The following is a 144179-nucleotide window of genomic DNA, read 5'->3' on the forward strand; positions in this document are numbered from 1 at the left end:
CTCCAGCCTTAATATTATTCAAATCAGTGGCCTTGCTATTTATGACAACTCTCTGCCTCCTATTATTTAAATAGCATCTGAACTACGATAATAAATTACATCCAATGTCTAATTGCCTTAATTTAAAAATTAGTCCCGAGTGCCATTCTCTGTCGAAGGCCTTAATGATATCACAAAAGACTAGTCTAATTTCCTCACCTTTATCCGGCACTGAACACATATCATGAGTGATAGAGAGAAGTTGGTTTGTAGTTGAGTCATCAGCCCTAAATCCTGACTGAGAAGGTGATAAGAAAGAGTTTTCAACAATATATTTGTATATATACTTATGTATACATCTTTCCATAACCTTTCCGACAATAGATATTAGTGATATTGGTCTATAGTTGTTTAGAGAGGAACGATTAACTTTTTTGAAAAAAATACAATCTCAAAGTCGCTTGACTCCTTCAAAACTCGTCTTTCATCTCTAATTTAATTATTTTCTTCCCTTCCCCTATTCATAGCCACACCTTCAACAATATCGACATGATCATCAGTATGATGAAGTTGGTCGATTATTAGGTAGATGAGAGAGAGGTGCGACATTGTCCTATTTCCAGACAGCAGGTAGGGCGTTAGCATTGTACCTGCTGCCCCTATTGCATGATCGTAAAAGGCGACTAAATTTAGGATATTAACTTCCTAACCGACTTTGTTTCCTAATGCTTCCATTGGCACCACCTCACTTTTGGCCTTGAGTTGAGCGTTCGCCTCTGTGAGGAAGGCTCTGGGTTCTGTCCCCTGGCCGAGACTCACAAAAGTCTACAAAAGTAGTAGTTTATGCTCCTGCATAGCGCTCAGCCAACAGAGATTGGGACGACTGGTTTGCCCGTTGTCAGTATAATGTGACCGGGTGGGGTGTGTTGCTTTGTGTCTTCGGTGGCATGCTTCAGTGATATAGCACTATAAAAATGGCAACAGTTCCACTATACTAGAAGACACAACACCAACATACTGCAGTCTCCCAAAACACGCACCTCGTACTTCACACACACTACACACTGTATACATGGGATGCCGTCCTTACATGACCCTGGCTGTTAATAGGACGTTAAAATAATCAAACAAACAAACAAACAAGATAGCAGGAAAAATGGAAGAATTCAGAGAACTGCTAAAGGTAGTCTGCAGAGGATAACTAAGAATATCAGCGGCTTCCTTAAGGAGTCTTGGATAAATAAGATCAGGGCCAATAGACTTGGAACAACATTTTGTCGGCACAATGTCAGGATCATTTCAGGCAAGTTTCAGCCAAATCGCACCAGTAGAAGTTGAGAAGTTCAAAATGTGAAAAATTTACTGACGGCGGACCTTCGGGTCAGAAGACCTAAAAATGGAAATAATTAAAAAATGGTCCAAAATATACCAAAATAGTTTATTTTCTCAATCTCTTCTAGCATTTAAATATTTTTAATCAACTCTAACTTAAATTTCGAGTGAATTCCCAATTCTTCAAATTTATTTTTCGCAGCTGGCGAAACGTTCTAAACAGAATCGTGACACAAGCGAGACAACTGTGTACATTTCACATCCCACCCTTATTTAAAGCAGTTTTTCTTGCATCCATATAATACATAAAATGTTTTCTTTGCTTGCTTGTCAACATTGTCTCCTGTCATGTTGGTATTTTAGTGATATTATTTTCGAAACCCCTCCTTTTTGTGCCTCAAAAATGCCATACGAATTAGGAATTAAAATATAATTCAACAGAATACATACTCGTTTCAAGTGCTTGTTCGCTTATAATTTTTGTTCTTGAGAATTTTTAGAATAGATAACCATTATCTAATTTTAAAATTTTAATACATGATGCTTTTGGACCAACGGCAGCTTTTCACAGTGATGAGATTCCATTGACTTTTCATATAATCTTGGTAAGGATCTGGTACTGTTGGTTTTATTGGAAATGATAAGATTGACGAGGCGGCCAAACATAGCCGACTTACCCACGACTTCAAACATTAGTTACTTTATCCGACTGAGCTGAACGGGAGTGACGTTTTTAGCCCTTACGTTACGTTTCTTTCGATTAATTTGTGTTATACTAGAACTTGACCAAGCTTCAGCTTAATGCCATATAATCGTCTTTGGTTAATACAAATATTGACGCCGTCAACGGCGTCGAAAAATACCCCTCTTATAGACAATACGTCTGATCTTCATTGTCGAAGGTGACATAAACTTTTGACAACATTTCGTCACGATTGTTTATTGTGATTGTATAATGAAGGCATTAATCTTAATATCTTTCGAAACCCGCGTTTCATATCTAGTAATTTCATTAAATATGCTGTTCATGTACAGGATCAATATATATTTCATACTTTTGAGGTTGATCAGCAAAGGGAACTAACGGATACCTTTCTGTGGACCCATCGACGCTAACATATCAACACCTACATTATTGTTTATTGATGTCGCATGCTGGAATGGTTACTTGACGACAAAAAAGAGGTCAAACCAAATTTGTTTTTGAAAAATAGTTGATTTAATAACATAAAGTTTCTAACAATCATTCTCCAGAGAGAGAAAATATCTCATATAAACGGTACAGGTGTCTCTTGTTCATATCAGGAAGTTCAAGGTGGATTTTAGACAGCAAGTTGTAGCCAAGAGGCCGCACATTTGTAAGAGAAGAGACACTTGTACTGTTTAAATTAATCACATAAATGTTTTGATAAAGTTCTGAGCAATATTTATTTTGAGATTCTTCAACATAAAATATTCAGTTTCTATTGTTATCAATGTCCTTTGTCTTGTTGTAAACTTGAAACAAGAGGAATATAACTTGCTGAATCAGAATGGTTAAAAGGACGGAAATGGACAACACTATACCTGCATTCAATGTTGAATGTATATCAATCATTTTAATATCATGAATATTTGAGTAATTTCTGATGATTATGGAAAGAGGGTAAATGTTTCTAATGTCATTCTAACATATTCTTAACAACATATTTTTATGTACAATAATGATTTTAACAATCAAATACTGTATACAATAAAGGTTTCGATTACAGCACATTTGTAAACATTTTGGAGTATCTGCTATAAATAGATATACAAATATTCAAGCTTGTTGGATATCATATAATTATATCTTAAGAATCTATATCATATACATGTTTCTTAGATAAACAATTGCTATAAGACTTACAATTATCTGTAAATTCGAATGCTCATTTCATTTGTCAATAAAATAACGATCTCTTATCCAGGACATCACACTCACTCACCCTTTACTCATTTGTTCCTAAAATTTCATTCACATGTCTATGACATCCATAACACAACAATCACACATCGATGATATCACAATCGTTTCCGATCAAATCACAATCATTCGACCGTGACATCACATGCCCTCGTCTACGGTAGGGATGTAGTTGCTGTACCACTGGCGGTTTTTGCCTATGAAGAGTTCCGGTTTCACGATGTCGCCGTAGTAGTTATAAATGACGAGAGATTCCCTGCGACAGACCATGGAGATCTCAGCCAGGTGGTTATCGTTCACCTGGTCACAGAACTCGAGGTTCAGGAACGCCAGATCAGTGCCATACACCGTGGATCTGTGAGGCATGAAGATGTCTGTGTACTCCTTTACACGAAAAAGAAAGTTTGAATGAGAAATTTTGTTTGAAATGTTTTATATTTTATATAAAATCACACACAGAAATTCCTCTTACTGAACACAATCCAGCAAACTGACTTTACTCTCTGACGCAACAATGAAAATGTCTTTTTTTTTCGTTATGTGTTGTCAAAAGACTTCGTTAACGTATTGTCAAAATTTTATGTTAGTAGTCAGCTAGGTTTTGGCCAAGAACTGTGTTTAGGTATGGCCAAAAATGTTATAGTCCGCTAGGTTTTGGTCAGGGACCTCGTTCAGGGATTGCCAACATTTAATGTTAGTAGTCAGATAGGTATTGAAAAGGAATCTTCTAGAGTTAGGCAAAGGTAAGAGTTTATAGTTAGATTTTGGTCAGGGACTTGGTTTACGGACTGGCAAAATCAAATGCAAGAATTTAGCTAGGTTTTGGTCAGACAACTCGTTTAGGAATTGTCAAAGTTAAATGCAAGTTATTAGCTAGGTTTGAGGAAAGCACGTCTTTGAGGAGTTGACACAATCTGATGTACGTGCAAGTAGTTAGATATGTCCGGGACTTCGTTAACAGATTGGTAAAATGTTAGTACTAAGCTTGGTTTTGGTCGGATATATCGTTTATGCATTGGCAAAAGTATAGAATTATTTCGATTTTGGTCTGAAACCTCGTTTAAATGGAATGACAAAATATAAATAGTTAGTAAGACTTTTATCAGAGACTTGATTTAGTGATTGGTATAATGTTAGTAAGTTAGCTAGGTTTAGGTCAAGGAATTCGTTTAGGAGTTGGCAAAGGCAAGTAGGCAATCGGGTGTTGGTCAGGAACTATGTTAAGAGTTTTTCAATATTTAATGTCAGTAGTTGGGTATGTTTTTGATAGGGACCTCATTTACGGATTTGAAAAGAAAAGTAGTTATTAAGATTTTGGATAGGGCTCGTCTACAGATCGGCAAAATTCAATGCAAATAGTTAGCTGGGTTTCGGCAAAAGTAAACATGCAGTCGTGTTTCGATCAGAGGTACGTAGTTGTAGTAAGGTTTTGGTCAAGACCCCGTTCAGGAATTGACAAAGGTAATAAGTTAATTGGCTTTTGGCAAGGAACATTATTAAGAATTTGTCAAAGGTAAGTATTTAGGTTTTGGTCAGGGACCTCTTTTAAGATTGGCAATATAACTTGTTGGTTGGGATATTATCTCGCCTTATGATTAGAAAATAAAGTATAATAAATAAAGTAATATATAACTACGGTTTGTGTGACCTAACTTTGGGATTGGAAAATGTAAAGCAGTTACAAAACACAACCTTTGATTTACCTCATCACTTGACCATTGCCTTACCTCATCACTTGACCATTGCTTTACCTCATCACTTGACCAATGCTTTACCTCATCACTTGACCATTGCTTTACCTCATCACTTGACCATTGATTTACCTCATTGCTTGACCATTGCTTTACCTCATCACTTGACCGTTGATTTACCTCATCACTTGACCATTGCTTTACCTATCACTTGACCATTGCTTTACCTATCGCTTGACCATTGCTTTACCTCATCGCTTGACCATTGCTTTACCTCATCACTTGACCGTTGCTTTACCTCATCGCTTGACCATTGCTTTACCTCATCACTTGACCGTTGCTTTACCTCATCAATTGACCATTGCTTTACCTCATCACTTGACCGTTGATTTACCTCATCACTTGACCATTGCTTTACCTCATCACTTGACCGTTGATTTACCTATCGCTTGACCATTGCTTTACCTCAACACTTGACCGTTGCTTTACCTCAACACTTGACCATTGCTTTACCTCATCACATGACCGTTGATTTACCTCATCACTTGACCGTTGCTTTACCTCAACACTTGATCATTGCTTTACCTCATCGCTTGACCATTGTTTTACCTCATCACTTGGGTGTTGATTTATCTCATCACTTGCCCATTGCTTTATCTCATCACTTGACCATTGCTTTACCTCATCACTTGACCATTGATTTACCTCATCAATTGACCGTTGATTTACCTCAACACTTGACCATTGCTTTACCTCATCACTTGACCATTGCTTTACCTCATCACTTGATCGTTGCTTTACCTCATCAATTGACCATTGCTTTACCTCATCACTTGACCGTTGATTTACCTCATCACTTGACCATTGCTTTACCTATCGCTTGACCATTGCTTTACCTCATTGCTTGACCATTGCTTTACCTCATCACTTGACCGTTGCTTTACCTCATCGCTTGACCATTGCTTTACCTCATCACTTGATCGTTGCTTTACCTCATCAATTGACCATTGCTTTACCTCATCACTTGACCGTTGATTTACCTCATCACATGACCATTGATTTACCTCATCACTTGACCATTGCTTTACCTCATCACATGACCGTTGCATTACCTCATCACTTGACCGTTAATTTACCTCATCACTTGACCATTGCATTACCTCATCACTTGACCGTTGCATTACCTCATCACTTGACCAATACTTTACCTCATCACTTGACCGTTAATTTACCTCATCACTTGACCGTTGCATTACCTCATCACTTGATCGGTGCTTTACCTTATCACTTGACCATTGCTTTACCTCATCACTTGACCGTTGATTTACCTCAACACTTGACCATTGCTTTACCTCATCACTTGACCGTTGCTTTACCTCAACACTTGATCATTGCTTTACCTCATCACTTGACCATTGTTTTACCTCATCACTTGACCGTTGATTTACCTCATCACTTGACCATTACTTTACCTCATCACTTGACCGTTGCTTTACCTCAACACTTGACCATTGCTTTACCTCATCACTTGACCATTGCTTTACCTCATCACTCGAGCATTACTTTACCTCATCACTTGACCATTACTTTACCTCATCACTTGACCATTGCTTTACCTCATCACTCGAGCATTACTTTACCTCATCACTTGACCATTACTTTACCTCAACACTTGACCATTGCTTTACCTCATCACTTGACCATTGCTTTACCTCATCACTTGACCATTACTTTACCTCAACACTTGACCATTGCTTTACCTCAACACTTGACCGTTGATTTACCTCAACACTTGACCATTGCTTTACCTCATCACTTGACCGTTGATTTACCTCATCACTTGACCGTTGCTTTACCTCAACACTTGACCATTGCTTTACCTCATCACTTGACCATCACTTTACCTCATCACTTCACCGTTGCTTTACCTTATCACTTGACCTTTGCTTTACCTATCACTTGACCATTGCTTAACCTATCGCTTGACCATTGCTTTACCTCAACACTTGACCGTTGCTTTACCTCAACACTTGACCATTGCTTTACCTCATCACATGACCGTTGATTTACCTCATCACTTGACCGTTGCTTTACCTCAACACTTGATCATTGCTTTACCTCATCGCTTGACCATTGTTTTACCTCATCACTTGACCGTTGATTTACCTCATCACTTGACCATTCCTTTACCTCATCACTTGACCGTTGCTTTACCTCATCACTTGACCGTTGCATTACCTCATCACTTGATCGTTGCTTTACCTTATCACTTGACCATTGCTTTACCTCATCACTTGACCGTTGATTTACATCAACACTTGACCGTTGATTTACCTCAACACTTGACCATTGCTTTACCTCATCACTTGACCATTGCTTTACCTCATTACTTGACAATTGCTTTACCTCATCACTTGACCGTTGATCTACCTCAACACTTGACCATTGCTTTACCTCATCACTTGACCATTGCTTTACCTCATCACTTGACAATTGCTTTACCTCATCACTTGACCGTTGATTTACCTCAACACTTGACCATTGCTTTACCTCATCACTTGACCATTACTTTACCTCATCACTTGACCGTTGCTTTACCTCATCACTTGACCATTACTTTACCTCATCACTTGACCGTTGCTTTACCTCAACACTTGACCATTGCTTTACCTCATCACTTGACCATTGCTTTACCTCATCACTAGACCATTACTTTACCTCATCACTTGACCATTACTTTACCTCAACACTTGACCATTGCTTTACCTCAACACTGATCACTTTACCTCATCACTTGACCATTACTTTACCTCATCACTTGACCATTACTTTACCTCATCACTTGACCAATGCTTTACCTCAACACTTGATCATTGCTTTACCTCAACACTTGACCATTGCTTTACCTCATCACTCGAGCATTACTTTACATCATCACTTGACCATTTCTTTACCTCATCACTTGACCATTACTTTCAACACTTGACCAATGCTTTACCTCAACACTTGATCATTGCTTTACCTCAACACATTGCACTCATCACCGAGCATTACTTTACATCATCACTTGACCATTTCTTTACAAAACTTGACCAATGCTTTACCTCATCACTTGACCATTGCTTTACCTCAACACTTGACCATTGCTTTACCTCATCACTCGAGCATTACTTTACCTCATCACTTGACCATTACTTTACCTCATCACTTGACCAATGCTTTACCTCAACACTTGACCATTGCTTTACCTCATCACTTGACCAATGATTTACCTCATCACTTGGGTGTTGATTTATCTCATCACTTGCCCATTGCTTTATCTCATCACTTGACCATTGATTTACCTCATCACTTGACCATTGCTTTACCTCATCACTTGACCGTTGCTTTACCTCAACACTTGACCATTGCTTTACCTCATCACTTGACCATTGTTTTACCTCATCACTTGACCGTTGATTTACTCACTCATCACTTGACCGTTGCTCATGACCTCATCACTTGACCGTTGCTTTACCTCAACACTTGACCATTGCTTTACCTCATCACTTGACCATTGCTTTACCTCATCACTCGAGCATTACTTTACCTCATCACTTGACCATTACTTTACCTCATCACTTGACCATTGCTTTACCTCATCACTCGAGCATTACTTTACCTCATCACTTGACCATTACTTTACCTCATCACTTGACCATTGCTTTACCTCATCACTTGACCATTGCTTTACCTCATCACTTGACCATTGCTTTACCTCATCACTTGACTCTTTACCTCATCACTTGACCATTACTTTACCTCATCACTTGACCATTGCTTTACCTCATCACTTGACCATTGCTTTACCTCATCACTTGACCATTGCTTTACCTCATCACTTGACCTTGATTTACCTCATCATCACTTGACCTTGCCTTGCTTTACCTCATCACTTGACCATTGCTTTACCTCATCACTTGACCGTTTGCTTTACCTCATCACTTGACCATTGCTTTACCTCATCACTTGACCATTGCTTTACCTCATCACTTGACCATTGCTTAACCTCATCGCTTGACCATTGCTTTACCTCATCACTTGACCGTTGCTTTACCTCAACACTTGACCATTGCTTTACTCATCACTGACGTTGTACTCATCACTTGACCATTGCTTTACCTCATCACTTGACCGTTGTTTACCTCATCACTTGCTACCTCAACACTTGACCATTGCTTTACCTCATCACTTGACCATTGCTTTACCTCATCACTTGACCGTTGCTTTACCTCATCACTTGACCATTGCTTTACCTCATCACTTGACATTGCTTTACCTATCACACATGATTCTTTACCTCATCACTTGATCTTCACTTACCTTTACCTCATCACTTGACCGTTGCTTTACCTCAACACTTGACCATTGCTTTACCTCAACACTTGACCATTGCTTTACCTCATCACTTGACCATTGCTTTACCTCATCACTTGACCATTTGTTTACCTCATCACTTGACCGTTGCTTTACCTCAACACTTGACCATTGCTTTACCTCAACACTTGACCATTGCTTTACCTCATCACTTGACATTGCTTTACCTCATCACTTGACCATTGCTTTACCTCAACACTTGACCATTGCTTTACCTCATCACTTGACCATTACTTTACCTCATCACTTGACCATTGCTTTACCTCATCACTTGACCATTACTTTACCTCATCACTTGACCATTGCTTTACCTCATCACTTGACCATTGCTTTACCTCATCACTTGACCGTTGCTTTACCTCAACACTTGACCATTGCTTTACCTCAACACTTGACCATTGCTTTACCTCATCACTTGACCATTGCTTTACCTCATCACTTGACCATTTACTTTACCTCAATCACTTGACCATGCTTTACCTCAACACTTGACCATTGCTTTACCTCTCATCACTTGACCATTGCTTTACCTCATCACTTGACCATTGATTTACCTCATCACTTGACCGTTGCTTTACCTCATCACTTGACCTTGCTTTACCTCACACTTGACCATTGCTTTACCTCATCACTTGACCATTGCTTTACCTCATCACTTGACCATTGCTTTACCTCATCACTTGACCATTACTTTACCTCATCACTTGACCATTACTTTACCTCATCACTTGACCATTGCTTTACCTCAATCACTTGACCATTGCTTTACCTCATCACTTGACCATTGCTTTACCTCATCACTTGACCGTTGCTTTACCTCATCACTCGACATTGCTTTACTCATCACTTGACCTTGATTTACCTCATCACTTGACCATTGCTTTACCTCATCACTTGACCATTGCTTTACCTCATCACCTTGACCATTGCTTTACCTCATCACTTGACCATTGCTTTACCTCATCACTTGACCGTTGCTTTACCTCATCACTTGACCATTGCTTTACCTCATCACTCACTTGACCGTTGCTTTACCTCATCACTTGACCATTGCTTTACCTCATCACTTGACCGTTGATTTACCTCATCACTTGACCGTTGCTTTACCTCATCACTTGACCATTGCTTTACCTCATCACTTGACCATTGCTTTACCTCATCACTTGACCATTGCTTTACCTCATCACTTGACCGTTTGCTTTACCTTATCACTTGACCGTTGCTTTACCTCAACACTTGACCATTGCTTTACCTCATCACTTGACCGTTGATTTACCTCATCACTTGACCGTTGCTTACCTCACACTTGACATTGCTTTACCTCATCACTTGACCATTGTTTACCTCATCACTTGACCGTTGATTTACCTCATCACTTGACCATTGCTTTACCTCATCACTTGACCATTGCTTTACCTCATCACTTGACCATTGCTTTACCTCATCACTTGACCATTGCTTTACCTCATCACTTGACCATTGCTTTACCTCATCACTTGACCATTGCTTTACCTCATCACTTGACCGTTGCTTTACCTCAACACTTGACCATTGCTTTACCTCATCACTTGACCATTGCTTTACCTCATCACTTGACCATTGCTTTACCTCATCACTTGACCATTGCTTTACCTCATCACTTGACCATTGCTTTACCTCATCACTTGACCATTACTTTACCTCATCACTTGACCGTTGCTTTACCTCACACTTGACCATTGCTTTACCTCATCACTTGACCGTTGCTTTACCTCAACACTTGACCATTGCTTTACCTCATCACTTGACCATTGCTTTACCTCAACACTTGACCATTGCTTTACCTCATCACTTGACCATTGCTTTACCTCATCACTTTGACCATTACTTTACCTCAACACTTGACCATTGCTTTACCTCATCACTTGATCATTGCTTTACCTCATCACTTGACCATTGATTTACCTCATCACTTGACCATTGCTTTACCTCATCACTTGACCATTGCTTTACCTCATCACTTGACCATTGCTTTACCTCAACACTTGACCATTGCTTTACCTCAATCACTTGACCATTGCTTTACTCATCATTGACCTTTACTTTACCTCATCACTTGACCATTGCTTTACCTCAACACTTGACCATTGCTTACTCAACACTTGACCATGCTTTACCTCATCACTTGACCATTGCTTTACCTCATCACTTGACCATGCTTTACCTCATCACTTGACCATTGATTTACCTCTCATCACTTGACCATTGATTTACCTCAACACTTGACCATTGCTTTTACCTCATCACTTGACCATTGCTTTACCTCATCACTTGACCATTGCTTTACCTCATCACTTGACCGTTGCTTTACCTCATCACACTTGACCATTGCTTTACCTCATCACTTGAACCATTACTTTACCTCATCACTTGACCGTTGCTTTACCTCATCACTTGACCATTACTTTACCTCATCACTTGACCGTTGATTTACTCACACTCGACCATTGCTTTACCTCATCACTTGACCGTTGCTTTACCTCAAACACTTGACCATTGCACTTTACCTCATCACTTGACCATTGCTTTACCTCATCACTTGACCATTACTTTACCTCAACACTTGACCATTACTTTACCTCAACACTTGACCATTGCTTTACCTCATCACTTGACGTTGATCACTTGACCATTGCTTTACCTCATCACTTGACCATCACTTACCTCATCACTTGACCGTTGCTTTACCTCATCACTTGACCGTTTGCTTTACCTCAACACTTGACCATTGCTTTACCTCATCACTTGACCATTGCTTTACCTCATCACTTGACACGTTGCTTTACCTCATCACTTGACCGTTGATTTACCTCAACACTTGACCATTGCTTTACCTCATCACTTGACATTGCTTTACCTCAACACTTGACCATTGCTTTACCTCATCACTTGACCATTCACCTTACCTCATCACTTGACCGTTGCTTTACCTCACACTTGACCATTACTTTACCTCATCACTTGACCGTTGCTTTACCTCAACACTTGACATTGCTTTACCTCATTGCTTTACCTCATCACTTGACCATTGCTTTACCTCATCACTTGACCATTACTTTACCTCATCACTTGACCATTGCTTTATCTCAACACTTTACTTTACCTCATCACTTGACCATTGCTTTACCTCATCACTTGACCATTGCTTTACCTCAACACTTGACCATTGCTTTACCTCATCACTTGACCATTGCTTTACCTCATCACTTGACCATTGCTTTACCTCATCACTTGACCATGCTTTACCTCATCACTTGACCATTGCTTTACCTCATCACTTGACCATTGCTTTACCTCATCACTTGACCATTACTTTACCTCATCACTTGACCATTGCTTTACCTCATCACTTGACCATTGCTTTACCTCATCACTTGACATTGCTTTACCTCATCACTTGACCGTTGCTTTACCTCATCACTTGACCATTGCTTTACCTCATCACTTGACCATTGCTTTACCTCATCACTTGACCATTGTTGCTTTACCTCATCACTTGACCATTGCTTTACCTCATCACTTGACCGTTGCACTTTACCTCATCACTTGACCATTGCTTTACCTCATCACTTGACCGTTGATTTACCTCATCACTTGACCATTGCTTTACCTCATCACTTGACCATTGCTTTTACCTCATCACTTGACCATTGCTTTACCTCATCACTTGACCGTTGATTTACCTCATCACACTTGACCATTGCTTTACCTCATCACTTGACCATTTGCTTTACCTACCTCATCACTTGACCATTGCTTTACCTCATCACCATTGACTTTACCTCATCACTTGACCATTGCTTTTACCTCATCACTTTGACCATTGCTTTACCTCATCACTTGACCGTTGCTTTACCTCATCACTTGACCATTGCTTTACCTTCATCACTTGACCGTTGATTTACCTCATCTATGACCATTCACTTGACCATTGCTTTACCTCATCACTTGCTTTTACCTCACCATTGCTTTACCTCATCACTTGACCGTTGCTTTACCTCATCACTTGACCATTGCTTTACCTCATCACTTGACCGTTGCTTTACCTCACACTTGACCATTGCTTTACCTCATCACTTGACCATTGCTTTACCTCATCACTTGACCGTTTGATTTACCTCATCACTTGACCATTACTTTACCTCATCACTTGACCGTTGCTTTACCTCATCACTTGACCATTGCTTTACCTCATCACTTGACCATTTGCTTTACCTCATCACTTGACCATTGCTTTACCTCATCACTTGACCATTGCTTTACCTCATCACTTGACCATTACTTTACCTCATCACTTGACCATTGCTTTACCTCATCACTTGACCGTTGCTTTACCTCAACACTTGACCATTGCTTTACCTCATCACTTGACCATTGCTTTACCTCATCACCACTTGACCATTGCTTTTACCTCATCACTTGACCATTTGCTTTACCTCATCACTTGACCATTGCTTTACCTCATCACTTGACCATTGCTTTACCTCAACACTTGATCCGTTGCTTTACCTCATCACTTGACCATTGCTTTTACCTCAAACACTTGACCATTGATTTTACCTCATCACTTGACCGTTTGCTTTACCTCAATCACTTGACCATTGCTTTACCTCATCACTTGACCCATTGCTTTACCTCATCACTTGACCATTGTTTACCTTACACTCATCACTTGACCGTTGCTTTTACCTCATCACTTGACCATTGCTTTACCTCTTCATCACTTGACCGTTGCTTTACCTCATCACTTGACCATTGCTTTACCTCATCACTTGACCGTTGCTTTACCATCATCACTTGACCATTGCTTTAACCTCATCACTTGACCGTTTGCTTTACCTCATCACTTGACCATTGCTTTACCTCATCACTTGACCATTGCTTTACCTCATCACTTGACCATTGCTTTACCTCATCACTTGACCATTGCTTTACCTCATCACTTGACCATTGCTTTACCTCATCACTTGACCGTTTTGCTTTACCTCATCACTTGACCATTGCTTTACCTCATCACTTGACCGTTGATTTACCTCATCACTTGACCGTTGCTTTACCTCATCACTTGACCATTGCTTTTACCTCATCACTTGACCATTACCTTTACCTCATCACTTGACCGTTGATTTACCTCATCACTTGACCATTATGCTTTACCTCATCACTTGACCATTGCTTTACCTCATCACTTGACCATTTGCTTTACCTCATCACTTGACACTTGCTTTACCTCATCACTTGACCGTTGCTTTACCTTATCAACACTTGACCATTGCTTTACCTCATCACTTGACCATTACTTTACCTCATCACTTGACCATTGCTTTACCTCATCACTTGACCATTGCTTTACCTCATCACTTGACCATTGCTTTACCTCATCACTTGACTTACCTCTCACTTGACCTTTGACCATTGCTTTACCTCATCACTTGACCATTGCTTTACCTCACACTTGACCATTGCTTTACCTCAACACTTGACCATTGCTTTACCTCAACACTCGACCATTACTTTTACCTCATCACTTGACCATTACTTTACCTCATCACTTGACCATTTGCTTTACCTCATCACTTGACCATTGCTTTACCTCAACACTTGACCATTGCTTTACCTCATCACTTGACCATTACTTTACTCAATCACTTGACCATTGCTTTACCTCAAAACTTGACCAATTGGTGCTTTACCTCAACACTTGACCATTGCTTTACCTCAATCACTTGACCATTGCTTTACCTCATCACTTGACCATTACTTTACCTCATCACTTGACCATTACTTTACCTCAACACTTGACCATTGCTTTACCTCATCACTTGACCATTGCTTTACCTCATCACTTGACCATTGCTTTACCTCAACACTTGACCGTTGCTTTACCTCAACACTTGACCATTGCTTTACCTCATCACTTGACCATTCTTTACCTCATCACTTGACCATTGCTTTACTCATCACTTGACCATTTGCTTTACCTCAATCACTTGACCTTTGCTTTACCTATCACTTGACCAAATGCTTACCTCATCACTTGACCATTGCTTTACCTCATCACTTGACCTTGCTTTACCTCAACACTTGACCTTGACCATTGCTTTTACCTCATCACTTGACCATTGCTTTACCTCATCACTTGACCATTGATTTACCTCATCACTTGACCGTTGCTTTACCTCTCACACTTGACCATTGCTTTACCTCATCATTGACCATTGCTTTTACCTCATCACTTGACCATTGACTTTACCTCATCACTTGACCATTGCTTTACCTCATCACTTGACCATTGCTTTACCTCATCACTTGACCATTGCTTTTACCTCATCACTTGACCGTTGATTTACCTCATCACTTGACCATTGCTTTACCCTCATCACTTGATCATTGCTTTACCTCATCACTTGACCATTGCTTTACCTCATCACTTGACCGTTGCTTTACCTCATCATTGACCATTGCTTTACCTCATCACTTGACCATTGCTTTACCTCATCACTTGACCATTGCTTTACCTCATCACTTGACCGTTGCTTTACCTCATCACTTACTTGATTACCTCATCAACACTTGACCATATGCTTTACCTCATCACTTGACCATTGTTTTACCTCATCACTTGACCATTGTACTTTACCTCATCACTTGACCATTGCTTTACCTCATCACTTGACCATTGATTTACCTCATCACTTGGGTGTTGCTTTACCTCATCACTTGACCATTGCTTTACCTCATCACTTGACCATTGACTTTACCTCTCACTTGACCGTTGCTTTACCTCACACTTGCATTGCTTTACCTCATCACTTGACCATTACTTTACCTCATCAACACTTGACCATTGCTTTACCTCATCACTTGACCATTGCTTTACCTCATCACTTGACCGTTGCTTTACCTCAACACTTGACCATTGCTTTACCTCATCACTTGACCATTGCTTTACTCATCAACACTTGACCATTGCTTTACCTCATCACTTGACCATTTGCTTTTACCTCATCACTTGACCATTGCTTTACCTCATCACTTGACCATTGCTTTACCTCATCACTTGACTTGACCTCAATTGACCATTACTTTACCTCATCACTTGACCATTGCTTTACCTCAACACTTGACCATTGCTTTACCTCATCACTTGACCATTTACTTTACCTCATCACTTGACCATTGCTTTACCTCAATCACTTGACCATTTACTTTACCTCATCACTTGACCATTGCTTTACCTCAACACTTGACCATTGCTTTACCTCATCACACTTGACCATTGCTTTACCTCATCACTTGACCATTACTTTACCTCATCACTTGACCATTGCTTTACCTCAACACTTGACCATTGCTTTACCTCATCACTTGACCATTGCTTTACCTCAATCACTTGACCATTGCTTTACCTCATCACTTGACCGCCATTGCTTTACCTCAATCACTTGACCGTTTGCTTTTACCTCATCACTTGACCATTGACACTTTACCTCATCACTTGACCATTGCTTTACCTTATCATCACTTGACCTTTGCTTTACCTATCACCTTGACTATCACTCGACATTCTTTACCTCATCACTTGACCATTGCTTTACCTCATCACTTGACCATTGCTTTACCTCACCTCAATCACTTGACCATTGCTTTACCTCATCACTTGACCAATTGATTTACCTCATCACTTGACCGTTGCTTTACCTCATCACTTGACCGTTGCTTTACCTCATCACTTGACCATTGACCACCTTGTTTACCTCATTTACCTCTTTAACCTCACACTTGACCGTTGCTTTACCTCATCACTTGACCATTGCTTTACCTCATCACTTGACCGTTGCTTTTACCTCATCACTTGACCATTGCTTTACCTCATCACTTGACCGTTGCTTTACCTCATCACTTGACCATTGCTTTACCTCATCACTTGACCGTTGCTTTACCTCATCACTTGACCATTGCTTTACCTCATCACTTGACCATTGATTTACCTCATCACTTGACCAATTGCTTTACCTCATCACTTGACCATTGCTTTACCTCATCACTTGACCATTGCTTTACCTCATCACTTGACCATTGCTTTACCTCATCACTTGACTCATTGCTTTACTCATCACTTGACCATTGCTTTACCTCATCACTTGACCAATTGCTTTACCTCATCACTTGACCATTTGCTTTACCTCAATCACTTGACCATTGCTTTACCTCATCACTTGACCATTGCTTTACCTCATCACTTGACCATTGCTTTACCTCATCACTTGACCATTGCTTTACCTCAACACTTGACCATTGCTTTACCTCATCACTTGACCATTGCTTTTACCTCAACACTTGACCATTGCTTTACCTCATCACTTGACCATTGCTTTACCTCATCACATTGACCATTGCTTTACCTCATCACTTGACCATTGCTTTACCTCAACACTTGACCATTGCTTTACCTCATCACTTGACCATTGCTTTACCTCATCACTTGACCATTGCTTTTACCTCATCACTTGACCATTGCTTTACCTCATCACTTGACCGTTGCTTTACCTCATCACTTGACCATTGCTTTTACCTATCACTTGACCATTGCTTTACCTCATCACTTGACCATTGCTTTACCTCATCACTTGACCATTGCTTTACCTCATCACTTGACCATTGCTTTACCTCATCACTCGTCACTTCATCACTTGACCATTGCTTTACCTCATCACTTGACCATTGCTTTACCTCATCACTTGACCGTTGCTTTACCTCATCACTTGACCATTGCTTTACCTCATCACTTGATCACCTTGCTTTACCTCATCACTTGACCATTGATTTACCTCATCACTTGACCATTGCTTTACCTCATCATTGCCACTTGACCATTGCTTTACCTCATCACTTGACCATTGCTTTACCTCATCACTTGACCGTTGATTTACCTCATCAACACTTGACCATTGCTTTACCTCATCACTTGACCATTGCTTTACCTCATCACTTGACCATTGCTTTACCTCATCACTTGACCGTTGCTTTTACCTCATCACTTGACCATTGCTTTACCTCATCACTTGACCATTGCTTTACCTAACACTTGACACATTGCTTTACCTCATCACTTGACCATTGCTTTACCTCATCACTTGACCGTTGCTTTACCTCATCACTTGACCGTTGCTTTACCTCATCACTTGACCATTGCTTTACCTCATCACTTGACCATTGCTTTACCTCATCACTCGAGCATTACTTTACCTCATCACTTGACCATTACTTTACCTCATCACTTGACCATTGCTTTACCTCAACACTTGACCATTGCTTTACCTCAACACTTGACATCACTTTTACCTCATCACTGACCATTACTTTACCTCATCACTTGACCATTACTTTACCTCATCACTTGACCAATGCTTTACCTCATCACTTGACCATTGCTTTACCTCAACACTTGACCATTGCTTTACCTCATCACTCGAGCATTACTTTACCTCATCACTTGACCATTGCTTTACCTCAACACTTGACCATTGCTTTACCTCATCACTTGACCATTGCTTTACCTCATCACTTGACCATTACTTTACCTCATCACTTGACCATTGCTTTACCTCAACACTTGACCATTGCTTTACCTCATCACTTGACCATCACTTTACCTCATCACTTCACCGTTGCTTTACCTTATCATTTGACCTTTGCTTTACCTATCACTTGACCATTGCTTTACCTCATCACTTGACCATTGCTTTACCTCAACACTTGACCGTTGCTTTACCTCAACACTTGACCATTGCTTTACCTCATCACTTGACCGTTGCTTTACCTCATCACTTGACCGTTGCTTTACCTCATCACTTGATCATTGCTTTACCTCATCACTTGACCATTGTTTTTACCTCATCACTTGACCGTTGATTTACCTCATCACTTGACCATTGCTTTACCTCATCACTTGACCGTTGCTTTACCTCATCACTTGACCGTTGCTTTACCTCATCACTTGACCGTTGCTTTACCTTATCACTTGACCATTGCTTTACCTCATCACTTGACCGTTGATTTACCTCATCACTTGACCGTTGATTTACCTCATCACTTGACCATTGCTTTACCTCATCACTTGACAATTGCTTTACCTCATCACTTGACCGTTGATTTACCTCAACACTTGACCATTGCTTTACCTCATCACTTGACCATTGCTTTACCTCATCACTTGACCATTGCTTTACCTCATCACTTGACCGTTGATTTACCTCTCAACACTTGGGTGTTGATTTACCTCAACACTTGACCATTGCTTTACCTCATCACTTGACCATTACTTTACCTCATCACTTGACCGTTGCTTTACCTCATCACTTGACCATTACTTTACCTCATCACTTGACCGTTGCTTTACCTCAACACTTGACCATTGCTTTACCTCATCACTTGACCGTTGCTTTACCTCAACTCTTGACCATTGCTTTACCTCAACACTTGACCATTGCTTTACCTCATCACTCGACCATTACTTTACCTCATCACTTGACCATTACTTTACCTCAACACTTGACCAATGCTTTACCTCAACACTTGACCATTGCTTTACCTCAACACTTGACCATTGCTTTACCTCATCACTCGAGCATTACTTTACCTCATCACTTGACCATTTCTTTACCTCATCACTTGACCATTGCTTTACCTCATCACTTGACCATTGCTTTACCTCATCACTTGACCATTGCTTTACCTCATCACTTGACCATTGCTTTACCTCATCACTTGACTGTTGATTTACCTCATCACTTGACCATTGCTTTACCTCATCACTTGACCATTGCTTTACCTCATCACTTGACCATTGCTTTACCTCATCACTTGACCATTGCTTTACCTCATCACTTGACCATTGCTTTACCTCATCACTTGACCATTGCTTTACCTCATCACTTGACCATTGCTTTACCTCATCACTTGACCGTTGCTTTACCTCATCACTTGACCATTGCTTTACCTCATCACTTGACCATTACTTTACCTCATCACTTGACCATTGCTTTACCTCATCACTTGACCATTGCTTTACCTCATCACTTGTTGACCATTGCTTTACCTCATCACTTGACCGTTGATTTACCTCATCACTTGACCATTGCTTTACCTCATCACTTGACCATTGCTTTACCTCATCACTTGACCATTGCTTTACCTCATCACTTGACCATTGCTTTACCTCATCACTTGACCATTGCTTTACCTATCGCTTGACCATTGCTTTACCTCATCACTTGACCGTTGATTTACCTCATCACTTAACCATTTCTTTACCTCATCACTTGACCGTTGCTTTACCTCATCACTTGACCATTGCTTTACCTCATCACTTGACCGTTGCTTTACCTCATCACTTGACCATTGCTTTACCTCATCACTTGACCATTGCTTTACCTCATCACTTGACCGTTGCTTTACCTCAACACTTGACCATTGCTTTACCTCATCACTTGACCATTGATTTACCTCAACACTTGACCATTGCTTTACCTCATCACTTGACCATTGCTTTACCTCATCACTTGACCATTGCTTTACCTCATCACTTGACCATTGCTTTACCTCATCACTTGACCGTTGCTTTACCTCATCACTTGACCATTGCTTTACCTCATCACTTGACCATTGCTTTACCTCATCACTTGACCATTGCTTTACCTCATCACTTGACCATTGCTTTACCTCATCACTTGACCATTGCTTTACCTCATCACTTGACCATTGCTTTACCTCATCACTTGACCATTGCTTTACCTCATCACTTGACCATTGCTTTACCTCATCACTTGACCGTTGATTTACCTCATCACTTGACCATTGCTTTACCTCATCACTTGACCGTTGCTTTACCTCATCACTTGACCATTGCTTTACCTCATCACTTGACCGTTGCTTTACCTCATCACTACCTGACCATTGCTTTACCTCATCACTTGACCATTGCTTTACCTCATCACTTGACCATTGCTTTACCTCATCACTTGACCATTGCTTTACCTCATCACTTGACCGTTGATTTACCTCAACACTTGACCATTGCTTTACCTCATCACTTGACCATTGCTTTACCTCATCACTTGACCATTGCTTTACCTCATCACTTGACCATTGCTTTACCTCATCACTTGACCATTACTTTACCTCATCACTTGACCATTGCTTTACCTCAACACTTGACCATTGCTTTACCTTCATCACTTGACCATTACTTTACCTCATCACTTGACCATTACTTTTACCTCAATCACTTGACCGTTGATTTACCTCATCACTTGACCATTGCTTTACCTCATCACTTGACCATTGCTTTACCTCAACACTTGACCATTGCTTTACCTCATCACTCGACCATTACTTTACCTCATCACTTGACCATTACTTTACCTCATCACTTGACCAATGCTTTACCTCAACACTTGACCATTGCTTTACCTCAACACTTGACCATTGCTTTACCTCATCACTTGACCAATGCTTTACCTCATCACTTGGGTGTTGATTTACCTCATCACTTGCCCATTGCTTTACCTCATCACTTGACCATTGCTTTACCTCATCACTTGATCGTGCTTTACCTCATCACTTGACCATTGCTTTACCTCATCACTTGACCATTGCTTTACCTCATCACTTGACCATTACTTTACCTCATCACTTGACCATTGCTTTACCTCATCACTTGACCGTTGATTTACCTCATCACTTGACCATTGCTTTACCTCATCACTTGACCGTTGATTTACCTCATCACTTGACCATTGCTTTACCTCATCACTTGACCGTTGATTTACCTCATCACTTGACCATTGCTTTACCTCATCACTTGACCATTGCTTTACCTATCACTTGACCTTTTTCATCACTTGACCATTGCTTTACCTCATCACTTGACCGTTGATTTACCTCATCACTTGACCATTGCTTTACCTCATCACTTGACCGTTGTTTACCTCATCACTTGACCATTGCTTTACCTCATCACTACCTTGACCTTGACCTTGTTTACCTCATCACTTGACCGTTTTTACTACACTTGACTTGCTTACCTCATCACTTGACCATTGTTTTACCTCATCACTTGACCATGTTTTACACTTCCTGTCCTCAACACTTGACCATTGCTTTACCTCATCACTTGACCGTTGCTTTACCTCAACACTTGACCATTGCTTTACCTCATCACTTGACCATTGCTTTACCTCATCACTTGACCATTACTTTACCTCATCACTTGACCATTACTTTACCCCATCACTTGACCATTGCTTTACCTCATCACTTGACCATTACTTTACCTCATCACTTGATGACCAATGCTTTACCTCATCACTTGACCATTTCTTTACCTCATCACTTGACCATTGCTTTACCTCATCACTTGACCATTGCTTTACCTCATCACTTGACCATTGCTTTACCTCATCATTTTACCATTGCTTTACCTCATCACTTTACCATTGCTTTACCTCAACACTTGACCATTGCTTTACCTCATCACGTTACCATTGCTTTACCTCATCACTTGACCATTTCTTTACCTCATCACTTGTTGACCATTTCTTTACCTCATCACTTTACCATTGCTTTACCTCAACACTTGACCATTGCTTTACCTCATCACTTGACCATTGCTTTAGCTAATCACTTAACCATTGCTTTAGCTAATCACTTAACCATTACTTTAGCTAATCACTTAACCATTGCTTTACCTCATCACTTGACCATTGCTTTAGCTAACCACTAAACCATTGCTTTACCTCATCACTTGACCATTGCTTTACCTCATCACTCGACCATTTCTTTACCTCATCACTTGACCAATGCTTTACCTCATCACTTGACCAATGCTTTACCTCATCACTTGACCATTGCTTTACCTCATCACTTGACCATTGCTTTACCTCATCACTTGACCATTGCTTTACCTCATCACTTGACCATTTCTTTACCTCATCACTTGACCAATGCTTTACCTCATCACTTGACCAATGTTTTACCTCATCACTTGATCATTGCTTTACCTCATCACTTGACCATTGCTTTACCTCATCACTTGACCATTGCTTTACCTCATCATTTGACCATTACTTTACCTCATCACTTGACCATTGCTTTACCTCATCACTTGACCATTTCTTTACCTCATCACTTGATCATTGCTTTAGCTAATCACTTAACCATTGCTTTACCTCAACACTTGACCATTGCTTTAGCTAATCACTTAACCATTGCTTTACCTCATCACTTGACCATTTCTTTACCTCATCACTTGATCATTGCTTTACCTCATCACTGGACCATTGCTTTAGCTAACCACTAAACCATTGCTTTACCTCATCACTTGACCATTTCTTTACCTCATCACTTGACCATTGCTTTACCTCATCACTTGACCATTGCTTTACCTCATCACTTGACCATTGCTTTACCTCATCACTTGACCATTTCTTTACCTCATCACTTGATCGGTGCTTTACCTTATCACTTGACCATTGCTGTACCTCATCACTTGATCATTGCTTTACCTCATCACTTGATCATTGCTTTACCTCATCATTTGACCATTTCTTTACCTCATCACTTGACCATTGCTGTACCTCATCACTTGACCATTGCTGTACCTCATCACTTGATCATTGCTTTACCTCATCACATGACCATTGATTTACCTCATCACTTGACCATTTCTTTACCTCATCACTTGATCATTGCTTTACCTCATCACTTGACCATTACTTTAGCTAACCACTTAACCATTGCTTTACCTCAACACTTGATCATTGCTTTACCTCAACACTTGATCATTGCTTTACCTCATCACTTGACCATTGCTTTACCTCATCACTTGACCATTGCTTTACCTCATCACTTGATCATTGCTTTACCTCATCACTTGACCAATGCTTTACCTCATCACTTGACCATTGCTTTACCTCATCACTTGATCATTGAATTACTTCATCACTTGACCATTGCTTTAGCTAGTCACTTTACCAATGCTTTACCTCATCACTTGACCAATGCTTTACCTCATCACTTGATCATTGCTTTACCTCATCACATGACCATTGACTTGAGAGATCCATTATTTGACTTACCTCATCACTTGAAGATCCAACATCCGCCATAGCAGCTGCTGCTCTTTCATGGAGTTTAAATCTCAGCAAAGCTTGACATCGTCTCCACTGCCTCAAATCTGATAAATAAATCAATCAAATGAGGAGCTTTATAGGACTGTAACTTTTCGAGTCGGGTTGCGTATTTCAGCAATCGCCAAGTAAAAGTAATATATAAGGGATTCTGTTCCAGCCTAGCACTACTCCATAAAAGAACAAAGTCAGGAATAAAAATCAACTTATGATTTATTATAATCACAAATCATCAAAGTACAGGTACTGGATACATGGAGATTTACCAAGGTTATACAAATATTCTACACTAAATACTGATCTATATCCTTGAATACATTATTGGAATATGGAACATTTCCATAGATGGAGGTGCTTCCATCTATACTGGTATAATGTTCCGAATATGGAGAAATAATTACCTATTATATAAAACTGTTATAATAAACATTAATTATTAACTTAAGAATATGTAATGAATCTATAGACAGAGGTGCTTCCGTTTACAAATAGTGTTTCCGAATACTGAGACATTCCTCCCTTTTAACCAACGGACAATACTCATATTCTTAGAGCTTTGTAACTTAACTCTATAAGAGTTATTCCCCTTGGAACGTTAAAGCCACACTATACGTAACTATAATCAAAAATTCAAGTTAAATTTGATTCCAATATTGTTAGTATTTGTAGATGTATTTGAAATTAAGATATTTTAAAGAATATTTATAATGGGTTTTTTTAATAACTTTGGTACAGCAGTTGTTGAAAGTCGGTACATGTAAACATGCCTTCATTTTAAACTGGTCACCATAGAAGTTACGATTATTGCCAAACGGAAGTCGGAAAGTTCATGACCCTTTTTTGGAAGAGTTTGGACAGACGTTACGTAGTGACTGTAGTCACATGATGTTCTCGGGAACGACGTTACAAAGTCGGCCAACTTCGGCTTGTTTGACTAAGTGGGACCCACCTAGTGATATTTAATATTTATTTGATTTTTATCGAAATATTCCGAATCATAATCGCTCATCTTGACTTCGATTTAGTCCTATCTCTGCATGATTTACAACAGGATTTTTTTCAAAATTCTTCTAAATCATGAAAAAAATAAGAAAGATACGGATATTGGGCCTATAAGTTCCCTCTACGGAGAAGATCTCAAACATTATGAACCACTACAAGGTCATTGGTTTGAGATGACTCAAGGCTTTCCAAAGTTTAGGGCCAGAAGAGGCGACCACTCGTTTGGAAGCTCAAATGAGTTCTGACTTTCCGTCCGATTTCACCCTTTTTTAAGCCCGCGCTGGTGATCATCCGACGAGTCCGAGCCAATCAAAACGCTTGTTACATAGCGCGTGCGGAATCCGCGAAATCCAAAAATAACAAATGGCGAAATACACGAAAAGCAAGCTGTCGTTTACAGAGACGTGATTTGGCTAGAATACGACGTTTTATGACATACCAATCTCGCAGTATGGTTCAGGTGACTTCCATGAACATAACAGAACATATTAATTCATGTTTCCTGATAAAAATATATGTACTTTGTGTCATTTTCGTTATCTGTCGTATCTCAATACTTGACTCTAACGTCAACACGCTAGGCTAGATTCAAATCGCCAGTTAGTTCGACAGTTATTCGTCGCACAAGTAATTATAGTAATACAATATACATTCCATTAATTATGTCAATATCAGGAATGAATATAATTACGATTCTCTGTCTTTTTATCATGCATATCACATTGAGTGTAGCTGAGTTTATAACCATTCTCAGATTGGGGCTAGGCCTCTGTTGTTCTGATAGGAAATGTGACGATGTCATGAATTTACATTCCTGAGTAAATATTCGCTATTATGGATCGTAACAGGTCACATTTTAGTAATAATTGCAAAAATCTAACATTAATTAATAAGCAAATAGGATATTAGTATTAATTGTACCTAATAATGTAAAACAAGAATCCTCTAAATTAATTGTAGTTTAAAGTTCTAACTTAAATTGAAGTACCGAAGCTACTAAAACAATACCGGATATGACAGGTAGAAATGGTTTTAAAAAGTACCGAAGCTACTAAAACAATACCTGATATGAGAGGTAGAAATGGTTTTAAAAAGTACCGAAGCTACTAAAACAATACCTGATATGAGAGGTAGAAATGGTTTTAAAAAGTACCAAAGTTACTTAAACAATACCTGATATAAGAGGTAGAAATGGTTCTGATGTGATCAGTTTCAGCCCAGCTAGCTCTGCCTTCTGTAGTCTCTGACAGTTCTTTAGCAGTGCTGATATGCTCCTATTGGTCACACCTGTTATAACATACTCCTGTTATACCACTTCCACAGCTTATAATATCATAATAAAGCACATTTATTATAAATGTATTAAAATGAATAAGTTTCTCACTTCAATCTTTACGTTTACTTGCATAAAAATTCAAAAAATAATGAAACTAGCTACAGTCTACAAGTTTGAACATACCCAAGTTCCAACTGAAATCCACATGCTCCAAAGTACGGACATTTTCTACCAAAGTAACCACAGCATCATCACCAATGCCATCAACACTTGACATATTGATGCTGGTGAGAAAGCAGAAGTTGCTGGCTATAAGAGAAAGAGTGTGGTCATTGGCTGCTAACTGTCTGATGCTGAGTTTGCGTAAAACGTCTGAAGATTTCCCAAACAGCTTGTCTAGTCCCACACTGCTGGTATCATCACACCACGACAGGTCCAACTCCCTCATCTACAACCAATCACAAATAAGACAGCTTAGTAAGAATCTTTAATCATCAGACAATCAAAATGATTTTTAATGAAAGTCAATCTTATTTGTTCTTACAATACTAAACTATTATTTACCAATCATAAAGAAATTATCTAGTGACTATTTGTATAAAAAGAATGAGCTGACCTTTTCCATCTTATGTTGAGACATCCTTATAAGTGTGTGATCAGTAATCCTACACTCGGCCATGTTCAGGCTTTCCAAACAGCCACTGTTGATGAAGGGAATCATAGCAAAATCCTGTATGAATGTGACACCTTCAACAAAATCAAAAAAAATTAAGAGACAATTAAAAGTACATTCAATTTTTTTCTTTTTATCTTAAATGTAGAGTAACTTTGAAATCATGAAATAAGAGGAAATATATATAGTTGTCTATCAGATGTACTCAAAGAATGCATGCTTCTATATCTAGCACATATTCTAAGATCACTTAGTGGTATTTTAGTATACTTATTCTCACCTTGTAATGTAATTGTCTTGATCTGTGTGCACTTGGTTGCTAGGGTAACAAGTGATTGGGACGTCAGACTCTCACAGTCGATCAGAGAGATATAGTTCACATTTGGCCAAAGGGGAGCTAACTCTTCAAGCATAGAACTCTTCAAATGATCCTTCCAGGAAATTTTGATTTTTTGAAGGTTTTTATTTTCCTCAGAGAAAATTTTCAAACATTTAAATCCATTGTACTTGTACGTATTGTCAAAGTCTATTCTTTTAAAATCTACAGAAATCAGGTTTGGCTTGTAGAATTGCACACACATATTTGATGGACTGGTATTTTCAACTTCACCATTTTCACAATTTTTAGGATTGTTAATTGGTGTTGTCTGCTCTGGATCACTGGCTGCGAAACAGTATTCACCTGATTCATCTAGATATGCCCTAGTGGCTTGAGATGAATCATTCTCACTTACTGTGTGAGAAGGGCTGTTCTGGCTTGTGTTGAGGGGCGCACTAAAAGCATTCAACTGATAGTCCACATTTGTGGCATGGGACTCATCGGCCATACTTGTGGTACAAAACGGACTATTCTTACTTTTTATGCAAGACTGATCATCATTTCTATCTGCAATTATATTTACAATTCCTGCTCTGTCAGATGATGAAGCAATTAAATCCTTCTCACCTTTGACCTGAAGGTCAGTTTGTATCATTTGTGAATTATCACTTTCATCACTATCTAGCACCTCATTTGGTTTCTGTAAATCAAAGAATGCTCCTGGCATAGTTCTGTCTGGTATTTCATGTGTACAGCTCTGTGTTGTTGCAGCATTTTTATCATATTCAAGATTTCCTGAGATCTGCAATTGATCACATTCAAGATTTCCTGAGATCTGCAATTGATCACATTCAAGATTTCCTGAGTTCAGCAATTGATCACATTCAAGATTTCCTGAGTTCTGCAATTGTTTAAAGCTTAAATATTGCCCTTTAGCATACACATTTAAGTTTGAACTATCATCTTCATACCTGGAAATTTTTTCTCCGGATTCTGACACTGTAACTCTAGAATCTGCACACGTAACTTCTAATCCTGAAAATTTAACTCCTGACTCGCATGTAACTTTGGATTCTGAACATATTTTGGATTTTTCACACATACCTTTGGATTCTAAAGAGGTAACTTCAGATTCTGAATATGAAACTACAGTTTCTGAACAATTTGCTACAGATTCTGAATATGTATCTCCAGTTTCGGAACAATTCACTGCAGATTCTGAACATGTATCTCCAGTTTCTGAACATGATACTCCAGATTCTGAATATGGAACTCCAGTTTCTGAACATTTCACTGCAGATTCTGAATATGAAACTCCAGTTTCTGAACAATTCACTGCAGAATCTGAATATGGAACTCCAGTTTCTGAACAATTCACTGCAAATTCTGAATATGTAACTCCAGTTTCTGAACAATCCACTGCAGATTCTGAATATGTAACTCCAGTTTCTGAACAATCCACTGCAGATTCTGAATATGTATCTCCAGTTTCTGAACAATTCACTGCAGATTCTGAACATGTAAATCCTGTTTCTGAACAAGCACCTCCTGATACTGAACGGCTAAATCCAGTTTCTGTACAATGAAATGCAGGTGGTTCTGAAAAGTTAAGTCCAGTTTCTGAACATATATCTTCAGATTCTGAATGTGTAATTTCAGTTTCTGAACATGTATTTCCAGTTTCTGAACAGACAACTTCTGTTTCTGAACATGTAACGCCAGTTTCTGAATACGCAACTCCAGTTTCTGAACATGTAACGCCAGTTTCTGAACATGCAACTCCAGTTTCTGAAAAAGTAACTCCAGTTTCTGAACATGCAACTTCTGTTTCTGAACATGTAACGACAGTTTCTGAATACGCAACTCCGGTTTCTGAACATGTAACGCCAGTTTCTGAACACATACTTTCACTGGGATGTGACACTGCCATTGGCACACCTGTCTCATCAGAAATTTCTGTGTCACTGAACAATATCTTGTCAGAGTCCCGAGGATTTTGTGTTGAATTATCAGTCACACCATCATCATTTGTCATAGTTTTCTGTGATATTTTTCTGTTTGAATTCATTTCCTCTGTAGGAGAGGATTCTACTGAGTCTGGATTCATTAGAAGACTTGTTTTCACATTGAAACAGTGTGCCGTCCCTATATCATCTTCTTTATGATCAAACTCTAATTTTTCCAGGTAAATACCACCTGATTTTGCTTCCAGAGATCCGGTTTTTACCTTACATGTATCTTCTGGAATTTCACAGTCTGCAGAATCACAGTATTGCAAGTTATAGGTTTCAGAGATCTGTGTGTTTTCACTACTTTCTGATGGCAGTGAACATGTTTGGGAGCACTCTTGACTTTGTGGAGACATTTTGGAGAGTTGTCTGTCATGGCCTAACTCTTCAGTATGTTTACGAATGTTTGATTTCAAGTTTGAGCATATATCACAAGAAACGTTCTGATTTGTGTCAGGTTTGTCCACTGTCCAGCTATAGGAATCATCAGTCACATTCACTGTAACATCACAGGTCAGATCATCCAAATCAGTTCCACCAATCAAATGTACTGTCTCATCAGAATCCTGAAGTTCAGCTTCAGATCCACCAATAGGATATTCTGTTACATCAGGTGCCAGACCCTTTGTAGCAGGTATGTGACTGAGCACAGACAATATTGAATTGCTGTCTACACTTCCATCAGAGTCCTCTGTGTCTGTAGAAGTATCACTCATCTCCTCTAGCACTTCCATAAAACTCTTCACATTTGGTTTGTTGTCTGTCATTCTCTCATCACTAAAGTTTATGAGAGAATCTGATTCACTCATGACAACATCAAAACTTTGGAGTCCAGATTCCAAATCAATCCCATTAACTCTTTTGTTAATGTTCCTAAAATCGTCAGATTGTGAAACGTTTTCTTTATAAACACCTGTCTCTGAGAAACCACCCACTGTTTCAGGATAATACTCCTTTGATGAACGAAAGTTTGTAACCTCTTGATGTTTTTTGCTAGATGAAGTTGAGGCTATGACTGCTGGATATTCTTTGTTAGATGCAGTTTTAACCTCTTGCTGACTGGTGTAAGATGAAGCCTCATGATCATCATTGTTAGCTGATAACGACTTGGTGACACCTGGGGCTTTTGATAATGAGTCTGTGACCCCTTGAGCTTTTGATAATGAGTCTGTGACCACTGGAGCTTTTGATAATGAGTCTGTGACCCCTTGAGCTTTTGATAATGAGTCTGTGACCCCTTGAGCTTTTGATAATGAGTCTGTGACCCCTAGAGCTGTTGATAAAGTGATCCCTGAGGTTTGGTCACTGGACGGGTCATTGTCAGCAGATTTCACAGGAATACCATCATACATGCCTTTTCTTGCTCGCTCTCTTTTCAGCATGCCCAACCTAAGCTGATTGAGGGTGTCCTTAAGTTCCAGGAGAGAGCTCTGTAGTGAGTGATCCTGTGGAGCGTCAGAGTCAGACAGAGCGAGGTCAACAATGGCAAGACGTCCATACCCAGCCAGATACAGCAATGCCAGAGTATCAGCCTACAAAACAACACAGAATATCAGCCTACAAAACAACACAGAATATCAGCCAACAAAACATCACAGAATATCAGTCTACAAAACAACACTAGAATATCAACCTACAAAACAATACTATAGAATATCAGTCTACAAACCAACAACAGAATATCAGCCTACAAAACAACACCAGAATATCAGCTTACAAAACAACACCAGAATATCAGCCTAAAAAACAACACCAGGGTACCGTTTCACAAAGCATACGTAACTTTACGGGTACACGTAACCTGTATGTAAGTTATTTTGACCGTTTCACAAAGCACACGTAAGTTACGGGTACCCGTAAATGACTTACTGGTACACGTAAATAACGTCAAAACCGTACGTAACTTACGCCAAAAAACTACCACTCGTAAACCCCACGTAAGTATGATACAGGTCACAAAATCGTCGTTGTTTGGCATATTTAAAGTCTCTGAACAAATGTAAGTTACTGTTATTCATGAATATGTCCAAAAACAACATTTAGCCAAACAAATTAAATAACTTTTAAAGTTCACTTAGATTGTCGATGCGAAAAAGTTCCACACCGTCGACGGTATTTTGTATTTTTTTTTTTGTACTTTTAAATGTTTTATTTGCTTTTTATTTTCATTTCAACTTAATTATCATGTCCGTGTGTTGCAGGGATGCTTTCTTTGTTCTCACTTTGAGAATTCTTTTGCAAAAGAAACACGGGTTAAATCCCGATATTCGCATATTTGTTTACGTCAGAACGATGGTCGCTGATTTCACGTAGATCTATATCTAATGTTGTAATCGTTCCGTTTCGTATTGAAACCTGACATTATATCTGGATTTTGTTTGTTATAGACACATATATACTGTATTGTAAACTTTAGGTTATATAGACTTTATTAACATGTATACATGTAGAGTCGCATCACTGGTTTCAATCATTAAGGTATCCATTTAATTAACGCGTGACAAAGATACTGACGATACAACATTATTCGAACGTTACGTCAAATTTCGCCGATATTACGGAGATCACATCAACAAATTGTGACACATAAAAAAATTAGTACAACTAATATATGTACCGACTCCATAAATTCATCCTTAGGAGCAAATACATTTCAACGTTTCTGGCTATTGTTTAATTCGGAATATACGCACATGCACAGACAACGTCACAAATTTTTTCTATTTGATTTGACCAACATGAGTTTATTGACAGTTTATTAGTAATGTAATTATGAATATCGTAAAAGCTACAACTGCACACTGAAATAATGTGTTATAAGTTATTTAGTACTATCACAAGTGCTCATTGCTACGTCATCGGAATGTTCAAAACTGTACATTGCACAAAAAATATTAGATGTATTTACCAAATATAACTTAGACGTAACTGTTACAAGTTTGTATCAAATGTTCCTGTGTGCTATCGGTACTGAAAACTATGGACATTTCAAAAACGGTTGTATGCATTTTATCGTACTTGTGTTATAAAACTGAACCGTATGCAATATCTACGGCGGCGTATTAGGGCCATAATGAATTTTATTTATCTTGTACTTACAACTTAGTATCGTCTATGTACAAGTATTTATCTTGTACATACAGGAGAGTGTCTTGTACGTACAACTTAGTATCTTGTACGTACAAGATAGTACAATGTTGAAACTCTCTGTATTAAATTAAATTAAATTCAATTCATTTATTTGCATTTTTACATCCACACACAAGGATCGATAGCAAATTACAAAGATAACATTACATGTATAACACAATAATAATAAAACAAGAACAACTTATGCATTCAGCAAGCCCGCTTTCCTCCGTTCAAACGACTTTTTAATGAAGAGGCCCAAATCCTGCAGAAGTTGTGGCTCATTAGATGACAATAACTTTATTATAATTTCATAGTCTGTGAACATAGAATTAATTTTGTATTTAGATAGGAAACTTTTTCTTTCAGTAGAATTTACTGTACACTTGAGGATGAAGTGATCCTCTACAATATTGCAAAATTTGCATAACAGGTGCTGGCGAGGTATCTTTTTTGTCCTACCAGCTTCAATTTCTAGGTTGTGATTGCTGATCCAAAGTTTTGTCAACGATTTTCGATATTCAAAATTTTGCAAAGAAAGATAATATTCCTCTTTATAGTTTTGTTTAAGTTTACTATATGGAAATAGCTTATTACTACAATCTAAAAGCTGCATTTTGCTTGAGAAAATGATGTCAAATCTACCATGTATGAATCTTTTTAATGACCGTTTTAATCTGGCCTGTTCCTTCCTACTGAAGTTTCCCCTTTTAATGCCAAATGTGATGTTATTTTCGTTGATAATACTTGATACGTATGAATACCACAAATATGATCCATTTTCATGAATATTTTTACTGACCTTCAAAGCTTCTTTTACAAGATTATTAATGTCATCTTGTGATAATCTAGCCAAATAACACAATGCTTGAGTATTAAAGGTAGGTTTCGCCCAACCAAATAATTTTTTTTTTGTGAAATGCGATAAGCGGAAGAAAAGATGAAAAATACATATTAAATATCTCAATTTAATTTCTTTATGTGTGTGAGATTGAACAAATGTGTCTTGAATACAAAATTGAAGGAAATCCTTGATTTATTACTGTGTCCGTCAGACAAAATAATATGCAAATGAAGCTGCGATGGATTGTGTTGTCGAAGTTTGGCGCATGCGCATTGTCACGCACTAAAAGTAAACAAAATGGCTGAACGAAAGTGTGTGCGATGAAAAAAATATATCTGAATCGGCAACAAAGTGGAGGAAATTATAATGGATTCGGTAGCACCCTAGGATATCTATAGGGAATTAAATTCAGAGATGGCATGTAGCAATAGAAGAAACAGAAGCCACATCTCAAGCGGAACTTGCCGGGATCTGTTGGGACTCGTGTAACGGCATTGCACGTGGTGAGTTAAATTTCAACACATATGCCAGCACACAAACAGCCGCAGACTAACTACGTGTATATTTGGTGTACAAATTTAGCGAGCGTATGATATGATATGTATAAACAGTCCCTCTCACTTCGATTTTTTGTTGTTGTTTTTTAACTAAACATGCCGTGGCAAGACTGTCACTTCTATCTGACATTTTGTTGCACGCTTCCGTTTGTTGCTGCGGCCTCGTTTTTGAAAAAATACGCCATGTTCTATGTAAAGCTTGACTTCGCTCTATTTTTAGAGGAGTATTTTCCTGGTCAAGCTAGGCAACTGACCACCCATATTGTTCGCTGTATGCATTGAAAATGATCTGAAGATTATATCTATGTATAGGATAAATTTCAATTTCGTAGTCTTTATATTTCATTGGGCGAAACCTACCTTTAAGATTTTCCAGAGCCATATGGGCATATCAGCTATTTTATTTAAATATTGCTTAATTGAAAACAGAACTTTTCTACTTTTTACACTAAGTTCCTTAGCCGCTAGCATGAATTTACTGTTGTTACATAAAGTTGTACCTAAATATTTATACTCAGAGACCTTGTTCAATTTCCTGATTTTTAAACATAAACGGTTTCACAATATGTTTGGTTTTTTACATTTCTCTGCCTTGCTTGGAAAATCATCGTTTTTGTTTTTTTTAGCATTTATTGATAGCTGCCATTTTTCTCAGTAGTTTTCCAATTCAATTAATGATTGCTGCAGTCCCTCGGGAGTTTCTGATAAAATCAATAAATCATCCACAATGACAAACTACCAACTGCTAAATCCCCTAATTGTAGTGGATTATTATTTAGAATGACTATGCCAGAGTGATTTTCTGAGGCAATGCTTAGTAACACATAGGCACCATTTCGCCCGAAAAGTATAGTAGGCCGCCGGGTACGAATACATTCTATTGGTGTATTCGTTCTAGAAATTACGGTATATAGGTATTATAGACACATCAAAATATTTAATTCGTTCTGTTTATATTAATGCTACACACATAGATTGTATGTATCTTAGTTCATTATTCACATACATGTATATATTATGTATAAGTCGCGTGGTTTTGATTATTTTGGAGAATAATCTGGATAACGGTAGCAATAAGCAAATGATGGGCACTAAAAATTGTTTTCAAATCCATATCTGAGAAAATAAAGATTGATTGTTTGTGACATTATCCACTTCCGGTCTACGTTACGTGCATGTAAACCTGCATGTAAGTGCGGAAAGTTACGTACGGTTTCGTGAAACACCCTTAAAATTTACGTACAAGTAAAGATACGTGCACGTAAATCCTATGTGTACCCTTAAAGTTACGTATGCTTTGTGAAACGGTACCCAGAGTATCAGCCTATACAACAACATCAGAATATGAGCCTACAAAACAACACCAGATTATCAGCCTACAAAACAACGCCAGAATATCAGCCTACATAACAACACCAGAATATCAGCCTACAAAACAACACTAGAATATCAGCCTACAAAACAACACTAGAATATCAGCCTACAAAACAACACCAGAATATCAGCCTACAAAACAAAACCAGAATATCAGCCTACAAAACATCACAGAATATCAGCCTACAAAACATCACAGAATATCAGCCTACAAAACAATATCAGCCTACAAAACATCACAGAATATCAGCCTACAAAACAACACAGAATATCAGCCTACAAAACATCACAGAATATCAGCCTACAAAACAATACAGAATATCAGCCTACAAAACATCACAGAATATCAGCCTACAAAACAACACAGAATATCAGCCTACATAACAACACAAGAATATCAGCCTACAAAACAACACCAGAATATCAGCCTACAAAACAACACCAGAATATCAGCCTACAAAACAACACCAGAATATCAGCCTACAAAACAACACCAGAATATCAGCCTAAAAAACAACACCAGAATATCAGCCTAAAATACAACACCAGAGTATCAGCCTATACAACAACATCAGAATATCAGCCTACAAAACTACGCCAGAATATCAGCCTACAAAACAACGCCAGAATATCAGCCTACATAACAACACCAGAATATCAGCCTTCATAACAACACTAGAATATCAGCCTACAAAACAACACCAGAATATCAGCCTACAAAACAACACCAGAATATCAGCCTACAAAACAACACCAGAATATCAGCCTACAAAACAACACCAGAATATCAGCCTACAAAACAACACCAGAAAATCAGCCTAAAAAACATCACCAGAGTATCAGCCTATAGAACAACATCAGAATATCAGCCTACAAAACAACACCAGAATATCAGCCTACAAAACAACGCCAGAATATCAGCCTACATAACAACACCAGAATATCAGACTATAAAACAACATCAGAATATTAGCCCACAAAGCAACACCAGAATATCAGCCTACAAAGCAACAGAGTATCAGCCTACAAAACAACATCAGAATATTAGCCTACAAAACAATACTATAGAATATCAGCCTACAAAACAACGCCAGAATATCAGCCTACATAACAACACCAGAATATCAGACTATAAAACAACATCAGAATATTAGCCTACAAAGCAACACCAGAATATCAGCCTACAAAGCAACAGAGTATCAGCCTACAAAACAACATCTGAATATCAGCCTACAAAACAACACTGCAGTGCAGACTAAGTAAGACTGACTATTACGGCGGTATACTAACCCCAGTCCAGGAGATATTAACATGCTGTAGTGTGGGTCCAGTCAAAGTAGCCAGATGTCTGATCGCCGTGCTAGACAATGTCGTACAGGAGATGTCTACACTAACTAGAGAGCAGTCAAATCGGTCCGGATTCATCTGCAAGTTAAATATAATTACACTTATAGTATATTTCAGACCAGGGCACAGTTTATTCAATATTCCTTATCTTAGAATTCTTCATAGGAAAGCAATGCAAAAGTTAAGGGAAGCTTCATAGGAAAGCATTGCAGAAGTTAAGGAAAGCTTCTGTAATATTTTTAAATAAAGAATTTTGTATTAAGGAATTCCTTAGTTAAGGAATGTTGAATCAGATGAAACTAGACCCATGCACCTATCTTCCCTTAGTGTGGATGATCCTAGTCCTCACTTTATTTTGACCTTATCTGCTTTATTATTCTAGTCTTCTTCAGGTTGACGAGGGTTTGGACCTTACTCTACATGGAGCTGTCAAACATATGGCCTTGACATTTTTATCAAATGACTTCTGTTTTGAGTATAAATAATAGTTAAGTTATTAAATTATTAAGTTACATATTATGTATAATAAATTGTTCATTGAAATAAACAAACAAAAATACATTGATTTTTAATCCTGTGAGCATGACACTTTTTTAATGACTTATTGTTGTATTTCAAATTATCACTTGGTTTGGTATTGTATGTACATACTTTAAGGATTATCTCCCCTGTTTGTATTTGTTTAGTGATAAAGTGTGTGTTTTGGGAGATTGTGGTAATACTATTAATATAGTCTGCCTTTGTAACAGCAGGACCTCTAATCTACTTTATGAAACAGACTTTGATTTTGATTAAGAAAATTGAAAATGTGAAGGCAATGTCCCCAGTTCCCATATCAGTCAGTCTTTGTGAATATACACAACAATCAAACCTCTATCTTGCAGACCACTGAACATATTCAAGTATTTGAGTTTAATGAACAAAACAAAAATTGATTGCACTTTAAATTAACAAGGATCTTGTAACTTCAAATCAAATCACTAGGTTCAATTGTAATTCATACCTGTCCAAAGGTCTCTCGCTGGAGTTGAAGATTATCGTTAAGGAGAAAAACATTGTCAGTAAGTTTTGAACAACCTGACAAGTTAAGATGTTGAAGGGACTTCATGTACAACAGGATACTCTGTAAAATAAACAGGAACTTACTGTACAATATATATACATATATATATATAGCTGTCCAAAAATGCCTGAGCATTACAGTAAAAGGAAACCCTTGGAAGAGGTTTCATTTCTATTTTAATCTAAATTATCATAAATATACATTATTACATGTATACACTTATAGTGGCCATACAAAGGAACCACAACACAACTGTATTACCTGTACTACAGCATTGTCCACTGTCAGACAATTCTCCAGACTTAAAGCTGTAATCCCTGGCCTTAGGAATGATGTAATGTGAAAAACTTCAGGCTGGGAAAACTGGTCACATTCAGCCAGGTCAAGTTTTGTGATGAGAGGGCACCTGAATTGAAACAAGAGATCCAGGAGTCTTAATGATCATCTGACTATTGGTACAAAGTCACACAGAGGCCCAGGGGTCTTAATGATCATCTGACTATTGGTACAAAGTCACACAGAGGCCCAGGGGTCTTAATGATCATCTGACTATTGGTACAAAGTCACACAGGGGCCCAGGGGTCTTAATGATCATCTGACTATTGGTACAAATTGACACAGAGGCCCAGGGGTCTTAATGATCATCTGACTATTGGTACATAGTTACAGAGGCCCAGGGGTCTTAATGATCATCTGACTATTGGTACATAGTTACAGAGGCCCATGGGTCTTAATGATCATCTGACTATTGGTACATAATGACATCTGACTATTGGTACAAAGTCACACAGAGGCCCAGGGGTCTTAATGATCATCTGACTATTGGTACAAAGTCACACAGAGGCCCAGGGGTCTTAATGATCATCTGACTATTGGTACAAAGTACACAGAGGCCCAGGGGTCTTAATGATCAGAGGCCTGACTATTGGTACAAAATCACACAGAGGCCCAGGGGTCTTAATGATCATCTGACTATTGGTACAAAATCACACAGAGGCCCAGGGGTCTTAATGATCATCTGACTATTGGTACAAAATCACACAGAGGCCCAGGGGTCTTAATGATCATCTGACTATTGGTACAAAGTCACACAGAGGCCCAGGGGTCTTAATGATCATCTGACTATTGGTACAATAGTACACAGAGGCCCAGGGGTCTTAATGATCATCTGACTATTGGTACAAAGTACACAGAGCCCAGGGGTCTTAATGATCATCTGACTATTGGTACAAAGTCACACAGAGGCCCAGGGGTCTTAATGATCATCTGACTATTGGTACAAAGTCACACAGAGGCCCAGGGGTCTTAATGATCATCTGACTATTGGTACAAAGTCACACAGAGGCCCAGGGGTCTTAATGATCATCTGACTATTGGTACAAAGTCACACAGAGGCCCAGGGGTCTTAATGATCATCTGACTATTGGTACAAGTTACACAGAGGCCCAGGGGTCTTAATGATCATCTGACTATTGGTACAAAGTTACCAGAGGCCCAGGGGTCTTAATGATCATCTGACTATTGGTACAAAGTCACACAGAGGCCCAGGGGTCTTAATGATCATCTGACTATTGGTACAAAGTCACACAGAGGCCCAGGGGTCTTAATGATCATCTGACTATTGGTACAAAGTCACACAGAGGCCCAGGGGTCTTAATGATCATCTGACTATTGGTACAAAGTCACACAGAGGCCCAGGGGTCTTAATGATCATCTGACTATTGGTACAAAGTCACACAGAGGCCCAGGGGTCTTAATGATCATCTGACTATTGGTACAAAGTCACACAGAGGCCCAGGGGTCTTAATGATCATCTGACTATTGGTACAAAGTCACACAGAGGCCCAGGGGTCTTAATGATCATCTGACTATTGGTACAAAGTACAAGAGGCCCAGGGGTCTTAATGATCATCTGACTATTGGTACAAAGTACACAGAGGCCCAGGGGTCTTAATGATCATCTGACTATTGGTACAAAGTCACACAGAGGCCCAGGGGTCTTAATGATCATCTGACTATTGGTACAAAGTCACAAGGCCCAGGGGTCTTAATGATCATCTGACTATTGGTACAAGTACACAGAGGCCCAGGGGTCTTAATGATCATCTGACTATTGGTACAAAGTCACACAGAGGCCCAGGGGTCTTAATGATCATCTGACTATTGGTACAAAGTACAACACAGAGGCCCAGGGCTTAATGATCATCTGACTATTGGTACAAAGTCACACAGAGGCCCAGGGGTCTTAATGATCATCTGACTATTGGTACAAAGTCACACAGAGGCCCAGGGGTCTTAATGATCATCTGACTATTGGTACAAGACAGAGGCCAGGGTCTTAAGATCATCTGACTATTGTACAACACAGAGGCCCAGGGGTCTTAATGATCATCTGACTATTGGTACAAAGTCACACAGGGGCCCAGGGGTCTTAATGATCATCTGACTATTGGTACAAATTGACACAGAGGCCCAGGGGTCTTAATGATCATCTGACTATTGGTACATAGTTACAGAGGCCCAGGGGTCTTAATGATCATCAAACTATTGGTACAAAGTCACACAGAGGCCCAGGAGTCTTAATGATCATCTGACTATTGGTACATAGTTACAGAGGCCCAGGGGTCTTAATGATCATCAAACTATTGGTACAAAGTCACACAGAGGCCCAGGAGTCTTAATGATCATCTGACTATTGGTACAAAGTCACACAGAGGCCCAGGGGTCTTAATGATCATCTGACTATTGGTACAAAGTCACACAGAGGCCCAGGGGTCTTAATGATCATCTGACTATTGGTACAAAATCACACAGAGGCCCAGGGGTCTTAATGATCATCTGACTATTGGTACAAAGTCACACAGAGGCCCAGGGGTCTTAATGATCATCTGACTATTGGTACAAAGTCACACAGAGGCCCAGGGGTCTTAATGATCATCTGACTATTGGTACAAAGTCACACAGAGGCCCAGGGGTCTTAATGATCATCTGACTATTGGTACATAGTACAGAGGCCCAGGGGTCTTAATGATCATCAAACTATTGGTACAAAGTCACACAGAGGCCCAGGAGTCTTAATGATCATCTGACTATTGGTACAAAGTCACACAGAGGCCCAGGGGTCTTAATGATCATCTGACTATTGGTACAAAGTTACAGAGGCCCAGGGGTCTTAATGATCATCTGACTATTGGTACAAGTACAGAGGCCCAGGGTCTTAATGATCATCTGACTATTGGACAATACAGGGCTTAATGATCACTGACGTACAGAGGCCCAGGGTCTTAATGATCATCTGACTATTGGTACAAAGTCACACAGAGGCCCAGGGGTCTTAATGATCATCTGACTATTGGTACAAAGTCACACAGAGGCCCAGGGGTCTTAATGATCATCTGACTATTGGTACAAAGTCACACAGAGGCCCAGGGGTCTTAATGATCATCTGACTATTGGTACAAAGTCACACAGAGGCCCAGGGGTCTTAATGATCATCTGACTATTGGTACATAGTTACAGAGGCCCAGGGGTCTTAATGATCATCTGACTATTGGTACAAGTCACAGAGGCCCAGGGGTCTTAATGATCATCTGACTATTGGTACAAAGTCACACAGAGGCCCAGGGGTCTTAATGATCATCTGACTATTGGTACAAAGTCACACAGAGGCCCAGGGGTCTTAATGATCATCTGACTATTGGTACAAAGTCACACAGAGGCCCAGGGGTCTTAATGATCATCTGACTATTGGTACAAAGTCACACAGAGGCCCAGGGGTCTTAATGATCATCTGACTATTGGTACAAAGTCACACAGAGGCCCAGGGGATTAATGATCATCTGACTATTGGTACAAAGTACACAGAGGCCCAGGGGTCTTAATGATCATCTGACTATTGGTACAAAGTCACACAGAGGCCCAGGGGTCTTAATGATCATCTGACTATTGGTACAAAGTCACACAGAGGCCCAGGGGTCTTAATGATCATCTGACTATTGGTACAAAGTCACACAGAGGCCCAGGGGTCTTAATGATCATCTGACTATTGGTACAAAGTCACACAGAGGCCCAGGGGTCTTAATGATCATCTGACTATTGGTACAAAGTCACACAGAGGCCCAGGGGTCTTAATGATCATCTGACTATTGGTACAAAGTCACACAGAGGCCCAGGGGTCTTAATGATCATCTGACTATTGGTACAAAGTCACACAGAGGCCCAGGGGTCTTAATGATCATCTGACTATTGGTACAAAGTCACAAGAGGCCCAGGGGTCTTAATGATCATCTACTATTGGTACAGACGACAATTGTACAAGTACAGAGGCCCAGGGGTCTTAATGATCATCTGACTATTGGTACAAAGTCACACAGAGGCCCAGGGGTCTTAATGATCATCTGACTATTGGTACAAAGTCACACATAGGCCCAGGGGTCTTAATGATCATCTGACTATTGGTACAAAGTCACACAGAGGCCCAGGAGTCTTAATGATCATCTGACTATTGGTACAAAGTCACACAGAGGCCCAGGGGTCTTAATGATCATCTGACTATTGGTACAAAGTCACACAGAGGCCCAGGGGTCTTAATGATCATCTGACTATTGGTACAAAGTGACACAGAGGCCCAGGGGTCTTAATGATCATCTGACTATTGGTACAAATTGCACACAGAGGCCCAGGGGTCTTAATGATCATCTGACTATTGGTACAAAGTCACACAGAGGCCCAGGGGTCTTAATGATCATCTGACTATTGGTACAAATTACATAGAGGCCCAGGGGTCTTAATGATCATCTGACTATTGGTACAAGTTACAGGCCCAGGGGTCTTAATGATCATCTGACTATTGGTACAAAGTCACACAGAGGCCCAGGGGTCTTAATGATCATCTGACTATTGGTACAAAGTCACACAGAGGCCCAGGGGTCTTAATGATCATCTGACTATTGGTACAAAGTCACACAGAGGCCCAGGGGTCTTAATGATCATCTGACTATTGGTACAAAGTGACACAGAGGCCCAGGGGTCTTAATGATCATCTGACTATTGGTACAAAGTCACACAGAGGCCCAGGGGTCTTAATGATCATCTGACTATTGGTACAAAGTGACAGAGAGGCCCAGGGGTCTTAATGATCATCTGACTATTGGTACAAAGTCACACATAGGCCCAGGGGTCTTAATGATCATCTGACTATTGGTACAAAGTCACACAGAGGCCCAGGGGTCTTAATGATCATCTAACTATTGGTACAAAGTGACACAGCAGAATTACACAACAGTTCAAAAATACCTCTTTGGATAAAACTCAAAAGACCAAAAGAGGCTAAAAATAAAAGGTTTGAGCACTACGAAATTGAATGAAGGTCAAGGTCATTCATTTGAACAAACTTGGTAGTCCATCATAGTCCCACCATGCTATGCTACAGGCCTAATATTATTACTCTGGGTTACTGGAGATTATTAGAGAGAAGTCATTTGAATGAAAAATTCATGCACAGATTGACAACAGAATATGCATTAACTATATATTGGACATCCTGACCCTTCAGACCAGATGATCTAACAAGAGGCCCAGAGGGCCTGTATCGCTCACCTGGTTTGTAATGCCTAGGAATGTTATGAATACAAGTTCATTGTTTCTCTTATGAAGGAATTTGAATATTTACCTCTAATTCCCCTATTGGGCCCCATTCTTTCTGCTCCAAGGGGTCAAAGCCAAAATTTATACAAATTCTGTTAACCCCAAGGATGTTTCTGGGCCAAATTTGGTTAAAATCCAAGCAGAACTATATGACTATTAGCGATTTATAGGATTTACCTCTATTTCCCCTATTGGGCCCCGCCCCTCCTGCCCCCGGGGGGTCAGAGCCAAAATTTATACAATTTTCTGTTCTCCTTCCCCCAAGGATGCATTTCTGGCCAAATTTGGTTACAATCCATGCAGAACTCTTGTACAAGTAGCGATTTATAGGATTTACCTCTATTTCCCCTATTGGGCCCCACCTCTCTTGCCACCAGGGGATCAGAGCCAAAATTTATACAAGTTCTGTTCCCCTTCCCCCAAGGATGTTTCTGGTCAAATTTGGTTACAATCCATGTAGAACTCTAGGATAAGTAGCGATTTATAAGATTACCTCTATTTCCCCTATTGGGCCCCGCCCCTCCTGCCCCCGGGGGGTCAGAGCCAAAATTTATACAAGTTCTGTTCCCCTTTCGCCAAGGATATTTGTGACCAAGTTTGGTTACAATCCATGCAGAACTCTAGGTCAAGTAGCGATTTATAGGATTTACCTCTATTCCCCCTATTGGGCTCCGCCCCTCCTGCCCCCAGGGGGTCAGAACCAAAATTTATGCAAGTTCTGTTCCCCTTCCTCCAAGGATATTTTTGGCCAAATTTGGTTACAATCCATGTAAAACTCTAGGACAAGTAGCGATTTATAGGATTTACCTCTATTTCCCCTATTGGGCCCCATCCCTCCTGCCCCCATGGGGTCAGAGCCAAAATTTATACAAGTTCTGTTCCCCTTCCTCCAAGGATATTTGTGGCCAAATTTGGTTACAATCCATGCAGAACTCTAGGACAAGTAGCGATTAGGGCCAGGTGAGCTAAAAATAGGTCTCATAACATCCTGTTTTTGGTTATAACTCATTACTTTGCATCACACATTTGGAATTATTCTATCAAGCTTTAGTAGAGAACTTGTCAAAGTAAAAGATACCCTCCTGAGCTACAATGATACTACATTTACTGAATATATACATGTATCTTCACAATCATTATATCTCAAAAGACTCAACAACTGATGTAACTTACGTTTCTAAAACATTCTTTAAACCAGTGAAGGACACAGATTTACATTTTTTGAGTTTCAGTTCTCGTAAATGTGTTGATGCCAGTGCTGATAAGATAGTATTTGTGACCTTTCCAGGATACTTGTCGACTAAACGCCGAAGCAGGCCACATGACACAGCTGTATAATAGCCTGTCTGCAGCTGCCGGAGCATTTGTTGGGCAGTATGTCTGTCTCCATCCCCTGACAGGTCGAGTAGAGTCTGGATACAGATCAACTTTGCTGTATACTTTAGTGGAACAATGTTGGCCATTTTGTTTTAAGGTCATCAAAACTCAAGTTCTTAGGCACTCATATAGACATAATGCTCATGTCTCACTCGAGAATTCATATTTCTGGAAAAGTAAAGATAGGCAAACAGTAGTATTTCGCATCATTGTCATTTATTTATTTTCAACATATCCCTCATATTTGTAAATATAAAATAAGAATTTCCACATATAACAAGAGCTACATGGGCCCGAAACACTTACCTGCTATCTGGTAATGATAGTGAATATATAGGCCAAAAATAGCAAATTATGATTTTCCCTGCTTTACAAAAGTTTAAATGGAGGTCTTCATTTCAACAAACTTGGAAATCCCTGAAAGCCATTGCAAACAATTAATGCTCTTCTTACTGAGAGCAAAAGTAACGGTAACATTAATATCAATACAGTGCGATTAGACAAAAAATCATTAAAATAATTATGAAAAGTGTAATTAATTATCATATTACATACTTCGTTGACAGTGACTTGCTTTTTGGTCTAAGAAAGATAACTCTTATAATAGGTATTCCGCACCCGTTTTCCTGATTATAAAGACATCCTTGCTTCCGGGATGAAGGAGGGTCGATAATACATTAGGTTATCAGATTTATCAATCTATTATCGACCCCTACCCACAAAGTAAAATTAAGATATTAGCACATCTTTCTTTCTTTTATCTGGTTTAAGATGTTCACGTCTCTTTGTTTTCGTTCTAAAACAAGGAAAATATACAAGAAAGTTTCAATACAGAGCGTGCTGACTTGGCGCATTCAACTAACTTGTTGTCTAACAACATCGATTTTGAACTCTGCTGCAAAAGTTGAGTCTAGGTTAGTTTTCGGAAGTTTCTATAAGTGCTTGTGACTATGGAATTGTCAACAAAAGATGATACAAATGCCTTAATTTGGCCTAATTGTTAATTTGGAGATTGATTTTCAAATATATCAGCGTAAGATGAGTTATTTATATAACCTGAATGTGCTTTATACTAGCTGGACCATTCGGTTGTCAATGGAAGAGTCTTCCAAACAATTTGTCCATAGATGTTTTTACAACTGATCCCCTAGATAATTTTCTCAAGAGATTTTGATTGATATCATACACTACAGCATTTTAAAAGATACATACCTCCTATTGCCTATATACCGACCTATCAAACACCAAATGTTTGCCTCAAATGTGTGCTTAAGCTACATATATACTGGTGTCTAACAGTGTTTACATGTTCAGATGATCCATATTACGATACGCAATGTCAGATTTGAATGTTCTCTAAGTTTGTATCAAATAACAGTATATGCTCAGATGAATATTGTTATTTCCTTATTGAACTTATCACCCTTATAATCAATTGATTTTTCCCTTATGCTCATTTTTTACCTGTAATTATTTCTATGACAGGTAAGATGTAGACGATGTCCGCCATGCTGTTTATAGTGTTGTGTAAATATTACGAAAGCATTCCAGAGGAACGTTATACGAAACGAAACGTCGCACTCTCCAAACCCCATACCGCACACACACATCTGATGACTTATATAATAAAAAGAGTTGTATGCGACTCGCCGACTGGAATTAATTTCAAATATAGACCCTGTTTTATTTCAAAGGATTTATCATTGTAAATATTATAGATGTGTAACAGGAGAGGAGAAAATGTAGTGGCCAGACCGGGATTCGAACCCGGGACCCTCAGAATACTAGCCGAGTGCTCTACCGACTGAACTACCTGGTCACCGATGGTCGACCCTGTCCAATCCCGCTACAGATATATACTGTTTCTTGCTGAATTAAAGCACAGAGTCTGGGCACAGGCGTCTGCATCTGAAGTTTTGGAAAAAAAAAACAATGTCCTAACCCTACTATAACATATAGTAGGGGTAGGTTATTATATTTTATCAAAAACAGAAGCAGACGCCTGTGGTCTGGGCCGCCGTATTGTTTATTGAGAACAGCCGGTTCGACCGTTGGTGAAAGTCATTAATAATGTTGGGAGGACAGTATTAAGATTTCATCTCCAATATACTTATGTGCGAAATTTATTGTTTTTCAAAATATATATAATCATAATTTAGAGATTAGAATATAATATAAATGACTGGATCCATCCACACATAGGATACAGACCTTAAACGGTACACTGGGGCTTTGAAGTTGGGCGTCGTTCTCTCTGTAGTCTTCAAAGGAAATATTTGCTTACCTGTGATTGGTTCAGAGTTTTTCCTCTGAGCTGCCTTCAGTTTTACTATGAGATAATCCATGGGTGTAGAGATCGTAATTAAGTGATCGGAACCCCTTGAGTAGCGAGGATGTTTTACGATCCGACGATTTGCCGAGGAGCTCTACTGGTGATCATTGACGGCAAATCGTCGGATCGTTAATTGATCTAAAACATGAACAGACTAAAATGTTTCAGTAGAGTTATGTACTTTGTTTGGTTGACGTAAGTACAATGTACCGGCGATAATAATTCAGAAGGAGATTGAAAGTGAAAGTAGAAAAGTAATCGCACAGACGAAACGTATTTTGATGTCGTTACTTTAACACACGGATATATATAGTTGTTTCAATATTTTGCAGTCGCAATATGAATATATTATCAGAACCTTTTCACCTTCTCTTTCTACTCTTCATTAATAATACAAATGTAGTTTTTTTCATGTTAAAAACCTTTGATGTTAAATATTTATTCATCAAATATTAAAATATTTTCCTATGTTATTATCCAAAGATAAACAGGGTCAAATTGAATATCACAAGTAATAATGATAAAAATCCATACTTTTAAACTTAAATTTACTTGTATATTGAGTATTGTCGAAAGTCCTATAGTAATTAATATTTTCACAACAATGACTTTTAAAGACAAACAGAAGCGAGACCCTATAACACTCCTACACACGCGCGTACATGTGTGTCAGTGATCTGTTGTCGGTAGTAAACCTGACCAGCCACCGATCCCATAGCCCTCAAACAGCTATAATTAATTTTTCTTTGTTTTCATACCAAAACTGGCTTTCTGATTGGCTAATATATTTTTTTTTTTTTTTTTTTTTTGCATACCACTATAATTAATTTTCTCTTTGTTTCTGGCTTTCTGATTGGCCTATTCAATTTTTTCATTCCACGATGAAAAAAAAATTCCGAGAACGGCGCGGAAACCCGACGTTATCGTGACGTCACAATAGAAACATTGACGTTGCGTATTGATTAGGAAAAAATAATCCCTTGGAAAAAATCAATGGAATCATACGTGTAAACGTATTTCATTTTATAAAGTAGCCTGGAAAATTAATTATAAGCAGTGACTTCAATGCTTAAATGAAAAAAAAAATCCGAGAATGGCGCGAAACCCCAACGTTATCGTGACGTCACAATAGAGACATTGACGTTGCGTATAGACTGGTTCCCTTCCCTTAGTTCTCTACTCTCCGCCAGGCTGCGCTCCGCTCACTATAGCTGAGGCGGGAACCAGTCTACGTTGCGTATTGATTAGGAAAAAAGAATCCCTTGAAAACCACTATAATGTTACATTTAAACATACTTCATTTTATCAAATAGAGTATATATAAAATTGATTATAAGTATTGATGTCACTATTTTTTAATTTTATCGGGGTATGAAAGAAAAACAGTTTGCAAACAATTTTTTTTCATACCCCGATAAAATAAAAAAAATAGTGACATCAATGCTTAAATAATTTTTACTCCAAACTTAAAAATGAAATTTTGCATATACATATATGTAGGTGCATTATAGTATGACAAATAACATATCTTCTGTCGTTAGGTTTTTACAATATTTTCGATGTTACGATGTGTTGTCGGTATACCGTCACGGCACACCGGGTACCTCTGTCGCCTGATCTAGCGGTCAAAAATCTTTGTAAAACAAATAGAAATATTTATTTTGATGTATTGAACAATATATCGTGCGTTGTCACGAAAATGTCTCCGGTACGAAAATGTTTCGGTACGAAAATTCCCGACACCATACTGACAGTAGGCCAAACATTATGTGCTCATTCAAAATCAAGATATTTATTTTGGGGTTTGAGTGTTCACTTTAGTTTAAACAGTATTTCATATAATGATACATATGATACAGTAAATAAACACATTTCGGGATCGGAAAACGAGCTAAAGCTTATATAAATTCCTTTCCCTGAAATATCAAGCCAGAGGAATGTTCGGCACTGGAAACACCTTTTACAAGATATGTATAAAGAAAGTTTAACGCAGAAAAATATTAAATTTAGAAAAATACGTGTACGTAGAAACATGTGGTGAATACAAGATAAATACATACAATGAACATACATGTGGTGATTACAATATAAGAAAATGGATTCATAGTTCTATTAAAATTTGGTATAAAGTGTTATTAATAAACAGCCAGTATTAACAACACTAATGAAATTTCACTTCAACAAAATCGTTTACTTAATTTGATATAGGTATGTACTGCTAGAAATATTTCTTCGTTTTTTTGTATTGAATAGCTATCATCTCCCCAAAGTAAAGTTTTTTCAGTAAGAATTATATCTAATTGATGTAGTGTATTTTGTCTTATTATAGTATAGTTAGAACATGATAATAAAAAATGATGATTAGTTTCGACTAAACCACAGGTACAAAGTGGACTATCTTCTAAGTTTCTTCAAGGACGTATCTCACTTATAGATCCTTGGTTTCTTATATATAAATGTTGTTTGAGATTACTACATTTTAGTCTTAAGCGAGTGTGTAGAATTTGAAGATTTCTAACTCCTGAGTTAAAATATAATGGGGGTTTATTCATACTTTTTTTTGCAAAAAGCGTTTAATTATGCCAATAGACGGATTTTCACGAATTTCTACTGATAACGAATTCCATAACATAATTAAAGAATTTAAAAAAGAGTCTTTATAAAATTGTGTTTTGCAATTTAATAGCTGTAAATTGTCTGAATGTCTAGTATTATACATATGACCTTCTGATACCTTATTTGGAATTATACGTGATAGATAATCTGGAGTTTTCCCATGATACATTTTGTGGAACTGCAAAATTTTATGATTTTCTCTTCTTTTAGATAATTTTTTCCAGCCTAAATCTTTATACAATAGACTTATACTTGATAATATGGTAGCACCTGTTATTATTCTTGCTGCCTCCAATTGTATATTTTCTAAATTTTGGCATATATAATTTGGTAGGTTGTCCCATACAAAATCAGATTATTGGCTTTGTCAAGGCTCGTCTGAAAACAATTTAAAATCAGCAGGTCCGTCTTTTATTCATAAACGAACAACTTGGTCAACCAGTCAAACCGTATAATCGAAAACGGCCATATCATTCGAATCCAAGATGGTGGACCCGATTTATTTGTGATCGGAAAGTTTTCTTTGTTGAAAATCTTTGGATTGTCACCAGCCGTCAATAGTGACGATTTTAGGTGAGTGATTGGCTCAGTGGCGTGGGGGAAGGGGTTATATACAGTGCTTTTTTTTTTTTTTTTCTGGTGCTGGAATAGATAAAAGTAGATAGGTTAAAATCATGATAAAAAATGAGGTGTTTATTTGTGAGTGGGGGCTTCAAGGGCTACGTTGTTTATGTTTGCCTTGAAGCCCTCCAGTGTAGTGTGTTTTGTACTGTTGCCACAGGGAGGAGATTCCAGTATGTGATGGTGTGTGGGAAAAAGGAGTACTTAAATGTATCCTTTGTGGCGGCGATGTGTCTGTATGCATAGGGATGTGTGTGTCTAGTGCGGGTGTCTACAGGTGTTAGGTATTGTTCTGGGTTGATGGCAACGAGATGGTGTGTGATTTTATATAGGAGGATGAGTCGTGATTGTAGACGGCGTGTTTGTAGTGTTGGCCATTGGAGTGTGTATAACATGTCTGAGACTGAAGAAGTGTTATGATACCTGTTTTGTACATATCTTGCTGCTCTGCGTTGAGTTTTTTCTATTTGTTGTATTTGGCCAGTATTGTGTGGGTCCCAGATAGAGGAGCAGTACTCAAGTTTGGGTCTAACAAGTGCTTTATATGCGTGTTCTTTAATGTGTGGTGAATTGATTGTGAGGTTTCGTTTTAGGAAACCTAGTGTTCTGTTTGCATTTGCGGTGATGTTGTTTATGTGTTTGTCCCATTGGAGGTTGTTTTGCAGTGTGAGGCCTAAGTATTTACTGTGTTTGACGTGTTCAAGTGAGTGGTTATGGAGAGTGTAGTTTCTTTGTTGAAAATAAGAAAGATATATCCGATAAAACTACATGGTTATTTATATCCATGTATTCCCAAACTATTAATGTTTTACTTTTATATCCATTTTATTGTAAACATCGAGAAATACTTGGCTTTTATATTCGAAGCGTCTTCACATGGGGACCGCATTGCACCCTGGGAGAGATTGTTTGTTTACATTCGTAATATACGGATGTGGAACTCTTTTGTCAAAAAAAGATAAAAAAAATAGTCATAATAAACAGTTTTGGGAAATCCGTTGCGAAATATAGCTGAAAAGGGAAGAAATTTATGCGATTCGTTTTCTGACGAAAACAAAATTATGAATGGGTAAGTTTAAAAATCCTTTTGCGTTGAAAACATGATACAGCTGATGAAAATGGGGAAATAACTAGAAGTAGATCCAACAAACCCTTCCACAGGTTGGGCACTGCATATGGGTTACCCTAATCGGATTAGGGTTACCCATTTGAGTAACAGTTACCTGTTTGAAGTAATCAATAAGTTACACAGTGACAATTGAGTAATTATGTGAAAAGAAAACGTATAACGTTGTTTTAAAAATTATTATCAAAAAAAGGCGTCATAATTTTTAGAATGTCTTACAACTGATCAAAGACTCTATGTTTCTGTGGGTGAAATATCAAATTCTGTTGTCTAACTTTGTTGTAAGATGACAATTTAGGTGCTCTCCATTGAGTGCATAGCTATCAGGGAAATTCAGTGCAAATGTCATGGTTGAATGAGTTTTACCTGTGTTCTATTTTTAGCACCATAGTAAGCAATGGAGGTGTTTTATTTTGTGACTTTTACCAAAATTGAGACAATGAAGTTTGTCCCATTTTGATTTATAATGTACTAAGCTTATATATGTTATGTTAGTAATGATGCCATGTCAAAATTATTACGCCCTTTTTTGATAAAAACAACTTCATGCATTTTTCTTACACAATATTCCTCATTTGGGTAACTTATTGATTACTCAAACAGGTAAATGTTACTCAAATGGGTAACTGTTACCCATATGCAGGGTTGTGCCAAACCTGTTCCATGGACATGTTCAAGTTGAAAAAGAACAGTTTAGAATCCGGAAAGTACCTTGGAGTTACAATCAGCAAAGACCTTAAGCGGAACACACCTATTGACATGATAACTTCCAAGGCAAACAGAACCATCAGATTCCTTAATTAGTCGCAACATGAGGGGATGTAAAAAGAGCCTATCAAACACTGGTAAACAGGTTGGGGACGCTCCCGTATACAGGTATATGCAGGATAGTCTTGCATTTGAGCAATAGTCCTATATTTGAGCAATGAGGGATAATTTTGTTACACATATGCAGGATTCTGTGAAATAAAAATGGATAAAGTTGTTTTAAAAATTTGTATCAAAAAAGGGCGTCAAAATTTTCAGATTGAATACTTTATGTTTTTGTGTATGAACAATTGGATTCATCATTCTGCTTTCTCACTTTGTTATAAAGTGACAATTTAGGTGCTCTCCATATACACTACAGCCATCAGGGAAATTTAGTGCAAATTTCATGGTTGATTGACGTTTACCTGTGTTCTATTTTTAGCCCCATAGTAAGCTATAGAGATGATTTTGTTCATGAATTTTACAAACATTTAGGTAATGAAATTTGTTTCCATTTGGGTAAAAATGTGGAAAGTTGTATAAGTGATGATGCCATGTAAAAATTATGATGCCCTTTTTTGATATTTAACATTGTTTAAAACAACTTTATCAGTTTTCATTTCACAGAATCCTGCATTTGCGTAACAAAATTATTCCTAAAATACAGGACTGTTACCCAAAAACAGGACTATCCTGCAAATACAGGAGTGTCCCCAACCTGGTAAAGGCAACACTTGAATATATACCTCACATATATAGTGAAGGTAACTATTATAAAATCGTTAGCATTACCCATTTTATACAAACTTTTACTTTTACTATTTTCAGTGAATTACAAAAATGCTTCTTTGAATTTTTAGCCCACCATCATCAGATGGTGGGCTATTCAAATCGCCTTTCGTCCGTGGTCCGTCATCCGTCCGTCCGTCCATCCGTCCGTCCGTCCGTCCGTTAACAATTCTTGTTACCGCTATTTCTCAGAAAGTACTGAAGGGATCTTTCTCAAGTTTCACATGTAGGTTCCCCTAGGGCCCTAGTTGTGCATATTGCATTTTGGGACAATCTGTCAACAAGATGGCCGACTGGCGGCCATCTTGGATTTTGATAGTTAAAGTTTGTTACCGCTATTTCCCAGAAAGTGCTGAAGGGATCTTTCTCAAATTTCATATGTAGGTTCCCCTAGGGCCCTTGTTGTGCATATTGCATTTTGGGACCAATCTGTCAACAAGATGGCCGACTGACGGCCATCTTGGATTTTGATAGCTAAAGTTTGTTACCGCTATTTCTCAGAAAGTATTGAAGGGATCTCTCTCAAATTTCATATGCATGTTCCCCTTGAACCCTAGTTGTGCATATTGCATTTTGGGAGCGATCGGTCAACAAGATAGCCGACCGGCGGCCATCTTGGATTTTGATAGTTAAAGTTTGTTACCGCTATTTCCCAGAAAGTACTGAAGGAATCTTTCTCAAATTTCATATGTAGGTTCCCCTAGGACCCTAGTTGTGCATATTGCATTTTGGGACAGATCGGTCAACAAGATGGCCGAAGGGCGGCCATCTTGGATTTTGATAGTTAAAGTTTGTTACCGCTATTTCTCAGAAAGTACTGAAGGGATCTTTCTCAAATTTCATGTGCAGGTTCCTGAAGGGGTCTAGTGCATTTTCGGACTTATCGGTCAGCAAGATGATCGACAGGTAGCCATCTTAGATTTTGATAATTGAAGTTTGTTACTGCTACATATCTCAGAAAGTACTGAAAGGATCTTTCTCAAGTTTCATATATAGTATGTAGTAAAAGTTTGAAAAGCAGGGAAAAGATCCCTCTTTCTGTTGTCAGACATAGATCATTCTTTGGTGGGCGCCAAGATCCCTCTGGGATCTCTTGTTATAGAATGAAAAGACTGATAAAGTAAAGCGCACTGTTATGTATAGCGATTATAATGAAGGAGGTTTTCGGGTACCACATATCGTTTCTTTTTGCCATTCTTTGAAAATGTGTTGGATAAAAAAAATACTTGATCCCTTAAATTCTTTGCCTTGGAAAACACTGCTTCTGGATAAGATTGAACCATATGGTGGCAATAAAATTTTTCAAATGAAAAGAGAAGGTCTTTTAAAAATTTCAAAATCTCTAAATATTTTCTGGAAAGAGATTCTGAACACTTAGGCAGACTTGTCTGGAGATTATCTCTCCAAAACCCCTGACAACGTTGCATCTCAGCCAATCTGGTATAATAATTACATAAAAATTGATAATAATATAATATTATATAAACAATGGTGTGAAAACGGTGTATACTTTATTGGTGACCTCGTTGGGAATAATGAATTTTTATCATACGATAACTTTTGTGTGAAATATAATTTGAATATTAATTTTATTGAATTTTATGGAATTTTGAATGCAATTCCTAGATCTTGGAAACATATTTTATACCAAAATAATACACAATTGGAAATGAAATCATGTAAACATATTCAATACTTAAAAAGTCATGAAAAGGTTACCAAATTCTTTTATAAATGTTTATTAACAAAAGTTACAGAAGTACCAAAAAAAAGTCAAGATTCCTGGCAGGACATGTTACATTGTCAACATTCCCAAAGAATCCTGGTCAGAGTTTTACTTACTTCCAAGATATATTACAGATGACATAATTTTGCAAAATTTCCAATTCAAACTTCTTCACAGAATAGTATATATACAAATACTGAATTAATGCAAGTTAAAATGAGCGAAACGGAACGGTGCACATTTTGCGAAGAGGGGAGAGAAACGTTAATACATTTGTTTTGGGAATGTTGTCATGTACAATCATTTTTGTCATCTTTTCTATACCTTTTAAGAACGAAATATCACTTAGAACTGCCAAGGACCCCAATTATTATGTTTCTAGGAATTTTGGATAATAAATACAAAGATGTTATCAATTTTTTATTCCTTATGATAAAATATTATGTATACTTATGTAAATTGAAGAAAAAAATTCCTACAATTAGCGACTGGAAAACACACATGTTTTATTATAGAAATGTAGAAATGTATGGGTTACAAACTTATTCAAATAGGAAACAAATTATTATAAATCAAAAATGGAATTTCATTGAAGGTCTTTTAGAATAATTATTAAAGTAATGAAATTTCTATTAAAATACTCTGTCATATTTAATAAGGCAACGTCATTAAGTTGTTCTTCATGGTTTTTCTAATTTAACTTTAATACTAACGTATATTATATCTGGTTATGTATGGATGAAATAGCATTCTAACTTTGGGTCTTCATAATTTTTGTTTTTGTTTTTATGTTGCCTGCTTAAAGTCCTATGAATGTTATAACGTAAACTCCCGAGTGGGTTTTTCTTTCAAGTTTATATAGCAAACATTGAATAACATAATATGTGTTTTCCTTTAACCATGTTGTTGTTTTTGAGTGTGTTTGTTCAAACAAAAATCAAGTAAATTTTATAATAACATCTAATAAAATGATGTAGACAATTTGTGTACAAATAAGCCCTATATATGTATATTATATAGAAAACACTTTCTTTTTATTGTAATTCAAACTATATAAGACATGTGAATGTGACATCAAAAATTGAAAATAAAAAAAATAAAAAACACTTGAATATGCCTTGTCGGTCTTGTACCCTCCAACGACCATCAAAATCAATCTGCTAGAATCAGTCCAACGTAGACCGACTAGATTTACCACAAGAAACTACACAAATAGAGAGCCGAGTATGATGACATCATTGCTACAGCAGCTGGATTGGGAATCACTATCAATCAGGAGGGCTAAGATTCGACTTGTACTGATGTACAAGATTTACCACCAATTAGTAGCCATTCCATCACAGCACTACCTTAAGCTTGTACAGAGTGATCTTAGAAGTTGGGGAGGACATGCCATCCGTATACAATCATCCTGGAAAGATGTTTACAAAACATCCTTTTTTCCTAAAACCATCGGAGACTGGAACAGACTTCCAGAGTCATCCGCCGAAGCAACCAGACTGGACAGATTTCGCAGTAATCTTTGTATTTGTATCTGTCAACTAGTAATGTACTACATTTAAACTACAGGTAAACTAGTTGTACATTATATATATTACACCCAGATAAGTGATCGACACCAAAACCCCCATACAGGTAATGGGCAGTACTCAAGGCTACCTGTGATGTCTGGTAGCTACATGTAGTCTAGAATCTAGATTACATTTGGCCTTACAAAAAGATATACTCATTAATTAATGACAAAACAGCAAAAGTGTTGAGAATTACAATACTAAGAAGCGCTACCCACTGTACTTATATGTGACTCTAAAATCTATGAAATGTATAATTATCTAGAGAAAGTTAACAAGTGCACTACTAATTTAATGTACATTTGTGTACTACTAGATTATACATGTAGATTAAATGTAGTGAACTACTAGTTTAAATGTAGTGAACTACTAGTTTAAATGTAGTGAACTACTAGTTTAAATGTAGTGTAAAGGTTAGCTTATACTCTCAATTGTACATACAAGTGGTTTATTTCTTGAAGCGTATCACTTGGATCCAAGAAGGTGACCCAATGTACAAGTGTTGTATTTCAATTGTCATCAAAATTTCCCTTTTGGTGAAAACAAGATGTTATAGGTTTGTATTCATTGAAATTTTGATTTACTATGGATTCAAATGCATTTGAAACTTTTGATTAGTACTAGCTTCTTTTACATCCATAAGATATCAAGATAGAAAATAACTAAATATACATACCTTTCATATGGGTGTCACCATATTGGAAAAGCTCAAACGCATTCTATAAAGTCACAAGATGTAGTTCGCTAAATCTGCCTATATTATTAGGCATTTTGTATTTTTTTTGTCAAATATTATAGGGCAAAAAAAACACCTAATAATATAAGTAGGTTTAGCGGACTACATTAGATGGTGCCATACCAATTCGGTACAACTGGTATGAATCTGCAAAGGAAAGCACAGATAATGTTAAAACACAAATAATAAACAAATAAAAATGTGATGATTAAATAAAGTTACAAGTACACCTTGAAGATCATTTTGATTAATTATAACTTTATACATGATACATGTGTATCTGTGCATGTTTCTGCTTTGATGCTTCAACAGTTTATTTGTTTTCTTTAGATACATGTAAATGAACAACATGAAGGATTATGTTACAATTCAAAATTGAATGGGAAAAAAAATGAGATAGCTGATGCACATAGATACCCTGGCAGTATGTCATTTTACTTCTTAATTACTCAACTAATTTTCTTCATTGTAGAATCTGTCCGGTGTTGCAGAATGTTCTTCTTATGACATTAGCTTGTCTGGCTTTTCCTGTTCCTGGTGAGTTTGTGTATGTTTCTGGTAATAAAAAGCCATGTCTGAAAATACTATAATTAGATTATCAAAGATTTTTAGAAATTTGAATTTAATCATTTTTAAATAATTTATAAAATGTTTAGACTTTTCCTTTATACAGTGTTGACATATCAGATACAAAAATGTATATATTAATAGAATCCTAACTGATATATAGTTACATTGTCAGGGCAACTTACAAATTAATGAAATTTATCCATTATTCAAAATAAATGTAATATACATGCATGAAGCAATTTTATTGCTTGCATTCATATCATAATGAAATCATATAGACCTGTCCTTTCTCTATCTTTAAATCCTGGTACCTCCTACATGACTCAATGTGGTTGTTATAGTATTTAAAAGGACATTATAGAATGGAATAAAACCAAAGCTGTTTTATCATATATGTATAAATATAATTGTAAAGTTACTTGATTATTACTTAAATGACTTATATCTCCTTTCTGTAGGTTATAGTTACCGGTATTGTCATATTAGCCCTATAAGCACCCCTTCCTTCTTCTGCCAACTTTGCTAGCCAAGGATATTTAGTCCCATTCTCTTGTCCTTGGCAGATCTCACTTAAAACCTGATGTTTTTGCTTTCAAATTTTGATTGGATGCGATTAGGTTCAGGCGACCAATAAAAACACGGCTTTGTCAGTTTGATATGTTAACAAAACTGAACTGAAGCGATAGTATAGTGACCTACATTTGTATATTGAGGCATCAGACATGCCATACCAGTCAACATCAACTCCTAGAGAAGTCATATTACTGACTATTTAATCAATTATTGAATGTTTTAAAGGATTTGTGCAGCCAAATTTTTTTTTTTAATAATACGTCAGGATATTGCTTTGGATGAATGAAAAATTAAGTCCCACCCAACGAATCGCCTAGCTTTTAGCGCTATTGGTTGGTTTTGGTCGTGATTTACGGGTAGTGTCGACTACGGTTCAGAGATAATGAGCTAGGCGGTCACATGGTCTTGTGATGTCACAGTAGTCCATGGCTAGACAAGGTAAGCCTAGTACTATACACATATACAGCATATATACGTATACGTTAGATCTACAATTTGAGTTTTTCGAGTAAATGGTTTTTCTAGCTTTATGATGTAGATATTTTCAGTTTCAAAACATTCTATTTACACCATTTCAAACATTCAAACAAGCATATATCTTACTTTAGATTAGATAATTAGTCCAATTTGATAGCGATATCAAAATGATGTTCTGATCAGACTGGACTGAAATTTAGATAGCAATTATGATGTAAATTTCTGTGTACATAACAAACAGTATAATGTAACACTATCTTTTTACCAGTAAAATCCCAAAATTTAGCATGAATATATCTAGAATCCGTGTTTTTATTTCAAACTTCTGCCATAACGATACAAATATGGCACAGTTTTTGAGTAAAAATAACATGTGGACGGTTATCGGTTATGTGATATTGGAGTTACAGTACCGAACTTGTACCGAAATTTTACCGAAAATAATATATATATCTATATTGTTGCATTTGAAACTTTATCCATAACTTTTACTAAAAATCGGAAATACATCAATGATATTTCCGATATATGTTTCTAAATTACAGTATAAATGTAGATTTAAATTCATTATTTCAAAATTATACTAAATCCTTAAAATAGTATATTCGTTGTCGATACTTAGTGATATTTAAATAAGTATATATATTTAGTGTGGTAATGCTGTAACCCTTCTTGTATGACTATACATGTAGATTCGAAACGGTGAAAATACATGCTTAGAATGTTTACCAATACCTAAGAAATTACGAGAGATTGCAAAGTATATGCCACAATTACGTAATTACAGTACTAGACTGGAATAATTTTTTAAATCTTTAGTTGAAATAGTTCTTAGAACCATTTTTGTTTCTGAATAAGTCAACTTCCATTATTGTTTTACCTGTGTACGACATATATATATATATATATATATATATGCTTAACGAAGACTTCGTCGTTTGTGCATTTTTTTCTATATATATATATATATATATATATAATATATATTCCTAGGTATGATCAGGGATATTTTATTTCCATTTGCTTTTACATCTTCATTTTAAAAATGGAGGTGACAATAAAAAAATCTAGAGCATAGATGTACGGGGTTTCCATAATTCAAATCACAATCCAATTAATGGATGTCCTAACCTGATTGACAGTAAGACAATAGCAAATACCCGATATAGTCCGCCGAATAGCAAATTGCCCGTGGCCAGGTAATTACAGGTGAGTTCGATAAATGGCGTTGTGTACAGGTAAACAACATTCTGGTCAAGGTATTACATAACCATCAAACCAAAGGCATGGCTAATTATATATCTATATCGGAGTATCTACTCGTATATCGATTAAAAATTGAAAGCGACCGCACGGTCTGAAAAATAGTTTGTTTTGCTTAATATCTCAATATTTAGATCTTTTATAATATCAAAAATAATTTTTTTCTACTATATATATGTTGAAACGTTTTACGGTATTGTAATAAATGTATCTCAATTTATTCGGTTAGCAACACACAACACAATGCTTGTAATGATCAATCATCGGCGTGTACGTACATCAATACTTTAATCAAGGATTTCTTAAATTGTTACGTAAACTTTCATTTTACAGTCACAAACTTTATAATTCACAATATATCAAAGATACTGACTACAGGAAAATATTATCTAATTACAGCTTATTCGTAGCTGAACTCCTCGACAAAAAATCCGAAACTTTTGATTTCTGTGTGGATTTTCTTTCATAATTACACAAAGATATCTGCTATTAGAGCATAAATTTGAGTATTTGAAACATCAAATTTCACTCTTTTAGTTATTTACATTCGAGCCAAAGTTATTGTACGATTAACTTCACTCAAAAGTAATCTTAAAAAATCGTTGATCGGCTTTTCCTGTGACCGTCAATGTAAGTGATAGCACATCAGTTATAGTACAGCTGTAAGCCACGGACTATTATGACGTCACACGGTTTAGAGCTAGAAAATATCCATAATCGGGCGGTCAGAATTTTGGACCTCGATATCGACGGCTTACAGGTTATTCTGGTCGCGTGCGGCACGGAGAGGTTTCTACACGTGCTAATAAAGCCATTTCCAGCATAAACTGAAATTATCATTTTTGACTGCACAAATCCTTTAAACTTGCTAATTGATTGTCTTGGATACGTTGCTCTCCAAACAGATAGGGAAGTAAATACATGCATGGTTTCTGTTTCACAAAGTTAAACTGTTTAATTGGTTGCTTATTACTTGAATGGAAGGGCACAACTGCAGTGATCCAGCAGGTGGCACAGTGCAGGAACATCTGTGAAGTGAGATCTACCATGGGTTGTAGGATGAGAATCGGACTAAATACTCTTGGCAAAGTTGCTCTTCTGGATGAATTGTAGTTATGTACACATATGTAAAGACCACCTCTCATACTGTGCATTTAACAATGTTATACAACTATATGATGCTTATAACATCAGCATTAATATTGTATCCCATATTATATAAACTTGTGAGTCTTTCACATGTGATGTAATACTGGGCCTTAAAGGAAAGAAGCCATATGCATATTTACCGTGACAGATTAAAGTGCCATGAGTACGGAATGATCAAGTTAAAATAATTATTGGCTATTGGCTGACTTTTTAGCCCACCATCATCAAACAGGATCTTTTTCAAATTTCATATATAGGTTCCCCTAGGGACCTAGTTGTGCATATTGCATTTTGGGACCGATCGGTTCACAAGATGGTTGACCAGCGACCATCTTGAATTTTGACAGGTTGAGTGTGTTACCCCTATTTCTCAGAAAGTACTGAAAGTATCTTTCAATGCATATTGCATTTTGGGACTGATCAGTTCACAAGATGGCCAACCTGCCACTATCTTTGATTTTGATAGTTCAAAAGTTTGTTACCGCTATAAAAGAGTAAAGTTATCTTTTTCAAATTTTATAGGTAGGTTTCCCTAGGACCCTTAGTTGTGCATATTGGATTTTTGGACTGTTAGGTCAACAAGATGGCGGACCAGACACTATCTTACATTTTGGTAATTGAAGTTTGAAAAGCAGAGAAGAGATCCCTCTGTCATATGTCAGACAAAGATCATTCTTTCGTGGGCGCCAAGATGCCCCTGGGATCTCTTGTTTTTATGGGTTTTTTTTGGCAACAACTTTCATTTTAATTACCTAATAAGTGCTAATGTGTGAAGAGGTGTCACAGTGCATTTGTATAGAGGACGCAAGAAATATGTAATGCAGTACAGTAAATGCAGTGCTGCAGTTTAAATTTGCATATATATTAGAAAGTTTATGAAGATATTTCACCATATTATAACAATACTACAAGTATGACCATGCGGTGTTGATTTAAGTTGCATCCCTTTTGGTGCATTCGAGTGGAAAACGACAAGGTGTGTTTTACTAGGTGAAATTACCGAGGATCGATTATTCAATACAACAATCGATTATCGTAATCGATAAGCTGTCATCGATCAACAAGCGATTATATGCGACAATCGGAACACCACTAGTGCCCCCTGGGCGCTAATTAAGGCAAATTTGGTAATTAAAATTAGAAACACACCACTGCCATTTTTAGCTCACCTGGCCTGAAGGGCCGGTGAGCTTATGTCATGGCGCGGCGTCCGTCGTCCGTCCGTCCGTCCGTCGTCCGTCCGTCAACATTTCCTTTAAATCGCTACTAGTCATAGAGTTTTGCATGGATTGTAACCAAATTTGGCCACAAGCATCCTTGGGGAAGGGGGAACAGAAATTATATAAATTTTGGCTCTTACCCCCCGGGGGCAGGAGGGGCGGGGCCCAATAGGGGAAATAGAGTTAAATCCTTTAAATCGCTACTTGTCCTAGAGTTCTGCATGGAATGTAACCAAATTTGGCCACAGACATCCTTGGGGGAGAGGGAACAGAACTTGTATAAATTTTGGCTCTGACCCCCTGGTGGCAGGAGGGGCGGGGCCCAATAGGGGAAATAGAGGTAAATTCTTTAAATCACTACTTGTCCTATAGTTCTGCATGGATTGTAACCAAATTTGACCAGAAACATCCTTGGGGGAAGGGGAACAGAACTTGTATAAATTTTGGCTCTGATCCCCTGGGGGCAAGAGAGGTGGGGCCCAATAGGGGAAATAGAGGTAAATCCTATAGATCACTACTTGTACAAGAGTTCTGCATGGATTGTAACCAAATTTGGCCAGAAATGCATCCTTGGGGAAAGGAGAACAGAACTTTGGCTCTGACTCCCTGGGGGCAGGAGAGGTGGGGCCCAATAGGGGACTTAGAGGTTAATATTAAAATTCCTTCAGAAAAGAAACACTGAACCTGTATTCAGAACATTACTTGGCATTACAAACCAGGTGAGCGATACAGGCCCTCTGGGCCTCTTGTTAATTGCCACATTTAGTCTTTACCATTTGGTGACTAATGTTTTTTCCAGGCAAAAGCCAACAGACCTATTACTGTGATAATGTGCAGAGCATATCGGGCCAGACCTTTGGTACTATCATTACTCGTAAGGCAGGAGAAAGTCACTACAGCAATAACCTAGCATGCGGCTGGAGAGTGGACGCAGGTGCTGGGTACCGGATCAAACTGACCGTGGTCAGTCTAGACCTCCAATGGGCAGCTTCCTATGCACTTTGTAGTGGTTATGACCATATGACTGTACGTGATGGTTAGTAATTTCAATGCTTACTGCATTATTGACTATATAGTGTTTGTTCCCATCTGTCTGTCTGTCTCTCCGGATTTGTGTCCAGATGATAACTTGCGAAAAAATCAACAGATTTATTGATATCAAAGTAGTATCCATGATAAAATATCTTTGTAGTATAGGTATATACTAGAAATTGTCATACACAATTTGGCGGGCTTTTCACTGAATTTAGTTTACAATACCATCATTGCCAGGTAAGTTACATTAAGAACTGAAAATATTGTATGGAATCAAGATTTTCATATAGGTAATGCATGTGTTTTCAAGTTATCACCAAGTGACATTGACCTTTAGCCCTGAATACAATTAAGAAAGATCTGCATGAAGTTTGATCAACCTACAAGAACTCTCATCTAAATCTTATTGATTCTAATTCATATTTCAAAATACCTTCGACCAGCTGTTGATTTGCGTAGGTGGTGTCTTCGACTACGTTTGAGCAAATGATAACAAGATACCCAATGGGCCTTAAAGGTCATCTGACTTAAAATTTTGTGTTGTTATAAAGTATATAATTATGTATTCAATTAATTGACATATATACAAAATCTAAAAATAGTAAATTTTGGTAAACTTTGACCTCTTGCGAGCTTTTTAATAACACAGAGCATGTAATGAAAGAAAGTTAGAAATAATTCCCTTCAACAAAACATCTTCAGATTTTAAATAATTTTTTATGTCGTAAATATAAACTGAGCTTAATGAAACTTTGTATGTAGACTAACATTAGAAAGATCTTGAACGATTTCGAAAATCAGTGTGATACGACTGTAATTTAGAGAGTAATTACCCTTTGCACTAATCATTATTATTGACCTTGTGAATGCGATAACTTGAATAAATATAAACCGAGCTTAATGAAGCTTTGTATGTTGACTAACATTGGAAATATTTCGGACAAGTTTGAAAATCAGCTTGATTTGATAGAAATTTAAGGAGTTATTGCCCTTTGCACTTATAATTATTATTGGACTTTGTGAGCACGATAACTTTTAATAAATATGAAGCGATCTTAATGAATCTTTGTATGTAGACTAGCATTGGAAAGATCTCGGACGAGTTAGAAAATCAGCTTGATTCGACGGTAATTTACGGAGTTATAGCCTTTGCACTAACAATTATTATTGGACCTTGTGAACATGATAACTTGAGTAAATGTAAACTGAGCTTAATAAAACTTTGTATGTAGACCTATTAGATCTATGTTCCTAATTTGTGAAAAAAAAATCTGTTAGTAAATGAAATATATAATTTGTGTCAAATATCAGGTGACGTTAATGCCCATGGGCCTCTTTTATACTTTTTGAGTTATAGCTGTTTTTGTGTTTTTAGCTTTTATGTCATTGCAGCCATATTGTTGTTTTTTTAGCTCACCTGGCCCGAAGGGCCGGTGAGCTTATGTCATGGCGCGTCGTCCGTCGTCCGTCCGTCCGTCCGTCAACATTTCCTTTAAATCGCTACTAGTCATAGAGTTCTGCATGGATTGTAACCAAATTTGGCCACAAGCATCCTTGGGGGAGGGGGAACAGAACTTGTATAAATTTTGGCTCTTACCCCCCGGGGGCAGGAGGGGCGGGGCCCAATAGGGGAAATAGAGGTAAATCCTATAAAACGCTACTTGTCCTAGAGTTCTGCATGGATTGTAACCAAATTTGGCCACAAACATCCTTGGGGGAAGGGGAACAGAACTTGTATAAACTTTGGCTCTGACCCCCCGGGGGCAGGAGGGGCAGTGCCCAATAGGGGAAATAGAGGTAAATCCTTTAAAACGCTACTTGTCCTAGAGTTCTGCATGGATTGTAACCAAAATTAGCCACAAACATCCTGGTGGGAAGGGGAACAGAACTTGTATAAATTTTGGCTCTGATCCCCCAGGGGCAAGAGGGGCGGGGCCCAATAGGGGAAATAGAGATAAATCTTTTAAAACGCTTCTAGTCATAGAGTTCTGAATGGAATGTAACCAAATTTGGCCACAAACATTCTTGGGGGAAGGGGAACAGAAATTGTAAAAATTTTGGCTCTGGTCCCCTGGGGGCAGGAGGGGCGGGGCCCAATAGGGGAAATAGAGGTAAATCCTCTAAATCGCTACTTGTCATAGAGTTCTACATGAATTGTAACCAAATTTGGCTACAAACATCCTTGGGGTAAAGGAACAGAACTTGTATAAATTTTGGCTCTGACCCCCCGGGGGCAGGAGGGGTGGGGCCAAATAGGGGAAATAGAGGTAAATCCTTTAAATCGCTACTAGTCATAGAGTTCTACATGGATTGTAACCAAATTTGACCAGAAACATCCTTGGGGGAACGGGAACAGAACTTGTATAAATTTTGGCTCTGACCCCCCGGGGGCAGGAGGCGCTGGGCCCAATAGTGGAAATAAAGGTAAATCCTTTCAATCGCTACTAGTCATAGAGTTCTACATGAATTGTAACCAAATTTGGCTGCAAACATCCTTGGGGGAAGGGGAACAGAACTTGTATAAATTTTGGCTCTGACCCCCCGGGGGCAGGAGGGGTGGGGCCCAATAGGGGAAATAGAGGTAAATCCTTTAAATCGCTACTAGTCATAGAGTTCTACATGGATTGTAACCAAATTTGGCCACAAACATCCTTGGGGGAAGGGGAACAGAACTTGTATAAATTTTGGCTCTGGTCCCGTGGGGCAGAAGGGGGCGGGGCCCAATCGGGGAATTATAGGTAAATCCTATAAATCGGTACTTGTCCTAGAGTTCTGCATGGATTGTAACCAAATTTGGCCATAAACATCCTTGGGGGTAGGAGAACAGAACTTATATAAATTTTGACTCTGACCCTCCGGGGGCAGGAGAGGGGGGGGCGCCCAATAGGGGAAATAGAGGTAAATCCTTTAAATCGCTACTAGTCATAGAGTTCTGCATGGAATGTAACCAAATTTGGCCACAAACATCCTTGGGGGAAGGGGAACAGAACTTGTATAAATTTTGGCTCTGGCCCCCCGGGGGCAGAACGGGTGGGGCCCAATAGGGGAAATAGAGGTAAATCCTATAAATCGCTACTTGTCCTAGAGTTTTGCTTGGATTGTGACCAAATTTGGCCATAAACATCCTTTGGGGAAGGGGAACAAAACTAGTATAAATTTTGGCTCTGACCCCCTGGGGCCAGGAGGGGTGGGGCCCAATAGGGGATTTAGAGGTTAATATTAAAATTCCTTCAGAAAAGAAACAATGAACCTGTATTCAGAACATTACTTGGAATTACAAACCAGGTGAGCGATACAGGCCCTCTGGGCCTCTTGTTTTACCTGCTTGATTTTATTTAAGTTATATCTGTTTTAAACTTTTGAGGTATGACATCATAGCGGCCATATTGGATTTTCGACTAACATGAAAATGTTGCTGTCACCCCTTCAACTTGTGCTATACAACATGACAATAAGTTCATTAGCATATCTCTTACCATTTCCTAGATTTTTTTGCACAAAATTTTAAATGCAGAAGAGGAAGACGAAGAATAAAAAAAAAAAAAAAGAACAAAAACAATATTGGTAGGTATTTTCCCCCAAAGGTGAAAAGCCCTAAATATTCTGGCAGCAATAAAGCACTCTAGTATTGCTGTGTTTTATATTTGGAGGTTGCAGTGAGACTGTTTTTATTGAATCATTTTTGACCTATTTCTAGGTGAGACAGAATCATCAAGGATATTACTGGACATCTGTGATAGTACCAATCCATACCAACTGGTCAGCAGTGGTCAACACCTCTACCTTAACTTTGTCTCAAATGACAAAAATTTCTACGATCATTCTGGCATTGTTCTTCAGTTCGAAACTTTTGGTAAGTTGAGCTTATGGATAAATAAAAATTGCTAGAATATTTGATATAATATATAAACTAATAGTGATAGCACTGATAAATAAAACGAATCATTGTTTGTTCCCAAATATTGCCCTGAAATAAGTTCTCTTATCTGTCCTTCTGTCCATATTATTGCATTTGCCATTTTTTGCACAATATATTCATCTATCTTTTATTGCACAATTTATCAATTAGAAATTTTTTCATTTGTGAGCATGGGCTGAGTGTGTGTGTCTTCAAATCTCTGTTTTGTCTTTTGAATTCAAACTTGAATTGTTAAAAAAAAGTGTGTCCAAGTTGTACTACTTGAGGTGTTGTGTTAAACACTTAAGATGAAAGTTTATTAAGAAACAGAAGTTCTTCCCTCTTTTAAACTTTCTTTAGTAGTTTGTGGGATTTCAATGGTGAAGGGTTCTACAAACATTCAGTATAATGTAGGATAAGTTCTAACAAAATGATCATCTTTGCAGTCTTGTAATTTAAAAGTCCCCCAACTGAGTGGGAAACTTATTGTGTTTGCTCCGTTTCTTCTTCTTCTTGGTCTTCTTCTTCTTCTTCTTTTTCCTCCGCGACTTTGTCCGACCATTTTCTTGGAAACTGTAAGTCGGGATTGCCATGAAATTTTGCAAGGTCGTTTCTGGTGACCTGCAGTGTCAACCGATTTCATTTTTTCCGACCAGCATCCAAGATGGACAGCCTTTCATTGTTCAAAATTGAACTGTTTATATATTTTCAACTACTGGTCTGATTTGCCTGGAATCAGTTTAAGTTGTAGTTTAAAACAGATTCTAAATTTTTAAAGTGAAAAATACCATAATTATGAGGGGAAACAAACCCAAATTTTTTAACTACGTATTTCAAATTTTCTAAAAGCAATAAGAGTCATCTCACTTTATTCACTGGTCAGCAGGGGTCCATTTTAGGTCCAAATTCATTTTTGTTGTATTTGTAAGTTATAGATCATATTGTTACTAGTGACACAAATCAAATACAAATATAGGCATTGATGTGCCTAATAAAATAAGTATTAACTTTAAATGATGTGACTTTTCAAAAAGCATTTTTCTTCTGCGAAATAAAATTTATTTACCGGTAAAACAATGTCACTTCATCATTCAGGGGAGGTCACTCTTGTCAAATTAGGATCTGTTGAGATTTTGGGAACTTTATGTGATGGCACCTGTCACAATAAGATCTTGTTATATACATATTTGGTAAGAGAGTGCTATTGATGATAATATAAAGTCTGTAACATACCAATAAAACCACAGCTAGCTCTTACTAAATGACCATGGCAGTTATACAACTAAAACAAATTATTCACGAAATTCAACGACCAGAACCTCCCTAATTAAATAAGATATACAAAATGTAATACAGAATTCTGTGAATTGTAATTAATTAAAATAAAAACCCTCAAAAACCCAGCGTTACATTTGTATGTTAATCAGAGTACCATATTGTTCCAGATGAAACATGTACATTGTGACACATTAATGTGTACTGTTCTATCGAAAACATGTACTGGTAAATTGTGCCATATTATTTCAGACGGATACTTGTGTCCTCCGGGATGGATTGACATGTCAACTCCAGATAACTGTTATACCTTAATGACACAGCCAGCTGTCGGAGCATCCTACACGTCGGCCCAACAGTATTGTGGCTACAGCCAGTCAAACCTAGTCAAGCTTGACTCCAATCAGCTTGTAGCTGCTATACAAGGTGTATATACATGTATCATAAAACCTTTTTACAAAGGATAGTCTAAGAGATTTCTCTACTTGCCAAAAAAAAAAATGATATTCCTCCCCCAATTGCAAATGCTTGAGACTTACTGCTTCCACCCTCCCAAATTGTCTTGAGTACCACAACATATACAGTGTTTGTATAACAGCTTTCTGGGAACACAAATTAATCATTTGTTTTGCCAGTAGCTTACTCAAAATATCAAATAATCTTGACTCGGTCTAGATTTTCCTACATTTAAGTTAAACTTTTTCACCTGAAAATCAACCATGCAGCTGAGTATCACCTGCAGCTTAATTACATGTACCAAGAACCCAAATCAGTTGGATGAGGTGAAGGTGAACTACCCCTCCTTCATCATGAGCCAGACTACAGTAATAATATCTTGGTTGTTAAACGTTTTGCTTTCAGACTATGGTAAAAATGTAGCCAGAGTATCAAAGGCTTGGATTGGTTTGAATGACCTTGAGACAGAAGGCACCTACCGATGGCTAGACGGCTCAACATCAGCTATTCAGTAAGCTGCAGTTCATTTTCTATGCTCAGCAATGGGGTCCAATCTGAAATTAATTTGATGCTCTCTATTTTGGGGTGTACTAAATTTTCAGGGCATTCTAAAATTTAGACAATATAAATCTGTTCATATGTATACTTTTGCAATAAAAAGAATGTCAGGAAAATATAATTAGTGCAACCAAAAGGAATTTTCAATCAGGTTGAACTATATTTGCAAATCAAAATATGCTTAGAGAACATGATTCCACTCAAAGGTTTATAGAGAAGATAAAGTATTGATTGGTGCATGTTTGGAGAGGAATGATTTTTTAACTTGTAAGCATGGAGAACAGCTAGTTGTAACACAGTGAACTAATTTTGAATCTCTTGTCATAAAATATGTAAAAGTAGAAATATAAATTGTAATTTTATATCGAAAAACTTTGATGTTCATGACACTTGTAGTTTGTGTTTCTGTAAAAAAAATGACTGCCATGGTTTCCAGGTTAATAGACTCTATGCATGCAAATTTACATTGTCAACAGGTTCTCAGAGTCAGTCGAAAGAGACTGTGTTGTCCATAATTTTGAATCAAATCACTGGGAGGTGAAGAATTGTGAAGATGAAATGCCCTTTGTGTGTGCTAAAGCCAGAGGTGAGGGAAACATTTGTAAAATACAGCTGACTAATTTTACAATTATTATCCAGTTATCAAATATCATTCTCAGATAAAACTTAAATGGAAAGAGTAGGTGCCGAGGTGTAGAGAAAAGCTTTTACATAAATTATTATGTCTCTATTTGAAAGGAGATAAATATTTTATTAGTTCTGGTTTCATTTCTTCCTCTTCTGATAGTCATGAACATACAATAAACATACAGCTCCTACCAAGTATTGGTATATATGTCGTCAACTTTTAGCTGGCACCTGACACATCTTTGATTAAAGTTTGATAGATCCTTGTTCACTATTCAGCGTGTTATTTGTCAAATCATCACATCTACAATCCAATTTACTGTATATTTCAGTTGGACAAACCACAGTGTATTCTGTTCCTACTGCTAGTGATGATGACTCTGGTGAGTAAGGTCAAGGACACTAAGTGTAACAAACAGAATTTGCTATTAGCTATAATCATAGGTGTTTAGCACACTGGTAAGTCAAAGACCCACTATAGACTAATATAATTATAGAGAAAGGTAAGGAACTCCTCCGTGATGCAAAATTTTGTAATTTAGTACAAAGTGCTGTTAAAAAATATCCAGACCAGATATCTCAACAGCTTTGGTCTTAATTAAAAGTTAAGATGTTAAACTTCAAGATGATAACAAGAAGTCATACTGAACTAGTAAAAAATAACTTGAAAAATTGACAAATTCCGTTAGTTGGACTCGATCAAGAACATTTTTGCAAACTATAATGTTTATTCTCAACACTGAAAACATGGTTGCCTACAATAACAGGCTTTGACATAAACAAACATCAAGTGAAAACAAACGTATTTACTTGTTTGACGCTTCGTTCAAATCGCCCTCTCGTGGTCCTTATGTCGTTAGTTATCCGGGTCAGGTAGACGGCCATTTTGCCACTATCTTGAAAGTTATGTAAAGCCTAATCTCATTGGTTGGTTGGTTTTAACTCTGCCAATCAAGAAAACACCTGAGGTTCTTGAACTAAATTACCCAATTTTGCATCACGGATGAGTTCCTTACCTTTCTCTTTCTTTGACTTACCAGCGTGCTAAACACCTATGCTGTAATCTACTAAACTTACCATCATTACAAATCCTTATTCTAAATTTCATATTACAGGCAGTGAATGAAATGTATTTTCTTTCCCAATAACTTTTTTTATCTCTGAGTCAAATGATAGTAAAGATAATATAGATATTCCTAATTTACATATCCAGTTTAGATATCAATGGAATGGAGGGGATAGTTAGCTATACATAGATGTTACACAACGAGTGGTTGTTGGATATGGAATTTATTCCACACGAGTGAGTTATTTTTTTAAAATTACAAAGGACACAAGCTTTAGCTTTTAATTTAAAAAAATAACTTACGAGTTTGGAATGTATTTCATATCCAACAACCACTCGTTGTGTGACCTGTTTCTACCACAATTAAATCATCTTTCAGCCAAGATACGATAATATTATTTGCCGACATATAGCAAATAAGGTGTAGTGATATCATCACAGGCAAACTGGCACTTATCAGTATTCAAAGATCTTAATTGCATAACATATGTATAAATAATAAATCATTTTAATTATGAAATTGTACACCCCTGAGCTATTCCATGCATTCCTACCTACTGAACATCTTTTTGAGTCTAGCTTTCTATAGATACTTTAACGTTTACATCAAAGTAACATATACTTCATAATCATCAAACCATTGTAACTAAGTTCAAGTCTGGCCCAGGTGCATTAATTCAATCGAAACCAATCAAGTACAGCAACATGACGTCATTCGACTATTGTTGACGTTCACAATTCGTAACGTAACAATGAACAAAATAGTAGTAAGTGATGACATGTGTATTTATACATATCATAAGTTTGACTGATGTGTTTACAGTTGGAGGTAATGTAACCACTGTCTGGGCCATTGTCCTCGGAATCGTCGGAGGAATACTGCTCATACTTCTCATCTTCTTCTGCTACTGTTGTAATAAAAAACAGAGTCGTAAACCAGAATACAGAGCAACAAGTCGTCAGCAATCTACTGTTGAGGAGAGGAGAGAAAATCAGCAACATAGTAACAGATCAAGTGTGTCCATCACCTTTACTGCCTCTCCAACTCCTACTGCTCCTCCTATTAATATGGACGGCAGCACCAACCTGGTCTGGGGCAACGAATATGGACCGGCGCCACCATCTTACGAAGAATCTATGCAACATCATGTTATCACTAAATAATTTATCACCACTGCCTGTATTGATACAAGGTTTTCTTTTTCTTTCTCAAAGTATGAAAACTTTGATGTGAAGTTGAGAAGTATCCAAAAACGGCAGCAATCAATTCATACTGATTTTTGCTCAGTTTTTTGTCGGCAAAGACAAACAATTACAACATGTTAAATATAGACCTTAGATATAAGAGTTTAAGTGCAGTTCTGACTATGTTCAGTTTTTCAAACTTTCTCAGGTTACCAAAAACATAGAGCAAAACATGACCATTCTTGATGAAACATTCAGTACTTTTTTTTCAACAATTGAATGTTTTCATAACCTTACAACTTGTCTGGACATGATGGCAATTGTTCAAAAATTCCTTTTAAATGTTATATATTTATAACAACTATGTAAATATGTTTTTCATTTTCACTTAAAAAAAATTAATACTACATATTCAAATATTTTACTCGTGTTACATAGGGTAGTATGTGAGTTCAATTTGACTTTAGGTTTGGCCTTTTATGTCAAATTGAAGTTTATATCCCCAGTGTATGATCTTGCTCATTATTTTAGCCTTACATATCTTATTTCAGGTCATATCAACATGTCATGTCTTTAAAGTGTATGTTAATCATGCTGTCAGGTTGACTCCTGTAGGAGGTATTAGAATCACTGGGTGGGCCAAGTCAAGAAAAATCTGAATCAGCTATGGCCAACTTGATTTAAACTCTTCTATGAAGAGAAGTCGTCTCGGAAGATCTTCCACCTCATAGCTGGAAGAGCTTCCTGAAGTGGAAGAGCCACAAATCAAGTGGTCAGATGTTATAGAAGTAGAAGAGGACAGGTCCAGTTAGGATAGGGATAAGATTTTGAATCTGTTTAGTGATGGACACTTAATTGACCTCAGGAGGGTGCTTGGATATTGTTCTTTTTCCGTATCTACCCTGTGATGCATACTGACATTGCACATGTACATAATACATCAGAAATTAGATGATGTGCCAATGGCCATGGTTAATTGTGATCGATGTTTTACAACCCTGTCTTTGTGTGTGTAAAAAACATCATACAAATTGCTGTGAAGGTGTAAGAATGCTGGAGTTAGGTTGTCTGTTCGCTATACATGTAGGAGATGAGGTAAATGGTGTTGCTTAGGGTAAGACCATGCACTGTGTAAGAGGGAACATACTTTGTGTCAGCTATACTCCACCTCCACAGGGTCTGTCCTTCGTGTCCTCTATATCCTAAAGACTATAGAGTAAATAGACTGAAGCAGCTGCCTCAATAGCAGGTTTGGATATCAATCTATCCAACAATCATCCTTTAGCCATTTCACAGAGACTTACCCTGTTGCCTCTGTCTCTCCCTGGCCCCACTCCCCATCCCCCACTCCATCCCCCGCCCCTCTCCATCCCTCAAAAAAGGAATCTCAAATCTCATCACATATATTATCATTTTGTCATTTACTAATTCCCTTCCCTGTATTCAGCACAACATTCCAAGGTACCACCTTAAAATTGACTGTGATATTTGTGTTTGAACTTTTAACCTTGTTGTAAGATATAACATTATAAATAGAGCTTTAGCTACATGTTGTATACTGCATTCCACTAAACATGTGCCCAGAATAATTACCTTGTACATGTACATGTAGTAAGAAAGGAAAAGGTAGATTAATTAAAACTAAATCTAATCCTCAAGTAAAAGACTTTTTTTTACGCTATGAATCATCACATGCTTTTTTTACTGACAAATAATAGTTGTTTATTATGTTTCAGTATGTCCTTATCTAGGGATTCAATCAATCCTTTTTAATTCCTATTTTAATGCTATTTTCTTCTTGGTATAGCGTACTTTTAATATTGAAAAAAAAGTTCTCCTAAGTCCCACCAGAAGTTTGCCATATTAACTGAATGTTCTTGTTTTTTTAGCCCACCATCAACAGAGTTCTTCTCAAATTTCATGTACAGGTTTGCCTAGGGCCCTAGTTGTGCATATTGCATTTTGGGACCGATCGATAAACAAGATGGCCGACAGCCGCCATCTTGGATTTTGACATATTGAAGTTTTTTACAGCTATTTCTCAAAAAGCACTGAAGGGATCTGTCTCAAATTGCATGTGCAGGTTCCCCAATGGGCCTAGTTGTGCATATTGCATTTTGGGACCGGTTGATGAACAAGATGGCTGACAGGCGGCCATCTTGGATTTTGATAGTTAAAGCTTGTTACCACTATTTCTCAGAAAGTACTCAATGGATCTGTATCAAATTGCATGTGCAGGTTCCCCTAGGGGTGTAGTTGTGCATATTGCATTTTCGGACCGATCAGTGAACAAGATGGCCGACAGGACGCTATCTTGGATTTTGGTAGTTGAAGCTTGTTACCACTATTTCTTAGAAAGTACTGAAGGGATCTGTCTCAAATTTCATGTGCAGGTTCCCCTAGGTCCCTGGTTATGCATATTGCATTTTGGTACTGATCTGTGAATAAGATGGCCGACAGGTAGCCATCTTGGATTTTGATAATTAAAGTTTGTTACTGTTATATATATCTCAGAAAGTAGTCAAGGGATCTTTCTGAAATTTCATGTGTAGTAATAAGTAGTAAAAGCTTCAAAAGCAGAGAAAAGATCCCTCTTTCCTTTGTCAGACAAAGATCGTTCTTAGGTGGGCGCCAAGATCCCTCTGTTTTTTTCTACATCATAATGTTCTCAAATGCTAATTCTATAACTATCAATTATAAATTTAAACTGTTAACATGTTTTTGGAAGAACTGCTTGTTTAGTTTTAAAATTTGATATGTATTTTGTAAGAACCTTGTAGTGTGTATTGGTGATCAAGTGACGGACCTCTTGTTCATGACTTGTGTAAATATCAGGTAAAATAAACGCTAAATATTTATTGTAAAATTTAACAGTATCTGTTTTGTTAATAATGTGATAGACAATTTTGTTTTAAATATTGTGATTTCAACATTTTTTGCAAGGAAAAAAAGAACATATTATGTAATGGAAAATTATTTGTATGTTATTTATATTCGTTTTATATATTGTTTTTATTTAGATAAAATTTAATGTTTCTTATAATTTGTGAGTTCCTGTGGAGTGTACATATATACAGTCAAACCTGCTATGAAGGTAACCTCTGTATAAAGTTGTATAAATAGCACTTGTCAATGTAGGACAGATATACAATGTCCCTTTGGTGATCTTTATAGACAGGTTCGACTGTAGCTATCAGCCAGACTCTTATGTTTAAAATACATGTATGATACTTGTTGTAATCTTGGAGAAAGCGGTGTGTGCTCATCATTGTGTGTATTTATTAGATGTGTGTAAAACCAAAACGGACATTTGTCTTTGACCATGTAAATGTACATGTATACCTATTTTATCAGTAAAAATAATAATAAAAAGAAACTGTCAGATGCCTTATATGCTCATGGGTACATGTTCAAAAAGTGGATCTTATTGTATATCTTTTTATCATTTGTATGTAAATACTAATTAGTAGATGTATTTATTCAAATTTGAGTACATTGTATCTAGAGATCAGAATGTTCACCTTAAATTTGACAAAGTACCGGTGTTCATTTTAGAGTTGTGTATCTCTTGTGTCTTTCTTAGACTTTGTATATGAGAGGAACACTGAAGAGGTAAATAGGCAGAAAAATACAAAGTCTTTCAAACAAGAGACTAGATTAAAGTATATGGATTGTTTCTGATTCCAGATAAAAGAATAAAGTCTGATAAAAATCACCATAGACAATGTATTGTAAATGTGGAAGTTTTCACTAATTGCACGGAGGTCAATCGCTTGATTTTCCCCGCATGTAATATTTTGTGTCATTTTTTGTGCATATTTTGTGTAAACTTTTATTGTTGTTAAAAGTATGAAAGTGTATCAATTGTTAAAATAACAACACTGAAAGTTTTATGTATGCAAATCGCGAAATTAAAGTAATTAGTCGGGCAAAGAAAACCAGTCTAAATGCGTTCATTGGCCTTCCAAAAGTCCTTACATATCAGAACAATGATCCTGTTCTGCTTACATGGTCCAGTGAGTTTTGACCATTGAAATTTAACATATTTTTAAAAATGACACTTTGAAAGCGAGGTTGCATGGACATTGCCAGCCAGGAGGACATGTTAGGATTTCTATGACATTAATTAACTTTTGTTCTTCACATGCAGAGTGATTTTGACGGGGAAATTTTTATTATTTTTTTCATAAGAAATTATACTGGATATATTAACACCATTTTCACCGACTTTAGTCTTCCTTTGCCCAACTATTCACTCAGTGTCTAATTTACAAAAGATCTAAGGGTAATATACCATGAAGGATTATGTATTCAAATGGATAGAGGAACTAGCTAATGGCTGTTCACATTTGTAAATGTTAATGTTAAGTACAAATGAAATCAGCTCATTCATTTTGTACTTATTTATTTCATAAGTCAAGTGAAAGTTTGAAATTTAGGTGCATGGGACTGATGCTAACTTTCAATCGCTCAAAGTCCACTACATATACAATAAATCCAGCTACATTTGTACAACTGTTTTCTGAAAGACTTTGTGGATAACCCTGTGCATTTGAATTATTCGCAGGGATTGTACACATGTTACCCAACTTAAATATGTTATGCCCTTCCCCATGCAATTTCATTGTCTTAAGTTTTATCTATGATATTAAAGTATATTTCTCCAAATATTGAAATGAAAAATATAGTCTGGTTCTAGTGTAAGTAAAAGCACTGCCATAAATAATAATAATTTATATGTGTAATTTGTTAAATTCATATAAAAGTGCCAGGAAAGTCTACACCATGAAGTGTGTTTTTTCTGCCTTTCCTATTCATTAAATATTCTACGCTTTATAGGAAGTGTTGTAGAATTTGTTTTTAGATTTATTTTAAATAGTTATTTATTATAATTGAGTGTGTATTAATCCATCCTCGATGTTCCAGGGGTTCTTATCACTTGCAATCTCTACACCCCTGGACTATCTCATAGTAAAACTGGAGGCAACAGAACATGTAATTTAATCCTTTGATGCCCATCAAAAGAGCCGTATAATGGTACTGTGTGGCTTTGAAGTTGGGCGTCGCTCTCTCTTTAGTCTTCAAAGGAAATTTTTGCTGGCCTGTGATTGGTTCAGGTTTTTTCCTTCTGGGCTGCCTTCAGTGTTACTATGAGATAGTCCAGGGGTGTAGAGATTGTAAGTGATCTGGAGTATCGAGGATGGTATTGATAATGTTGAGATAGTCCAGGGGTGTAGAGATTGTAAGTGATCTGGAGTATTGAGGATGGTATTGATAATGTTGAGATAGTCCAGGGGTGTAGAGATTGTAAGTGATCTGGAGTATCGAGGATGGTATTGATAATGTTGAGATAGTCCAGGGGTGTAGAGATTGTAAGTGATCTGGAGTATCGAGGATGGTATTGATAATGTTGAGATAGTCCAGGGGTGTAGAGATTGTAAGTGATCTGGAGTATTGAGGATGGTATTGATAATGTTGAGATAGTCCAGGGGTGTAGAGATTGTAAGTGATCTGGAGTATCGAGGATGGTATTGATAATGTTGAGATAGTCCAGGGGTGTAGAGATTGTAAGTGATCTGGAGTATCGAGGATGGTATTGATAATGTTGAGATAGTCCAGGGTGTAGAGATTGTAAGTGATCTGGAGTATTGAGGATGGTATTGATAATGTTGAGATAGTCAGGGGTGTAGAGATTGTAAGTGATCTGGAGTACGAGGATGGTATTGATAATGTTGAGATAGTCCAGGGGTGTAGAGATTGTAAGTGATCTGGAGTATCGAGGATGGTATTGATAATGTTGAGATAGTCCAGGGGTGTAGAGATTGTAAGTGATCTGGAGTATCGAGGATGGTATTGATAATGTTGAGATTGTCCAGGGTAGTATGTTGAGTAGGGGATGATATGTTGTCCAGAGATTGTAAGTGATCTGGAGTATCGAGGATGGTATTGATAATGTTGAGATAGTCCAGGGTGTAGAGATTGTAAGTGATCTGGAGTATCGAGATGTATTGATAATGTTGAGATAGTCCAGGGGTGTAGAGATTGTAAGTGATCTGGAGTATCGAGGATGGTATTGATAATGTTGAGATAGTCCAGGGGTGTAGAGATTGTAAGTGATCTGGAGTATCGAGGATGGTATTGATAATGTTGAGATAGTCCAGGGGTGTAGAGATTGTAAGTGATCTGGAGTATCGAGGATGGTATTGATAATGTTGAGATAGTCCAGGGGTGTAGAGATTGTAAGTGATCTGGAGTATCGAGGATGGTATTGATAATGTTGAGATAGTCCAGGGGTGTAGAGATTGTAAGTGATCTGGAGTATCGAGGATGGTATTGATAATGTTGAGATAGTCCAGGGGTGTAGAGATTGTAAGTGATCTGGAGTATTGAGGATGGTATTGATAATGTTGAGATAGTCCAGGGGTGTAGAGATTGTAAGTGATCTGGAGTATCGAGGATGGTATTGATAATGTTGAGATAGTCCAGGGGTGTAGAGATTGTAAGTGATCTGGAGTATCGAGGATGGTATTGATAATGTTGAGATAGTCCAGGGGTGTAGAGATTGTAAGTGATCTGGAGTATCGAGGATGGTATTGATAATGTTGAGATAGTCCAGGGGTGTAGAGATTGTAAGTGATCTGGAGTATCGAGGATGGTATTGATAATGTTGAGATAGTCCAGGGGTGTAGAGATTGTAAGTGATCTGGAGTATCGAGGATGGTATTGATAATGTTGAGATAGTCCAGGGGTGTAGAGATTGTAAGTGATCTGGAGTATCGAGGATGGTATTGATAATGTTGAGATAGTCCAGGGGTGTAGAGATTGTAAGTGATCTGGAGTATCGAAGATGGTATTGATAATGTTGAGATAGTCCAGGGGTGTAGAGATTGTAAGTGATCTGGAGTAACGAGGATGGTATTGATAATGTTGAGATAGTCCAGGGGTGTAGAGATTGTAAGTGATCTGGAGTAACGAGGATGGTATTGATAATGTTGAGATAGTCCAGGGGTGTAGAGATTGTAAGTGATCTGGAGTATCGAGGATGGTATTGATAATGTTGAGATAGTCCAGGGGTGTAGAGATTGTAAGTGATCTGGAGTATCGAGGATGGTATTGATAATGTTGAGATAGTCCAGGGGTGTAGAGATTGTAAGTGATCTGGAGTATCGAGGATGGTATTGATAATGTTGAGATAGTCCAGGGGTGTAGAGATTGTAAGTGATCTGGAGTATCGAGGATGGTATTGATAATGTTGAGATAGTCCAGGGGTGTAGAGATTGTAAGTGATCTGGAGTATCGAGGATGGTATTGATAATGTTGAGATAGTCCAGGGGTGTAGAGATTGTAAGTGATCTGGAGTATCGAGGATGGTATTGATAATGTTGAGATAGTCCAGGGGTGTAGAGATTGTAAGTGATCTGGAGTATCGAGGATGGTATTGATAATGTTGAGATAGTCCAGGGGTGTAGAGATTGTAAGTGATCTGGAGTATCGAGGATGGTATTGATAATGTTGAGATAGTCCAGGGGTGTAGAGATTGTAAGTGATCTGGAGTATGAGAGGATGAAGTGAGTTCAGGATAGATTGTATTGATAATGTATGATAATTTGAGATAGTCCAGGGGTGTAGAGATTGTAAGTGATCTGGAGTATCGAGGATGGTATTGATAATGTTGAGATAGTCCAGGGGTGTAGAGATTGTAAGTGATCTGGAGTATCGAGGATGGTATTGATAATGTTGAGATAGTCCAGGGGTGTAGAGATTGTAAGTGATCTGGAGTATCGAGGATGGTATTGATAATGTTGAGATAGTCCAGGGGTGTAGAGATTGTAAGTGATCTGGAGTATCGAGGATGGTATTGATAATGTTGAGATAGTCCAGGGGTGTAGAGATTGTAAGTGATCTGGAGTATTGAGGATGGTATTGATAATGTTGAGATAGTCCAGGGGTGTAGAGATTGTAAGTGATCTGGAGTATCGAGGATGGTATTGATAATGTTGAGATAGTCCAGGGGTGTAGAGATTGTAAGTGATCTGGAGTATCGAGGATGGTATTGATAATGTTGAGATAGTCCAGGGGTGTAGAGATTGTAAGTGATCTGGAGTATCGAGGATGGTATTGATAATGTTGAGATAGTCCAGGGGTGTAGAGATTGTAAGTGATCTGGAGTATTGAGGATGGTATTGATAATGTTGAGATAGTCCAGGGGTGTAGAGATTGTAAGTGATCTGGAGTATTGAGGATGGTATTGATAATGTTGAGATAGTCCAGGGGTGTAGAGATTGTAAGTGATCTGGAGTATCGAGGATGGTATTGATAATGTTGAGATAGTCCAGGGGTGTAGAGATTGTAAGTGATCTGGAGTATTGAGGATGGTATTGATAATGTTGAGATAGTCCAGGGGTGTAGAGATTGTAAGTGATCTGGAGTATCGAGGATGGTATTGATAATGTTGAGATAGTCCAGGGGTGTAGAGATTGTAAGTGATCTGGAGTATGAGGATGGTATTGATAATGTTGAGATAGTCCAGGGGTGTAGAGATTGTAAGTGATCTGGAGTATTGAGGATGGTATTGATAATGTTGAGATAGTCCAGGGGTGTAGAGATTGTAAGTGATCTGGAGTATTGAGGATGGTATTGATAATGTTGAGATAGTCCAGGGGTGTAGAGATTGTAAGTGATCTGGAGTATCGAGGATGGTATTGATAATGTTGAGATAGTCCAGGGGTGTAGAGATTGTAAGTGATCTGGAGTATCGAGGATGGTATTGATAATGTTGAGATAGTCCAGGGGTGTAGAGATTGTAAGTGATCTGGAGTATCGAGGATGGTATTGATAATGTTGAGATAGTCCAGGGGTGTAGAGATTGTAAGTGATCTGGAGTATCGAGGATGGTATTGATAATGTTGAGATAGTCCAGGGGTGTAGAGATTGTAAGTGATCTGGAGTATCGAGGATGGTATTGATAATGTTGAGATAGTCCAGGGGTGTAGAGATTGTAAGTGATCTGGAGTATCGAGGATGGTATTGATAATGTTGAGATAGTCCAGGGGTGTAGAGATGAGTGAGTATGAGATGGTATTGTAATGTTGAGATAGTCCAGGTGTAGGATGTAAGTGATCTGGAGTATCGAGGATGGTATTGATAATGTTGAGATAGTCCAGGGGTGTAGAGATTGTAAGTGATCTGGAGTATCGAGGATGGTATTGATAATGTTGAGATAGTCCAGGGGGTGTAGAGATTGTAAGTGATCTGGAGTATCGAGGATGGTATTGATAATGTTGAGATAGTCCAGGGGTGTAGAGATTGTAAGTGATCTGGAGTATCGAGGATGGTATTGATAATGTTGAGATAGTCCAGGGGTGTAGAGATTGTAAGTGATCTGGAGTATTGAGGATGGTATTGATAATGTTGAGATAGTCCAGGGGTGTAGAGATTGTAAGTGATCTGGAGTATCGAGGATGGTATTGATAATGTTGAGATAGTCCAGGGGTGTAGAGATTGTAAGTGATCTGGAGTATCGAGGATGGTATTGATAATGTTGAGATAGTCCAGGGGTGTAGAGATTGTAAGTGATCTGGAGTATCGAGGATGGTATTGATAATGTTGAGATAGTCCAGGGGTGTAGAGATTGTAAGTGATCTGGAGTATCGAGGATGGTATTGATAATGTTGAGATAGTCCAGGGGTGTAGAGATTGTAAGTGATCTGGAGTATCGAAGATGGTATTGATAATGTTGAGATAGTCCAGGGGTGTAGAGATTGTAAGTGATCTGGAGTATCGAGGATGGTATTGATAATGTTGAGATAGTCCAGGGGTGTAGAGATTGTTAGTGATCTGGAGTATCGAGGATGGTATTGATAATGTTGAGATAGTCCAGGGGTGTAGAGATTGTAAGTGATCTGGAGTATCGAGGATGGTATTGATAATGTTGAGATAGTCCAGGGGTGTAGAGATTGTAAGTGATCTGGAGTATCGAGGATGGTATTGATAATGTTGAGATAGTCCAGGGGTGTAGAGATTGTAAGTGATCTGGAGTATCGAGGATGGTATTGATAATGTTGAGATAGTCCAGGGGTGTAGAGATTGTAAGTGATCTGGAGTATCGAGGATGGTATTGATAATGTTGAGATAGTCCAGGGGTGTAGAGATTGTAAGTGATCTGGAGTATCGAGGATGGTATTGATAATGTTGAGATAGTCCAGGGGTGTAGAGATTGTAAGTGATCTGGAGTATCGAGGATGGTATTGATAATGTTGAGTCCAGGGTGTAAATGTAGTGATCTGATACGAGATGGATTGATAATGTTGAGATAGTCCAGGGGTGTAGAGATTTTAAGTGATCTGGAGTATCGAGGATGGTATTGATAATGTTGAGATAGTCCAGGGGTGTAGAGATTGTAAGTGATCTGGAGTATCGAGGATGGTATTGATAATGTTGAGATAGTCCAGGGGTGTAGAGATTGTAAGTGATCTGGAGTATCGAGGATGGTATTGATAATGTTGAGATAGTCCAGGGGTGTAGAGATTGTAAGTGATCTGGAGTATCGAGGATGGTATTGATAATGTTGAGATAGTCCAGGGGTGTAGAGATTGTAAGTGATCTGGAGTATCGAGGATGGTATTGATAATGTTGAGATAGTCCAGGGGTGTAGAGATTGTAAGTGATCTGGAGTATCGAGGATGGTATTGATAATGTTGAGATAGTCCAGGGGTGTAGAGATTGTAAGTGATCTGGAGTATCGAGGATGGTATTGATAATGTTGAGATAGTCCAAGGGGTGTAGAGATTGTAAGTGATCTGGAGTATCGAGGATGGTATTGATAATGTTGAGATAGTCCAGGGGTGTAGAGATTGTAAGTGATCTGGAGTATCGAGGATGGTATTGATAATGTTGAGATAGTCCAGGGGTGTAGAGATTGTTAGTGATCTGGAGTATCGAGGATGGTATTGATAATGTTGAGATAGTCCAGGGGTGTAGAGATTGTAAGTGATCTGGAGTATCGAGGATGGTATTGATAATGTTGAGATAGTCCAGGGGTGTAGAGATTGTAAGTGATCTGGAGTATCGAGGATGGTATTGATAATGTTGAGATAGTCCAGGGGTGTAGAGATTGTAAGTGATCTGGAGTATCGAGGATGGTATTGATAATGTTGAGATAGTCCAGGGGTGTAGAGATTGTAAGTGATCTGGAGTATCGAGGATGGTATTGATAATGTTGAGATAGTCCAGGGGTGTAGAGATTGTAAGTGATCTGGAGTATCGAGGATGGTATTGATAATGTTGAGATAGTCCAGGGGTGTAGAGATTGTAAGTGATCTGGAGTATCGAGGATGGTATTGATAATGTTGAGATAGTCCAGGGGTGTAGAGATTGTTGTGAGTGATCTGGAGTATCGAGGATGGTATTGATAATGTTGAGATAGTCCAGGGGTGTAGAGATTGTAAGTGATCTGGAGTATCGAGGATGGTATTGATAATGTTGAGATAGTCCAGGGGTGTAGAGATTGTAAGTGATCTGGAGTATCGAGGATGGTATTGATAATGTTGAGATAGTCCAGGGGTGTAGAGATTGTAAGTGATCTGGAGTATTGAGGATGGTATTGATAATGTTGAGATAGTCCAGGGGTGTAGAGATTGTAAGTGATCTGGAGTATCGAGGATGGTATTGATAATGTTGAGATAGTCCAGGGGTGTAGAGATTGTAAGTGATCTGGAGTATTGAGGATGGTATTGATAATGTTGTTGGATAGTCCAGGGGTGTAGAGATTGTAAGTGATCTGGAGTATCGAGGATGGTATTGATAATGTTGAGATAGTCCAGGGGTGTAGAGATTGTAAGTGATCTGGAGTATCGAGGATGGTATTGATAATGTTGAGATAGTCCAGGGGTGTAGAGATTGTAAGTGATCTGGAGTATTGAGGATGGTATTGATAATGTTGAGATAGTCCAGGGGTGTAGAGATTGTAAGTGATCTGGAGTATCGAGGATGGTATTGATAATGTTGAGATAGTCCAGGGGTGTAGAGATTGTAAGTGATCTGGAGTATTGAGGATGGTATTGATAATGTTGAGATAGTCCAGGGGTGTAGAGATTGTAAGTGATCTGGAGTATTGAGGATGGTATTGATAATGTTGAGATAGTCCAGGGGTGTAGAGATTGTAAGTGATCTGGAGTATCGAGGATGGTATTGATAATGTTGAGATAGTCCAGGGGTGTAGAGATTGTAAGTGATCTGGAGTATTGAGGATGGTATTGATAATGTTGAGATAGTCCAGGGGTGTAGAGATTGTAAGTGATCTGGAGTATTGAGGATGGTATTGATAATGTTGAGATAGTCCAGGGGTGTAGAGATTGTAAGTGATCTGGAGTATTGAGGATGGTATTGATAATGTTGAGATAGTCCAGGGGTGTAGAGATTGTTAGTGATCTGGAGTATCGAGGATGGTATTGATAATGTTGAGATAGTCCAGGGGTGTAGAGATTGTAAGTGATCTGGAGTATTGAGGATGGTATTGATAATGTTGAGATAGTCCAGGGGTGTAGAGATTGTAAGTGATCTGGAGTATTGAGGATGGTATTGATAATGTTGAGATAGTCCAGGGGTGTAGAGATTGTAAGTGATCTGGAGTATTGAGGATGGTATTGATAATGTTGAGATAGTCCAGGGGTGTAGAGATTGTAAGTGATCTGGAGTATTGAGGATGGTATTGATAATGTTGAGATAGTCCAGGGGTGTAGAGATTGTAAGTGATCTGGAGTATCGAGGATGGTATTGATAATGTTGAGATAGTCCAGGGGTGTAGAGATTGTAAGTGATCTGGAGTATCGAGGATGGTATTGATAATGTTGAGATAGTCCAGGGGTGTAGAGATTGTAAGTGATCTGGAGTATTGAGGATGGTATTGATAATGTTGAGATAGTCCAGGGGTGTAGAGATTGTAAGTGATCTGGAGTATTGAGGATGGTATTGATAATGTTGAGATAGTCCAGGGGTGTAGAGATTGTAAGTGATACTGGAGTATCGAGGATGGTATTGATAATGTTGAGATAGTCCAGGGGTGTAGAGATTGTAAGTGATCTGGAGTATCGAGGATGGTATTGATAATGTTTTATCAAATCCAGGGGTGTAGAGATTGTAAGTGATCTGGAGTATCGAGGATGGTATTGATAATGTTGAGATAGTCCAGGGGTGTAGAGATTGTAAGTGATCTGGAGTATCGAGGATGGTATTGATAATGTTGAGATAGTCCAGGGGTGTAGAGATTGTAAGTGATCTGGAGTATCGAGGATGGTATTGATAATGTTGAGATAGTCCAGGGGTGTAGAGATTGTAAGTGATCTGGAGTATCGAGGATGGTATTGATAATGTTGAGATAGTCCAGGGGTGTAGAGATTGTAAGTGATCTGGAGTATCGAGGATGGTATTGATAATGTTTTATCAAATCATTCACAAATACAATATATTGGTTGTTCCTGTTAATGCTATTATAAAATATTGCTTGTTGATGTAATGGTATCATTTTCAGGAGTGCTTACTTTCTCAATGTAATTATACCGTCTACAATCTGACTAAGACATATTACATGCAATGCACATGCTTATGTAGATACTGTAATATGGTCAAGACATAACATTCATATATGGCAAAGATATGAATCATATATGTAGACACTGCAGCGTATCATTCATGTGTAGACACAGCAGTTTATCTACAATATGGTCAATGCATAAAACATATACATGTATAGACACACAGTGTATCTACAATATGGTCAGTACATAACACACATATATCTGTTGACACTGCAGTGTATCTACAATATGGTCAAGACATAATACACATATATCTGCAGACACTGCAGTGTATCTACAATATGGTCAAGACATTAGACATATACATGTGTAGTCATTGCTGTGCATCTACAATAGAATATGGTATATACATGAAACATACGCATGTATAGACACGGCAGTGTACATATGTATCAACACTATGGTCAATACATAATTTAACACATATACATATGCATGTTTGTAGACATTGCACTTGTATAACCAATATGGTCAAGAGATAACACATATATATATATGTAGACACCACAGTGTATCTACAATATGGTCAAGACATATCACATATACATGTATGTACACACTGTATGCAGTGTATCTGCAATATGGTCAAGAGTCAATAACACACAAGTATGTGCATTACATGTAGTCCGCTAAACCTGCCTATATTATTAGGCTTCTTTTTTATTTTGCCAAATATATAGACAAAAAAAATATTAAAAAAAGCCTAACAATATAGACAGTTTTAGCGACTACATTACATGGTATCTACAATATGGACAAGGTATACATCACATATACACATATATGTACGATGCATTTGTTTTGCAAATGTATATAGATGTATATCTGGGAAAAGGTGAGGGCTTCTACCATAATATATATATATATATATATATATATATATATATATATATAAGGTTGTCTTTTTGGTAACCAAGCAATATAGAACTGGACATAGAACACACAGATAATAAATGATTAATAGAGATGGTTTGTATTTCTATCAAATATATAATATATATATGCGTTTTTGTCTTTAAAAGAATAACATGCAAATCATTATGAGTACATGTACATGTAGAATTCACAAATTTTGTCAAGAAAAAACAAAAGCTGTCTGCTAGTCTTTTACTCTGTATTCATTTATTATCTTGATGGATATTGATACTTTTGTGTGGATAAACTAAAGAAACTGGCAATATACAATGTTGGTAAGTTACAAATTACTGCAGTAAACTATGAGAGTACCGCATTGCATTTTTTATTGTGTACACTGTACAGATATATATTTAGATATATTATCTAAACATCTTGATAAATATTTGTTGGCCAGCTTGCTACAATGACATACAGGTTATTATGTTGGTTTTTGGCGTTCCAAAAATTGAAATAATCTGAGTTTGGTTTGGTTTAGTTTTACGTCCTATTAACAGCCAGGGTCATGTAAGGACGTGCCAGGTTTGTTGGTGGAGGAAAGCCGGAGTACCCGGAGAAAAACCACCGGCCAGCGGTCAGTACCTGGCAACTGCCCCACATGGGATTCGAACCCGCATCCCAGAGGTGGAGGGCTTGTGGTAATATGTCGGGACATCTTAACCACTCGGCCACCGCGGCCCCAATAATCTGAGTATGAATATAAATATTTAATATTATAAAGAGTAACATGTCAAACAAACGATTTTGCAACACATTACATTTTTTTCGATATTTTAGTCAAATGGAAGCCCGTGAAAATGGTTCCATCAGTGTAAAATCGCATTTTTCCGTAGTTTATATTTTGGTTGCCATGGTAACATTTTTTACGCAAAAGATTAATGATTTGATACCAATTCTTACCACGTTCTCTTTTGAAATTAATACGAAAGGTAAAAGATCACCAAGCCTGTTAAATATAGAACAAACTTTCTCTAGATGAAGCAAGACAGGTGAAACACTAATTTAAGCATTTTCAAAAATCATCGGTTTTTAATTTTGTTGGTAACCATGGTAATATTCATAATTAAATTGAAATTATGGCATTCAATAAAATTTTTCACCCTTCTGCAATAATATACTTGATTGTTAGGTTGATAAATTGACATCTAAATAACTTTCGTTGTCTTAAGAGTTATAAATGTAAGAAACTTTAACTTTTTTGTAAAAGTCCAAAATTTCGGTTGCTATGGTAACGTTATTAATGTGAAAACACCATTTTTCGTACAAAATTTGAAAAGGTTGTGATCTGAAGTTTCTAAATATATATGGGTTGATTACCAAAAATGTTGCTGCAAAAGGGTGAAAAATCACTTTGAAAGAAAATGTCAGATTTTCGAGAACTCTGCTAAAAATTCTTGGGAGTTAAGGGGTTAACTGAACTTTTATACTATTTAAGATATTAAAACTATCATTTGATATAATAATGTTTTAGATGTCTGTTTTCATTTTAATATCATGTAAATACCCTAAATAGGTTTTATAACCAGTAGTTGTAGATTCTCTGGGATTTTATAACTTTATGTGGCTCAATTAACCAGATGCTCAAATAATTATTCAATACTTGTCAACCTCTATGGTATCAATAACAACAAAGAAATGATGTTATATGTTGACATTTATTTATATACCTCTGTCTCATCACGAAACATAACAACAATAACTAGGTTAAACATGTAACTTATTACTGAAGACATTCTAACTACATAATAAACATCCAGTCCTGTCACCCTACCTGTACACACATGTACATGTAGTAGTAATACAGGTTAATATAATTTGTTCAGGAAAATCACATTCAGTAACCTACATCTATTTGTACCACTGATAATACATACACAGTATTGTTCAAAAGTTAAAGACAAATTGCATGACTAGGTTATTTGACGCCATGGTGTTCAACAGTTTTGGACCAAGGGGGAAACAATTGTGTAAAACCGGTAACGTATATCATACTTAAAAAGAATGTGTTTTAACATAATCAGAGCTTCTGACTACCTTTAAACTTTCAGCAATATCAGAGGAAGTCAGCATACAAAAACACCTGGATTACTTAATCATTTAATCATTACACACTTCACTCTCACAATAATTTATTCATTCATTTATTTTATGATTTAAGTGTAAAATGTTATACAATTAATAATATCACTTAAAAAGGAGATATACTTCTATAAACAAAGAATTGGCTTTCCAAATTTTACAACACATAATGTACATAATTATAGTAGCAGTAAATACAAGCTGTAACACAATGTTTGGCTAGAAAAAACTTCTACTGGCTATTAAGTTTGACTGGTCCAGTATAACATTAATAGGTTAAGCTGTTTGGCATGATTCCTGACATTCTCGGTTTTCCAACATTGTTTAAAGAAGGGAAGTAACTCTATTAGATCCCTATAGTCACAAAATACCACCAGGAAGAAAGAAACATCCATATTTACTTCAGGCTTTTCTAACAGGTTTTTATTTATCACATGTAAGAAGAATAGGAATCACAGCTATAATAATATATCACACATCAGAGACAGGACAGAACTTCTGTATCTGGTCTTATACTGCAATATAACTAGTAATTTTAGTTCATCATTTTTAACAGAACCAAATACAACTCCTCACTCTGGTTACTGGTATATTTTTCTCTTACTGTTATCAAATATGATTATCAATTTATATATAGTTAGATAATTTTCTTTTATGCTACAAACAAAAATCTTTCATATATCTTTGTATCCTTTCTGTTACAAAAATCCACAGAAAATGCATTTATATACTCAAATGTATTGCAAAGAAAATGACAGCTACAAGTATGAATTTTGATTTTAAATCATGACTGTCATAATAAATGACACTAAAAAACTAGAACATGCATAATAGGAATAAATGGAATGTGGAGTCTTGGATTTCATTCACAATTACTACGCTATTTATGGGCACATCTTGAACTAAGCACTAGCAGTAAGCTAAGGAATTTATTCCTGTTATATTCCTTCATTCAATGTGTAAATATGTCTTACTTTATCTGGTCAATCAACTTAGTGCCACACTACCCACTAAACAATTAAATACAACAATTATACCACAATCAAATGCTCTATATCTGTGTATATATTATGAGACTAGTATCTAATACACTATGCCCTTATACAAAAATCAATCATCACATTTACAAGATCACTGATGCAGTTATACCCCATTATCATAAAATGTGTCTAGGAAACAACAACTTGAAGAGAATTATTAATATTTTAATCAAAGTTTCAAAATACTGCAGTCAGACAGTATCTCCAGAAATGTCCAATAATGTTACCTGGGATCATAGCTGTGTACCAATATTGTCTGAAATTCTGATATAATTAAAGCCCAACGAAATTCCCCAAATTACCAATGAATTCACTTCACCAACCATTTATTGTATACTCCTAATAGATAAAAACACATCCAGTTTTAGTGTTTATTATTCACTACTTGTCGGCCAACAACGTGTCCTGGTTTAGAAGATGGGTATATAGCTGTCAATTTTAGCTCTGTGCCTCTGTGCCACACACTCAGCGATCCACACGATATTACGGTTCTCCTGTTCCTTCAGCTTTACGTAGGAGTAAAATGTACCCATTTGGAATTGTTGCATGAAGGAATTTTTCATCAGTTGTACCTACAACACAGATGATTATAATTTATTATAATTAAGATTTTCTATTTTAATACTTGTACATATCTACTTCTATATAAAACAGACAAAAGTAGATCTTTACCATATAAAATCTCTAATTTCAAAGATGCATAACAATGTCAAACGATTTGGCAACATACAGACCCAAAAAGTCATTCTATAGGTAAGAGTAGCAGAAGTTAGGTTCATTATTATTGAGTAATGAATCATATCACCTAGAACTAAAGCTCAAGTATGAATTGTTTGTGAGATCAATAGAACACAACATACAACCCCCTCCTAACCCAAACAACAGACAATACAGAACACAACATACAACCCTCTCCTAACCCACACAACAAACAATACATAACAATAACCTCCCTATAAGCCAATGTACTTGTGCAGGACTTCAGTTGATGGTAAAAGATAATCTTACCTCGCGATCAAAGAATCTGTCTTCCAACGTCTTATCTCCAGGGTTGGTACCAGAACCCTCAAACAGTTCTTTATACTCCTAAAACATAGTTGTGATAACTGTAACACCTATTTCACAAAAACACTTTTGTATAAAGTTTTGTCAGCATTATTGTAGACAGTCATTCCACAATTATCCTGACAATACTTGTGTAATATTGTGTATCTTTTAAAAGTTGAAATTGCAGTAAGGTGTGCAAAAAATTATAATGATGTAGAAGATTTCATTTGTCTTTAAATTGTTGTTGTTTTTTCAGTATACTCAGCAGGTTTCACTGATATCTAGAGTACATTATATACTTACCCCATAGATATCGGCCACAGCTCGTACCTGATCATAATCATCAGCCCTACCAAGCTGTGTTAGACCGTACGGATTCAACTTGCCACAGCGGGGATAGAGCTTAGCACGATCATCTTTGGTCAACTCAGTCCCAAACGAATTGATGGTAATGATGAAGGCTCGTCGATCTGCCTCAAACTGTAATCAATAAAATCATAACTCTTGATGATGAGATTTTGATAAAGGGAGACAGCATATCTTCATGTAAAATATTTACTGAAAAGGGTAGACAACTTCCATCAAGAAGTTTTACAGTGAACTCTTGTATAACAACAGTAAGTAATTTGAAGTCCTTTGTCATATTTCACTCATAACATATTTATTGATGTGTGAATACAGTCCTCCTCAAATGAAAAAAAAATATATTCCACGATATGTATTCATATCATTCAATTGTAAATGGTTATATTCACAATAGTTCTCAATAGTCTAAGAGCAAAAATTATAATTTCATTGAAGAAGTTCTTGAGTGCTAATACATTAAGAGCAATTTTCATTTTTTATTTATGCTATAGACAATAGTAACTGTATAAGCAGAACATTTTAGTTATTTTCGTTAGTTGAAGTGTGTATTTGATTTTATTGGAGGTTACTCACCGCTAGAGCATCACACATCACTTCTGCTGTGGCTCCACCAAGCTCACTACAGAAACTGTAGAAGTCCTCAAGGTAGGCCTAAAATAGACATCAAACACTTACAATGCCCTTCATTAACAGGCAGCAAATACACACTTCTTGTCATCTGCTCTGAGGACCAGAAACATTGCTTAAATCAGTAACAAGTATTCCTATTTCCAATAAATCTCAGATACAATTCTCTGGAGGTTCCCTCCATCTAATGGAGTCACTAGAAATATTGCATTGTCGCTGTTACATTTTATATTTACCTTGTAGAGTGTGTTCCTGATGATCTCGATGTTCATTTCATCCAAATCTTGTTCTGATATGCAGTCAATGAAATAAGGAGCTATTAAAAAAAGCAAAATATAATGAAAGTATATATATATAAACATGAATAAAATTGACATTTAATTTGATGGAGCATGCCTGATTTTCACCTTAGCAGGTATATATGATTTAATTATCATCTCTGAGACTTCAAAACATGTGACCAGTTTCAATTCTTTCATCAAGTGTTTTTCTTTATCCATTCAAAATGCTTTCAAGCTAGCAACAGAATTTCCATCTGTTAATAATGAGAGCTTTAGATGTTATTTGGGAAACCACATCTAAGTGTGAATGATATGGCCTGTACATCATATGGTGTTAAATCTCTCACTCCAATGACCATGTGCACTTATAAGATAAAAACCCCAGTGTTTTACACAGGTTATCAATAGCTGGTATATAGATTGTAAAGGATCTATTGATTAATAAATGTAAGAATACCCATTTTAGATTTTGATCAGGAATCTCATACTTGCTTGGTACAGCAGCTGGATAATGTTAATTACCTTGGGGTGTGTCCACCAACACAGCATTATACAGTTCTGCTGGCTTATGTTGATTACCTAGCGGTGTGTCCACCAACACAGCATTATACAGTTCTGGTGGCTAAATTTAATTATCTAGCGGTGTGTCCACAAACACAGCATTATACAGTTCTGGTGGCTTATGTTAATTACCTAGGGGGGTGTCCACCAACACAGCATTATACAGTTCTGGTGGCTAATGTTAATTACCTAGGGGGGTGTCCACCAACACAGCATTATACAGTTCTGGTGGCTGATGTTAATTACCTAGGGGTGTGTCCACCAACACAGCATTATACAGTTCTGGTGGCTTATGTTAATTACCTAGCGGTGTGTCCACCAACACAGCATTATACAGTTCTGGTGGCTAATGTTAATTACCTAGCGGTGTGTCCACCAACACAGCGTTATACAGTTCTACTGGCTAAAGTTAATTACCTAGCAGTGTGTCCACCAACACAGCGTTATACAGTTCTGGTGGCTAATGTTAATAATTTTTTCGAAATTCTTTATTTCCGTAAGTATACAACTTATTGGAACATTAACATAAAATATACATATATACAATCAACAAGGGTAAACATTAAATTATCATAGACAAATTGAAATGCACATATGTGATTAAGTGATTCTGCTGTTGTTTGCCTCAATTATGTACTTGCCTTATAAATTAAGATCTTTTATGTTATGTGTATTTAGCAATTCAATAACTTTGTAAACAGATGGCTTTACCCAAAAATAGTTTGTAATGTATTTTCTCCGAATATCTGAAAATTTTGGACAAATAAATAAAAAATGATATTCATCTTCTATTTCGAAGAGTTCACAGTTTCTACATAATCTATTATTCCTTTCAACATTTCTATATCTACCTGTCTCGATTGCAAGATTATGAGCTGAAAGACGGAGTTTGGATACAGAAATTCTACGTTGTTTTGAAAGAGACTTCGTTAAATAAAATTGTAATGTTACGTCATCTACTAGATATCTAAAGAGATCACATTTACTGGAAGTGCTTATTGTTGCCAACAACAGTTGTTTTGTCTGATCATCAATTCGTTGTTTAATTAACGGAAGTAAAATGATATCAGCAGGAGACTGCCTTAACCATATATAACCTAACCCAAGTTCAGATAGTTTCTGTTTAATAAACACTAAAAAATTATGTTTTGGATGTACTTTTTCAGTTTCCTTAAAAAAGAACTGATATATTTCCTTCAAAATACAGTTATTACTATTCAATAGTTTAAACCAATACTTGAAGGCTTTGAAGATTTGTTGATTTACCAAGGGAAAACGACCAAGTTCATAATAAACCATTGCATTACAAGTTGATTTTTTTACACATAAAATATTTTTACAAAATTCTATATGAACCTTTTCAACTTCATCAGCTTTAAATCCCGCCCATGTTTCACAAGCATAATGAAGGATGCTAACAATATATGTATCAAATAAATGTAATAAAGTTTAAATATTGAAATTTACTTGATTGCACTTTGCCCGCAAGGCAAAAACGGCCTTGCGAGCTTGACTAGCTACGTGTTTAATAGTGGTTTTGAACTTGTTATTAAATCATAGTAAAACGCCTAAATAACAATATTCATCAACAACTGAAATACCTTTTCCTTCATATGTCCATGATTCCGATTCCTTAATATTCCCATCATTTCGAAAAACTACAATTTTGGTCTTTTCAGTGTTAACAGTTAGCTTCCATTTTTTAGTGTAATCACATAAACAATTAAGCAAACTTTGTAAACCTTCGACAGATTCAGAGAAAAGAACCAAATCATCGGCATATAAAAGTAAAAATAGACTGAGATCACCGAATTCGTATGTACTTGCACCATTTTCAATAAAACTATTTTCAAAATCATTTATAAACATGGAAAAGAGTAGAGGGGATAAGATTTCCCCTTGCATCAATCCAATATGACTAGTAAAAAAATCAGAACATTTCCCATTCACAAAAACACATGATTTTACAAATGAATACAGACCCTTAATAACTTTCAACAATTTCCCTCTGATGCCCATTTTGATTAACTTATACCATAAACTTACTCTATCAACAAAGTCGAATGCTTTCCGAAAATCAACAAAACAGCAAATAACCTAGTAAGGTGTCCACCAACACAGCATTATACAGTACTGGTGGCTAATGTTAATTACCTAGCGGTGTGTCCACCAATACAGCATTATACATTTCTGGTGGCTAATGTTAATTACCTATGCTAGGGGTGTGTCCACCAACACAGCGTTATACAGTTCTACTGGCTAATGTTAATTACCTAGCGGTGTGTCCACCAACAAATCATTATACAGTTCTACTGGCTAATGTTAATTACCTAGCGGTGTGTCAACCAACACAGCATTATACAGTTCTGCTGGTTAATGTTAATTAACTAGCGGTGTGTCCACTTACACAGCATTATACAGTTCTGGTGGCTAATGTAATTACCTAGGGGGGTGTCCACCAACACAGCATTATACAGTTCTGCTGGCTAATATTAATTACCTAGGGGTGTGTCCACCAACACAGCGTTATACAGTTCTACTGGCTAATGTTAATTACCTAGGGGTGTGTCCACCACAACAGCATTATCCAGTTCTACTGGCTAATATGAATTATGTAGCGGTGTGTCCACAAACACAGCATTATACAGTTCTGGTGGCTAATGTTAATTACCTAGCGGTATGTCCACCAACACAGCATTATACAGTTTTGGTGGCTAATAATTACCTAGGGGTGTGTCCACCACAACAGCATTATACAGTTCTGCTGGCTTATGTTAATTACCTAGCAATGTGTCCACCAATACAGCGTTATACGGTTCTGGTGGCTAATGTTAATTACCTAGCAGTGTGTCCACCAACACAGCATTATACAGTTTTGGTGGCTAATAATTACCTAGGGGTGTGTCCACCAACACAGCATTATACAGTTCTGCTGGCTAATGTGAATTACCTAGGGGTGTGTCCACCAACACAGCATTATACAGTTCTGCTGGCTTATGTTAATTACCTAGGGGTGTGTCCACCAACACAGTGTTATACAGTTCTGGTGGCTTATGTTAATTACCTAGCGGTGTGTCCACCAATACAGCATTATACAGTTCTGGTGGCTAATGTTAATTACCAAGGGGTGTGTCCACCACTACAGCATTATACAGTTCTGGTGGCTAATGTTAATTACCTAGGGGTGTGTCCACCAACACAGCATTATACAGTTCTACTGGCTAATGTTAATTACCTAGGGGTGTGTCCACCAACACAGCATTATACAGTTCTGGTGGTTAATGTTAATTATCTAGGGGTATGTCCACCAACACAGCATTATACAGTTCTGCTGGCTAATGTTAATTACCTAGGGGTGTGTCCAGCAACACAGCGTTATACAGTTCTGCTGGCTAATGTTAATTACCTAGGGGGGTGTCCACCAACACAGCATTATACAGTTCTGGTGGTTAATGTTAATTACCCAGGGGTGTGTGCACCAACACAGCGTTATACAGTTCTGCTGGCTAATGTTAATTACCTAGAGGTGTGTCCACCAATACAGCTTTATACAGTTCTGGTGGCTAATGTTAATTACCTAGAGGTGTGTGCACCAACACAGCATTATACAGTTCTGGTGGCTAATGTTAATTACCTAGCGGTGTGTCCACCAATACAGCGTTATACGGTTCTGCTGGCTAATGTTAATTACCTAGCGGTGTGTCCACCAACACAGCATTATACAGTTCTGCTGGCTAATGTTAATTACCTAGGTGTGTGTCCACCAACACAGCGTTATACAGTTCTGCTGGCTAATGTTAATTATCTAGAGGTGTGTGCACCAACACAGCATTATACAGTTCTGGTGGCTAATGTTAATTACCTAGCGGTGTGTCCACCAATACAGCGTTATACGGTTCTGCTGGCTTATGTTAATTACCTAGGGGTGTGTTCACCAATACAGCTTTATACAGTTCTGGTGGCTAATGTTAATTACCTAGCGGTGTGTCCACCAACACAGCATTATACAGTTCTGGGTGCTAATGTTAATTACCTAGAGGGGTGTCCACCAACACAGCATTATACAGTTCTGCTGGCTAATGTTAATTACCTAGGAGTGTGTACACCACTACAGCATTATCCAGTTCTACTGGCTAATGTTAATTACCTAGCGGTGTGTCCACCAACACAGCATTATACAGTTCTGCTGGCTAATGTTAATTACCTAGCAGTGTGTCCACCACAACAGCATTATCCAGTTCTACTGGCTAATATGAATTACGTAGCGGTGTGTCCACCAACACAGCATTATACAGTTCTGGTGGCTAATGTTAATTACCTAGCGGTGTGTCCACCAACACAGCATTATACAGTTTTGGTGGCTAATAATTACCTAGGGGTGTGTCCATCAACACAGCATTATACAGTTCTGCTGGCTTATGTTAATTACCTAGCAATGTGTCCACCAACACAGCATTATACAGTTCTGCTGGCTAATGTTAATTACCTAGGGGTGTGTCCACCAACACAGCGTTATACAGTTCTGCTGGCTTATGTTAATTACCTAGGGGTGTGTCCACCAATACAGCGATATATGGTTCTGGTGGCTAATGTTAATTACCTAGCGGTGTGTCCACCAACACAGCATTATACAGTTCTGCTGGCTAATAATTACCTAGGGGTGTGTCCACCAACACAGCATTATACAGTTCTGCTGGCTAATAATTACCTAGGGGTGTGTCCACCAACACAGCTTTATACAGTTCTGGTGGCTAATGTTAATTACCTAGCGGTGTGTCCACTTACACAGCATTATACAGTTCTGCTGGCTAATGTTAATTACCTAGCAGTGTGTCCACCAACACAGCATTATACAGTTCTGGTGGTTAATGTTAATTACCTAGGGGTGTGTCCACCAACACAGCATTATACAGTTCTGCTGGCTTATGTTAATTACCTAGGGGTGTGTTCACCAATACAGCTTTATACAGTTCTGGTGGCTAATGTTAATTACCTAGCGGTGTGTCCACCAACACAGCATTATACAGTTCTGGGGGCTAATGTTAATTACCTAGGGGGGTGTCCACCAACACAGCATTATACAGTTCTGGTGGCTAATGCTAATTACCTAGGGGTGTGTCCACCAACACAGCGTTATACAGTTCTACTGGCTAATGTTAATTACCTAGGAGTGTGTCCACAACTACAGCATTATCCAGTTCTACTGGCTAATGTTAATTACCTAGCGGTGTGTCCACCAACACAGCATTATACAGTTCTGCTGGCTAATGTTAATTACCTAGGGGTGTGTCCACCAACACAGCATTATACAGTTCTACTGGCTAATGTTAATTACGTAGCGGTGTGTCCACCAACACAGCATTATACAGTTCTGCTGGCTAATAATTACCTAGGGGTGTGTCCACCAACACAGCATTATACAGTTCTGCTGGCTAATGTTAATTACCTAGGGGTGTGTCCACCAACACAGCATTATACAGTTCTGCTGGCTAATGTTAATTACCTAGGGGTGTGTCCACCAACACAGCATTATACAGTTCTGCTGGCTTATGTTAATTACCTAGGGGTGTGTCCACCAACACAGCATTATACAGTTCTGATGGCTAATGTTAATTACCTAGCGGTGTGTCCACCAACACAGCATTATACAGTTCTGGTGGCTAATGTTAATTACCTAGGGGTGTGTCCACCAACACAGCATTATACAGTTCTGGTGGCTAATGTTAATTACCTAGCGGTGTGTCCACCCAATACAGCATTATACAGTTCTGGTGGCTAATGTTAATTACCTAGGGGTGTGTCCACCAACACAGCATTATACAGTTCTGGTGGCTAATGTTAATTACCTAGCGGTGTGTCCACCAACACAGCATTATACAGTTCTACTGGCTAATGTTAATTACCTAGGGGTGTGTCCACCAACACAGCATTATACAGTTCTGCTGGCTAATGTTAATTACCTAGCGGTGTGTCCACCAACACAGCATTATACAGTTCTGCTGGCTAATGTTAATTACCTAGGGGTGTGTCCACCAACACAGCATTATACAGTTCTGCTGGCTAATGTTAATTACCTAGCGGTGTGTCCACCAACACAGCATTATACAGTTCTGCTGGCTAATGTTAATTACCTAGGGGTGTGTCCACCAACACAGCATTATACAGTTCTGCTGGCTAATGTTAATTACCTAGGGGTGTGTCCACCAACACAGCATTATACAGTTCTGCTGGCTAATGTTAATTACCTAGCGGTGTGTCCACCAACACAGCATTATACAGTTCTGCTGGCTAATGTTAATTACCTAGGGGTGTGTCCACCAACACAGCATTATACAGTTCTGCTGGCTAATGTTAATTACCTAGCGGTGTGTCCACCAACACAGCATTATACAGTTCTGGTGGCTAATGTTAATTACCTAGGGGTGTGTCCACCACAACACAGCATTATACAGTTCTGGTGGCTAATGTTAATTACCTAGCGGGTGTGTCCACCAACACAGCATTATACAGTTCTGGTGGCTAATGTTAATTACCTAGCGGTGTGTCCACCAACACAGCATTATACAGTTCTGGTGGCTAATGTTAATTACCTAGCGGTGTGTCCACCAACACAGCATTATACAGTTCTGGTGGCTAATGTTAATTACCTAGCGGTGTGTCCACCAACACAGCATTATACAGTTCTGGTGGCTAATGTTAATTACCTAGCGGTGTGTCCACCAACACAGCATTATACAGTTCTGCTGGCTAATGTTAATTACCTAGCGGTGTGTCCACCAACACAGCATTATACAGTTCTGGTGGCTAATGTTAATTACCTAGCGGTGTGTCCACCAACACAGCATTATACAGTTCTGCTGGCTAATGTTAATTACCTAGGGGTGTGTCCACCAACACAGCGTTATACAGTTCTGCTGGCTAATGTTAATTACCTAGGGGTGTGTCCACCAACACAGCATTATACAGTTCTGGTGGCTAATGTTAATTACCTAGCGGTGTGTCCACCAACACAGCATTATACAGTTCTGCTGGCTAATGTTAATTACCTAGCGGTGTGTCCACCAACACAGCATTATACAGTTCTAGTGGCAGGCTAATATTAATTACCTAGTGGGGTGTGTCCACCAACACAGCATTATACAGTTCTGGTGGCTAATGTTAATTACCTAGCGGTGTGTCCACCAACACAGCATTATACAGTTCTGCTGGCTAATGTTAATTACCTAGCGGTGTGTCCACCAACACAGCATTATACAGTTCTGCTGGCTAATGTTAATTACCTAGCGGTGTGTCCACCAACACAGCGTTATACAGTTCTGGTGGCTAATGTTAATTACCTAGCGGTGTGTCCACCAACACAGCATTATACAGTTCTGCTGGCTAATGTTAATTACCTAGCGGTGTGTCCACCAACACAGCATTATACAGTTCTGGTGGCTAATGTTAATTACCTAGCGGTGTGTCCACCAACACAGCATTATACAGTTCTGGTGGCTAATGTTAATTACCTAGGGGTGTGTCCACCAACACAGCATTATACAGTTCTGCTGGCTAATAATTACCTAGGGATCATGTGTCCACCAACACAGCATTATACAGTTCTGGTGGCTAATGTTAATTACCTAGCGGTGTGTCCACCAACACAGCATTATACAGTTCTGGTGGCTAATGTTAATTACCTAGCGGTGTGTCCACCAACACAGCATTATACAGTTCTGCTGGCTAATGTTAATTACCTAGCGGTGTGTCCACCAACACAGCATTATACAGTTCTGCTGGCTAATGTTAATTACCTAGCGGTGTGTCCACCAACACAGCATTATACAGTTCTGGTGGCTAATGTTAATTACCTAGCGGTGTGTCCACCAACACAGCATTATACAGTTCTGGTGGCTAATGTTAATTACCTAGCGGTGTGTCCACCAACACAGCATTATACAGTTCTGGTGGCTAATATTAATTACTAGGGTGTGTCCACCAACACAGCATTATACAGTTCGTGGCTAATGTTAATTACCTAGCGGTGTGTCCACCAACACAGCATTATACAGTTCTGGTGGCTAATGTTAATTACCTAGGGGTGTGTCCACCAACACAGCGTTATACAGTTCTGGTGGCTAATGTTAATTACCTAGCGGTGTGTCCACCAACACAGCATTATACAGTTCTGGTGGCTAATGTTAATTACCTAGCGGTGTGTCCACCAACACAGCATTATACAGTTCTGCTGGCTAATGTTAATTACCTAGCGGTGTGTCCACCAACACAGCATTATACAGTTCTGGTGGCTAATGTTAATTACCTAGCGGTGTGTCCACCAACACAGCATTATACAGTTCTCTGGCTAATGTTAATTACCTAGCGGTGTGTCCACCAACACAGCATTATACAGTTCTGGTGGCTAATGTTAATTACCTAGCGGTGTGTCCACCAACACAGCATTATACAGTTCTGCTGGCTAATGTTAATTACCTAGCGATGTGTCCACCAACACAGCATTATACAGTTCTGGTGGCTAATGTTAATTACCTAGGGGTGTGTCCACCAACACAGCATTATACAGTTCTGCTGGCTAATGTTAATTACCTAGCGGTGTGTCCACCAACACAGCATTATACAGTTCTGGTGGCTAATGTTAATTACCTAGGGGTGTGTCCACCAACACAGCATTATACAGTTCTGCTGGCTAATGTTAATTACCTAGGGGTGTGTCCACCAACACAGCATTATACAGTTCTGGTGGCTAATGTTAATTACCTAGCGGTGTGTCCACCAACACAGCATTATACAGTTCTGCTGGCTAATGTTAATTACCTAGGGGTGTGTCCACCAACACAGCGTTATACAGTTCTGGTGGCTAATGTTAATTACCTAGCGGTGTGTCCACCAACACAGCATTATACAGTTCTGGTGGCTAATGTTAATTACCTAGGGGTGTGTCCACCAACACAGCGTTATACAGTTCTGCTGGCTAATGTTAATTACCTAGCGGTGTGTCCACCAACACAGCATTATACAGTTCTGGTGGCTAATGTTAATTACCTATGCTAGGGGTGTGTCCACCAACACAGCATTATACAGTTCTGGTGGCTAATGTTAATTACCTAGCGGTGTGTCCACCAACACAGCATTATACAGTTCTGCTGGCTAATGTTAATTACCTAGGGGTGTGTCCACCAACACAGCGTTATACAGTTCTGGTGGCTAATGTTAATTACCTAGGGGTGTGTCCACCAACACAGCATTATACAGTTCTGGTGGCTAATGTTAATTACCTAGCGGTGTGTCCACCAACACAGCATTATACAGTTCTGGTGGCTAATGTTAATTACCTAGCGGTGTGTCCACCAACACAGCATTATACAGTTCTGGTGGCTAATGTTAATTACCTAGGGGTGTGTCCACCAACACAGCATTATACAGTTCTGGTGGCTAATGTTAATTACCTAGCGGTGTGTCCACCAACACAGCATTATACAGTTCTGCTGGCTAATGTTAATTACCTAGGGGTGTGTCCACCAACACAGCATTATACAGTTCTGGTGGCTAATGTTAATTACCTAGCGGTGTGTCCACCAACACAGCATTATACAGTTCTGGTGGCTAATGTTAATTACCTAGGGGTGTGTCCACCAACACAGCATTATACAGTTCTGGTGGCTAATGTTAATTACCTAGCGGTGTGTCCACCAACACAGCATTATACAGTTCTGGTGGCTAATGTTAATTACCTAGCGGTGTGTCCACCAACACAGCATTATACAGTTCTGGTGGCTAATGTTAATTACCTAGGGGTGTGTCCACCAACACAGCATTATACAGTTCTGCTGGCTAATGTTAATTACCTAGGGTGTGTCCACCAACACAGCATTATACAGTTCTGGTGGCTAATGTTAATTACCTAGCGGTGTGTCCACCAAAACACAGCATTATACAGTTCTGGTGGCTAATGTTAATTACCTAGGGGTGTGTCCACCAACACAGCATTATACAGTTCTGGTGGCTAATGTTAATTACCTAGGGATGTGTCCACCAACACAGCATTATACAGTTCTGATGGCTAATGTTAATTACCTAGCGGTGTGTCCACAAACACAGCATTATACAGTTCTGGTGGCTAATGTTAATTACCTAGGGGTGTGTCCACCAACACAGCATTATACAGTTCTGCTGGCTAATGTTAATTACCTAGCGGTGTGTCCACCAACACAGCGTTATACAGTTCTGGTGGCTAATGTTAATTACCTAGCGGTGTGTCCACCAACACAGCATTATACAGTTCTGGTGGCTAATGTTAATTACCTAGGGGTGTGTCCACCAACACAGCATTATACAGTTCTGCTGGCTAATGTTAATTACCTAGCGGTGTGTCCACCAACACAGCATTATACAGTTCTGGTGGCTAATGTTAATTACCTAGCGGTGTGTCCACCAACACAGCATTATACAGTTCTGGTGGCTAATGTTAATTACCTAGCGGTGTGTCCACCAACACAGCATTATACAGTTCTGCTGGCTAATGTTAATTACCTAGCGGTGTGTCCACCAACACAGCATTATACAGTTCTGGTGGCTAATGTTAATTACCTAGCGGTGTGTCCACCAACACAGCATTATACAGTTCTGGTGGCTAATGTTAATTACCTAGCGGTGTGTCCACCAACACAGCATTATACAGTTCTGCTGGCTAATGTTAATTACCTAGGGGTGTGTCCACCAACACAGCATTATACAGTTCTGGTGGCTAATGTTAATTACCTAGCGGTGTGTCCACCAACACAGCATTATACAGTTCTGGTGGCTAATGTTAATTACCTAGCGGTGTGTCCACCAACACAGCATTATACAGTTCTGGTGGCTAATGTTAATTACCTAGGGGTGTGTCCACCAACACAGCATTATACAGTTCTGGTGGCTAATGTTAATTACCTAGGGGTGTGTCCACCAACACAGCATTATACAGTTCTGGTGGCTAATGTTAATTACCTAGCGGTGTGTCCACCAACACAGCATTATACAGTTCTGCTGGCTAATAATTACCTAGCGGTGTGTCCACCAACACAGCATTATACAGTTCTGCTGGCTAATGTTAATTACCTAGCGGTGTGTCCACCAACACAGCATTATACAGTTCTGGTGGCTAATGTTAATTACCTAGCGGTGTGTCCACCAACACAGCATTATACAGTTCTGGTGGCTAATGTTAATTACCTAGCGGTGTGTCCACCAACACAGCATTATACAGTTCTGCTGGCTAATGTTAATTACCTAGCGGTGTGTCCACCAATACAGCATTATACAGTTCTGGTGGCTAATGTTAATTACCTAGCGGTGTGTCCACCAACACAGCATTATACAGTTCTGGTGGCTAATGTTAATTACCTAGGGGTGTGTCCACCAACACAGCATTATACAGTTCTGGTGGCTAATGTTAATTACCTAGGGGTGTGTCCACCAACACAGCATTATACAGTTCTGGTGGCTAATGTTAATTACCTAGCGGTGTGTCCACCAACACAGCATTATACAGTTCTGGTGGCTAATGTTAATTACCTAGCGGTGTGTCCACCAACACAGCATTATACAGTTCTGGTGGCTAATGTTAATTACCTAGCGGTGTGTCCACCAACACAGCATTATACAGTTCTGGTGGCTAATGTTAATTACCTAGGGGTGTGTCCACCAACACAGCATTATACAGTTCTGCTGGCTAATGTTAATTACCTAGGGTGTGTCCACCAACACAGCATTATACAGTTCTGGTGGCTAATGTTAATTACCTAGGGGTGTGTCCACCAACACAGCATTATACAGTTCTGGTGGCTAATGTTAATTACCTAGCGGTGTGTCCACCAACACAGCATTATACAGTTCTGCTGGCTAATGTTAATTACCTAGCGGTGTGTCCACCAACACAGCATTATACAGTTCTGGTGGCTAATGTTAATTACCTAGCGGTGTGTCCACCAACACAGCATTATACAGCATTATACAGTTCTGGTGGCTAATGTTAATTACCTAGGGGTGTGTCCACCAACACAGCATTATACAGTTCTGGTGGCTAATGTTAATAACCTAGCGGTGTGTCCACCAACACAGCATTATACAGTTCTGGTGGCTAATGTTAATTACCTAGGGGTGTGTCCACCAACACAGCATTATACAGTTCTGGTGGCTAATGTTAATTACCTAGCGGTGTGTCCACCAACACAGCATTATACAGTTCTGGTGGCTAATGTTAATTACCTAGCGGTGTGTCCACCAACACAGCATTATACAGTTCTGGTGGCTAATGTTAATTACCTAGCGGTGTGTCCACCAACACAGCATTATACAGTTCTGGTGGCTAATGTTAATTACCTAGCGGTGTGTCCACCAACACAGCATTATACAGTTCTGGTGGCTAATGTTAATTACCTAGCGGTGTGTCCACCAACACAGCATTATACAGTTCTGGTGGCTAATGTTAATTACCTAGCGGTGTGTCCACCAACACAGCATTATACAGTTCTGGTGGCTAATGTTAATTACCTAGGGGTGTGTCCACCAACACAGCGTTATACAGTTCTGGTGGCTAATGTTAATTACCTAGCGGTGTGTCCACCAACACAGCATTATACAGTTCTGGTGGCTAATGTTAATTACCTAGGGGTGTGTCCACCAACACAGCATTATACAGTTCTGGTGGCTAATGTTAATTACCTAGCGGTGTGTCCACCAACACAGCATTATACAGTTCTGGTGGCTAATGTTAATTACCTAGCGGTGTGTCCACCAACACAGCATTATACAGTTCTGCTGGCTAATGTTAATTACCTAGCGGTGTGTCCACCAACACAGCATTATACAGTTCTGGTGGCTAATGTTAATTACCTAGCTAGGGGTGTGTCCACCAACACAGCATTATACAGTTCTGGTGGCTAATGTTAATTACCTAGCGGTGTGTCCACCAACACAGCATTATACAGTTCTGGTGGCAGGCTAATGTTAATTACCTAGCGGTGTGTCCACCAACACAGCATTATACAGTTCTGGTGGCTAATGTTAATTACCTAGCGGTGTGTCCACCAACACAGCATTATACAGTTCTGCTGGCTAATGTTAATTACCTAGCGGTGTGTCCACCAACACAGCATTATACAGTTCTGGTGGCTAATGTTAATTACCTAGCGGTGTGTCCACCAACACAGCATTATACAGTTCTGGTGGCTAATGTTAATTACCTAGCGGTGTGTCCACCAACACAGCATTATACAGTTCTGGTGGCTAATGTTAATTACCTATGCTAGGGGTGTGTCCACCAACACAGCATTATACAGTTCTGGTGGCTAATGTTAATTACCTAGCGGTGTGTCCACCAACACAGCATTATACAGTTCTGGTGGCTAATGTTAATTACCTAGCGGTGTGTCCACCAACACAGCATTATACAGTTCTGGTGGCTAATGTTAATTACCTAGCGGTGTGTCCACCAACACAGCATTATACAGTTCTGGTGGCTAATGTTAATTACCTAGCGGTGTGTCCACCAACACAGCATTATACAGTTCTGGTGGCTAATGTTAATTACCTAGGGGTGTGTCCACCAACACAGCATTATACAGTTCTGGTGGCTAATGTTAATTACCTAGGGGTGTGTCCACCAACACAGCATTATACAGTTCTGCTGGCTAATGTTAATTACCTAGCGGTGTGTCCACCAACACAGCGTTATACAGTTCTAGTGGCTAATGTTAATTACCTAGCGGTGTGTCCACCAACACAGCATTATACAGTTCTACTGGCTAATGTTAATTACCTTAGCGGTGTGTCCACCAACACAGCATTATACAGTTCTGGTGGCTAATGTTAATTACCTAGCGGTGTGTCCACCAACACAGCATTATACAGTTCTGGTGGCTAATGTTAATTACCTAGCGGTGTGTCCACCAACACAGCATTATACAGTTCTGGTGGCTAATGTTAATTACCTAGCGGTGTGTCCACCAACACAGCATTATACAGTTCTGCTGGATAATGTTAATTACCTAGGGGTGTGTCCACCAACACAGCGTTATACAGTTCTGGTGGCTAATGTTAATTACCTAGCGATGTGTCCACCAACACAGCATTATACAGTTCTGGTGGCTAATGTTAATTACCTAGCGGTGTGTCCACCAACACAGCATTATACAGTTCTGGTGGCAGGCTAATGTTAATTACCTAGCGGTGTGTCCACCAACACAGCATTATACAGTTCTGGTGGCTAATGTTAATTACCTAGCGGTGTGTCCACCAACACACCATTATACAGTTCTGCTGGCTAATGTTAATTACCTAGGGGTATGTCCACCAACACAGCATTATACAGTCCTGGTGGCTAATGTTAATTACCTAGCGGTGTGTCCACCAACACAGCGTTATACAGTTCTGCTGGCTAATGTTAATTACCTAGCGGTGTGTCCACCAACACAGCATTATACAGTTCTGCTGGCTAATGTTAATTACCTAATGGTGTGTCCACCAACACAGCATTATACAGTCCTGGTGGCTAATGTTAATTACCTAGCGGTGTGTCCACCAATACAGCATTATACAGTTCTGCTGGCTAATGTTAATTACCCAGGGGTGTGTCCACCAACACAGCATTATACAGTTCTGCTGGCTAATGTTAATTACCTAGCGGTGTGTCCACCAACACAGCGTTATACAATTCTGCTGGCTAATGTTAATTACCTAGCGGTGTGTCCACCAACACAGCATTGTACAGTTCTGCTGGAGTAGCTGCTATGTGTATTGCTTCCATCTGCTCAAAACTACCAAGAGGATGACATTTGGGAATGAGCTCATTGATTGGACGCTGGTGAAGCGTGCCCGTGATCAACAGGATGATATTGTCAATCATGTAACTGTACCTGTAACAAATAATGTACTGTGTGTTTAATCACATATATTCTTATTCTAAAATAGTGTGAAAGTGAGAGGGATTTTGTATAGCCCAAATCTATGTATATACATGTATACTTACAACCAGTCTCACCATGAAGAGACTTATACATATAGCTTTCATTTTGTTCCATAAATTAATTATTCTAATATTATGTATATTTAAAGAAACAATACAATAATGTTGAATTAATGACAAAACAGTAAACATCTATTGGCTATAGGTCCATTATATACTGTTATATTTGTTAAACATCAATTGCAAATACAATATAATGTATATATTACAAATCAGCAAACATTAACATATTAAAGATAAAGACTGAAAATAAATATTGACATCATATGTATGGTCTTTGTTTCAAGATTTGAATACTAGTCTACAAAATAAGAATTACAATCAAACTAATTTTGTTATTGATTGTATTTTAGATTTAATGCCATTCTAATTATAAACCCATCACCACTTATACCAATATTTACGTTATGTAATCTAGGAAGGTGGCTAGTGGCTCCAAACAGTGGTTACGGAGATGCTGGAACTCTATCACAAGTTTTTCCTTGAGTTTGTCGTCAATGACGGAAACAGTTAGAGGGCTTGGTTCATTGGCAAGGAAGTTCCCATAGTCAGTACTTTGTAAATGTAGTTTTAAATCTGAAAAAAATACTCAAATCAATCATTTTTAGTAATACAGGACTCACCTAGACGGTCCTGATTTTCCTGTGAGATTTGCCAACTCTATATTTCTTTGTACAGAGGATTCCGCTTATTTGAATAAGTCATTTTCCAGAAGAAAATATGTATTGGGATTCATCAAAATTTGACAATTAACCTTCTGAACTCGCCTTAAAAATCCTACATAAATTGTTGATTTTTTACACTTTTATCTAGCAATTTGCTTGCATTGATTGATTGTATAACTACAACAAATAATCAAATTTGGAAAACATAAAATGCAAAATCAATCACATTTAATGACACAACACTTCAACACACACTAAGTACAAAAAGTGTAACAGATCTAGAGCTCTCTATATATGTTTCTGATAGAAGCTAGTAAGCTTAAACAGACCGAAAATCATGTAAATAAACATTCAGTACTGTAGTAAACTCATAATTCGGAATAGTGTTAGAACCCTTAGGGCAAAGATTCCAATATATTTTAAATATAGTTGATTTTAGTGCAGTATAAATTATGAATTATTCAACAAACTTTAATAAATCACATAATTGTCATATTGTCATGTTTAAAAATCTAAACAAGGTATTTTTACTCTAACCGATACCATTTAGTTATGACATAATGATACCCGTGCATGCCACGGTGTCGAAAGTCATAGCCGAGTCAGGTCATATGTTGTCGATCTGTCTTACCGTCCAGACTTTCACATTGGACAAGATTAAGATAATCCGCTTGTTTCAAGATCCCTCCCTTGAATCCCCGAACTAGACCTTCAAGATAGCCATGGTCTATATTAAAGTACATCTCTGGCATCGTGTAAGCCGACATTCTTCAGTTATTCCTGATTTCTGGGAGAGATTCTTCAGTTGTCAATATTTTATCCGGAAGTAAGAATCACATGAACGATCGGCGCGTCATCTACACACGCCTATCAGGGTAGATAACTGTGGTTTTACGACTATTTCATAATAATAAAATTATTGTAGTGATAAAGAAACATAACTATGCAATTATTTGTGGAACAAAGTACATAAAACAACACAAGGAAATAAAAAAATATTTAAAACGGAAATAACACAAAAGATATACAAAATTTACTTTATATCCGGAAAGAGTAACCGGATATTATAATGTAACACGTTGTACCAGAGACATATCTCTGATTGTACATAAACATACAACTATTTGACTGTGGTTTATCTAATCTCGTTCAAATAGGGGAAAGTAGTCAAATTTCGGACACCTTAATAGTAAAACCTTTGTATGCTTGAAACCTAGCCACATACCCCCACAACTGAGGTATGAGCAGAAAGAGAATTTTCTTTTCTTGCATTTATCACTTGAAACTCGACACAGATACAAATGTACTAAATTTGTGTTATACCAGGCAAAAGTAATCAGCAATGTGTAGCTGTTCGAATTTCAGGCAGGGGTGTTCTTAATTCGGACATAGGGTGTTCAAATTTCGGACAGCAATTACAAACCAATTAAAATAAGTATGATTTTCAAATAAAACATATATATTGTTACATAATCATGAATTTCATGTGAGCAAATGTATATGCATTGAAATAAAAAGTTTGTTGAGTTTGTTTAGTTAATATAATATATATCTTTTGTAACTTTCATCATATATACCCAGATTTTGGGCTCAATGTGTAAGAACCCTTAAAGGTTTTAGCTGATAAACATGTTCCCTTGTCTACTTGCACTTTTATTTTCTAGGATATAACTGGTTACCTTAGTTACTACTTCTACTTTTTTATTAATTTTATAACTAAGGAAAGCTCTGAATTACTAAAATCCATTCAGAACTTTACAAATGTTACGAAAATTGAACAATATTTAAGTATTTATCGATTAATTTGGACTGTTCCAAATAAGGAAATTTTCATATTAGTAATGGGTGTTCAAATTTCGGACACCAAACTTTATATAGGTATAGTGATACAATTCCCACTGTATTGTTTATTTTTTACTCAAAATACAATAAAAGGATGTGTTTAAACAAAACAAAAATAAAAAGTTTAATGAACACACTGAATAAGACATGTTTGACATGGAGTTCCATATTGTGTCATTTGACCAGTTCATTTTTGTATATTCAACCGCAGGAAAGGTCGCAGTCACATATTCACATTCAAACTTACCATACAAAATATAATGCTCACATATCTGTTCTTCAATCTTGTTAATTTCCAATTTGAAAGTAAAGCATTGGTCAGTTACAATGACTTTTTCTGGACTATTTCATGAGTTTTTTAAGTATTTTCTAATTACTGTCCGAAATTTGAATCCGTCCGAAATTTGACTACTTTCCCTATATAAAATGAAATGCAATGTTTACATTTTGACATTTGATAATAATAAAAATATTCCACTCAATATATTTATTTTAAAAAAAAAAACACGCTAATATAAATAATTTCTCCCAAGGCGCCCCATAAATTTCATCCAGACTACGATTAATACGAATTATCTGATTCGCTGTTGGAAACCATATTCGACCAATCGTATATCGTGAACCAAAGAGCATCACGTGATTATGTAAATGAGAAAAGGGTATAAATATGCCGGCGAACATGAAAGCGACCTCTTTCTTCATACTAACACACGTGGGCACAGAACCGGCAGAGACGATCTAGCAAAATGCCCTCATACAAAGTCGGTACGTGTATTACGGGAAAAGTATGATGTGTCATGCATCAGCATTAGTATTATATAGAGCATGGACAATTACGTTATCGGATGCAATTGATGAATCAGACATCAATTTCCTATTTGTTAGTGGTTGCACCAAAAGTGACAAAAGGTTGTTGTGAAACTAGTGCAATTATACAACCTTGCGTTCAGATCTTGACTCCGTCTCTGGATAGCTGAACCGATCACCGATGATGCGTTATGCATATCTAGCTCAATTGACAGATACATTAATAATTGTATCACAATTCAAATTAACCCTCGATCGTCAACAAGACAAATTGATTTCTTATTTTGAATTTTAGTAACGTGTTACAACCATAACCGGAAGAACAATTATTTGAAATGCAACATATATTCAATGCTATTATGATTATGTTGTAGTCTAATTGATAGAACGGACAATATATTTCAGATAATTATATAAAAAAAGGCAGGTGCACATGGCTAATTAGTAATTACTGTATAATTATAAAAATAATGTTTTATATAGGATAGTCTAATATAAGGTACTTGTTTGAAATTGACATTAAATTCTGATGACTAAATTACTATAGTACATCATGCATCATCCTCAACACTTCAGGGGTTACTATGGCTATCGTTATATCCACCCCTGGACTAACTTGTAGTAAAACTGAAGGCTATTTAGGAGTTTAAAAAAAAGGACCAATCATAGGCCTGCAGAGACTTCTGTTGAAGATTACAGAGAAGTGCGATGCCCAACTTCAAAAACACAGTGTAACTTACAGTTTTTATTCAATTCATTTGATGTACATCAAAGGATCAATTTATCTATGTTTTCTGCTGCCTTCAGTTTCACTATGAGATAGTTCAGCGATGGATAGAACATCTGTGATAGTAACCTCTGGAGTATCAAGAATGATCTGGCATAAACAATTATATTATAGGCCTAATTTAAAGCAATTAAGATACTGTAGTCCGAAATAGTAATGATGCCCCGTATCCCTTACAATATCTTGCCAATACATGACATGTCCATGTCTGATGTATAGAACATTGCTATAGACATCAGAACATTATTACATGCCTAAACTGGCCCATATGTTTCATCTGTCACATATTGGATTTCTTTTTCAGCTGACATTGGCTTGGCCGATTGGGGCCGTAAATGCATTGAGGTTGCTGAAAATGAAATGCCAGGGTTGATGCAGATGAGAGAGAAATATGGCAAGTCGAAGCCCCTTGCTGGAGCTCGTATTGCCGGGTGTCTTCATATGACCACACAGACTGCTGTGCTTATTGAAACACTTACAGCACTTGGAGCAGAGGTATTGTTTGCTTAAAACATGCATGTGTTAATATTTTAATTTAATTGTTAGTTTCATACAAAAGAGACAAATCAAGAAAGAATAATACACATGGAAGATTGTATAATAGTGCAAAACTGAAGGTTAACCATTAACATAAAGATTCCTTTTTCCTAACTAATAGTAAGCGTATTTGGTATTTCCAAAGTCATGAATCAATTTTTGCATTGGTATATTTGTGTTGTTGGGGGGCAGAGCGGGGTGATTGGGGGGCAGAGCGGGGTGATTATCTTCTAACCTGTGTAAATTGAGTAAATTGATTTTCATTCATAATCTTCATGGCTGAAAAAGTGAAATTCAGTAAACTGTTGAACAAAAATATTTGTGATAAGATGTTCAAGGTAAGATATGTGAAGATGTTATCTATTGACCCAAATCAACAAGTTGGTCTCGGTTCATCTGTACTCTATGTACACAGTGCTAATCAGTATCAAAGATAGTTGTTCATAGCTCTGTACATGTTCTATATCTGTGGTTAGAGCTATTGTCAAGGTGAAGGTCAGAGATCAATGACACTAGAATAAAACTTTGTCAGTATAGCGAAGATTTCATTATCCTTGACCTACTATAGTGGACCAATGTCCTACAGGCTATCTACTATACATCTTTGCCTACCCTGAAGTTTTGAGACATTTCCATGGAGGCATAATAATGGATATTGATGGGTGAAGTTTGTACCACTATTTCTCAGAAAGTACTGAAGGGATCTTAGTTATTAAGATTCCTATTGTTTATATTGCATTTAGGGACCGATGGCTTAACAAGATGGCCTAGATTTTATAGACTAGTTGAAGTGTTGTCCCTTTTTCTCAGAAATAGAGGGATCTGTTTCAAATTTCATATGCGTGTAGGATCCCCTTGGGGCCCTAGTAATAAATTCATGTTGCATTTATGTAACCGTTTGGACAAGAAGATGGCCGGCATGCAACCATCTTTGATTTTAATAGATGAAGTGTTTCATCGCTTTTTCTCAAAATGCTGAAGGGATCTGTTTCAAATTTCTCCTTCGATGCATTGTGTAATCAGTCTGCGACTTTAATCACTGGTCCAATGCTCATGACTAGTAATTTTATGGCCGGACTAGTGCTAATTGTAATGAACTAGTCCGATTGGACTAGTGGCTTCCTGCCCAATTCAAATTGTTTTAAAATACTATATCTGCAGTGGTCAATTGCATTTTCAACACAATTTGAGTGCATTCAGACTGTACTTTGGGGGGAAAATCGTAAACTAATGATGACCAAAGTGCTGAAGCAAAATGACTGTATATTTATTTTGGACTAGTGTTTAAATAGCTGGACTAGTAAAATTTTGATGGTTTACTAGTCCAAGGACTAGCAGTGGAAAAAAAGTTAAAGTCACAGACTGTGTATTTAATATTAGAAAACAAGATGGCCAACAAGCAGCTTTTGGATTTTGACAATTGAAGTTTGAAGTATTTTGAAAAAGTACTGAAGGGAGCTTTCGAAAATAGAGCTCAACTAATTGCATAATATGAATGATCAGTTAACAACATAGCTGATAGAAGCCATCATGTATTTTGACACTTTTAAGAGGTATTCCTCAAATGATACTTGTAGGGTCTGCTTCGTCCTTAGTTCTGCATATCCATTTTGGAACCAATCTTCTTTTTTTCTTCTTTCCATTGACTGACAACATTCTATGTTGGGCATTAACATTGCTCTAGGATATACTGTTTAAGATTATGCCTGTTCTTTGCTCAGCGCTCTGCCTTTTTCAAATCCTAGCTTGAACACACATTGTCATAAATTTTGACATTTGAAGAGGTGACACAGCTTCTGGCTGGAGAATTAGCTTTTATGCACAGCCGTGCACAGTTATATATAGGCATAGCATTAAAATCTTTAAAATAATTACAAGAATGATTTAGTATCCAAAATTAATGTTGGTCTTTATTGTGTGGTGTCTTGTCCAACTGACCTAATATAAGAAAAACAAATGATTTGATCTAATGGAGCCTATGTATATATTACAGGTTCAGTGGAGCAGTTGTAACATCTTCTCCACCCAGGACTTTGCTGCAGCTGCCATAGCTAAGACTGGAGTCCCTGTGTATGCTTGGAAGGGCGAGACAGATGAGGAATACATCTGGTGCATTGAACAGGTTGGTTGAATTGACAAATAAAAAACATGCTAAATCAATCAGTTTTCTTAATCTCAGCTATACAGTACCGTATGATAACATCGATCTATGAGGGCGGCATCTTGGATTTTTAGGTCATCTGACCCAAAGGGTCAAGATGACCTATTGTCATCATGCACCGTCCGCCGTAAATGACTTCTTGTGAATAACTAAGAGGCCTAAAGACCTGTTATTGGGCCTGTGACATGCTGGGATGAAGGGCTACCAAGGTTGTTCAAATGAATAACCTTGATCTTCATTCAAGGTCACATGGGTCAAATAGGCTAAAATCTTTAAATGACTATGTTGTATTGTGCTAATAGTCAGATGACCGTTAAGGCCCATGGGCTCTTGTTTAATGTCTTGTCATTGTTGTAACAGTCGTATGACAGATGAGTAATAGCAAGATGTTAAAGTATTGATAATAATAATGAAGACGTATGAGTAAAATTAAACCAAATGTTATGACAAATTAAAATATAAACAATACTAGCTACGGCAGTTAGTCTGGAAATGTGTCAAAATAGGTGGGGGGGGGGGGGGTGTCTTATTTGCGGTCAAATACGGTGGATTGCAAACTTATAATGTAAGATGGATTGCAGTGGTTTGTAGTTTCTCATGATAACTTGACTGAAGAGACTGATAATGTTAAGAGTTCAACCTAACTTGGATGTTCTTCTGAACTACTACAGACTTTGGTGTTTGCTGATGGCAAGCCCCTAAACATGATCCTGGATGATGGAGGTGATCTCACAAACCTTGTCCATGAGCGATTCCCACAGTATATTGAAGGTAAGGTTACCATCAGTATATTACCCTTTCTTTAGTTTGTTTACTCTTTGCATTTTACCATGTTCTATTAGTAACATTAATATAGTATGTATAAAAACATGGACAATTTTCATTTAATATTTTGCAGTAAACTAATTCTAATGAAATAACTTGCATGTATGAACATGTTCATTTTGATAATCTAGAAATACTCAGAAATGCCCATTTATCCCAGGCAGTAAGCAATATGTTACAATTAATGAAGATAGATGGTCAATCTTAATGATCAATATAGCAGCTTTTGTAAATGATATGATGCAGGAATTGTCCTTTTTGATAGATTTGTAACTAATTTATTTACAAACGAATTTGGAAATAAAGATTGTATCTTTCTGTCTATACCCTAGATTGTTTCATTTATCCAGGTAATTTAGGTAAATGTGAGGACGGAACATATTGATACTTATCTAAATATTTGACAGGAATTAAGGGTTTGTCTGAGGAGACCACAACTGGGGTACACAATCTCTATAGAATGATGAAGAAAGGCATACTAAAAATTCCCGCCATCAATGTCAACGATTCAGTAACAAAGGTAACTGAAAAATCAAAATTTAGGAGCTGACAAAATTGAAATAGTGTAGAACTGCCAATTCTTTGTATTTATGTATTATGCAATATCTAGATGTGACTGAAAACAGCTGTATCTATATTACAAGTGCTCATTACTTAATATTTGTGCTCAGCTGAGAATTCAAACCAGTCATTGATTTATTATTGGTTTTATGTTTATCATTCTATAATGTTGTGATTTCACATTATATTGTCCTAGTAAATACTTTTTCTGGGGTTACTTCCCTTGAATCAAAGAGGTTTATTTTTTTTCTGCGACAGCTTTATTGTACTTCCATTTAACAGAAGGGCATCGCTTGTTTGCCACTTTCAACTTATTTCAAGTTATAAAGTGTAGTTTTAACAAACTTTCTACTGGAAACAATTTGCAACAATATATCATTCGGTTGAAACTATTTTATCAGTCATCATACAATCAATTAACACAGCTTACATATTTATCTTTTACAGAGCAAGTTTGACAACTTGTACGGGTGTCGTGAATCCCTTGTCGATGGCATCAAGAGAGCAACAGATGTCATGTTGGCTGGCAAGGTTGCCGTGGTAGCTGGGTACGGAGATGTTGGGAAAGGATCCGCTCATGCCCTCCGTGCCTTTGGTGCCCGTGTACTGATCACAGAAATTGATCCCATCAATGCCCTCCAGGCTGCTATGGAAGGTATATACATGTGCTATCTATTGTAGTCATAGAAACTATCCTAAGAATGGTTTACTGCTTTAGATTGATGAAGTATATACTGTTCAGTGATTTATTTAAAACAATTGATTGAACAATGAAAATATTTAAATAAAAGGACATTATCCCCCGCCCAACGAAGTTTGTGGGGGATATACAAATGGGTTCCGTCCGTACGAATGGTTTCCAGAGCATAACTCTAAAACCAGTAGAGATATTTCCACGAAACTTCATACACACATTGGTCTTTTGGTCTTGTAGTGCCTTTTGCTATTTTTATCTCCCGCCCAACGAAGTTGGCAGGGGATATACAAATGGGTTCCGTCTGTCTGTCCGTCCGTACGAATGGTTTCCGGAGCATAACTCTATAACTTCTAGAGATATTTCCACGAAACTTCATACACACATTGGTCTTATGGTCTAGTAGTGCCTTTTGCTATTTTTAGGTTTTCTTTTTTTGCATTTTTTCCGTAACCACGGAAACATTGCTGAAAATATCATATTTTTGTACCAGGTTCGTTTCCGGAGCATAACTCTAAAACCAGAAGAGATATTTCCACGAAACTTCATAGATACATTGGTCTTATGGTCTAGTAGTGCCTTTTGCTATTTTAAGGTTTTCACTTTTTGTACTTTTTTCTGTAACCATGGAAACATTGCTGAAAATATCATATTTTTGTACCAGGTTCGTTTCCGCAGCGTAACTGGAAAACCGGTTGAGATATATGCACGGAACTCCATAGGCACATTAGTCTTATGGTCTAGTAGTGCCTTTTGCTATTTTAAGGTTTTCACTTTTTGTACTTTTTTCTGTAACCATGGAAACATTGCTGAAAATGGCAGATTTTTGTGTAAGCATCGTTTCCGGAGCACAACTCTAAAACCAGCAGAGATATTTCCATGAAACTTCATAGACACATTTTATGTAGGACTTCTAATTTTGTATTATGCTTTAATTTTTATTTAATATGCATGCAGTAAAACTCAGATATATCAAACTCAATTACTATGAACATTCACTTAATTCCTATGTAAATCTTCGCTGTTTAAAACAAATCAAAAATCGCACTGTTAACTGCTGAACTTTGTTAAAGCTAAGATCAATTCTGGTATTTTTCAAAGAAGCAAATGTTTTCAAAGTTGGTTTCACTTTGTTAAAAATAACATAAATATGTTTTGTATATATTCTTCAATTGCAGTTGGGTTTTAAAATACTTTCCCTATACTCTTACTAGCATATAAAATTAATGCATTAATTGATTTAGCTCTCCATTGGCGGGGGATCTGAATGACTATGTCCTTGTTTAAGTTTGAGAGAAGAGTTTAAAAATATTCACAGGTAAAACCTTTATGCCTGAATTTCACAATGTTTTATTTATAGTTCTCTGGTTATTGTAGCCTCGACCCAAAGGGCAACAAAGTGTGTTTCAAAAACATCAAAGTATTGCCATTTTTGGAGTCAAATTATGCTTATAAACATTTCTTTAGCGTCATTATCGTTGGATATTTAAGATGCTAAAAGTAAGATAATATTTTTTACAGGATTTGAAGTAACGACAATCGAAGAGGGTTTAAAGAAGGCCAGGATCTTTGTGACAGCCACTGGCTGTAAGGACATTATTCATGGTACTATGTTTGAACAGATGCTGGAGGATGCTGTTGTATGTAATATTGGACATTTTGACTGTGAACTTGATGTTAAATGGCTTAATGAAAACTGCGCCAAAAAAGAACAAATCAAACCTCAGGTGAGAGTCTTATCACGAAGTATCACCCTCTAAGCTGACTTGTTTGATTTTAGTCCATATTATCTGTAGCAAAATAACAGCAATTATACAAACGTTAAATGCTTAATGCTTCAAAAATTAAAATATATGATTACGCCAACTTCATTATAAATCATACTGTTGATCATCAAAAGAATGACCTCAAACAAAAATTGAGTAGTTATGAGTAAAGGTTTTGGTTTGTTGTTAGGTGGATAGATACACCCTGAAGAACGGTCGTCACATCATCTTACTTGCTGAAGGTCGTCTTGTGAATCTCGGCTGTGCCCATGGACATCCCAGCTTTGTCATGTCCAACTCCTTCACAAATCAGGTGCTCGCCCAAATTGAATTATGGACCAAACAATCCGAGTACAATGTTGGTGTTCATCTTCTTCCAAAGACGGTAAGTACCGATTAGTTACTTCTTTATATTTACTTTATATCAATTTTGATGTGAAACTAGTGTGGCATTGTCTCTCTGATTAAAATGGTGGGAGGAGTAAGCTCCCTTTAAAAGTTGACAGAGTAAGCTCCCTTTTATAAGTGGTCTCAAAACCTGGTATTTACAGTAGGAATGATTTGGAGCTTTAACTAAACAGAATTTAATCTTAGATCAGAAGCTTTAAAACAAATCAGGCATATTTAGTCTGGCAGTGACATGTCAATTTTTTTCTTATTAAGGTTTTTAGCTAACTTATCAAATGTTACAACTGGTTTAGCTGATGATCTTTACAACTGCAAACTTAATTATATTCCAGCTTGATGAACAAGTAGCTGCTGCTCATTTGGATCATTTGGGAGTGAAACTGACGAAGCTATCTAGTGACCAGGCTGAATACCTAGGTATCCCACAGCAGGGCCCATTCAAGCCAGAAATCTACAGATACTAGGCTCCATACTGGAAGCTCCTTAATCCTGAGTCCTAGGGATAAAAAAAAAGCCAATGAATAACCAATCTTTCCCTTTCTTCGTGGATGTGACTTAAAAAATCCTGAACCCTGATGTTAATAAGTGGTCCAACAGGTTTCTATGTTGCATGCTCTGAGGAGAGGACGAATCGATTCCTTCCCTCCCATCAGCTTATTTTGTTTAATCAGGGTTCAGTAGTTCAAGGATTACAAAAATATTGTAATGACATGATACAAGTGTATTGTCATATCATTGTATTGTGTTAAAATGTGCAATCTGTCATACCCCAGAAAGGGATGCAGAAAACTGCTCTAATGGGAGACAACTCATCTGTATTGTGTGACAAACACAGAATGCAGTTAACCTTTCATCCCTCTATGATTGAAGATCAATGAAGAACTAAGAAAGAGCTCATGGTTATAGAGGGATGTAAGGTTCTGGGAGATACCACTTGTCTATTTAAATGTTAAATCATACATCAAATGAATCGTTGAGAATTCAGAAATCCAAGTTGACTGTATATGTTTGTTGGTAATGTTATTTGTTACAGACTTAGTTTTTCTGAATTTCCAATTTTTAATGAATAGTTCACATTGTGAGCAATGATGTCAGGATTCATTAACAAGTCCATTTGAAATTATTCTTGGAAGGAAATGGTGTTTGTAAAAGAATATATTTTAAACAGGTTTGTTTTTCTATCATATCACCTTTGCAAGAAAGTAAAATTTTCATGAGAAAACTCTTCAAATGTGTTGTGTTTAATAGAAGTCATGATATATTATTGTACTACCATATCACAGTACACTGTAGCTTCACTGTACCCTTAATTATCAATGGACAGAACTGACATCCTGTCATGTTTAGGTACTATCACAGTACACTGTAGCTTTACTGTACCCTTAATTATCAATGGACAGAACTGACATCCTGTCATGTTTTGGTACTATCACAGTACACTGTAGCTTCACTGTACCCTTAATTATCAATGGACAGAACTGAAATCCTGTCATGTTTAGGTACTATCACAGTACACTGTAGCTTCACTGTACCCTTAATTATCAATGGACAGAACTGAAATCCTGTCATGTTTAGGTACTATCACAGTACACTGTAGCTTCACTGTACCCTTAATTATCAATGGACAGAACTGAAATCCTGTCATGTTTAGGTACTATCACAGTACACTGTAGCTTTACTGTACCCTTAATTATCAATGGACAGAACTGAAATCCTGTCATGTTTAGGTACTATCACAGTACACTGTAGCTTCACTGTACCCTTAATTATCAATGGACAGAACTGAAATCCTGTCATGTTTAGGTACTATCACAGTACACTGTAGCTTTACTGTACCCTTAATTATCAATGGACAGAACTGAAATCCTGTCATGTTTAGGTACTATCACAGTACACTGTAGCTTTACTGTACCCTTAATTATCAATGGACAGAACTGAAATCCTGTCGTGTTTAGGTACTATCACAGTACACTGTAGCTTCACTGTACCCTTAATTATCAATGGACAGAGCTGACATCCTGTCATGTTTAGGTACTATCACAGTACACTGTAGCTTTACTGTACCCTTAATTATCAATGGACAGAACTGAAATCCTGTCGTGTTTAGGTACTATCACAGTACACTGTAGCTTTACTGTACCCTTAATTATCAATGGACAGAGCTGAAATCCTGTCATGTTTAGGTACTATCACAGTACACTGTAGCTTTACTGTACCCTTAATTATCAATGGACAGAGCTGAAATCCTGTCGTGTTTAGGTACTATCACAGTACACTGTAGCTTCACTGTACCCTTAATTATCAATGGACAGAACTGAAATCCTGTCATGTTATTTTACTATCACAGTACACTGTAGCTTCACTGTACCCTTAATTATCAATGGACAGAACTGAAATCCTGTCATGTTTAGGTACTATCACAGTACACTGTAGCTTCACTACCCTTAATTATCAACGGACAGAACTGAAATCCTGTCGTGTTTAGGTTCTATCACAGTACACTGTAGCTTTACTGTACCCTTAATTATCAATGGACAGAACTGAAATCCTGTCATGTTATTTTACTATCACAGTACACTGTAGCTTCACTGTACCCTTAATTATCAATGGACAGAACTGAAATCCTGTCATGTTTAGGTACTATCACAGTACACTGTAGCTTTACTGTACCCTTACACCCGGTCCACCCCAACTGCGAATGATAAATATTATGAAGTTCCTTACCGTCAATCGATTGATTTGTGTAGCGATAAACGCTAACACTCTACCGACACAACGTGGCTATTTTTAGACTCGAGTACTGTCGCCAAATCCACAGGTAAATCGCGGGGCGCTCTGGCTACACCAGCTATACCAAACACAATCGTAAATGTTACAAATACCGTAAAATCTTGTGTTACTTACACACCAGTGTACTTTGCACATGTATTTTTTCTTATGGCTTTAAATACTGAAAAAAATCTACTATCGGTATATTTACTATCACAGTACACTGTAGCTTCACTGTACCCTTAATTATCAAGGACAGAACTGAAATCCTGTCATGTTTAGGTACTATCACAGTACACTGTAGCTTTACTGTACCCTTAATTATCAATGGACAGAAACTGAAATCCTGTCGTTGTTAGGTACTATCACAGTACACTGTAGCTTCACTGTACCCTTAATTATCAATGGACAGAACTGAAATCCTGTCATGTTTAGGTACTATCACAGTACACTGTAGCTTCACTGTACCCTTAATTATCAATGGACAGAACTGAAATCCTGTCATGTTTAGGTACTATCACAGTACACTGTAGCTTCACTGTACCCTTAATTATCAATGGACAGAACTGAAATCCTGTCATGTTTTGTTACTATCACAGTACACTGTAGCTTCACTGTACCCTTAATTATCAATGGACAGAACTGAAATCCTGTCATGTTTTGGTACTATCACAGTACACTGTAGCTTCACTGTACCCTTAATTATCAATGGACAGAACTGAAATCCTGTCATGTTTAGGTACTATCACAGTACACTGTAGCTTTACTGTACCCTTAATTATCAATGGACAGAACTGAAATCCTGTCATGTTTAGGTACTATCACAGTACACTGTAGCTTACTGTACCCTTAATTATCAATGGACAGAACTGAAATCCTGTCATGTTTAGGTACTATCACAGTACACTGTAGCTTTACTGTACCCTTAATTATCAATGGACAGAACTGAAATCCTGTCATGTTTAGGTACTATCACAGTACACTGTAGCTTTACTGTACCCTTAATTATCAATGGACAGAACTGAAATCCTGTCATGTTTTGGTACTATCACAGTACACTGTAGCTTTACTGTACCCTTAATTATCAATGGACAGAACTGAAATCCTGTCATGTTTTGGTACTATCACAGTACACTGTAGCTTTACTGTACCCTTAATTATCAATGGACAGAACTGAAATCCTGTCATGTTTTAGGTACTATCACAGTACACTGTAGCTTTACTGTACCCTTAATTATCAATGGACAGAACTGAAATCCTGTCATGTTTAGGTACTATCACAGTACACTGTAGCTTTACTGTACCCTTAATTATCAATGGACAGAACTGAAATCCTGTCATGTTTAGGTACTATCACAGTACACTGTAGCTTTACTGTACCCTTAATTATCAATGGACAGAACTGAAATCCTGTCATGTTTAGGTACTATCACAGTACACTGTAGCTTTACTGTACCCTTAATTATCAATGGACAGAACTGAAATCCTGTCATGTTTTTACTATCACAGTACACTGTAGCTTACTGCCCTTAATTATCAATGGACAGAACTGAAATCCTGTCATGTTTTGTTCTATCACAGTACACTGTAGCTTCACTGTACCCTTAATTATCAATGGACAGAACTGAAATCCTGTCATGTTTTGTTACTATCACAGTACACTGTAGCTTCACTGTACCCTTAATTATCAATGGACAGAGCTGAAATCCTGTCATATTATTTTACTATCACAGTACACTGTAGCTTTACTGTACCCTTAATTATGAATGGACAGAACTGAAATCCTGTCGTGTTTAGGTACTATCACAGTACACTGTAGCTTTACTGTACCCTTAATTATCAATGGACAGAACTGAAATCCTGTCATGTTTAGGTACTATCACAGTACACTGTAGCTTCACTGTACCCTTAATTATCAATGGACAGAACTGAAATCCTGTCATGTTTTGGTACTATCACAGTACACTGTAGCTTCACTGTACCCTTAATTATGAATGGACAGAACTGAAATCCTGTCATGTTTTGGTACTATCACAGTACACTGTAGCTTCACTGTACCCTTAATTATCAATGGACAGAACTGAAATCCTGTCATGTTTAGGTACTATCACAGTACACTGTAGCTTCACTGTACCCTTAATTATCAATGGACAGAACTGAAATCCTGTCATGTTTTGGTACTATCACAGTACACTGTAGCTTCACTGTACCCTTAATTATCAATGGACAGAACTGAAATCCTGTCATGTTTTGGTACTATCACAGTACACTGTAGCTTCACTGTACCCTTAATTATAATGGACAGAACTGAAATCCTGTCATGTTTTGGTACTATCACAGTACACTGTAGCTTCACTGTACCCTTAATTATAATGGACAGAACTGATCACAGTACACTGTAGCTTACTGTACCCTTAATTAAATGGACAGAGCTGAAATCGTGTTTAGGTACTATCACAGTACACTGTAGCTTTACTGTACCCTTAATTATCAATGGACAGAGCTGACATCCTGTCATGTTTTGGTACTATCACAGTACACTGTAGCTTTACTGTACCCTTAACTATCAATGGACAGAGCTGAAATCCTGTCATGTTTTGGTACTATCACAGTACACTGTAGCTTCACTGTACCCTTAATTATGAATGGACAGAACTGAAATCCTGTCATGTTTTGTTGCTATCACAGTACACTGTAGCTTCACTACCCTTAATTATGAATGGACAGAACTGAAATCCTGTCGTGTTTAGGTACTATCACAGAACACTGTAGCTTCACTGTACCCTTAATTATGAATGGACAGAACTGAAATCCTGTCGTGTTTTGGCCTTGGTGTTGTCCTCTTTAGTGATCATGAAATTCATTTCTATTGTATCCCACATTTCACTGATGGTCATCTTCAGTTCGTAACAAAACATTGATTGAAGAAGATAATGGACAGCGATGTGGTCTTTCATGTCTGTCCACATTTTTAGCCCATGCACAATCATCAGATTAGATAGTGGGCTATTCAAATTACCTTTAGTCTGTGGTCCAGTGGTCCGTCATCTGTCCATGTTATCAATTCTTGTTGCCGCTATTTCCCAGCAAGTACCGAAAGGATCTTTCTCAAATTCTATATGTAGGTTATCGTATGATCTTAGTGTAACCCTGGTCAATACTAGTCGCAATATATCGCTCGGCTAGAGAGAACTTCCCTTTAGCTCGATCGGTTGAGCGTCAGACTAGTAATCCAGAGGTCCCGAGTTCGGTCCCTGGCAGAGGCAGGTATTACATTTATTGTAAATCCTGCACCCTGATACATTGGCGCCCACGAAGGGACTCGGGAATGATACTTCACGATACCTGCGAAGGAATCGTTGTGACCCATGGAAACTCGAGGACGAGTTGATTCCTGGAGGGGGAGTATGTAACCCTGGTCAATACTAGCCGCAATATATCGCTCGGCTAGAGAGAACTTCTCTTGAGCTCGATCGGTTGAGCGTCAGACTAGTAATCCAGCGGTCCCGAGTTCGATCCCTGGCAGACACAGGTATTAAATTTATTGTAAATCCTGCACCCTGTTACATTAGTTGTGCATATAACATTTTGGGACCGATCGGTCAACATGGCCGACCAGCCGTCATCTTGGATTTTTGATAATTTAAGTTTGTTGCTGCTATTTCTCCATATGTACTGAAGTGATCTTCCAAATTTCTGATGTAGTTTGTAGTTAAAGGCCCATTACCTTTCCGGAGCAAAATATAAAGGTTTCTTAAAAAAACATTGATAACATCAGAAAATGCGTACCGATGACCTAAAATAAGGTTACGACACCAAACATAAGATTTCCTGCGTAATATATGAAGACAATGGAGAGTCAATTCGCTGTTTTGCCGTCTGGCGCAGTGATAGTCAACTACCGCCCGGTATTTAGGACGACGGCGGGAAACATAATACGACCCGCGTTATGAAAATAAAAATTTTATTTATTTTAATCAAATCGTTCAGAAGGTGATGATAAATATAGTATTAACTGTAAGTTAATAATTCTTAAGACTCTACAAAATTATCGATCTTGTTTTACATTCCCATTTTAAAAATTTAAAGCCGTTTCGGAACGGTAGTGGGCCTTTAAGTTTGACAGGTACCCTCTTTCCATTGTCTAAACTAGGCATTAAATGATTTGATTGGCCCAAATATCCCTCTGGGATCGCTTTAGTCCGCTAACCTGCCTATATTATTAGGCTTTTTGAATTTTTTTCCTAATATATTAGGGCAAAAAAGCCTAATAATATAGGCAGGTTTAGCGGACTAGGATCGCTTGTGCTAAAAATTGTTACTGCCTTATACAGGTACAATGTAATTATTGACAAAAATTTAGTTCTGAAGGAAAGAAAAAAAAAACATTGCCCAGGGGAGAGGTTATAGAGGTTATTGATATCACTTTCAAAGAATAGTTTTTTAGGGTCATCTAACCGAAGGTCAGGATGACCTATTGTCATCGTGTTTTGTCCGTCGTCGTCCGCCGTGCGTCGTGCGTAAGACTATTTATACAAAAGCCTACTCCTCCTTCATCCTTTGATGGATTTCATCCATATTTGGTGTGTAACATCATTCGGGAAGGACAATTATATTTTATATAAATGAGCCTGGTCCGACCCCTAGGGGCTGAGGGGTGGGGCCCCAAATTGGGAAATTTTCTTAATTTTAGCTTTAAAATTCTACTCCTCCTTCATCCTTGGATGAATTTCATCCATATTTGGTGTGAAACATCATTGGGGAAGGACAATCATATTTTATATAAATGAGCCTGGTCTGACCCATAGGGGCTGAGGGTGGGGCCCCAAATGGGGAAATTTTCTTAAATTTAGCTTTAAAATCCTACTCCTCCTTTATCCTATGATGAATTTATCCATATCTGATGTGAAACATCATTGGGGAAGGACAATCATATTTTATATAAATGAGTCTGGTCCGACCCCTAGGGGCTGAGGGGTGGGCCCCAAAAGGGCAAATTTTCTTAATTTTAGCTGTCCCACTTCCTGTTTTCAGGTTTTGGTCTCCGATCTCAATGAAAATTTGTCTATAGGGGTTTTAAATGATGCCGAACAACATTCAAACATTTTCGTAAAGATTTTGGTATTCCAAGATGGCCGCTGGCCCACTTCCTGTTTTAAGGTTTCAGTCTCTGATCTCGATGAAAATTGGTCTATAGGGGTTATAATTAATGCCGAACAACATACAAACATTTTCGTAAATATTTTGGTATTTCAAGATGGCCGCTGGCCCACTTCCTGTGTTGGGATTCAATCTCCGATATCTCAATGAAAATTGGTCTATATGGGTTTTAATTGATTCAGAAGGGGGAACTTTAGGTGAAGACAATCATATTTTATAAAGGACCGAGCTAAAACCCATGGGGATAGTACGGCGGAGGTCCAAAATGGGAGCTTTGCTGAAATTTGGCTTTAAAATCTGACTCCTTATATTAATCATGGAATGGGTTACAACCATATATGGATGAAGGGCTACCAAGTTTGTTCAACAAATGACATTTACCTATTTCAGAAACTTACACATTCAACTAAGGAGTTCCTTGTATTGTTTATATTAATTGTTAACCACAATTTTATACTGTGAATTTGTTGTTTTGTGCCATGAGTCAGATGACCGTTAAAGGCCCATTACCTTTCCGGAGCAAAATATAAAGGTTTCTTAAAAAAAATAATAACATCAGAAAATGCATACCGATGACCTAAAATAAGGTTACGACACCAAACATGTGCAAGATTTCCTGCGTAATATATGAAAACAGCGGAGAGTCAATTCGTTGTTTTGCCGTCTGGTGCAATGATAGTCAACTACTGCGTGGTATTTAGGAAGACGGTGGGAAACATAATACGACCCGCGTTATGAAAATAAACATTTTATTTATTTTAATCAAATCGTTCAGAAGGTGATTATAAAGTAGTATTAACGGTAAGCAAATAAATTTTAAGACTCTACAAAATTATCGATCTTGTTTTACATTCCCATTTTAAAAATTAAAAGCCGTTTCGGAAAGGTAGTGGGCCTTTAAGGCCCATGGGCCTCTTGTTTTATTGAGTACGATTATGATAGCTAGTCAGTAGATTGCCAATCGTGCAACCATCGAACCTTACTAAAACCAACAAAACTTGGTGTAGGCATCAAAAGACTACTAAATTTGACATTGTTCAGTACCTAATCTTGCACAATATAAAACAATTTGTTTTATTATATCGGTATTAACAAATTTTGTAATAGTGTAATTTGTATATATTTGCTATATCACTGAAGTATGCCACCGAAGACACCAAACACGCACCCGGTCACATTATATTGCCAATGGACAAACTAGTCGTCCATATGCAGAAACTACTTTTTTTGTATACCATTGACCAGTGCGTCTCGGCTAGGGGACAGAACTCTTGAGCGAACGCTGAAATCAAGGCTAAGAGTACTAGTGGGTCGATGCCCAGGGAAATGAAATATCGTCCCAAATTTAGTTGCCTTTTATCATCAAATGGAGCCAGCAAATACAATGAAGACGTTTTTAGCTATACAGCGTTCAAAAGTCTCACAAGTTTCTTTATTCAAACCAAGATCAAATGGTACGTATCAGGATGCGATTAAGGATGTATTCTTCTGTGGTTTCAGTCCCGTTAAAGTCTCGTTTCGACATAGATCAAAAACGTTATGAGATTTTCAAACACGATTTATCAATATCTCTAGCATGTGGTCTGTAGCAAATTTTGTCAAAAAATTACATTTCTGTTTTTAGTAGATTTTTTTACACAGCGATTTTAAGAAATCGCCCATTTGGCGGCCATTTTGAAATTGTGTCGTTTTTGGCTTTGAGTAGAGCCACCGTTTTCCCATTTTTTTCTTAAATTGTTTTTACTTAAATCATCACCGCGTCAGCATTTTCAGCTGTATCGAGTTAATTTTTGATGTAAATCTTCACTTGGTTCATGGTAATTAAAATATTGAACATTAATGTGTGGAATGAAACACTTTTGTCACTTTATTTCTACATTTAATGGTAATTTGAGCACTTTTATTTTTTAGTCAAAAAATATTGAAAAATAACAAATATTTAAATGGGGCAAAAAAGTAAGCACACGGACCCCCCATTTTTCTGCCTGATTAAGAAAGAACAACCCTTTCCCTATTGATATGCAAACTATTGACAAAAGTTTAATACCAAAACTTTTTCTATAAATGGTTAAATTTGACAAAAATGGCTGAAAATGGTGCATTTTGGAGCTCAAAATCAAGGGGTAGGGGTAGCATATGTTGTTATTTTGAGAAAAAATATGACTCTTATTAATCATAACTGGTATATTTTTAATGAAGAATACTTGAAAATAAATTCTACAAACATTCATACATATCGAACACCTCATTAGGGAATTGTGGCTTTAAATTCTAGTGTATGTGGTCAAAACGGCTGAATTCCAATAAAATCCACTATTTTGTCATTTTGGTATCTTTGAGTGACAATAGCTCAAAAACGAGCACACGGACATATGTTTTTTCTTCCATTTTCTTTCATGGTATGAACTCCTATTTCCAAAAATCTATATCAGAAAAAAAGTTTAATACAAGAAAATTTTGACTTCTCAGAGGAGTACATCCTTAACTACACCAAATATCGGAATTACTGCTGATTGTTATTGGTGTTTTCCACGTAATCTGATGGTGGTAATGGTCTGGCGTATTTCTGTTTGTACTTCTTTTCCAGTACACGAACAGTCGAGTTCCTCTACACCGGATATACGAAAAAAATGTTTAAGTATTGCAGTTAAGATAATATTGTATACAACTTAATGTAGAACGAATATACATACCCGGCCTACTATACCTTTCGGCGAGGTACGAAATGGTGCCTATGTGTCCTAGTGGAGCGCTGCGTCAGAAAATCACTCGGGCACAGTTTTCTATACTTTTTTGTAGGTTTCCAATAATTTCTTAATATCTACCGTACCGCTCACAAGACGCCGTATAATTTTCCTTTGAAAAGACCTTCAAATTTATATGTGAAAAAATAAATTTTTGTGAATTTTATACTGTTTACGATTCAGTCTTATTTCCTAGTAGGTAAGTGTATAAAACAAGTACGATAAAATCCATACCGCATACGCTTTAATTATGGTTTGTATAATCGTTACTTTGCTCCATTATCTGTAATAGAAACCAATTGTAGCTCTAAAGACGACACAATTATCTGTCTAAAAGTCTTTTGAGCTATATTATTGCAGCTAAAAATAATGTAGCAGGTACTCCCACAATTTAGTTTTATACAGGAGTTGACTTAACAAAAAAATTATCTTGGAATCAAACTGTTATACTTATGAGCCTATATCAATCATGTTTTATACAGGATTTTGCTAACTTAGATATATGTATGTATCGTACATGTAAATTGCTTCTGTGTGCAGAATAATTTCTCAAATACATATTAATGTAAAAAGATAGTAGACACCGGAACTCCTTATAATAATAGAGCAATGTTAAGACTGTTTGTTAATTAGAAATCTATTGAAAGCTTCACATCGTGATGAAATAATGTGACAAACATGTATAACCCCTTTAAAACTTTAGTAGCAATAAAGACGTTACTGAAGTTCTATGTGTATCCAGATTAAAACATGTCAAAGAGGTCACTTTACAATGACTGATTAATAAGTGTGAATATGTGAAATGAGATTTTAGACCAATATGTACTCTCTTTCTGATATTAAATATATCACATGGTGTTGTATAACTTATTGATTACTTTTCCCGATTTCTGTGTGTACAACTTTAGGACTCGATAAAAACATCTAACACAACAGGTCTATCATTTTGAACAAATCGCGTACATAGCACACCGTACATGTTCGAGATATAATTTCGAAATCACCCGTACAGTGTTTTCGTAACAACCGTACACTTTCTGTGTTCGACCGCATGTAGTTTCCGTCCGTAAATACCATTTTACATGACATAAGACAGTCAGAAAACTCGAAACTTGCCAATAAATTTATAATATTATGGTTATGAATGGTGATCTTATTTCACTTGGTAGAAGAAAATGGGAATATCTATTTGATGAAATTGAATTAAATTGGGAAAAAATATTTAACAATCCTTTCAAGGTTACTAACAACACAAAGCTACAATGGTTCCAGTACAGTGTAGTTCAAAATATTTTGACAACAAACTCATTTTTATATAAAGTATGATTAGTTAATAATCCAATATGTAATCTTTGTAATCTTGAAAGTGAGAATATTGTTCACATCTTATGGGGATGCAGGGAAACTCAGAGATTTTTACAAACTATAGAGACACTTTTATATGCTTTGTATATCCCATTTCAATATAATAAGCAAAGTTTTCTTTTTCGTATGTGTCTGAACGATAGACCTTCTCCAATAAATAGTCTAGACAATGAAATTTTAATCATAATAAAATTATATATATATAAAACAAGATGTCTACATAAAGCTTTAAATCCACATGCACTTATTAATTTAATCTATGAGCATTATACTTCTCAAATGCACATTGTTTGCAGCAATGGTGAACATGCACAGCAGCAATGTAAAAATGAATGGAGGAAATGGGAAAAACTCATGAAATTATAAGATTATATATGGATTTCCTTTATATTTTTGTATGAATATAAACTTATTATTACATATTATTACATAATAGAATGTTTATATCATACACACAGGCACACTTCATTTTATTTTATGTATTTTTAAAATTCTTAACACGTATATCTTATCAATTACAAGAAAAATTCATATTCACCGAACATAATTACTACATTAATGGAAAAATATCAAAACTTTTTTTATATTTTTTTTTTCATTTCTAGCCCAGTCTTTCTCTTTTATCTTTGTTCTCTTCCTTTCTCTCTCAATCTATTGTTTACTACTTTATTTCTCTCTTTCCTTTTCTTGTTTCTTCTAGTGTGTATGTATTTTCTTGTATGTGAAAAAAACCAGAATATATGTATGTGTGATTACATGAGATATAATTTCGAAATCACCCGTACAGTGTTTTCATAACAACCCGTACACTTTCTGTGTTCGACCGCATGTAGTTTCCGTCCGTAAATACCATTTTACATGACATAAGACAGTCAGAAAACTCGAAACTTGCCAGTAATGGTTTCAAACTTTCGTTTTGCAATATGATATTTGCGGTATTGCAGATAATGGAACGACAAATGGAAAATAACTGATCATTTTGCTTCGACATCGGAAGAATCGAGGGCGATTATTGATATTCTTGATAGATTTGCGACAAATCAAACATAGGAAGACAATCTTAGAATGATATGGATATTCTATCTCCTAGCAAAGCATATGTACAGTTGTAAGATGTCAACATCCGTCGCAACATCCGGTACCGTACAAAAGAGTTCGCACACTGTGAAATACAAAACCAGAAGAAAAAAAATGGTTTACTAAACGCCAGTCAGATATATACAGTACGACGTTTCTGTGAAAGGTGATCAAACCAATAAGACATGAAAGTGATAATTGTCGACGGATTTAGAGTTTAAACTTATATATTTGAATGCTTCCGTCGTTCACGTGTATTTACTTTCCTAATTAACAGTCATGCTCTTTGCACAAAAGTCGTGTTATCCTAATGAAGTCGCGCACTAATGATAAAAGCAGGCGGTGTTGAGGAAAAATTACCCATAACTTGGGTATGACCTAGTGGTACTGAACTAGGTGGATATTAAAGACACCACCACCAACAGAGCATAAATGATATTAATCACTTGAACAATAATTGGTGTTTAATCGTGTATATATATGTCTAATTAACACAACAAATAATATAAAATAATTTATTTTGCCCTTAGCGCATGCGCAATCAGTACTTAATTCCATATAGGATATTGTGCCACGGATTTTTTTCGGGATGCAATTAATTATTTTTTGTAACTTTAACTTGAAGTAAAATTAGAAGCTCAAACTTTTCAATGGTGGTAATGGTGTAAAGTAAGTAACTTTTGTAACTGAAGAAAATTAATAAATCGTCTGCTCGTGCTTTTGATAGTGAAAAAATATCATTTGTCAGCGGTGGAGCATCTTTAAAAAATGCACCTGCTGGAGATAAACCTTTGGTATATCAGCTTCTTGGATTACAATTCATATTAACCATTCTCATATGCAAAGCCCTCCTAATGTTATATCCACCCCTGGCAAAACTCAAGGGTCTGTGCGACAGTAGATGAGACAGGTATAGTTTGGTTCTTTGATGTACACCAAAAGAATCGAAAAACAGTACAATGTCTGGCTTTGAAATTGGGCATTGCTCTCTGTAATCTTAACAGGATCGAGGACGTTAATCTGACTGTTTTGATCAGCTTCTTTAGTATACGAAACTTAACTGATACCTTGAGGAGTCTCATTTATAGGGGGGGGGATAAATGATACAGAACGTACCTGAAATTTGATAATTTTATGCATCCCTAAAACGAATACCGTTAACAATCAGATTGGTATTCTGTTCCTGAAAGGTTAGCTATTTAAGCCTCCTTACTTAGTTCCAGGATGAAGGGAAATGATTGTCCGAATGAAAATCGGAAAGACTTCATATGTAAGTAGTTATGTACTCTATCTTGATGTGCTGATTTGTTCTTATACAATGAAAAATATATTTTCCAAATGACCTAATTATACGTTTTAAATTATTTACAGGTTTCGTGCCAGGTCCCTGTGGTTTTATTCGCATTCGTTTGCTGTAATATCTTGGAACATATTAACCGAGAAATTTCACCACTGGGACAGCAGCGCGTGGATGACAGAAACAAGGTCGGTTGTCAATCACGACTGGACCATTTCACACAAGGTCGGTTGTCATTCACGACTGCACCATTTCACACAAGGTCGGTTGTCAATCACGACTGGATCATTTCACACTAGGTCGGTTATCAATCACGGATGGACCATTTCACACTAGGTCGGTTGTCAATCACGGATGGACCATTTCACACTAGGTCGGTTGTCATTCACGACTGGACCATTTCACACAAGGTCGGTTGTCAATCACGACTGGACCATTTTACACAAGGTCGGTTGTCAATCACGACTGGACCATTTCACACGGTTTCGGCTGTCAATCACGACTGGACCATTTCACACAAGGTCGGTTATCAATCACGGATGGACCATTTCACACAGGTTCGATTGTCAATCACGACTGGACCATTTCACACTAGGTCGGTTATCAATCACGGATGGACCATTTCACACTAGGTCGGTTGTCAATCACGACTGGACCATTTCACACAAGGTCGGTAGTCAATCACTACTGGACCCATTACACACAAGGTCGGTTGTCAATCACGACTGGACCATTTCACACAAGGTCGGTTGTCAATCACGACTGGACCCATTTCACACGAAGGTCGGTTGTCATTCACGACTGGACCATTTCACACTAGGTCGGTTGTCAATCACGACTGGACAATTTCACACAAGGTCGGTTGTCAATCACGACTGCACCATTTCACACAAGGTCGGTTGTAAATCACAACTGGATCATTTCACACAAGGTCGGTAGTCAATCACGACTGGACCATTTCACACAAGGTCGGTTGTAAATCACAACTGGATCATTTCACACAGGTACGGTTGTCAATCATGACTGGACCATTTCACACAGGTACGGTTGTCAATCATGACTGGACCATTTCACACAGGTACGGTTGTCAATCATGACTGGACCATTTCACACAGGTTCGGTTGTCAATCATGACTGAACCATTTCACACAAGATCGGTTGTAAATCACGACTGGACCATTTCACACAGGTTCGGTTGTCAATCACGACTGGACCATTTCACACTAGGTCGGTTGTCAATCACGACTGGACCCATTTCACACAAGGTCGGTTGTCATTCACGACTGGACCATTTCACACTAGGTCGGTTGTCAATCACGACTGGACAATTTCACACAAGGTCGGTTGTCAATCACGACTGCACCATTTCACACATGGTCGGTAGTCAATCACGACTGCACCATTTCACACAGGTACGGTTGTCAATCATGACTGGATCATTTCACACAGGTTCGGTTGTCAATCATGACTGAACCATTTCACACAAGATCGGTTGTAAATCACAACTGGATCATTTCACACTAGGTGGTTGTCATTCACGACTGGACCATTTCGGTTGTCAATCACAACTGGACCATTTCACACTAGGTCGGTTGTCATTCACGACTGGACCATTTCACACTAGGTCGGTTGTCATTCACGACTGGACCATTTCACACAAGGTCGGTTGTCAATCACGGATGGACCATTTCACACAGGTTCGGTTGTCAATCACGACTGGACCATTTCACACTAGGTCGGTTATCAATCACGGATGGACCATTTCACACTAGGTCGGTTGTCAATCACGACTGGACCATTTCACACAATGTCGGTAGTCAATCACGACTGGAGCATTTCACACAGGATCGGTTGTCAATCACGACTGAACCATTTCACACAAGGTCGGTTATCAATCACGGATGGACCATTTCACACAAGGTCGGTTGTCAATCACGACTGGACCATTTCACACTAGGTCGGTTGTCAATCACGACTGGACTATTTCACATAGGTACGGTTGTCAATCACGACTGTACCATTTCACATATGTCAGGTACGTTAGGCAATCACGACAATCAGAATGTCTTACTGAGTATCCCCCAAGTTGACCATACAACCGGGACATGTATTCTTTGAGGTGTGAAGTACCATAACATGGAAGGTGAACTTAGGAGTCAGGATGTGGTCTGACCTACACCAATGGGTAAGGGTCAACACACATAGCCTTCATTTGGGGCCCACAAAATATTGAGGTATGTACAGATCTTCGCACAAATTTCGCGTTTAAGCACCAACAAAACTTGAGGTACAAATCAAAGAACAAATGACCCGATAAACACAACAAAAACTGCATTTGAACCCAATATGAATCGGGGTTCAAACACCCAAATAAATCGGATGTGTCCCACACTCGTCTTGGGGTGTAGACCCTCGTTAATACTGTGAGGTATGGACCCCACAACGGTCCTGGGGTGTAGACCCTCGTTAACACTGATATATGGACCCCGCAATGGTCCTGGGGTGTGGACCCTCGTTAATACTGTGAGGTATGGACCCCACAATGGTCCTGGGGTGTGGACCCTCGTTAATACTGTGAGGTATGGACCCCACAATGGTCCTGGGGTGTGGACCCTCGTTAATACTGTGAGATATGGACCCCACAATGGTCCTCGGGTGTAGACCCTCGTTAACACTGTGAGGTATGGGCCCCACAATGGTCCTGGGGTGTAGACCCTCGTTAACACTGTGAGGTATGGACCCCAAAATGGTCCTGGGGTGTAGACCCTCGTTAACACTGATATATGAACCCTACAATGGTCCTGGGCTGTGGACCCTCGTTATCACTGAGTTATGAACCCCACAATGGTCCTGTGGTGTGGACCCTTGTTAACACTGAGTTATGAACCCCACAATGGTCCTGGGGTGTGGACCCCCACATAACCTGTCAGAGGGCGATCAGGTTTTCTTCATTCACCACTCACCAAAACACAGAGCCACGCTCCGTGTTCAATCACCGTGCACCCAAATGTATATGTACTACAGCCATGCTTTTACCATTCAACCTTATCAAAATGGACGCTACTGAAGCGTGCCTTTAAAAAGCACAATTAGTCAATATTTTTGGCACATATTAGAAATAAAAAAAATATTTTAATGTAATTATAGACACACTCGCTGACTTAAATCGCTCATTTGTAATGTACTGTTTTTTATACTAGTACCGTAAAACCCGTAAAATGCATATCGGATTTCGGCCAAACCAAACCTATAGGGGTATTCAATATATATATTTGATTGACAGGTTTAATATTACATTCTGTACACATGATTATTATATTTCAAATGATATCGGGTGTGCGCAAAGAACGATTTAGCCCTCGTTACTGTTGCTATCATGATAGCGGACGTAGATTTTTAATAGTTGATTGTTAGTGCGGGTCGTAAGACAAAGCAAGTGTGGCCAGGGAATATTGGTGTTATGTGGATACTTTCCTAAGATTTCGTGAGAGTTGCGAGGCTATGGAGTGCCCAAAACACCGAGACTCCAATGTGGTAATGATATGTACCACTTGTAACAATGTGTTCGTGTGTTTGGAATGTGCAACGAACGAACACAGGGGACATACTTTTGGCAAGTTTGACGAGGTAGGCAAATCTATTCGAAAAAAGTGTTCTAACTTATCTAATGTTATACGAGATCTACGTTCGGATTTGCAAACTATCATCTACGCAAAGAAGGACCAAATTCGGTACACGAAGACTGCCAACATGAAGATTAAGCAGCAGAGAGAAATCATGCACAAAGCTTTGGATGATATAGCCGAGTACCTTATATCTATATGTGAAAAGCAAAAGCTCAGAAATCTAGCCTTGCTCAACGAACATGAATCTGCTTTGACCGAACAAATAGGTCAAGTTGAAGCCGAAGACGAAAAACTCAAACGAGTTCTGACGTCTAAAAACGATATCGATCTTATACGTGGTTCTCAGAATATGAAATCTTCGTACACCAGACGGAAATCTCGCCACATCCCCAAACCACTGGAGTTCCATACGGGAATGATGGACGCTAGTGCCCTTCAGCAGATGCTTGGCTCTCTGATCAGTGATCCAGTGGACACTTTGATCGTACCATGGCACGACATCCCCGCGTCTTTGAGGCCTCATGAAAATGATGATATGTCTACTGTGCACTCAAAGTTCCCGCCAATAGAAAGCAACGGAGTGAATCGCGAATCCAACAAAACTCCCAGTTCACAAATATCTACTATGTCGATGAACAAGAAGAAAGCAATTGCTGTAGTTTCCACGTTCAAGCATTCAGCCAGTATGGGGATCAGTGCCGTGTGCACGGCTAATCCTGGACATGTCTGGGTAAAGTGTGCAGGCCAGAATGAGATCAGACTAGCGGATAAAGCTGGCTACATCAAACGCATCCTCCGTTTTGGAACTTTGATTCGCGGACTAGCCGTTACGGCTGATATGAGACTTCTCGTCTGTTGCTTTGACGCTCGTTGTATCAAACGCCTTTCTCCACCAAACTACAAAGCGTCTACGTCGTTTAGTACAGGCAACCTGAAACCTAACTATGTATGTTCAGCGACAAAAGGAGACTTCCTGGTCACACTTGTGGACAGAATGTATCACGATGTTTCTCATGACAGTCAACGATTACTAGCTCGTTACACTGAATCTGGCAAGGAGGTGGCCCGGGCACAGTTTGACAAGTTCGGCGTGAACCTGTTCGTCTTGCCAGGTCAGGTGAGACTAACGTCTAACGGAGACGTCGTGGCTGTTGTTAATGAGACGAACGAGGAATCTGCACATTTAGTTCTTTTGGATGGCAGCTTTAAGTTGAAATTGCGCTTCTTCGGTGATGGCCGAGCCATCCCTGGTGAAAAGAGGCATAGTTTTCCAAAGAGACAAAAGAAATTTTACATCAATGATGTTGACTTTGATTCCTTTGACAACATCATCTTTGCCGAGTCCCACACGCGAACTGTCCAGATACTGGACCCTTCCTGCCAACTACTTCAGGTCATCCTTCAGGAGATCCACATCCCCTGGTCTGTAGGTCAGTAACATAGCAATCTCATACCTAATAAAGCAACACTCAATAAGTATACATGAATTATACTGCTACTTTTTCGAATAAAGTTTAGTAACATGATTAGTGATTGATTAAAGGACGCAAAAGCTAGGTATCGTGTGAAGCAAGGCAATGTTATACGAATTGCTTCTAAAAGGATAAGATAAGATTGATTGTAACGAATAGTAGAAGATACATTAATAACCCTACTTTTAACTAACCTATGTTTTCAGCGGTGAGCGAGTTCGGTGATATCTGGGTCGGTCTGGACGACGGAAGAGTGAAAGTGTTAAAGTAGCTAGAACGTAAGTAAGACAATTTACTTATTTTTGTACATAATGTGTATATTTAAGTTCAGTATATGTTATATGCTCTGGTGTGATCAGGTGTTCAACAATCACTTTTGTTTTGCAGGTGTCGTTGACGGAATACAAAGAACATGTTCGGTCGAATCCTTCCAATCCATTTCAGAACCTGATGACGCATTGTGGAACATGTCCCCACTTTACTCATTCTCATATTTAACTTGGTACACATATACTTGTGAGAGCAGGAACACATCCTCAGCCAGAAAATTTATTGCAAAGAGGATTTTGAACATTTCGTCATAACAAGCAGTGACGTTCCAATAGACGTTTAAGTACATGATGTACGGTTTTCAAGGTGTCACACTGGCAAAAACATAAAAGAAATCTACGCTTATGTGTGACGTCAGTCTGAAGATGTTAGCAGTACGTTCTGTAGTGCATTAGTGAGAGTAGGTTTGTCCTGTTTTTCATAAATGTTTCATCTTTATAAAGTCAACAATTGACACTAGAGATGCAAAAAAGACAAGGACATGGCAACTCGATAATATATTAACTAGATTTTTATCTTAAAATATAAATTACTGGATGGGAAATTGTGTATGGCCATTAAATTGTATTTATCACATAAAAGATAAATTCCTTTCTTTAGTCCGTTGTAATGGCACTGTGACATTCTGCTGAAGACACATGCCAGCCCGCCCGTCGGCCATGAGACATTCTGCTGAAGACACATGCCAGCCCGCCCGTCGGCAAAGAGACATTCTGCTGAAGACACATGCCAGCCCGCCCGTCGGCAAAGAGACATTCTGCTGAAAACACATGCCAGCCCGCCCGTTGGCCATGAGACATTATGCTGAAGATACATGCCAGCCCGCCCGTCTGCCATGAGACATTCTGCTGAAGACACATGCCAGCCCGCCCGTCGGCAAAGAGACATTCTGCTGAAGACACATGCCAGCCCGCCCGTCGGCAATGAGACATTCTGCTGAAGACACATGCCAGCCCGCCCGTTTGCCATGAGACATTATGCTGAAGATACATGCCAGCCCGCCCGTCTGCCATGAGACATTCTGCTGAAGACACATGCCAGCCCGCCCGTCGGCAAAGAGACATTCTGCTGAAGACACATGCCAGCCCGCCCGTCGGCAAAGAGACATTCTGCTGAAAACACATGCCAGCCCGCCCGTTGGCCATGAGACATTATGCTGAAGATACATGCCAGCCCGCCCGTCGGCCACGAGACCTTCTGCTGAAGACACATGCCAGCCCGCCCGTCGGCAAAGAGACATTCTGCTGAAGACACATGCCAGCCCGCCCGTCGGCAAAGAGACATTCTGCTGAAAACACATGCCAGCCCGCCCGTTTGCCATGAGACATTATGCTGAAGATACATGCCAGCCCGCCCGTCGGCCATGAGACCTTCTGCTGAAGACACATGCCAGCCCGCCCGTTGGTGTGTACAGACGGTCCTCGCCACATATATATACAAGTCAGTTGTCTTTACACAGACGAAAACTAAACACTGTAAAACTGATCAAGCTTACTTGAGTTTAAGTAATTCCATAATGCGATAGTACAAAGCGCGTTTTATCATAGAATACAATTACATTGATTAACGATAAAGTAACCAGCTGCTTATCATATCAATTAATCACCCCGTTATTATACAGGGCACGAAATGTCAATTCATATATGGTCTCTAGAAAATACTTTTTTAGTTTTAGTGTCAAGAATTAGTCATAACATTATTTACTTAGTATGTATTTGTGTTTATAATTACGTTGGAAATTAAATAATACTTAATTATTTGATTTATTTTTGATTGTTTAAGCTTAAGTTGGTAAAAACAATTTTTTCCAACGGCTTCTTTCACTTTAATTAGGACATTACTATGTGAAAATATAGTTAAATAATCCAGCGTGCGTGTAAAGCCAAATAAAGACGTTGATTTGTAATTTTGTTTGTTTATCATTTATGAATTGTTAGTTTAGCAAAGACATTGTATGTATGAGGATTTTCGTAAGCGGAGAAAATCTCAAAAACATTTTTGTTCTTGATATCTACAACTGTAATAGACAGTGTTTTTGAGAAAAAGAAACCCTTTGTTTTAACCCTATGTCCAGGATCATAACAGATAATCTGTGCCATTAGTATAAAGTATTACCTGTAATAGCTAGACAACATTATGATGTTATCAGCACTAAGAGGTCTGTGATTAACCATTGTTAACACAACAAAGGAGTATATAAATTACCAGTAGGGCAGCTGTGTATAGGTCTATATATAGACGGTGACGTTAACGAGGACTAAGGGAGGTTAAGTTCATTTTCTGACCTTTTGATATGTACTTCTTATTTTATTTCATTTTCATTTTGTATTCTATTCATTTTTATGTATTTTCTCAAACCTTTTTTCATATAACTTACATTGTATCGGAAGATAGAACATATAAATATAATGATATATTTATCCTTATACAAAATAATAAAATATTGATAGAATATAACATTAATACATGAATATGTTATCACCTTCATAAATAAATACCATATGACTATACCTGTCTGCTAATGAAAAGTATATTCGATCATGATTAAATGATCTGTATTGACATTGACGAATTTATGACTTTATTTTCGTAATACCATTTAATGAAGATCAGGTCGTATAAAAGTACATTATAGTACTATACATGTATAAAGTTATAAACTATAGACAGCCCTCGGTGAACCTAGTTGGAACAAAAATAATCACATTGTACATATGACAATACATTTAAAGTTTCATTAGATATGATTTCAAATGTTCAAAATATCAGAAACAGTAATCGACAGTCCACGAATAATATTATTACATGTTTAAAAGTCCTTGGCCCAGATTCGCGAAATTCAAGGAGTCCATTCACTTAAAACTTTCCATAGGAAAGCATTACATATTTTAAGGAAGGCTCCTTAACTTAGGGGGTTTTCCTTAACTTCTCTAATGCTTTTCTAAGGGGAATTTTAAATTAAAGGAATGTTCCTGTAATATTTCCGATTATCTATTAAATGTGTCTCTTTTTCTTAGCTTGAAATAAAATACATTGTATGTTATGAGGCCTTATCAGCCCAACATTTGTATCAATGCTATCCGATTCCATATTGACAACTAGACCGAGAAGTTACAAATGATTTGACAATGTGTGTATAACAAAGGTACATTATTTTAATACACATATCAGTTAACACTTATATTGAAGAGTTTGATCTATGACTATTACAACACACAGTGGCATAAACCATATCAACTGCGCTGTCTATCGTCTCTTGAACACCTGGAAGAATCTTCCCTTTGTTCGCCCCCTTCATACCATGAAGGAGAAGAACAGAGACAAGATTCATAACATAATTGTTTACATAATATCTATAAATACATGGTAGTGTATTTGAATGTCGATTATGAAGCCCATTTGGAATAATTGCGTAATTACCAAACAATTTATTCTATTTTTAGTGTAAATATCTTATGAAAAGTTTCAGAAAAGTTAAATATGACCCATATTATTCTGATGTCATCGAAATAAAAACTCAAATTATCCGATGTTTTTTATACATTCAAGTTTTATTCCATTCTTTTTTTATTTCATTACGTGAAATATACATATTATATATATATATATACACCCATAAAATACAACACAATGTCAAATCCCCACTATTCAATGTTTAAATCCGCGAATGTAAATCATTGTGAACTTGTTTTGAAATGGAAATCGCGAACTTTAGTAACAAAAAAAAAAAAAAAATGGTTTGTAGTAATAGTGAACACAGGGACACAATTTTTGCAAATACATCTTGATTTTTATACTGATATGAATTTTGTAACTAAATTCAAGTAGTATATAGAGGTAATGTACAAATTCATAATCATATTCAATCTAATGTGCCATTTAAGAATGAAATGCAGATCACATAGAAATGTTGAAGTATACCAATATATATCAAAGAATCCTTACAATGAAAGGACCGTGGTGGCCTAGTGGATAGTGTTCCGACATATTACCACTGACCCTCCACCTCTCTGTACTTACATGGAGCAGGTACTGGCCACAGGTCGGTGATTTATCTCCGGATATTCATACTTTCCCTCATACCCTTGACCATACTCATTTTTCAATGAAAACGTTAGCTCCAAATATAAAGATGAATTTTGGACTGAAGGAGGCCCTATAGTGACTGAATAAAATAGATTTCCATAGAAATGATTTTTAATTTTACTTTGAATTTATTTTGGTCTTCATTTCGGATTATTAATATACTAGCTTTATATAGTTTTTACCTCATTATAAATATGCATAAATAGAGTATTTTTACATATACATTGAAGCGCTGCTATTTCCCTTCACATGCTGTGTTTTGGCAACAGTTTTGAAACGTTTATACAAATGCAAAAAAAATGCAGTGAAACACATATTAATCACGAAATACGTAAAAGAGTCAGTTTTATCATTGCATGCTTAGTAGTCGTCGTCGGAAACTCACGATTCACGGCGGTAGAGCGACGACTCGCGTGACAAAAGTAATGAGAGACTATCGATAATAAGGTAAGGGGGAAACCAAATGGATCACACGCACTACAAATCGTTAACATAACACTTTAAATGCAGTTTTGTACCTACATTATTGGAAATAGTCTGATATTCCCCAAACCGTTCTCTGCTTCATTGACACTGACTGCTTTTTCTATCACAAAAGCGTTCCACACTGAGATGATATCAAGTTCCACAACTTCATATACCTACAACGCTTAGTGTGCCGCCGTCTAGTAATACCCAGAGAGTCTGATTGTGGTATACCATGGCTAGGGCCAATGGCGACTCGGTGAAAGTGCCGATAACTCTCAATGGTTGCATACTTAATTGGTTGAGCAGTTTCACGGTGTGTGAACGCGAATCCGATATGACTAGATTGTTAGTGTTATCAAACACAGCGTCCGACAAACACATATTCGTGT

General features: G+C 37.8%; 6 protein-coding genes and 1 pseudogene across 7 annotated transcripts in view; 3 read left to right on the forward strand and 4 right to left on the reverse strand.

The window, feature by feature from the left end:
* Positions 1–2507: 2507 nt before the first annotated feature.
* On the reverse strand, positions 2508–46736 carry LOC138316198 (serine-rich adhesin for platelets-like). The gene is made up of 11 exons (XM_069257775.1): positions 46674–46736; positions 45006–45377; positions 38448–38592; positions 38127–38246; positions 37067–37201; positions 27825–31404; positions 27488–27618; positions 27055–27319; positions 26769–26882; positions 24543–24640; positions 2508–3640 (listed from the first exon to the last, which is right to left on the reverse strand). The coding sequence occupies exons 2-11, from the start codon at positions 45293–45295 to the stop codon at positions 3398–3400; spliced, it is 5121 nt and encodes a 1706-aa protein (XP_069113876.1). The 5' UTR covers positions 45296–45377; positions 46674–46736; the 3' UTR covers positions 2508–3397.
* Positions 46737–51719: 4983 nt separating this feature from the next.
* Positions 51720–77664, forward strand: LOC138316199 (uncharacterized). 2 transcript variants are annotated; one of them, XM_069257776.1, is made up of 9 exons: positions 51720–51847; positions 57949–58013; positions 63528–63764; positions 67461–67616; positions 69189–69362; positions 69798–69903; positions 70427–70536; positions 70910–70960; positions 72467–77664. In XM_069257776.1, the coding sequence occupies exons 1-9, from the start codon at positions 51840–51842 to the stop codon at positions 72805–72807; spliced, it is 1248 nt and encodes a 415-aa protein (XP_069113877.1). In that variant the 5' UTR covers positions 51720–51839; the 3' UTR covers positions 72808–77664. The 2 variants fall into 2 exon arrangements, with proteins under 2 accessions (XP_069113877.1, XP_069113878.1); XM_069257777.1 differs by lacking the exons at positions 51720–51847; positions 57949–58013 and adding an exon at positions 58866–59057.
* An 11315-nt stretch (positions 77665–88979) lies between these two features.
* LOC138316201 (V-type proton ATPase subunit d-like) lies at positions 88980–109853 on the reverse strand. The gene is made up of 8 exons (XM_069257779.1): positions 109640–109853; positions 108748–108919; positions 108055–108233; positions 92734–92813; positions 92444–92521; positions 91808–91984; positions 91466–91543; positions 88980–91029 (listed from the first exon to the last, which is right to left on the reverse strand). The coding sequence occupies exons 1-8, from the start codon at positions 109773–109775 to the stop codon at positions 90868–90870; spliced, it is 1062 nt and encodes a 353-aa protein (XP_069113880.1). The 5' UTR covers positions 109776–109853; the 3' UTR covers positions 88980–90867.
* LOC138316200 (uncharacterized) lies at positions 92821–99011 on the reverse strand (annotated as a pseudogene).
* Positions 109854–111460: 1607 nt separating the features above from the next.
* On the forward strand, positions 111461–120621 carry LOC138316202 (adenosylhomocysteinase B-like). Its single transcript, XM_069257780.1, has 9 exons — positions 111461–111615; positions 112749–112939; positions 114975–115103; positions 115814–115913; positions 116375–116487; positions 116976–117183; positions 118744–118949; positions 119179–119373; positions 119729–120621. The coding sequence occupies exons 1-9, from the start codon at positions 111597–111599 to the stop codon at positions 119858–119860; spliced, it is 1293 nt and encodes a 430-aa protein (XP_069113881.1). The 5' UTR covers positions 111461–111596; the 3' UTR covers positions 119861–120621.
* A 16208-nt stretch (positions 120622–136829) lies between these two features.
* LOC138316203 (uncharacterized) lies at positions 136830–141115 on the forward strand. Its single transcript, XM_069257781.1, has 3 exons — positions 136830–138864; positions 139113–139184; positions 139294–141115. Exons 1-2 carry the CDS (start codon positions 137310–137312, stop codon positions 139175–139177), a joined length of 1620 nt encoding a protein of 539 aa, XP_069113882.1. The 5' UTR covers positions 136830–137309; the 3' UTR covers positions 139178–139184; positions 139294–141115.
* Positions 141116–143955: 2840 nt separating this feature from the next.
* Positions 143956–144179, reverse strand: part of LOC138316773 (uncharacterized) — a 1626-nt gene continuing 1402 nt past the window's right edge. The window contains exon 1 of the mRNA XM_069258429.1: positions 143956–144179. This exon is cut by the window's right edge and continues 1402 nt beyond it. Coding sequence (XP_069114530.1) covers positions 143956–144179 — 224 coding nt within the window.

This window comes from Argopecten irradians, chromosome 2 (assembly GCF_041381155.1).
Source record: "Argopecten irradians isolate NY chromosome 2, Ai_NY, whole genome shotgun sequence".
Classification (NCBI taxonomy): domain Eukaryota; kingdom Metazoa; phylum Mollusca; class Bivalvia; order Pectinida; family Pectinidae; genus Argopecten; species Argopecten irradians.

Bases quoted from the DNA above. Each gene is read 5' to 3' on its own strand.
- LOC138316202 (XM_069257780.1), top strand. The intron at 112,940-114,974 runs GTATTGTTTGCT...TATATATTACAG, and splicing joins TTACAGCACTTGGAGCAGAG to GTTCAGTGGAGCAGTTGTAA. The intron at 118,950-119,178 runs GTGAGAGTCTTA...GTTTGTTGTTAG, and splicing joins AAGAACAAATCAAACCTCAG to GTGGATAGATACACCCTGAA.
- LOC138316203 (XM_069257781.1), top strand. From the start codon at position 137,310: ATGGAGTGCCCAAAACACCGAGACTCCAATGTGGTAATGATATGTACC. The intron at 138,865-139,112 runs GTCAGTAACATA...CTATGTTTTCAG, and splicing joins CCACATCCCCTGGTCTGTAG to CGGTGAGCGAGTTCGGTGAT.
- LOC138316199 (XM_069257776.1), top strand. The intron at 63,765-67,460 runs GTTAGTAATTTC...ACCTATTTCTAG, and splicing joins CCATATGACTGTACGTGATG to GTGAGACAGAATCATCAAGG. The intron at 69,363-69,797 runs GTGTATATACAT...TTTTGCTTTCAG, and splicing joins GCTTGTAGCTGCTATACAAG to ACTATGGTAAAAATGTAGCC.
- LOC138316201 (XM_069257779.1), bottom strand. From the start codon at position 109,775: ATGTCGGCTTACACGATGCCAGAGATGTACTTTAATATAGACCATGGC. The intron at 91,985-92,443 runs GTGAGTAACCTC...TATTGATTACAG, and splicing joins TGATGTGTGATGCTCTAGCG to TTTGAGGCAGATCGACGAGC. The intron at 91,030-91,465 runs GTAAGATTATCT...TCTGTGTTGTAG, and splicing joins ACAGATTCTTTGATCGCGAG to GTACAACTGATGAAAAATTC.
- LOC138316198 (XM_069257775.1), bottom strand. From the start codon at position 45,295: ATGGCCAACATTGTTCCACTAAAGTATACAGCAAAGTTGATCTGTATC. The intron at 38,593-45,005 runs GTAAGTTACATC...GTTTCAATTCAG, and splicing joins TTAAAGAATGTTTTAGAAAC to GTGCCCTCTCATCACAAAAC. The intron at 37,202-38,126 runs GTATGAATTACA...TTTAACTTGCAG, and splicing joins AGCGAGAGACCTTTGGACAG to ATGAATCCGGACCGATTTGA.